Source organism: Coturnix japonica, unplaced genomic scaffold, assembly GCF_054131305.1.
Source record: "Coturnix japonica strain WE unplaced genomic scaffold, WE-NBRP24 Scf048, whole genome shotgun sequence".
NCBI lineage: Eukaryota > Metazoa > Chordata > Aves > Galliformes > Phasianidae > Coturnix > Coturnix japonica.
The window spans coordinates 1-121,727 of record NW_028188951.1 but is presented as its reverse complement, the minus strand read 5'-3'; the positions used below and the strand labels follow the sequence as shown (position 1 = coordinate 121,727).

The following is a 121,727-nucleotide window of genomic DNA, read 5'->3' as shown; positions in this document are numbered from 1 at the left end:
GACCATCCCTGTCAGTTGCTTCCTTCACACAGAATCATATTAATGCCTCTACTTCAGTGTTATCCTTTGTTTTACTCTCAGCTTCATCCCACGTTGCATCTAGATGTTGTTAACAAAAGTTAAATGTGCACATTTATATCAAACAAACTTTTCAGTTATAGAATATGAAAAACAAAAGGGATGTTTCCAAATGTCCCCAGTCACCACCCCAGAATTCCTGTCACTGTGGAGCAAAACAGTTATTGGCTCCTTTGGGAATCAGTATTAATTTCCCGAGAAACGGCTGAAGTTGGGGCAATGCAGCACGTCAGACTACTCCACGAGATGGCAAATGAAGTTATTTCTCCAGTTGCAACTGAAAATGTGAAGCACGTTCTGATGGAAAACAAAATCTGGATTGCAGCGCTTTTGAGAAACTTTTTTCAGTGGTTCTGTAATAATTGGTTATTATCATATTTCTTTTTTGCCCCTCATACTGAAGCGTTTCTCAGTGACATATGCTTCTCAAACGTTCCTCTCCAATTCAATTGATGCAAATTTTGAACAGATTCATAATATCTTGGAGATCATTTGCAGTGACCTACAGAGCCAGCCTTGTGTCACACACAGGGATTACAGGATTAAAACTGCTGTTACAAACATGCTGAGAACCCAACTCATTGCTATGTTGAAATCTCCTACTCCTCCGTTCAGTGCACTGTGTTGTTTGCTCCTGGTTGACTGAGACACAAAACTGATTAACCTTCAGTTCTACAGAGGCAGATTTTAAGGACAATTGCAGGATTCTGTTGTATCCAGACCACTTAAGCATCCAATGGTTATTTTCCTAAGTTGCAACTCCATTTCCTTTCACAGAAAGATGTACACGTGGTGCTCAGAAGCTGTGGTTCAAGGTATAAACCACACAAAGGTTTTAGCACAGATGAATTTTCTGTCATTTAAGTGGTGCATATCTATGACTGTGTTATAGAAGAATTTCAAATTCAAAAATGTAAAAGCTGAGCTCACACTGCCTTAATAGTCCTGTGTCACTGTTTGGTGCCTTTAGGTGTTGTATAAATCAGTGGCTACAAATATGCTCTTAAAGTCACTTTTCTTAGTGAGTTTTAAAGCCTTCTTTCAGAAGGTATCTTAGGTGAAAATTCAAGTCCTATGATATAAAGCCTTTACAGGAGACCAGCATCTATCACAGCACCAAGGACACCTGTTGGAGTTCTTCTAGTATTAAGAGAAGTGATGCAGGAGACTTTGTTTCCTCTGCTAAGTTTCTTTACAGCAAAGTTTTTTGTTTTAAATCAAATAACACCCTGGAAGAAATGTTCCCCAGGGCTGTGATTCTCAGAAAAGACAAACTAGGAATTCTGTTCAAAGGATTTTTCTGGAAATGCTGGTCTCAAAATCCTGGCACGGAACATGGAAAAAGCAGCTGGATCGTGCGTGGCACTGTACAGTGAGCACTGTAAGAAGGAAAGTAACTTTCAGCCACACTGAAATAAATGCAGGATCCCACAAGGAACAGCTGGGTGTGCTGAGGTCTGCCCAGCAAGCAGAGGAAAGGGGAGATGCAGGGGGATTAGGAGCTGATGGCCAAACCGGCCTACAAGCCTATGTGGAAGAACAGTCTTGATACAGCCTTTCTGAGAAGTTGTATGTCGTTTTTCACAGGTTAATATGTAGCAGCTCCTTGTCTTTCAGCTCTGGCTCAGGTTTATACAACCTGAAGAGCAACCTGAGTATGGGTGTCCCCAGAAGGGAATGGAGAGAAGCCCACAAATGCTCAACTCTACACTGAAGTTGAAAATATACCATGAAGTTCTTCTCTCCAGATTCTCACTGACTGCTGTTTCATAACAAAGGTGAAGTGTATTATTGTTGTACAATTATTTGCTTTGTTTTGATAGAGTGCAATAATTTCTAATTTGCAGAGCTGTGAAAACACAAATCTGTAATACGCTCTTGTCACAGCTGAAGAAAAAAGTACCAAGACTTTATATTGTTCATTAAACTCAGAATTGCTCTCTCTGTTTCCCTGCACGCAGACCAGAAACTGGGGAATATTAAATACAAAATGAAAAAAATCACAGAAGAAATACAGGTATTATTTTTAAATATCATTGCCCCTAATCCCACATTTTACATCTATCTCATACATAAATACACTTTACTGGAGGATGGAAAGCTGCAGGCAAAAAAGAAAAAGAGCAAAAAATTACAAGAATCACTGTAACAGCTGAGTGATAGCAAATATTTCTGCCTTCATTTACTGGCTGTGTAAGAGCACTCAGTGTAATTGCTCACATTAAAGTAGAAACTGCACTTACCTGTCTGACAACCAAACACTGTGATTTTCTGACATTCTTTATAAACGAGCAATTGGATTTGTTAATGTTTGGGATCTGTCACAAAGTGTTTATTTGTTAGAATTTAAATTAAGCCTTCCGGTAGCTTTTAGGAAGAAAACGGATGTGTGAGACTTAATTATTATATCCAATAACTTTAGTTCTATCCCAGGATGATCCAGTTAACGTAGATTAGAAGCCTCAGAGATAATCACTCTCATTTGATACGCTTGCACCAAGACAAGTAATGCTGCTGCAACGCTCCTTGTTCTTCCTTAACTCAGCTCAGGTTCTGAGGTGAGCCTGACATGGGATGAGGTCTGATAGCAGTGATGACAGAAAGAAATACCCCAGATATCAGTTACAAAATACCTTAAGGGATGGCTCTATTCATCCCTCCTGTCCAGTGCTCAGTGCTCAAATCCATTCTCTTACACCAGATGATCTTAAAATATTTTACCTTTTGCCTTCACAAAGAAGTGTATTTCAGAACCAATAATTAGGACTGACTTTGGAAATCTCTCTTACAAAGTGTCAATAGTTTGTTGTAGTTGCTTTCCCTGTGATAAATACAAGCAAAACGAGGGCTAATACTATGAAAACACACACACACAATTACAGCAATAAGGGAATATTTATTGTGAATAAAACTAATTCTTGAATTCCCACTTGCCTTCAAAATTTCTATCTCATGTCTATGAAATACTCAAAATAAAATCTGTACCAGCTAAAAATATAATCAAGATGTGAATTGTAGCAAATAAGAATAATAAGAGAAGAAATTCCTGCAAAGACACTGTGTGTTTCAGAGGAGAAATGACTGAATAAAGCAGCACTGCTCGGGCTGTTCTGGGAAGTTTCCTGGTGAAACTGTTTCCTTCACAGATAAAAGTGAAAAATTCAAATTGTGTTGCCCAGAAAGGATTACACTGGGGATGTAATGTACTCATTTACTTTGATCTGATTTCACCTTATCATGTTATGTTTCTGCTCTAACATAACCTGATGATGATGCCCCAGCAAGCCCAAACCAGACACTGCACTAGCACTGACACGGCTGAATACTCTGCACCAGATTGCAATTGGTGCTGAAAAATGCATGCATAGTATCTCTGTATGTGATCTGCCATAACAGCATCACCCCGTTTCACATAGCAATAGATAACTTCTTTAGTATTACCTGGTACTACGAAGACTACAGGGAAATATTACATAGAAAGTTCCAAGCTGTCTCTGAACTACTCCTAAAATTCAGAGTTGAATTTGTGTGAACAAAGGCGTTTGCTTAGAGAATATGAGAGCATTGCTCTCACACTTCAGTGTTCATCATATACACACTGTCCTCCCCATGGGCAGCAGCAGGAGCCGGCACTCTGCATGGGCCAGGGCTACTTTCCCAGCCCCTCACTGTCTTGCTGCCTGATGGGGCTGCTGCTCAGCCTGAGCCTGGTGAGGGCCCAGCAGGAAGGTACTGCCAATGCAGCTTCCTTGCAGCTGTAATGAGAAAAGTCACAGCAATTCATCATGTGAGTTGCTTATTTACCATTAGAGGTCACTGTCCTGCTTATGACATAACCATTAGTTACATTTCATTTTATGAAGATGTATGTCATTAGATAGGCTAATAAATGGTAAGGACAGAGGCCATTATATAAAGTAACCTTAAAATAAATAAATAAACAATAAAAATTTTTAAAAGCATGTCCTGCATAAAATTAATTAGATATTATTAATTATTAATTAATTTTAAAAAAAAGAAAATATACTTTAGGAAAATATATCATAATTGTCTGTTTTTCAGAGTTCAAAGAGGTGTTGAATAGACAGTCTTACAATTAAGAAAACTACTTAACCAAACCAAAGAAATACCATTTTCAAATTGCTTCCCTGTTTTAAGAACAGTGGATTTTTATTCTTGACTTAGAATCATTTTTCTTCATTGAATTCATATTTCACCAAATGATTTCATCCTGCATCATCCCATAGCATGATTCCCCTGAAACAGGAATGTAAACTTGTATGCACAGCTTTTTGGAGAACTAAGAACAGTGAAGAGGCCGAGCAGACTGATAGCAATGCCTTAAATAAACAAAGGGGAGGAACAAAAACAATGGTTGGTATTTTCTGTGATTCTGTGATTCTGTGGTATTTTAAGTTTTTGTCTCCACACAGTAAAAGCCAATGGGAAAATGGAAATGTGGAAGAATGTCAAACCAAACAGGAGAGCGTTAGTTACAGAGTTTGGTCATCTGCACCAGAGATGGGGGACTAGGGAATTTCACTTCTGGTAAGGCCTCAGTGCAGAAGTTCCTGTAACTCATTCGTCCACCCCAAACTGAGCTGGTTTGCTCAGTTCCACTTCACCTCACTCCAAAACATGTCATTTCCTGGGAAATGTTGAGAGCATCCATCCTTCTTCCTGACTCAGAGTCAGATGATGGAGCACTGCAAACAGCCTCTGCTTCCTTTTACATCAGTCTGGAAAACCATGCTACCGTGCTGCTCCTGAACTAAATCTAAATGACGTTCCTGTGAGGTCATAGGAAGCTGGAAACACACCAGGGGAGACATTTCACACCTCTGAACTTCTCTTACCAACAAAGAGCAAAACAGCAAAAACAGCAAAAAAGGACAGCAAAAAAACAGATGAAGATCACCAACTCCTTCTCTTATTCAATAAAACCTTGATAAAAGGATTCTGCAGTTATTGTGGTTTGTGTGCAACTTCTCGCAGGTAGAACAACATTAAGGAGACTCAATATTTGGAACCATCTAATGTTTTAAAATACTCTGGATTAAACACAGTGTTACTGAAAGGACTTTTCTGAAATTCATTGTAACTACTGTGAAATAGTGTCATGGGTTTGTAATCCAATGAGCACCATTTCTGCCATTCAGCTTTGAGTTATATGGTCCTATATGGTCCTTAATGAACTTTGCTGAAGCATAAACGCCCATCATATAGGTAAAGAGAATGAGAACATGAAGATAGCAAATATGGCATTCACTGTGATTCCCACTTTTAATTAGGCCAGCTGGGAGTATTTTAGCATAACATATTTCAGCTGTAAAAAACACCACCTTTAGAGATGCACCTCCCCTGCAGGGCACTTGCAATATTTTACCATCATGCTCAGGATTGTTTCTCAGAGGTGAATACTTCATCACTAGAAAGAAACTCAATAACACTTTTTAAAGCAAAGGTCACGGTCCCTGCACGCTGAGTCCTTATTACAGGCTGATGATCTTAGTAAAACCAGTCACCCACTTCAGTAGGGATTAAAGACTAGAGAGGAAGAGCCATTCCCTGGCCATACAGCAGCACATTCATCTGCTCATATTCTGCTGCCTTACCTGATTCACTCTCTGCAGTGCACTTTCATCACAGATGCTGGTGTGGTTCTGATAAAGGACGTTCATGTTACATAATAATATTTCTTTGCCCATAATTTTCAGAAAGCGCTGCCAATTACGGGGTCTTTCTTTGGGAAAAGAGAATCAGAAACTGCCACAATAGCCTTATGTGCTTTTGGAATACAGAAATACAAAGATGATAACGATAATGTTTTCATTATTCTTCAAGCCCTACTGCTGAATTCATCCCTGCACACTTATTAAATAATAGTCTTACATTCTATTACAATCATTATAATAAATACTTGTAACTCCCACCACTTAATCCACTACTCTTACCCTGTACTGGAGACCAAGCTATAAAAAGGTTGGCAGTCTTGCTGTAGAACTTAGTTACAGACAATAGATTATTTTTTTCCAGGACTTTTTGGGTGGACCTGGGTATTAATCACACATTTCCATTAAACATGGCCATTCTGACCATCTGTTCAGAAGACTATCATAAATGAACACTAAGGTGATTCTGCAGAGAATTTGAGAAGCCAAAGAATAAATATAACCATCATTACCATGTCCCTGAGAGCGAGGAGAGAGAATAGATTTAATTTTCTTTTTCTTTGATGTTGCTCTTTGTATTAAATTACAGAATCCTGCAGGAGGAGAAAAAGAAAAAAAAGAAAAAAAACTTTTGGAAGTTGCACCCTTTATTTATCTTTTTTGCAATGTAACAGACAAATACTTGCCAGATTCTACCCTTATTACTCATACTAGGAGGAATTCAAAATGTCATTCCAGTTTAAAACAACTTTGAAAAATGAGAGCCTTGTGAGGACAGGCCAAAGCATTTAGATAAGTCAAATATGTTAAGATCATACAGTTTTGTAAATCACTCCTGGGTTTGTGTGATGGTTTTCAGAGGTATTTAAGAATAAGTCACTTGGAAATCTGAGGCACAATTCTCCTAAGGGAATTTTGCCACTGAGGTAGTGGGCAAGAAGTCAGACCCTTCATATAACTTCCATACTCCACATGTTTTAAAAATCATGCATGTCTGTGTGCTAGGAACTGTGCCTCCCATTTGCACCAATTAAATTTTCTCTGACTTTCCGAAGGAAGGACAGCTACATAACTGAACTGCTGCATCCCTGAGGACTCCTGTCCTGTGTAACGATGAGCAGTGGGTGCTGGCACATAACTCCAACCAGCCAGCACTAAGTATCTGTAAGCTGACTCAAAGAACTTGCAGCATGAAGGAGTGCTGTCAGCACAGGCCTACAGCTAACCAGTTACTGACACACACAGATACACACACACCCCGGGGGCTGATGGAATGGTGATGTTGCTGAGGAAGTACCACAACCAACAGATTCCAACCTGCCTTCTGTGATCTAGTGCCACTTTTAATTAGATAAATGCCCCAAACATTCCATGTTCAGATGCAAGCAGTAGCCTTACACTTTGAAGCTTTAGTTATTGCTACTCATGTTCCCTTCCAACTGCTATTAAACGTATACTTTTATGTGTTTAAGTTGTACCTACAGCCAAAGAAGGGGACCAGGCAAGGTGCTGAAGGCAGTTCTAGCAGAGTGCTATAGCAAATGCAGAAGGGGAGGCAGAACACATCTGCCCTCACAGCTTTCCTTGTCTATAAGAATTGTTTGTCTTGTTTAAAAACATTCCCTTTTCAGTGTTAACAAAAAAGAAACTCTGCACGTACTTCATTATTATGAGAAGAAATGTAGAAAAAATACCTGAGTTTAATGAGATTTCGGAAAATAAATATACATTGAGTTGTCTGTGTGGTGGTGCTTTCTAATGAGTTTAACTTCTGGTGTAGAAATAAATATTCTTTTAGATGCCATCTGAATAACGTGCAAATTAAAAGAGGCACAGGGTAAGCGCTGCGGTGCAAAATTTCATTGTTCCTCAGTATAATATTTGGATAATATTTGTTGTTTGTTATCTTCTGTAGGCAGCAACTGATCATTATTTCCAGGATGCGCTCGGGGAAATCATGGAGTGTTTGTTTTAGATAATGATGTTCTGCATACACAGCTACTTGTGACTTTCAGAAACTGAAATTAAAGATTCTGAAATATCTGCCTTATCTTTTAAAAAAAAAGAAATCTTCCTTGCTAAAGCTTTTTCTAACTTCAGTTTCATGTAATTGAACAGAACGCTCTGCTGTATACTTTGTGATATGGTTTTAGTTAAGCACAGGATCACTTTGCTGAGTGGATGCAATCTTGTTTCATAACAGCTGAAGTGCACTAATGACCTACTGTCCTGACCTACTGCAGGTTGCACATCCACATAACCGAAGCTTCAAATCCCTTTAATGACAAAAAACATTTTCTCTGTTCCCTGTTAACTCTTCCAATTACTAAATTGCTAATGAACTGATCAGAGTCTGCCTTTAAGACTTTGTGGGGCAATATGATTCAAATGTGAACCATTGAAAGGTGTTCGTGGAGATTTTGGCCATGTGCAAAATTGCATTCAGCATTTCTGTAGGAACAATACCAAATAGGTAAATATTTCCAAATACTTTCCTAGAGCTTACAGAGTATTGCGTCCTAAGAATACAGCCGGTCTCACTTCCATGGCCCACTGCATGGATTTATGCTCCTTTCTTTTCTCCTTTCACCTTGCTATGATTTAGAAAAGCACGCATCTTTTGTTTGTCTTCAATAGTTTATGTAGAAATCAACTTTAAAATCATTAGGGTTTTTTTGTTTTAGTCATAAATAGTGAGTTCCTTTCATTTTATCTCTACTTTTTGATATGTTTTTTAATGGTTCACTTTTCAGTCTATTTCTCCTCTGCAGCAGCTGTTCAGCTTAGCAGAATTACTGTCACTCAGTTTAATCAGTTCAGTCAGTGAGGGTCAGGAGTCCAAAGCAGACAAACCCAGCCCAGAAATGGCAGCAGAATTTCACTGTAATGGGCTCAGGTTAGAGATCATAAGGCTGCAAAGCATGTCAAAGTTCAGTGGTATTTGAATGGCATTATCTTTGCTGTAACACTAAGTAGGATTCTTAGCCAAGGGCCAGGACCCAGGAATACAATGTGCATAACAGCACAGAGTCAGGAAGTGATCTCTGTCCAGAGTGGCCACTTTCCATACAAACAGATGAGGAGACAAGTAAATACAAGAAGACCACGGGCAGATAAAGATGCTGTTACATCATAAACTGTGGTGTATGTACACTAACGTAATTGCAGCCAAGCTATTTTGCAAGCATCAGAGCAAATTAGATACTTAAATGTGAAAGTGTATTGCGAGGGCATCCTTCTGAGAGCAGATTAATAGAAGGACTTCTCCCTGCTATATTGGAATTGCAGAATTTTAAAACAACGATTTTTCTCCTTGGGGGAGTTTTCAAAGTGCAATTCAAAAGTAGGTTCACTTTCCATAAATTCATAAACAAACATCTGGACTTAAAATATTCTTTCATCCTTCTCACATCATTTTAGTACTTTCCCCAGACACACTTCTTGTCTTGCTGCTAGGATTTATTAGCTCCTAATTAATTACATTCTGTTTTTTTCTGTGTTGTAATCATTGCTTGGGTCAACATTTTCAAGGGGATCTCAGCTTTACAAGAGAGGTAATCAACATGTTCTGATCATTATTTGCTGTGCTCTTCCTTGTCTCCTCTGCAATGAATGCCAAGACATTTCTTCTAGCTTCCTGTGTTCTGCAAGTTCATTCAGGCACGGTGTATTTCAGCTTCTTTTCATCATCTGGGGGTTGAATATTCTCTGCTTTTAATTTAAAACCAATCTCTAATCTTTATATTGACTTGAGCACACAAGAAGAGAGTCAACAAGGAAGCAGTGATGAAGAACAGGCAAGATTTTTCTACTTATGCATTCAGCTGGTAGCTATACAGTTGGTTTGTGCTAAGATATCTCCTCAGAACTCCCCCCTCTTTCACCATATGACCAATGGAAAAGGCCTGTATACCTGCAGAAGTTAACACCAGGTTCCTGCAGATTTTCCTTTGCAAAGCAGATATTTACAAGCACTGCAGAAAAGCACAGAAAGCAACTGTAAAACCCCTTAGATATCCTATGAGATCTGCGGCCATGGTTACACAGCTGCTTTAATCCAGCATGAATCTAGTCTGCCAACTAAATGGGGTTCTTCTAAATTCTCCTTTTCGATGGAACTACTCCTTGTCACTACCTCTCTAATGCTGGCTGTAGCTGTACCAGGACTGCACAGCAAGTCTGACAAGGGAACCAGTACAACTGCAAACTAATGCAGCAAATGAAAAAGAATATTCACTCTCAGTCAAATTATCTCCCTATCTAAATCACTGCATAGCTCCAGAAGCACTAATACTGAAGAACAGTGGGTATATGCTGCTGACGTTGAAGAGCAGGGGCTGAAGACACCACTCTGCTTTGCAACAGTAAGCTGGAAGTCAGCTGAAAACAAGTATGAAGCTGCTCGGTCTTCTCCTTTCTGTGTCTGAGAAAGAAGTTAGTTCTATGAACAAGCTTCCAGCCATTAGTTTGTTATTTGGGCTCCTTGTAACAACCATGTTGAACTCATACTACACTACTTTCTTGTGAATATAAGGAGGAACATTCTTCATTCAAACAGACTCAGTTCCTGGTAGACAGATCTCAAGCAATGTATAAATAAAGCAGACTGCTTAAGACTCATCTCTCCCAAGGCATTCCCAAATGCAGGAAGAAAGAAGGCACTCACAGCCCTGTGATATAGCTGAGGTGTAGAACTTTCATAGTTGTGAAGAACTTGAGTTCAGCCTCACTCCACTAGTTGGATGGAAGATCTGCACAGTGGCAAGCAGATCAGCCAGAGAGGCCTCAGCAGTGACTGGAATACAAAGCCAGTGACACAGAGGCACAGGAATGGAGCCAAGCCACATACCTTGCAATGCACAAGGTGAGGCTTCATAGGTTTGGCACAGACTCAACAGTTTAGAAAGACATTGCATTAACTTCTCATTTTTAATCTGCTGTATTCCCAACAAAATGAAGATAATGCTAAGTATGTGACCCAAGTAAGTGACAAAAGCTGATACATAAGAAAACATACTGAAAAGGTTACTCGGCTCTAATGACATTATATTGCTTTTGTTGACTTCGTGGCCTAAAAAAGGAACAGAAACCACAGGTTTTGTTTGCAAGACATATGGCTCTTTCCAAATGAGAAACTGCAAGTGGTCAACCAGCTGTAACCCATCAACAGCAAACCTGACTACTGCAAACAATGGTGGAAAACAAATCTCCTCTAATTGCCAGAAAGAACCCTTGTTTGCTCCCTCAAAAATCAATAGGATCCTGCTTTCAGAGGATCAGAGCACAAGATTCAATACCAAAGGATAACCCATAATCTCACATTGACTAAAAGTCACTTTAAAAGTAACATAAATCATTTGCTCTACAAAATTAGCAAATACTATCATTAAAATGTCTTTGACCTTGCTCCCATTACCAGCAATGAAAACACTTCCTCTAAGTCTGTCTGCCACTGTGGAGCAACATCAAGTCTGCAGTGCCAAATGCTGCAAGAAATCTTAGATCCAGTTATTAAGAGCAGCTTCATCTTCCTGCATATGCTTCGTTCTATAGAAATGCTCAAGTCCAAAAATATTAAAGGTACCTCCACAGCATGAGCTCAGAATCTCAAAGCTCAGAAATACCTTCACTGAATCAAAGTGTCAATGAAGTCCAATTGACCTTATGTGAGCCTTACACAAACATTTTAACACCTTGTTGGAGTATGACCATATTATTCACAGGATCTATTTACTCAAAGGAAATCTTACAAGTGAGAGTTTTTGCTGATGCCATTAAAAACTGACACTGAAAATAAGACATTTGAGATTTATGTGGTCCTGTGGTTTAGGCTTAGAGTTGCACCCCATGCTGGAATAGTTAATAACTCGATCCACAGAAAATATTTCCGATATTCTCAATCTTAATATCAGGAATAAATATTTTGTCAGCTTTTAAGGTATCAACTCAGTTGGGGGCGCGCAAGGTTAAGGAGTTCCAATATAAAGAATCTGCACTCAGACAGAAACCAGAAGGAAGCACTGCAATGCTTTCAGTAGCAAATATATATATATTTTAAAAATCTTTCTGACCAAGTTTTCTTATATAGGTGTATGTCATCATTTTGCTCTCTTCTTGCACCTATGTACAAGGAGTTAATGTATGTTATACAAGTGGTTACATAATTACAAAAATTAACATAAAAGAATTTTTAAAATATGAAAATGTTTTTCTTAACATATAGCCACAAATGTATGGCCACAGCGGCCAAAATACAAGAAATATTAATAATTAGAGTTAAAAATGCATATGTTTTAAAGCACTGAGATGTTACTGCTTCCCTGCTGCACCAACTCACAAAGCTGGCTAAAGAAACCTGGATAATTTTAAAGAGCAAATCTGGTGTTGCCCAGCAACAGCACACCCTGCTAGAAAGGATGCAGGATGTTGGAAGATTTAATATTAGGGAATTGTGCTTGCAAGGGGAAGAAGAAGAACAAATACAATTTATTCATACAACATCCATAAAATTGGAACAGCTTAAAAAAATAATAATCAGATGAAGTGATCATCCTAATATTAATCTTTGTATATTAGAGCTAAGTAAAAAGTTATTGCCTGGAACCAATGAGTTAGCATCACAGTTCATTAAATGGCATTGATGTTTGCACTGCCCTGACACGATATGATGAGAAAAGGCAGTGATTTTATGAGAATTTGAGGGCAGTCTTACAGTTGAAGACTTTACTTCTGGTGCTGACTTGGATGAGTACTGCTAACACGAGAGCTGTATAGGAACGTGGGCCTCCACGCTTTCCCCTGAGCTGGAAGAAACCTGCTGTCCTCTGAGGAAGTTTCTTAGGCAATACATGCTCCACCTCTGCTTTGATTGTGAAGAAGCACCTCTCCTATTCATTTATTCTCAAACTGAGAAGCAAGTTCCTTTTTGGGCTAAAATATAAGTCATGTGACTTTTTTTACCTGCTCTGGACAAGCCCTCCACCATGTTCTTTTCAGGATAATACAGGAAACATTGTGCAAAGGCGCTACTCACAAACCCTGAGAGCAGAGCTCAGGGTGTGGGGCTGACTACAAGGCCTTTCTTCCTTCACCTGCCCTGAAATGCACCCTCTTTAATCACCGCCTTCTGCATAAAAACTCTTCTTGCTCCCCCTAGACATAGGATTAAGTAGATATTTGAAATGGGCTATAAAGTCATAACTGCATGACATTTTATCAGCTCAGTTAGAAAACACAGAAGAGTGATTTTCTTACAAATAAACCACCAATCTCCAAAAAGTCCACCTGAAGAGATGGAGCTGAGCTTCTGCTTGTCAGTGTGCTGTTGAAACTGAATCATTAAGACTCATAGAACAGCTTGAGCTAGAGGGGACCTTTAAGATCATCTAATTCCAAGCCCCATACTAGAGGCAGGAACACCTCCCCCTCTACCAGGCTGCGCAAAACTCAATGCAAAAAAACTTACGACTGATTGATTCTTGGACTCCCCAACAATACAAAAATTCAGCAACTGCTTTAATATTCCCAACATCCTAAAAGTAAATGTTAGAATATTTCATTGCTTCTGCAGTGTATGACTCCATGTATTAAGCAAGAGCAATACCACATTGCCTATTAAACAATTGGTTGCATGAGAAAACAAGTCTGACAGCACTTCTTAGAGAAGCTGTTCTCTGGGTGACTTCCTTCGGTATGACCCAGCTAAACCCTCGGGTTGTCAGAAGCTATTTACATCAAGTGACATCAAACTTCAGTTGAAAATACAAAACAAAAGCCCTGCAAGAACCTGCTATCCAAAATGACAAGGGGAAAAAAACAAAAAACATGAACGTAGAGTAGAATGAAAAAGTATAAATATTTCATAAAAATAAGCATATCATTAAAAATTCATACTCATCATTTCTCTTCCATTCTGGGAAAGGGGTTTTAATTAAAATCTATAAAGCAAAAGTGTAAGGTGAAAGCCAGAAGTGCTATGTCTTGGGAGCAAAAATAAAATAAGAGCTAGAAGGAAAAAAATCCTAGGGAAAATGTAAGATCAAAGTAACACCATGGTGAGGAGCTGACCCCTCACATTTCCCCATTTTTGTTTTTACCACATTTTCACTCTCAAAAGTCACAAGATCTCAGCATGTTCCTTTAAGTGATGTTAGAATTTTGCTGAATCATTATTTTCCAGAATGTGATTGCTGCAGTCTTCAGCACTGCAGGAAGGAAGATTCCCTTACACCAGAGCAGCACCAGGCCCTTAACTGAGTGCTCAGCTATGTAGATCAAGGGGAAACTATGCTTTACTGAATGCTGATCAGTGCCAATATTTACTAAAGTAATTGTGAGGACACGGAGCTATGTCATAATTCAGAATAAACCTTTCAAGAGGAAGTAGGAGAAACTAAAATGTAACAATGTTGGGAAGTATTAGTCTGTACTGTAAGTAGGGCTCTGTTTACCATCCCTTTCATGGCCCAGACTTAGAGAAGTATATTTACTTGGTAGAAACATATTAAAAACATTTGTTCTACAAGTTCTTGCAATGGTTCTCAGCTATGCAGATCTAGAAAGAGTGCTGCATGGTGTCTTTGTGATCATGTTTTCCTGACCTGTGTCAGAGATGGTAACAATTGGGATGAAGGCACTGCAGAAGATGTGAGGTTTTTCCATGGATGTTACCACACTCATTTCCAGCTGCTCAGAGTCTAGTTCTGGCTCTTATGAAAAACAAACCATTTCTTTTTGGATGAGAAAAACTTCTCTAGAAATGTAGAATGGAGTTGCTGCAGATTATATAAACCACAAGATAAATAAATGGCCTAAGACTATCCCAAAACTATGATTTTTGCTAGAAAGCTTTTGAGCAATCATAATCTCTTTGATATGTTGCTAAACCAAAGACTTGGAAGTCTCCCCATGGCAGAGTGCTTTAACTTGTGCACATGGGTTACCATTTAGAAATTCATATAATAAGATACTCTTAATGCTTTCCAAATTTATTTTAGCTGCAAAGGTGAAATATCTCCAAAATGAAATAAGTAAAAACAGAAAGAATGGGGAATGGTGGGATGTGTTCTATAACAGACACCTCAGAAAAGCAGAAATAGGAAGCCTAACATCACTTCCTTCAACAGAAATGCACTTTTAAAAGTATTTGTTAAACTGATGAGGAAGATTTCCACAGAAAGAAACTAAAAGGCAATGTTCTAAAGTCATTATTACAGTGTATCAAACCAAAATATTTTGTTGTGCCACATTCTTTAAAAAAAATAATGCATTTCAAACATGATCTTCAGTTTCCTGTACCCAAACACAAATGTTACATGAGCGATCATTGCACAGCAGGTCACAAGATAAAGGGCAGATTTTGACTATGTCCTCCAACTGAATTAGCAGTGCTCACATTCATACTCCTCAGCCATGCAGTGGATTGGCATAACCAAAACATGCAGGTCTAGTCAGAGAACTTACAACTGGTGTCACTACAAGAAGTTATCGATGCCAGGAACCTGCTCTATGAGTCCACCATTATCACTAAACAAGTCCAGCAAAATCTTAGCAGGTACTCTGAGTGAAAAAACATCCTTAGAAGTCAGCAAGTATTTACCTAATAGGCCAGCTCGCATTCTTCCAATCATCCAGCAGAGACTAAAGGTTGTTTTAGCATCAGTTCTGAACACATTCTAAATTTTAACCTGCTTCAGAGAGATCTGCGTGCGATGAAAAAGGAGCTTGTTGCCCTTTTCAGTTTATAATGTCACCAGAAATTAGGTCTATTTAACAGATGTGGAATTCATCATTTCAGCCTTTAACTTGCATTAGAGAGTCACCTTTTTTGATAACTGATCCCACTGTGTGTTGTATTCCCTGCAAGTACCAAGGGAAGTCACATAAAAACAGTTTTTTGAAAGAAGCTCCACCTTCCCCTTATAACTAAAGAACGTTCTCTGTAATACCACATTTATAAGCAGTTTATCAAATTAAAACTCTTGCAAGCAGTAGAAAGTTAAATTAGAAAATGTTACACTTTAAAACCCAGATCATCAGCTGAACTGTTTCATCTGAGCGATCACAGCTCACTGGAGCCAACAGCAACCAGCCACCTCTCATGCCCCATTTGCCTGTTTCTCAGTATCCAGGTGCCCTTTACACTGAGATATGACATGATAGATGATTGAACAAAGGACAGTTAAAAAAAAAATCCATGGCTTCATTTTAAGCAGGTACACTACAAAATAACTCCCATCAGTTCTCTGCCTAAAGTCTCCCATCTATGACTTAGGAAAAATAGGAAGGAAACAAATGAATTATGTATGGTATTGTCAATTAGCCAAGACCTCAAGCCACACATAACTTGCTGCTTCGTGAGAAACATCTTTAATACCTTTACTCAAACCTGTTATCAGTGCCACTGAATCTGATATGATCCCAGGAAGTTTTTCTTTCACACTGACAGACTGAAATGCAGCGCAGCCCCATGAATTCTCACTGTTCAGTTTCCTGCTATTTGCCTCAGCACAATGGGAAAACTGAGGAGGATCATTTAAAAAAGTCTAGAGCAGGCAATAGTCCTTTTTTTTTTGTTGTTTGTTTCATAGGGGAACCTTAAAATATTCAGTCATTACTCACTGACACCAAGGACAATTGCTTCCCTAGATTCCTTAAAAGTAAGGCAGACGCATGCTAAACCACTTGTAGCTGAGAGTATTCCAGTAACACGTAAGATGACCATATTTAAACCAATGAGGATTTCCTCATCAAGTTCCCTTACACAGTTGAACAACACAGGAATCATTAGACAGGAGTGAAGCAAGTCTGATATATGAAATATTTACATAAATGCTTTGGCCAAAATAACATATCCTCAACTTCCAAAAGCAAATTAGTTCTTTTCACCTACTTCACTGCATTTCATTTACATATAGACCAGGCCTTCGCATAATAATCACAACAATTCCCTCAGCTTCGTGAAATAAGCAGTAATTCAAAAGAATCAACATCAACTTGTAACCTCAAACTGAACAGAAGAACAAACAAAACTTAGTGCAAGTCAATTCCCATACACTTACAGCTTTCCATATTTGTGAAGCTGTGATTCATCATGAAAATAAACTAAAATTAAACAATTTCAAGTTTCGTAACAAACCAGGAATCAGTTCCAAAATAACTCAAGACTTTTTCCAGGCAAGTGAGAATAATACTGTATAGCTGATATTTCATCAGTCACTTTGCCACTCTTTCCTAATAGGTGGACAAACAGAACAACAGGCTCAATCCTACTCTCGTTTACATTCATTTTAACACAGTGTGTCAACTACATTCAGTGCAGGGATTTTAAAAGCATCACAGTAACATAATCTAACAGCTTGAGTTAGTTTATTCATTTACTGCAGATTAGGAACAAATATAAAAGCTGGAGTTCTACAGAAAGGAGAAACCGATACTCTGTTCTGAAACTAAAGATTCCTTTGTCTTAAGGAAACTCAAAAGTCACCAATGCATGAAGCTCATCATATTTTTCTCTGGGTTATTTGATTATTTTTTTTAACAATTTGGAAATAGCTCTTAGGTCACTCTCCAACAGGCCCATTGAAATCAGTGGGCTGGACCTCTAGATAACATGAAGCTACATGGGACCACTGAAGTTAACAATGAGACACCAGCTGGAATAAATTCACGTACTGCTATTAAAAACAATGGTGTTACTCTGCTTTATGTGCACTGAATAATTGTTCCCACATTATACACCTAATAAAATTTGAAGCAAAATTGGATATATTTCTAGGAAACTGCTAGCAGTGAGCCCAAGAGCTTTATATTTTAAACACAGAGTCTAAAACTGCTGTAGCTGTTTGAAATGCAGCAACGGTTTGATTTTGACACTGACTTTTTCCCAGCCTCAAGTATCATTGACTTGATGAGGCTTTTTGCCTAGATCTGTCTCCAAAGTCAGTGTCTGCATAACATGAAGATACTAGAGGCATTCATATCACATCCATGTCCGCTCTGTGCTAAGCCAGGAGGTCAGTCTGTACAGGACATGTGTAGTTATTTAAGAGGAGAAGAAAGCAAAATTCTGAGGGTTGTTCAGACCAGGAGCGTGGTGCTGACTCACCTTTAACTCTCTGGAGGAAGATATGACTCTCTTTCCCTTTGTAAGACTGTAAAAGTGTATGAAAGCCACCCCTAAGCTTCAGGGTGCACACCTCCATACCCTTTCTAGTTGTCCAGCCTTTCTGAAAGTAGAGACTCAAGGGTGAGTAATGGAGACCTTAACTCACAAGCCTAAAGAGCACGTTAGAGAGTTCATAATTTTTCATAGTCCAGTAACTTCATATGGACAGGAAATTGTATGATGAAGCTGTACTCATAAGTAAGCACAATATGGGACCTCCTCAGACTCTCGCATTGCTTCACCCAGCTCCTCTCAGCTCAATAAAAAACAAACCATTCTTCCTATTGCCCACCTAGCACATCATTTCTGCCAAAATGGCAAAGGGAAAAAGCTGCTTTTAGCAGTGAAACTCATTCCAGCTACGCCTTCCCATACTTGCTGCCATGACTGTTGTCTGACCTTTTTGTGCCTAGTATGGAAACAAATTTACAGTCCTGTAAGATAAACCTTTCCTCAAGGGTTTTCATTTTCTGATTCACAGGAATATTTTCAGGCTCTCAGAAATTGCTACAATGATTGGGACCCCTGGCAAAAATCTACTATTTCCTTGACAATGTCTGTTATATCTTTTGCTCTTCACTTTTTTGGAAAAAAAATCAAGTATGATTGTGTTCAGGTTATCAATTAGAAAAAACAAAACTTGTCACTTTTCTTCTCAGACAGGATAAGAGTGAAAACATCTCTTCTTATAAAAATCAAACCCTACTTGAGTCTCTTCTCCAGCATAGCAGTGAGGTTTGTATATACACATCACTGTAATAATGTCAAAGTTCAATCATACGCAGAGTTTATTAGATTTTCTTTTATTCGTTCCCTTGAATTATTCATTGACTATCTATAATTTCCCAACGAATAATTTCATAAAGTGCTGCAGCAATAAAACTCTCCATATATAGCACACCAATGTGGATGGTATTTATGATGTACTCAAGGAAAGATCAGCTTGTTACATTAATCATGTAAAAGTATTGAAAAATTATATTTAATCATTTCTATTTGAAAATAAGACCCGCTCAGAGCTTTAAAGCTTGCATGAAGCCTAGAATTAAATTTCATACAACATTTCCTGCAACAATATACATAATTATTCAATACTACCAGCTTTGTCTGGTGTACAGTAATCTCTCATCTCATTTTCTCTGAATTGTGTGTTGTATTTAATCTCTTTGATTTGGTACTTTTTGCTTAGTACAGTCCAGATCTAAGAAAGAAGAACAGGGGGATGTATAAAGCCCTACTGCTCAGTCAAGACAAGCTGAACAGCAAGATGTCTCCTTCCTGAACTCTATTTCTGATTCTGGAGGCTATCAGAACCCTGTGGAACACCAACACAGTTTAAAGTATCTTTTGCTCTTATCATAGCTTCTACAATGAGAAAGCACACACACTGAACACTGATGCTGGGAAAATAGAGTGCAAACTGCATTCTTCAGGAGTTCCACAGACATCCTTCAGGGCCATCTGCAATGCTTCCTGTCCATTCTGGATGAAGGGAGCAAAGATGTGGCCTACTGCAGTTTGTCACTAGAAGTCCTTCGACAAAACACAAGCAGAAGTAGAAAGAACGGCACAGTCAGAAAATGAATGTTTCCCTACATTTGACTTTGGAGAGCAGCAAGTCACACCACGTTTCAATTTGATCTTTCCAACAACTAAACTTTCCAGGCTTCGCTATCCTCTGCCTGTACAAAGTCAAGACAATCTCAAGTCTGAAGACAAAACTCACTCTTCAATCAGCCAAATTGCAGAAGCTCTGCAGAGTACTTCTCAAGGGCTCACATACACTGTGAGCCAAATCACATTGACATCTTTCAGGTGTTTGAAGAGCTAGATACAGCGTACCAATGTACACAAAACAAGTGACCATAATTCTTGATGAATGAGAGTATACTGCCATAAGGCTTTACCTGGGCCAGGGCTGCGGGATCATTCCAGTCAGTCAGTTCTTGAAAAGTTAGAACCTGCAAATTAATAAATATGTAATTAAATTAAAATAAATCCATGAAAAGATAACAATGCCTTTATCAACTCTAACAAGTATGTGTGTTTATAGAATATATAAAACCTACAGACACATAAATGAAAGCTTTTGTCAGTTCTTTAGGGTTCCTGTGAAGGATTCAAAGAATAAATAGCTGATAATATCAACACGCTCATCTTTCAGCTCTGAAATTAACAACTTACTTCAAATATCTCAGCCTACTGTATATGATCCACCCTGTAGCGTTTCAGAGGATTTTGATTCTCTTCATGCAGAAACCTTTTAGCTAATCATTTTCATCTCTATGTGTCAATAAATCTTGCATCTCTAGGGCAATGACTTTTACTCAGCAAATGTTAAGCAGAAATAAAACTGCCCAGAACACTCTAAGCATGAGAATTTCAATAAGAATTTAGCAATATATTGATCTACTTCTCCCCCTTCTGACTTTTCATTACTATGCCACTTTCACCTCCTGAATCAATAAGATAAAAAGCTAAAATAATGTGACTTATAGGCTTTAGCTAGTCCTACTCAAATGATTTTTGAATGGCTTCTTCAACAACAACAACAACAAAAAACTTTCCTAACACTGAAGGCACCAGAAAATGAACAATGTACTCCTGAATGGGAGAGCTGGCAGTCACAGACCAACAGTGAGTGAGCTTGTATGTAGATAGAATTAAAAGGAGAAATTAGAAAATTTGGGAGGAAAAAAGTGAACAAAACATCATGAAAAGCCATGTTTCTATAGCTTACTAAGTGTAACCAATATTTCAATGCCTTGTATTTTCTCTTCTCAGAGGAAATAATTCTGTGGCATTAACTTTCTCTGAACCATCCCTGTTGCATCCTCCCATTTACTTCCTGCAGTAGAACAGGGATCACTGATGACATATCAACAGTATACAGGAGAAATTAATCTATTTCAGTCCTACCAAGTATCAGTAATGAAGACAGCATTACCACAGATGTGTTCAGAAAGCATAAGTGCAATTCTAGCAATATTATGACTGACAGCAACAAAAGTACTTGAAGACAACAAAATTATCTTACTATTTACCAAAGTCAGTAGGGAATCATCTATTCTTCTACAGAAGGACTTACTTCCATATGAGGAAAAACATCTAGGGGCCCATTCTTTACAAAGCCTATCCAAATAAACAGTTATTTGCAACTGTCTTCAATTCAGAAATGTGTGGCTACTGACTGCAGCAAGACCTTCTCCATGTAATTCAAGGAAGCCATCGATACAGATCCACATCTTTTGATAATCACTCTCAGACGTCTGATCTACACAGTTCAAACTGCCTTTGAAAATCTGCCAAGGAATTATTGTAATACTTCATTTTTTGCAGCTACTCTAATAATACCACACTGGCATATTTCTAACTCCTCTGTGAGTTCATTCTGTTCAGCTGGTGGTAAAAATCAAAGCCAGGTTATAAAATAACCCAAACACCACAGAATAGTGAAAACCATCAGTAAGGAAGGACAAAAGCATCACATCCCATGCAGTGCTGAACCACACTATCTGTTGGAGGACAACTGAACAGCTGGTACAGTTGGTTGGTGGCACTGAATATCACACATGGGACATTAAGAGACTTCCAGACTAAAATTCAGAAGACTGTGTTTATTTGGCTGATGAGGAGTTGGAAAATACATCACAGTTCCTTTAGTTGAGCATCCTCCCCGTGCTCCCTTAGTCATCTGCTCCTGCTGTATCTACCAATGGCTGTATTTTACTTTTTAACATAAGCCACTGTAACAGAGCAAGGTTGGAGAGTTACTATGTGTTCTGTTTCAACACAGACTTTTCTTCTGGGTTTTTCTCAGAGTTGGACTGTCAGCCTCTTGTCTAGCAAGTTTTAGCTTTCCATCCCATTTACGTATCCCTTTCTCTTCTTCATTGTTATCTAATACACGCTTTTCTCTTCCCAGCACTCTTCACACTAGTAACACTCCAATATTGATTTATTATGAAGGTTTTCAGCTTTTTTTCCATATATGGCAGTATTCCACACCAGAGGTGTAGACTCCAATAGAGTAAGTTTCAGTGTAGCTTGAAGAGGCTTTTTGTTTTAATTGTCCCTTAGAATGGCCTGCAAGAAACAGAGTTCACACACCGCCAAGTATGGACCTGTATTGCTGACACTGAGATGCAAAAACAAGTGTTTATCATACATACAATCTCACTTCCTGATTAAGAATTAATTCACTCCTCTTATTATCTTCCCTGCTTGCCTCTTCCTTGCCAGAAGAGATGGCTGAGGTCTCCAAACACAAAGACTGATTTCCTATCTTCCTTCAGAATCTCTTGGAAATAGTTAACTGGAAAACAACTAACTAAAGCTTTCTGTAAGCCATTAGTAGTTACATTAGACTCCTCTCGAGGCCATTGTGTTATTTAATGTTTGCTCTGATATGACCAAAATGTAAACCCCCAGTACTTATTTCTACATACTCCTCCAACATTTCTTCAAACCATAAGAGCTGCAACAGACATTCAAGTTAGAGAATGGCTACACAGGACAGGATACCAAGGATATCAGATACACTGGGGGGAGCAGTTTTCAGACAGATTTACAGATAAACAACTGAGCTCAGACAGAAGTTGATAACCTACAAATCCATTTGAGCTATAACAGGAACAGTATGACTGACCAACCTCTGTCACAAAGAAAACCAAAAGATTATGAACTTGGGAAGACTTATTTTCTTTCCATTTCAGGGCAGACCTGAGCAGGTCGTGATCCAAGATTTACACTCCTATGGTTAATATACACTTCAGTGTGACAAGACAAAACAAAAAAGACACAAAAACCACACCATAAGAATGAGCTGATTTCTTCCACTGCACAAATCATTTTCAGAATCCAACAGACATTAATCCTGTTTGTCCTAACACAGCCTAACACCTCCACAGAACACACACCAACAGGATCACTGTGTAAAGACTCACAGAGGTCCCCCAGGGCATTCTTACAGCAGCACTTCATGCAGACCTGTACACAAGATCATCAATTTTGCTAGTTATCTGCTTTGGAAAGACCAGTAATGCTATTTATTCAAGGAAGAATTAAGAAGATGAGCTTAGTGTTGTTTTGGTTGTGTTTAAATTAAAACCTGAGTATATTTTCCAGCTTCTCTGATATGAGATTTCAGCTGTGGTTTTCATTAATACTGAAAAAGTCCCATTAAATAAACAGATTTTGGTACTCTGATTTTTTTATTTCTTTTTAAATAACAGAGGTGATCCAATGCTAATAAATAGAACAAGTGATAACATTTAACGTGTCTGTCTCAAATAGAAGCCAAACTCAAGGCACCCAGAACTGAGAAGAGGAATTTTCAAGGTCACACTGTAAATTCAGAAACTTCACCATATTAAAAATGCAAGTAACTGAAAGTTTGATGCGGAGTCATTCACAGATTACACCCATAATATCTAACAAATGGAAATCATGGAAATGACCGTGACGGTGGACTTCTTAAAAGTGTAAATTTAGGTACAGTTTTAGCAAGAGATTGCATTTTATTGGCAAAAGCTACGAAGTTGAGTTGTTCCCTGTGTGCATCCCTTCTACAAATTAGGCAAAGCAGTGCTCTAATTAGAAATAACCCTGCCAAGGACAAATGTCAAAGAAAAGCAGGAGGAAAGGCTTCTCCCCCCCCCTCAGTAGCCACATGAGGCCATTAGAAATGACAGACTGTGCTCTTATCTCAAGCACAAGATAAAACATTAATCTGTTCTGCAGCTGTTTATTATATAGTTTAAAATGATGCTGCGGTATTCTCGAAGCACAATGGGGCTGCACAAAGCCTGCTGCTGGTTAAACCAGGATACCCCGTGCACAGGATACATTACACACTGTCTGAGCTGCAGTGAAGAAACAAGCTTTGGTTCATGCAACTTTGTTGCCTAATATCACGCTCTCATAGAGGAAAACTAAGTGTTCGTTTGAGATTCTACTTCCAAACACCTAGAGCCTAAGAAAGCCACAATTGTATCCTTAGTACACAGAAACTTCTGGGCTTTATGTGGTCTCCTTGCTAATTATGATTCAGTGCATCAGTTAGCTGTGATCTTTGGTGTCTTCCACACCTGAATAATATTTTCTGACATTTAAGTCAAGCTAAATATGAGCCTGTTAGTGACAGTAATGAACTCTATGCTCAGAACTACATTAAAAGCAGGATTCCCAGGTTGGGTTTCACAAGTTTCATTGCAAACATGGATCTGGCAGCAGAACTGGATGGGATATTATCCAGGTACAGACAATACCATACTACCTGGAGACAGCATTTCAAAATTAGGCTAAAAAAAAACCAAATGCATCAGGGTAGAGAAAAAAAGTAAATATATATAAAAAACAGTATGTTTCAGATAAATTGGAGTGCTTCCAACTAAGGTTATCAGCAGCATTTTACTATACATGTATTTTTTACAACAGTGGCATTAAATACATACACACTTGTCCAAACCACATTAGCTCAGGTTGTGTCAGGTGTGATACACCCATTTAGTGATAAAGCCCCCATGCCAAAGAGCCTGCAGTCAAAGAACACAGAGTGATAGGAGATAATGCAGAAAGGAAACAAAGCTGCAATTCATAATTGTACACAGTTGGTGTTAGGACACATATAAGCTATCACAGCTATGGAAATAAACAATCTCTGAAGTCCTGCTCCAGCTTCAGCCACAAGGTTCCTCATGAGTAAAACTGTTCAGGCTGAGATTCACTCATGCTGGGAATGGATACCTGATGGACAAGAACATCTTTGAAACATTTGGAGATGGCTCAGGAGTTCCAAGACAGCAATGCTAACGTGTCAGTGTGGTGCTGTGAAGGAAGAAGATTTTTATTCCTTCACTATTTGCAGACTGACTACAGCAACCCTGGAACTGCTCAAAAAGTAAAGGAGAGCCTCAGTATTACATGAAATGCAGCACCTTGAGAGGCCTTATGCCCTGAACTGCTATAAGACTTTGACTCAAGGGAGATCAATAGCAATGTAGACTGGCAGCACCAGAGTCTGCCGCTTATAAAATCCACTAAAAATCACAGCCTGAAACCATAACTGACAGAGAATAACAGAATTTGTGTTGCTCTTATTACACTATTCCAATAAACATAAACCAAACAAGTTTATTTTTAAAACAATTGGAGCTTCAACTTCATCATTTATTACTATTTTAAGTCTTTGCATCTCTCTGCTTCAGTCACTAGGGCCACATTCAGATGAGAATGTGTGGGTTTGGTTTGATTTTTAAAAGCATTCAGTGCTTAAGTGTAAAACCTGAAATCAACAGAACAAAGAGGAAAAGAAAAGATGGCAGGACACTGTATCTTAACAGTGGGGTGCCAATTACTGCTCCCTGTTAACAAAACATCGTCTGGAGGTGTCTTTGTCTTCTCACCCGCACAACAGAGCAGCCCAGCTACAGGGCTCTTTCTTTCACACAGCTCAGAAATTCAAACAGATTTCACCTAGAAAGATGAATGATCTCTATTTCATTTAATTAAAGGCATTAGTACACTTTCTTACTGCTAGCTTAATTGTTAGCAATTAGGGTTCCATCACTTGACAAATTCTGCAGCTTTCACCCCTGCATGTTTCACACCTCTGCAAAGGAGGCCTTTAAAAGAATGGAACTCCCATGTGAGGCAGCTTGAAGAGACACACGTTACATGAGGAGTGGTATCAACAGAACCTTGCTGTGGTTTATAGTGCAGTTTTAGTTCATGCCGCCTGTAGTGCACTAAATGCATTATTACACCCTCAGATTATTTTTTCCTTGCTGAAAAACTTCCCTGGTTGCTCTGTCAGAATCCCAGCAAGTTGCATGTGTTCATGCAGAAGTATCACCAGCAGATCATATTTTCCTTTTATTCTCCTCTACTGAAGTTACTTCAGATGCAGTTCCTAATCACTAAATCCCTCCTATGTTGGCCTTCAGAATTTCTTAAGACAATGACTCTACTTTCTAATTACGGTTCTTTTTTCTCTCTACACATTTATAGCTGGTATGATGCCAGAAGCTTCTATGATTGCCAAAAGATGGGAGGAAGGATGTTTAAGGTAAAGCACCCCGTGAGTAAGTCTGTCATCTGCTTTGCTAATCTGCCATGTGGAGTCTCCACAGAGAGCTCAGGTCAGGCAGAAAACTGGGAGTTGAACAGGACATGCTTATTGTGAGTAACTCTTCTGACATGCCATCTGGAAAATAGGAGATGTTTCAGTACATTAAATCAGTAGGGAAACGATTTACTTCTGTTTTATTAGATTTCTGCCAACTCAGGGCACTGAACTGGTTCAGCAATCCAATGACCAAGGGGTTTGGAGAAAGGGGTTGGTCAGAGGCAAAAGACAGCAGCACCACAGCCAGCAGCTGAATTGCCTTTGGCTGCTACAAAGCTACAGTTCAGAATTCCTGCCATGTTTTACCTTTGATTGGCTTATCAAGAGGTCAGACAGGGAACAGCTCTGTTGTAAAGAACAAGAAGTAACTGAAGTTTCCATTTGGATCAGGAAGCAGGGAGGGGCCTTCAGTGAAATGGTCCTAACTTGTAAAGTGAGGAGAAACTGCAAAGGTAACAGAGTTGCCATTGTTGCCCAAAACTTTATGTTTCTCTTTGATTCCTTCAATAAATGAGGCACTTCTGCACATCCGTTAAGCGCTTTATTTTTCCTCCCTCTCCAGAAAAAAAAAAATCCCCATTGAATGAAAGGGATTGGGAGTTCTACCTAATTGTGGCAAACAAGCTGCTGGCTGAAGGATAAAAGAAAGGAAGAGATAGAAGAGAGTGTTCTTGTTGTTTTTTTAAATACAAATCTAGCTAAAGATGTATTGACTTCCCTTTTCTCTTAGGTTCTCCAGTATCTTACCAATTAACATGCAGTGACATTCACAAAACAAGCATAAAACTCAAAAAAAAACCCAAACATAAAAATCAAAGGCAAAATAAAGGCAGGAAAACCCATTTCTCAGTGCCTCCTGCAATCTCTTTCAATAGTTTACTGCTTCTAAGGTGTGACTTAGCTACAAGATCTTCACTATTTGTGAAGAAGACTTATCCATAAGCAGCCCGTGCCACATCCCGAACAAGTGCAGCATCACCAGGACTGTAAGCAAGTATCTAAATGTTCTTATGGAAGAATAAACATCACATAACTTAAAATTCTTTGCCTAAATTTTCTTCCTGTTCTTACTGAAGCAGCACAGCAGTCTGTTGTCTGATGTGCTCAGTACCTTGCAAAAATGTAACCTCCTCTACAACACCTCCATTTTTATAGTACCGCTATTCTGTAACATTAAAAGACGTTTCTATACATTCATGCTGCTTCCAGTGAACTTGCAAATCTACACAACCTTTCACAGAATGACTCTGCTTTGGAACGTTGCCTCCCAACCCCTGCAGACCTCAGTGAAAGATCAGAAGTTGCAGCTGTGTGTGACCTGGAACAGCTCTGGATGGAGCACCAACAACTTCAGTGGGCAGAGCTGCCCCAGTGCCTCACCGCCCTCTGCGTGAAACATTTCCTCCTAAGATCTGATCAAAATCTTCCATATTTCAGCTGAAAACTTTCCATTTGTCCTATCACTATCAAACCCTGATTGAGGCCAGCACAAAAATTCCAGTATCTATATGGCCTGCTGGGAAGGTGACATCCCGAGAGCTGTGTGCTGTTTCCCAGGTATCCTCACAACATTGCTCACAGCGTGTCCTTGCTGTGTGTCAGATGCTGCTCCATGAATACAGCAGTGCCGTAGTGTCACCTAGTGGGAAGCTCTTACTGCTGCCCATTCGCACAGTACCAACAAATAATGTTTTAAACAACAAACAGCCAAATTGGTGTGTGCTTCTTAACTGTATTCTGACATTCCAGACTGCAGTCCACTGTATCCCTGCTATGGGTCTTTTATTTCCTTTACTTTGCTGAATAGCAGGTGACAGTTTAGAGCAGAACAAGAGCAGGACTAGTGATCTGTAAAGAGCAGTGTGAAATATCAGCATCTGCAGAAGTGGAAAATAAAAATGAACCCACTTTCAGAGCTAAAATTGCACTGTTAGTCATGCGTAGTGCCTGTCTTTCATTCAAGCCCAAAATAACGAACAACTTTATTTCTAATTCTTTTTAACTGCTTAAAGCTCCATTCTCTGTAAGCTACATCCTCTGTGGCTATTTCTCTACCAGTGAAGGTTGAAAAGCGGCATCAGGTCTTACTCAGGTCACACAGAAGGATACTGCTGTAAGCAGCAGCCAGGTAAGAACCTGTGAAGCTATTGGATACAGAGGCACTGTTAAGTATGGCTGGACCCCACCAGATGGACTCTGCACCCTGCAGCTAAAGCAGCTTAGTGCCCACACTTGGCTCACGTGAGTCGTGGGTAAAGAAGAGGCTGCTGAGCTCTGAATTCTCAACAAAAATACACAAAAGATTATTTGTGCTTTGAGTAACAGGAGCTGACAAACCTCCAGTACCTGAGAAGCCAAGGGGACAGAATTGATCAAACTAGTTCAAAGTGTGAGGATAAATAAGATGCAGACATGAAGATCTGTTTTGCTGTGATGATCTCCAGCTTTCCTATTCCCTCTCCCCTTTTTTAGGGGGGATGAAAAGAAAGAAGCTTGTGTAGCAGGAAATTTAATACACAATATCATACAACTGAGTAAGTGATTTCTCTGTGTGCCTCACAGCAGAATGAGCAACACGACACCATCAATATCTGGGACACCCTCTAAGGCTCAACGTTCATACTGGGGTCCTGGTCACTTCAGTTCCCCTGTGCAATGAATCTCTCCTACCAAGCACAGCCCAGACACATTAATGATCAGCCTGATTTACCCGGCTGCTTTGTGCCGGCAGTGACAGCAGCTCACACCGACCTGAGGGACCAGACGAGGCGGGACGGGGCGGAACAAGCGGCCGTGCGTGCAGTCATGTGAGGAACACAAGATGGCGGCCGGGGCGGCGGGGATGAAGGAAGACTTTGAGATCATCGACAAAACGCAGGTACCTGACACAGCCGAGCTGAGAAACGTGGAGAAGGAAAAGGAGGAAGCGAAGTGGTCTGCGCCCATCTTGTCGCTGGCAAAGAAAGCCTCCGAAAACCTGGCGCTGAGCTACGGCAGCGCTCTGAAGTCTGCGGCTTCGGTAGGACTCATATCCAAAGCAGTCAGCAATGACAGCACAGCGAAGACAAGTATGGCTATGTCTATTCAGTACACTTGCTTTTATGCGGCACAAATAAGTTTAGCTCCCGTAAGTGGCGTTAAGTGGCGTGATGCTTTAGTCTTACTTTGAATTTAGGGTGTTTGGTTTGGTTGTTTTTTAATCTAATGCTGTGCTTGTTTCTTTAAGCAAGAGCATGCAGGCAGTGCAGGTGGAGAAGTTAGAATAGAACCAGAACCCCGAGCTCTTATAGCTCTTATAGCTCTTATAGCTCTTACAGCTGTTATAGCTCTTATAGCTTTTGTAGCTCCTATAGCTCTTATAGCTCTTGTAGCTCTTATAGCTCTTACAGCTGTTATAGCTCCTATAGCTCCTATAGCTCCTGTAGATCTTATAGCTCTTGTAGCACCCTGGGATGTGCTGGTGGTTGTGGTGCAGCTGGCTTTTCTCCATTCCCTTCCTGCCCCAAGTTGCCCTGAGCAGCATTAGCCTGGTCCCTCCCTGCAGGGCATGATGCTGCTTCCTGCTCAGCTCCATGTCAGCAGGACAGACAGTCACACCGGTTACTGACTAATTTCATCTCACTAATCACTGCTTGCTTTATTGAGCATTGCATTCAGGGCTGCAGCAAGCAGGGATTTGTGGAAGAGCTCTCTTAAGACTGAATGATAAGTGGGATCCTTATGGAAGTTAAATCTCAGTAATACTTAGAATACAGAAACAAACCCATTCAAACACAGGAGGTGTAAGTTACCATCAGGCTGCAGGCTCGATGGCTCTGTGGCTGCCTTAGTTATACTGCCTGGTTCTGATCTTTTTGCTTTGAATATGATTTGGAATATTATTTATTCAAGCTGCACTTGTCTGAGGATGAGCCATCAGTGCCTGGTGCAGTAACTTACTGCTGATAGAATATCTGTGGTGTGAAAATTGCTCAGAGCTCAAGGTGAATCCTGTCCTGAACAGCCTCAGTTCTGATTCTGCCTCTACACTCACTAAACTTAGCTGGGCTGATCCGGTGTCTGTTCACACCTCACACATGTTCTGCCCTCCTGTATAAAGCACTTTCGTGTTAACTTTGGCCAAGCACCATTTGGTTTAAACAACATGTTTTTAAGAAATAATCTCTAGCCTGCAAGATTATATGTGGAAAAGTAACAACTGCTGCCATCTTTTTGTATGGATTTTATATCACCCCCCCCCCCTACTAAAGATCTTATGGCCACATGTAAACTCTGCTGCACACTATGCAGCCAGCTGGACACAGGAGGGGAAGGCACATCATAAACCCATTTTGTGCCATTGAAGAAACTGTTCTGCCTGTCTGGGCAGGCAGGGGATGCAAATTGAAAGAATGCAAATCAAGAAAGACTGTCTTAAAGACCAAAAGATGGAGAACTGACCTTTTCTTCATGCCATTCTCCTACTTCAAGGCGTGTGGAACTGTGTATGGTAACAAAGCATGGAGCGTCAAAGTGATGTTAGGATCAGTTGAACTGAGTGAGACACTCAGATAACGTGCTAGTAAAGATACAGCACAGCAGCTGGGATCTTTGGCCCTTACACAATTGAGTTTCTGGTCTTTGAGGCTGAGCTGGCCAAGCTGCTGACACCTGGCAGCTCTGCAGGCACCAACCTGTACGTAGTTTGCAAAAGGTGTGACCTGTCCAACAGGTGAAGCAATTGTTGGAGTTATTGAACTGAACACAAACCCTTCCAACAGTGCTGTTCAGTTGAAACCTCTGTTCATACGGATCATTTCATGCATAGTATTCATTTTTTAAGTCTTGTGGGTAATACGATATACATGCATCTCTTCAGAAAGGCTTGCAAGCAGAATATCCCTCATAAGTAAAAATTCAAGTTCAGGAAACAGCACAGCAATATATATTCAGCTGCTGAACACCTCAATATCTAAACAAATCTAAACAGATTTCCTGTCTCTAGTCAGGTTTTTTTCTCTGTCCTTAATGTCTGCCCTGACTTTAAAATCCAAATGCCCTTGTGATGCTCAGTCACAGGCATCGGGAGCAGCTTTGCTATTGGTGTGACAGAGCCAGGCTTGGGAGGGCAGCACCTTGTGTGCTGTGATGGTTTTGGCTGTTAGTTGCGGGTTCGCTTGTATCGTTGCTGTGTGTTGCCCCGCTCTCAGGTAGCTGCAGCCGCTCCCCCCCATTCTCTGTGTGCGCACAGCTCCGCCCGCACCGACTGTTTGGAACATGGCGCCCGACGCGCTGTATCTCGCGAGAGTTGAGGGTTGTTGGGGGCTGCTGTTGCCATGGTAACGCGGGGCAGAAGGGGCCTGGCCTGAAGCGCCCCCAGTCGGGGTTGGGCCGCGGCGCGTGGCGCAGCGCTACGGGAGAGAGTCTGTAAACACGGCTTGTGTGATTTGATAGACACGGCTGCGAGGTACCACGGCATGGAGGAGAGAGCCAACCTCATGAACATGATGAAGCTGAGCATCAAAACCCTCATCCAGTCGGCACTGAGCCTGGGCCGCACGCTGGACTCCGATTTCCCTCCCCTGCAGCAGCTGTTCGTGGTGCTGGAGCACTGCCTGAAACACGGCCTGAAAGGTGCGATATGGGATGGGACGGGATGGGCTGTGTGTGTGTGTGTGTGTTGTGTCAGCTGACGAGTCACAGAATGACCCGGGTTGGAAGGGACCTCAAGGATCATGTAGTTCCAACCCCCCTGCCTGGCAGGGCCACCAAACATACACCTTTACTAGATCAGGTTGCCCAGGGCCCCGTCCAACCTGGCCTTGAACACCTCCAAGGACGGGGCATCCACAACCTCCCCGTGCAGCCTGTTCCAGGGCCTGACCACTCTCCTAGTGAAGAACTTCCCCCTAACATCCAACCTAAATCTTCCCTCCTTCAACTTAAAACCATTTCCCCATGTCCTGCTATTATCAGCCCTTTCCAAGAGTTTACTCCCCTCCTGGGAGTAAGTTCCCTTCAGGTATTGAAAGGCTGCTGTGAGGTCACCCCGCAACCTTCTCTTCTCCAGGCTGAACAAACCCAACTCCCTCAGCCTGTCAAAGTCCCATGTCTGTTTGTCTTTGTGGCTCCTTATCTGTCCGTGTGTGAGGGTCAAGGTTTGTGGCTGTGCAATGCAGGTGGGAGGCTCTTGGTTCTCACCGCAAACTTCTCTGTGTGCTCCCTGTAGCCAAGAAGACCTTCATTGGACAGAACAAATCATTCTTTGGTCCTTTGGAGCTGGTGGAAAAGCTTTGTCCTGAAGCGTCGGATATAGCAACTAGTGTTAAGAATCTGCCAGAGCTGAAGTAAGTTCCTTGTCGGGAGTTCTGTGTTTCGCTTACAGTGCTGGGAAATACAATCCTTGAGTGGTTTCTTCATTAATGAGATCTCGTTCCAAAGGGAAAAACAGAGTGTGTAGGAGGCACTGAGTGCAACCAGAGATAAGGGGCTGTCTCAAAATGTTCTGCTCTTGTTCCAAGCAATGCAGTCACGTTCAAAAACAGCATTACAAAACATCTGTAAGCTTGCTGGAAATGACTGCAGGATCCTCCCAGGTGTGTTCTTTCCACTTGTTCCCATCACTTTTATGGCTCTGTCCAACTTTGTGTGTCTGTGCATTTGATTTGAGGTCTCAGGGTAGTTTCACTCTCAGAACATATCAGCAATTGGGTTCTGGCATTAGCTGGATATACGTTGGGCTTTCTGACTTAGGAAGATTTTACAGTTTACTTTTCTGACACTGGAACAACAGAATGTAATCAAATGCTTCTCTTGCTCTGGTCACAAAACTATTTCCTTTGGGGTTTTAATTAATTCAGTAAATAAGTGTCTTCATCTCCATTTGTAGAGAGAGAATTTTCAATTGCACAGGTCTATGTAAACATTTTGCCTTTACCAAAACCTTTGTTTCATTATAGGACTGCTGTAGGAAGAGGAAGGGCTTGGCTTTACCTGGCGCTCATGCAAAAGAAACTGGCAGATTATCTGAAAGTGCTTTTGGACCATAAACATCTATTAAGGTAACACCAATACCTTGCATTCACTGAATGCTTGCATTGCTGTAGTAAAAGGTCATTAATTGACCCACTTAACTTTGAGCTTGTTCTTGCAGTCTGTAAGGGAATAAGCTGTTTGTTGTTCTTGCAGTGAACTATTATAATTATGATGTTCGTAATTCATCTTATTTCTTCCAGTGAATTTTATGAACCTGATGCGTTGATGATGGAGGAGGAGGGAGCAGTCATTGTGGGTCTCTTAGTTGGGCTGAATGTTATTGATGCCAACCTTTGCTTGAAAGGAGAAGACTTGGATTCCCAGGTGAAGATTTAGTTTAAATGTGGTCAATCCTTAAAATAATTGAGTTGAATTAAGCACTCTGATAAATACTTTACAGAGATGAGCCTCAAATTCCTAAATCTGTTATGTGGATTGGCATTGCTTTTGTAAGTGGACATTTGAATTCCTTGTATAAAAAACCAAACATTAGATGGACTGAGCTAAATACATGAGACATGTCACAATCACTCTAAGGACCTATGGGGTCTTTGGTTTTGAGGGTGAGTGGTGGTTTTCCTTAGATTGGGGGAAGGAGGAGTGTCAGGTATGTCCCATATAGAAGCTTGTCATGTTTCCACACTGACAAGTATGAAAGTATCCATCTCCTTCAGCAGCAGTTTATGGAAATGCTGTCAAAAATAACCTCAGCTAAGCTGGGTGCACCAAATATGGTGGTTTTGTTATTCACAAATACTGGCCTAGAAGCCGGCTTTGCTTGTGAAGGATATAGGCATTATCTGCCCTTCCAAATCTGAACTTTCAGATTTTTGCTTTTCTTCCAAATATAAAGAAATGCCTTCAGCTACTCGGAAGTGCATTGTGAAAGCATGTTAATTTCTTAAATATGTTTTTCAGGTTGGAGTGATCGATTTTTCCCTGTACCTTAAGGAAACACAAGACAGTGATGGCAAACAGTACGTATGGCGGATTAGTGATCCAACATTGTCTGGGTTTTGTTGGGTTTTGTTGTTAGTTTTTAAGAACAAGTCCATCAGATGATCTGTAGGAGCACATCAGTGCTACAGATATCTGCTTCTTATTAATGAAAAAAGAGAATCCTAAGTAGTTTTACTAGCTAAACAAAAGTGCAGCAATAGTTGATCCCTTGGCAACAACATGGTGTGAAGAATCTGTCTTGAGCCAGCACCAACTTAATAACACCCAAAATGTGGATGTTTTCAGGAGACATATTGTGCCAGGGCGCCTCTGTTAAGTCACTGCTTGATTTCTAAGCTCTATTTCAGTAATGTGCTCCATTAAGGAGCTGTTTCTGTGGGAGATATCAGTTATGGAGAACAGAAGTATTTTTACTGGAAGTGTTGAGCGATGCTGTTACTGCTTCCTGACCTTGCTCAAACACAAGTATTTCTATAACAAAGATTTGCAAGTCCATGCTGAAAACCTTCCTACAAATTAACAGTTTCAAATGAAGAGCGGTTTCTTCTCAGTCAATAAATTCTTGCTTTACAATTAGAGATGGAGGCATTACTGCTGTCCTTGACCAGAAGCATTATGTAGAAGAATTGAACCGGCATCTGAGGTAGGACTGCTCTAGTGCACAGTCACTTTTCCTTACAGCTTTAAATGTCTTTGCTGTCATTCTTGCACACTTCTCACTGATGATGAACTCTCTTCTGATTCTTTGCCAATAACTTTTCATTTTGTAATCATACTCTTCTCATGGCAGAAAGTAAGTTTTGTATTATAGTTGGCTGTTCTGAAACTTGCTAATGGTCAACAGAGGATTTTGGAGATGGATTTGTGGCAGTTTTCTCTTGAAGAAACATCTCAAAGTCCATCCTTTAGATGGAGATGTGTTCTTATATAGCTGCTCAGTGCTGATAGTTGGCTTCACTTAACCACTGCAGTATTGAAGATGTGTTTAGACTAAAAGCTGAGCCAGAACAGCTGTCATAATGAAATAGTTCATTGTTAGCAAATACCAGATGATAAAAGTATGGTTGTAAACAGGAATAAATGCTGAACGTTGGCACTTGTATTGTTTTCATGCATTATTTTTTTCTCGATGCAGTTGCACAGTCACAGATCTTCAGAACAAAATAGACTGCTTAGAAAAGACCAACTCAAAGCTGCAGGAAGAGGTTTGTGTCTGGCTGTTAATTGTATCTTTGCTTTTTTCTGTCACAGACAAAACACCCAAAGAATTAACCACAAACTTGGACTGAGTTGATAATAGTGAAATATGGAGGATTTCCTTAATCGAGGTCTTTTCCTTGCAGTGATGTCTCCACTCAAAATTAATCATATCACTAATGAACACGATTTGTCTCTCTGCTCACACACTTTTATACACATTTCTCGTGTGAGTTAGAATGGAAACTGGATAAAAATAAAAGAATAATAGTTCAGTTTGGAAATCTTTCCTAGTTGGGAACCACAATAAAAGCCAACATTACACGTGATAAAGGCAGAAGGGATTTTTTTTTGCTTGGTTGATATTTGTTTTCAGGTGATGGTTGTTTTATTGTTCATATTACGTGGACTACATGCCTACAGTCTGAACTAATACAATACACCATCCAATGCCTTTTGGGGTATAAAAATACCGTAACATTCCAGCAGTTCCATGCTTGCCGTGTGCCTTGTACTGCATACCAGGAAAAACAGTGCACATAACAAAGCTGGGCTTGTGTTTGGCCTTTTACACTGTGACACTCAAAAATAAGTGATGAGGCCATGAAGCAGGGGGCACGTTAATAAATGCTGGTGGCCTTATTAGTTGAGGCTGTACAGTGAGTGTGGCTGCAAAATGGCCTGGCAGCTTCTGGGAAGAATGGAAGGGCCAAGAGAGAAATGAGCTGCAGACTTCAGAATTTCTTCTGGTGTTTCGTGTTTGTGCAGTGATAAAATACAGATCTGTTTTTTTCGTAGCTTGCAGCAGCAACTGACCGGATTGGATCACTTCAGGAAGAGCAGCAGCAGTTAAAACAACAAAATGAATTAATTCGTGAACGAAGCGAAAAAAGTGTTGAGGTAAGACCGTGATTTGAAGATGAGGGTCCTTAAAATAAGCAGTTTCTCTTGTACTTAAGAGCTCTTGGAACATCTTTGAACTGGAATGCTACAGAGCACCATTTAACACACTATTGTAAATGACTGTTTATGTCAGCTACTTTTTTAATTGTAGAACAATTGGCTTTTGCTTGAAATAGCACAGAAATCCTTCCCTGAAACAGTATTTCTCAGTTACGGCTGAATTGTAGCTTCGCGGTCTAATGTGGCCTTTGCAATTGTTTCCTCTAGGTAACAAAAGAGGATACAAAAGTAGAACTGGATACTTACCGGCAGTCCCGGCAGGGCCTGGATGAAATGTACAGTGATGTCTGGAAGCAGTTGAAAGAAGAAAAAAAAGTTAGGCTGGTAAGGAAACTAACCTTTCATTTTACTACAACCTGTAGGTTCAGCACTGCCTGCTCTGAGCTGGAATTATGAGCATATGATGTATGCTGTGCACTTCTCTAAACTATTCAGAATTCATGATGGATTTAGAAAGAAGATGTTGCTCACAGGTCATTTACGGTGTCAGTAAAGTACTGGGAATCTGGGCCTTTCCCTGTTTAACAGTGTACCAGGATTATTAGAGCAAAGACTTAAGAACACAAAGAAAGGCAGCTGTCTTTATGGAGTGCCAGCAGTCACTTTCACAGTTACCTGCAAAGCAGTGACTGGTGAAATGAATGCCAAGGCCTGCGAGTTTGTGTTGTTAAGTCAAGCCAGCTCCAGCTTGCAGGAGATGGGATAGCTGAGATGCAGCGCACCAAGCTCTACATCTTAGGGCAAGAGCTCAGATCTGCTGCCATGATTTGGAGAGCTGAAATAGTCTTTATCTCCTTCTAACGTACTGTATTGAGACCTAACCTTTCTGTAACACTGTAGGTCTGTACCTAAGAGAGGAATGCAGAATTTCTGTCTGGTTTTACATGGGTTTGGGGAATACTTCTCCCTGGTGTGATTACCTCGCAGTAATTAGGAAATCTCTTTGTCAGGAGCTGGAGAAAGAGCTGGAGCTACAGATTGGAATGAAAACAGAAATGGAAATAGCCATGAAACTTCTGGAAAAAGATACTCATGAAAAACAAGATACGTTGGTTGCACTTCGCCAACAGTTAGAAGAAGTGAAAGCAATTAACCTGCAGATGTTTCACAAGTCCCAGGTATGTGCATAGCAGAGAGCAGAGCAGCTGCAGCGATGGCCTTGACGTGATGGTAATGCACGTGGTGTGCATCTGCAGTTATAGCTGCATCCATTTTCTTGGGAGTATCTATTTTAGAAGTTGCTTGGTTTCCTTTTTGTCCAAGTTTTGGTACTAATATTGAGATTGGGTGTTTTTGGAATTAAGGACTTTCCTTGAGCTGAGCCATGTGCTGCAGATCGTCCAGGAAATGTTATGGAGAAACACAGAGCTCTGGCAGGGCAGGAAGCTGCTTTTGAGGGTCTTTGTTCTGGCCACCAGAAGAGCAGGCTCTCAAAAACACAGTTGCTTCCTGCAGCCCAGAACTGCCCCGCGGCTGCTTCCCTTTGTGTCAGCCTGCCTCTCAGCTGCACCACATTTAACATTGCTTACCAAAAAAACAGCAAGTTTCACTAAACCGACAGAAAGCCAAGGTTTTTTGTTGGTGGTTTGTGGCAGTTTTTTTTTTCTTCCCTGCTATACAATGCCCTTTAAGTCCAGCTTTTGCACAATAGTAACGTAAATGGTAACATTGAAATATACCATGATACTTCCTTTGGACTCCTTAAGAGAAGATTTCTGGCTTGTAGCTGATCTCTTAAGTAATCAAGTTCCTTGTTCTGAACTCTTTAACAGAGCAGTTGAGGAGTGTCTGCTCTGCCATTACCAGCATTTTGTTTGTACACTGCAGTTAGGCCTGGGCACGGTGTCACAAACTGAACAGGCTTTATCTAGCGACTGCCTGACCTCAGGAAACTACCAAGTATTGTCTGCAATATCCCACTGCTTTATTCCTGCAGAATGCAGAGTCTTCTTTACAACAGAAAACAGAAGCAATATCTTCTTTTGAAGGAAAAACGAGCGAGATGATGTCTGCTATGAAACAAATGGAAGAGAGGTAATAATTAGAAGCTCAATACCATTGGTCAGCAGAAGGGTTCTGGCTGAGATCATTATAGAATGGCTTTGTATTTCTCAGTATAACACTCTCAAACGTCTCCTACAGACACCTGGGCATACGTGCCAGCACAATGCTCTGCTTCCTTTTCTCCCTATTACTGCTCTTCCTGCCTTTCTGTTCCCTGTGCCCAAGCAGACACGCACATCACTGACTCAGCTGAAAATCACAGCTCTTATGTAGGCAGAATGTTTAAAAACTGTGTTCACATTGCTTTAAGCACAGGTGTGGCTTCTGTGTTTTACAGAAACAGCTTTCTAGGAGTTCTCTTTTCTCTGCTGGTACCTTCAGTTCTACTCTCTGTGAAGATCTACATTAAAAATGGGACAGAACAAAATGCCAGTGAATAGATGAGGAGAATGTGAGTTGTCAGCAAATCTGTGTGTTCCTTACTTTGCAGATTGCAGCATGCAGAAAAGGCAAGGCAGGCTGCAGAGGAAAGATGCAACAAGATGAAGCAGGAGCTCGCCAGCAGACTTGGCACCTGTCAGCAACAGATGTCCCAGCTGGATGGCAAATGGTATTGCACTGGTATTTCATCTCATCGCTCTCCCTTTTTTTATTACTATTTTCCTTCATTTCTGCTATTTGATTAAGAAGTGCTCTCAGTGCTCAGCTGTGCAGGCTTAGTGTATCATCCTCAGGAATTGGGATTTGGCGTTCTTATCCTCTTAGGCTTGTAATACCTAAAATGTTTTGTTTGCTGTTTGCGCTTAGTGTCATTTCAGACGTGGCCATTGAAACACAAATAGTTAATCAGACATTTGTGGAGATGGTGGTGTTGCTTCTTTTTGCCCTTCTGGCTATTCACCAGTTTTACTGCATGTTTCCTGCAATCTCTAAACACTACTATGAGCTGGTTTTGTCTGCAGCTGTTACACCTCTGTTCTTTCCTTTGGCAGAATACTGATGTAGGTTTTGTCCTCTTTAGGCCAAGTTTTCTTCTCTTACTGTTGATATCATTAAATGCCATGGGATGATTTTCTGCTCTAGAGTTCCTCTGAATCCATTATTTTTTAAATAGCTCAACTCTGGAAAAGGAATTAAAAGCTGAAAAGGAACAGAGACAGACTTTGCAAAGAGAACTGCACCGAGAGAAGGACGCTGCCGCTCTGCTTAAAGCAGAACTGGAACAAATGGAAGGACTGAAAAAGGTACACATGGTGCAGACATGTCCAATGCTCAGAATTAAAGCTGACTTGAAACGATGTTCAAGCACTGAGAATAAATGAGTTAGATGGGCTTTTCACTGCATTTGTGGGCATAGAACTGCTGCATTCTGGCTGTGCTCAAGGGTGGTTAAAGCCTGAGAATCTTCCTTTTTTTTCTGGTAAATATCGTGAAATGATTTCATTGTTTTCACTCTGCGGGAATCCATGGGTGGTTCCCCCATCTAAAGCTAAAATTGAACCCTTAGAAATAAGCAGCTTTGTGAAGTTTATGCTTGTGAATTGTTTTGGTGTTTTGCATCGTGTGCTGCAGGTCACACTTAGCACCCAAACTTGATTTCTGTGTTTGATTTTACAGGAGCTGAGAAAACTGCAAGAGGAGAAACAGCAGCTGGAGAAAGTCTGCGAGGAGCAGGAACAAGCTCTGCAAGAAATGGGGCTTCATCTCAGCCAGTGAGTTCTGGGAGCTCAGCTGGGGGTGGCGTGACTGGGAGCACGGGGATTCAAATTAATTACAAAGAAGTTTAAAATGCATCACTTGTAAAAATAAATAGACATGAGGATTTCTTCTTTTTCCCCCCCCCAGGTCTAAGTTGAAGATGGAAGACATTAAAGAAGTAAACAAAGCACTAAAGGTACTCTATTATTTTGTGGATATTTGGGCTTAAACATGCAATTCACTTAACACCTTCAGTGCTCCCCACAGATAACTCTTATTTTATCCTACATTAAAAAGATGGCTTTTGGAAAAAGAATTACAAACAATGTGGATAAATTGCTTCCAAGCCTTATGACTGTACTTACCTCTAACATGAGCCCTTTGCTCCCATTTCTCAGGGTCACACCTGGCTGAAAGATGACGAAGCAACACACTGCAAGCAGTGCGAAAAGGAGTTCTCTATCTCAAGAAGAAAGGTAACGTTGTTCACTGCATTTCTTCTTTTTCTCTCGGGAAAGAGAAGTTGTGCTGTTGTATTGTTTGCTGACTCTGCCTCAGTCTAAGAACTTGGGAGCGTGGTAACTGAACAGGTAACTAACCATCCTAAGAACAGCATGTCTTCTTATCTGCTTGGGGGCTCTCCTTGGCTGGAGGCTGCTGTGGGTTATGTTCTCCTGCAGTGTGATTTGTCCTCATTCCCTGCTGAGTTCAGTGTGAGGAGGACTGGCAGCTGACAGGCCGAGCTGTGCCTTGCAGTTGCAGAGGATGGGGACAGTTGTGTGTGCCTGCAGGAACAGGGCAGGGCCCACCTGCCAGAGGTGCCAGAGCAGCTGATGGGCAGCAGGGCAGCTCCGGTGGCTGGGCCAGCTCGGGCTGAGCAGCTCGTGGCAGCTGGGAAGTTGAGCTGCATATGGACCATGCTGCTTTGAGTTGATTTCTCTGCAGAGGAGGGAATGGCGCTGTAAGGGGTGGGCTTATGGAACGTGAGGATGAGATTAGTGGACCCTTAAGGCTTTGGCCATACCTCCTCGGTACCATTCATTTGTAGGCAGTTGTTCTTAATTAAGCTCTCTGCTCGTAGCATCACTGCAGAAATTGCGGGGACATCTTCTGCAACTCCTGTTCCAGCAATGAGCTCGCACTGCCCTCCTATCCCAAACCTGTCCGTGTCTGTGATACCTGTCACACCTTATTACTGCAGCGGTGCTCATCCAATTCCTCCTAAGCCTTTGGTAACCTCAGAGGGACCAACTCAGCACTGGAAAAGTAGCCATCACTATTCTGAACTCCAGGCGCCTTTGCAGCAGGGTCTGCTCTATTCTCCATCGTTAGGACGGGTCGGTATCAAAGAACGGTGGGGGCAATGCAAGTGGAATAACTCTAATTGTATTACCTGAGCTCCATTCAAGTTCTATTTGAAACTAAAACGCAAATCCATTTGCTGATTTTTTTTATACACAAGATATTTGTATTAATATTTGTATATGGGATTTCTAGTCACTCCATCCCTCTAGAAGTTACTTCTCTGTACATTAACTTCAGTCCCTCTGTATCCTCACTGTAGGCATTCCTGTTACGATGGCTAACGTACAGTTCTGTATTTGAGCTAAGAAAAGGAATGTTCACTTACTGTCTATGGAAAGAGCTTTATGCGTGTCCATGAATGTGCCTTCCGTATAATTCAGAATAAAAATCACACCCGAACACTGGTTCTGGAGGTAGCTGTGAGCACAGTGTGGTAGCTGCACAATAAAAGCCTTTTGCAGAAAGAATCCCTCCGCTCTGGTTTTTCTAACACCACATCAGTGCTGTAAGGTCTAAATGCACAGAACCAGCTGCCCTGCCACGTCACTAGGCTCCAACTGTTCATAAAACCACATCTTTAAGCATGGCATTTGTTTGACAAATGATTTATTGAAGCACGGCTGCACTAAGCTGCAAAGTCCATTGATCCGGCACTTTGGCTCCAAAGCATCGATGCCTGTAACTACACACAGCGTTATCCCCCAGCCCTCATTTGCAACTTCACAACCACGTTATGCAGCCAACATCAGGCTGTCACACTGCAGCCCCACAACAGGAAGCACCTTCCTTCACTAACTCTGCTTTTGGCCGAGAAACAATTGTCACTTAACACCCACACGGCCACACAGTTCCACTCCTCCAGCCTGAAAGTCACAGAGCAGCACAAGGACCGACTACAAAGCAGCACTGGCACATCTCGAGGCAGAAGTTCAAGAAGAAATGAGTTCCAGTTTTTAAAAGGAAGATTTATTTAACAAGTTTCACTTAGCGCAATACACCTAAAAAGGAAATCACGATACAATGAAAGATTAAATCAAGGCCTCAGAATTGTATACGAACACCAAGACCCAAATCCTAACGTAGCCGTATTGCGTCTCAACACGTTTCCCCCATTAACTTAAAAAAAAAGCTTTAACGTGCCTTACAGGGTATTAAAAGAAATAAACTAGAACTAACATGCCAAATGTTCACTTGGAATCTCAGACACAGCTCCTATATCGTTTCTTTACAAAAAAAGCATGTTTTCTCCAACATGTATTCAAAACAGTGTCAGATGTAATATGGTATAAGAGCAACATTTAACATAATTCAAACAGCTTTAACCTAAATACGCTTACTGCTTAAATACACTCCTACAACAAAACTAACTTGAGAAACGCTCCGAGTTGTTTAACAGTTATAGTCTCTGCTCAACGGGGTTATTACGTCCTAGAGGAAAGTTCATTCTGTATGTTCAAAAATACCCAACCTGAAAGGTTTAAAATAACAATCCTGATTTCACTTACAGTAAAGCATAAATCACAAGCTCGTATTGCAAAACTGTTAAACTTAGTTTTTTGTTTTTTTGTTTTTTAAAAAAGATTTGACCAAAAGTCAGCCATTGGTTACATTCCCCAGCCACCGCTCATGTTGGACATGTTGGACATCCCTCCCATGCCGTTCACTCCCATGGACGCGCGGTTCCCGCTGCTGTAGTAACTGCTGTTCATGGCGCCCTGACTCCCTGGGTCTGGGGTGGAAACCAAACAGCACGTTACAAAGGCTGCAGCCATCAGCTCTCACAGCACCTGGCTGTGAACATCTCTGCTCAGTACTGAGAACTGCAGCTTAAAGCACCTCCAAAATCCCATTGGTTTGCTCCATGAGCCAGCACTTGCCCTCCCAATTTCCAAGGGCCCCAGCATTTTCTGTGACCCTTCTGTGCAGAGAACCCATTCCCCCCATGTACTCCCTCCCCTCCAATTCAATCTGGTGCATTTACACCAGACAAATCTCCAGTACCCACAGCAGAGTTAAGCATTCCCCATGCACTTTGGAACTGATTTAGCAAGCTTCTCCCCAGCACTCAGTTTATCCCTGCTTTCAATTTATCCCCCCCTTGTTCTCAATTCATTGAGGAATGTGCAGCCCCCTCCCCACAGCTGCCCTCCAACACCAATGAGCGGGGCCTCATGCTGGTGCTGGCTGTGGTCCCACAGCCCATTAACAGATGGACTTACCGTATCCACTCATGCTGCTCTGCCCACCATATCCGCCTCCGTAACCCCCGCTCAGCTGCTGGTTAGCTGGGCCACCATAGCTGGATTGGCTTCCTTTCAAGGAGAGGATACAAACATTACAAACTGGGCAGTCTACAAGTCTGCCTGTTACCAACAGTCCTACCCTACCCTACTACAGACACAGCACTACACCCATACAGATACCCAGCTCCCTTCAAAGAAACCCCAAAACACCACCCGCCTTGTTAAGGTCTAAGAAACCAGAAAAGCAAGGTATAAAGAAGGGTGTATGTGCATTACAGCAACAGAGCATCATGCAAGACTTACCTGCCAACGTGCTAGTGTTCCAATCCTGAACCACCCCTTCGGATTCCTTGACTGCATTAAGATATAATGCTGCATTTCAGATTTATGCCAGTCACTGAAGCAGAAGCTGAGCAAAATTAGCCAACTCCATTCAACATTAAGCTCTTATATACATACCCATCGCCCCCATCATCTGACTGCCATAGGCACCACCAGTTCCTCCTGCTGTTGAGTTCAAGAAGAGTTCGACGTATCTGTGTTCTGAAAGAAAAGTGAGAGCACTTCACACCAAATCCAGCCTCGCTGCAACAGAATGCTGGGCATCCAACTTGCAGCAGATGCAGCACAGAGCAGGGCTGTGCTTTCCCCTTCACAACAGTTACACTTACGCATGTTTGCTTTGTCTTTGGACATGGCAGCCACCGCATCCTCGTGAGTAGCAAATTCAACATCTGCCTCTCCAGTCACTCTGCCATCTGGTCCGATCTCGATGTGTACTCTTACAGGGTTCAGAGGTGAGAAGAACTATATACAAAACACACAGATTAAAATGCACCAATATAGCAGCTTGGTTTTACAAGCACAGTCGTTCTCTGTGCAGGAACGCTTGCTGAAGAGCAGCACGGTTACCACTCGCTGCACCAACTGCAGCACCCTCAGTATGTAACAACAGCAGATCTGGAACTCACGTTGTAGATGTCGTTCTCTGTCGCTCTGTAGGGCAGACCTCTCATGTGGACACAGTGGCCAGTCGTGCTCTGGAAGGTGGACGTCCCGTCGCCGTATCTGTGGTCCGACATTCCTGCAGAGAAGAGAGTCCATTCTAGGTCTTTCAGATGTATTTAAGTTTCTGTTCTATATGTATTGAAGGTTAGTTACAATTCCTATTAGAGATAGCTTACCTCTCCCAAATCTATCAGAACCAAAACCATAGCCATCGCTATACCCATTGTAGTCATCATAACCTCCATAACCTGTAAGTAGACAGGACAACATGATCATCTCAACTGCAGGAATGTCCAACGTACACAAACACGCTGCACGCAATGCTCTAGAAGTTCTATTTCTTCCAGAAGAAATAAAACCAGACCCATATACAAACCAGACCGTCAGCTCCAGGCGCCGCTGCTTCCTGGCCGAGCAGCTCGCTCTGGCCCTCACACACTCACCTCCCCCGTAAGCACCGCGCCTCATCCTCTCCAAGCCACTTCCTCTACCAAGGCTGTTATATCCGCGGGTAAGCCCAGGTCTGTCGTAAGGACCTGGTCTCTGCATTGCCATCAGCTTGCGTGGAGGGTCGTAGTGAGTGCGCACCTCTGCTCGGCTACTCTTGAAGATCTCAATGTACCTAGAAATGGTTTCCACAGGAAGAAGTCAGGCTCTAATTCCTTCCACAGAAGACCTTACAATTTCACAATAAAGCAAGACATTCAGTCAGAGCCTTGAAACTGGCAGCGTACTTTAAGCCAGGTTTCTTTACATTATACAGGCAATGACATACTACTAAAAATAAAAAAAGCCCTACGTTACTCTTAAACCAGTATATTTTCAAGAAATTACAATTACTGAAGGGTTCGCATGCTCCTCATACCTCACAGTATCCCACCCTTAAGGGTAGGGGAGCAAGACTGAATCCCCACCCCCTCCCCCAGATTTAAAGTGTTAGTCAAGAAAATACAGGAGGGACGGATGTCCACTCAACTCAGCAGTTTTGCTCATGTGGCAATACAAGTAGAGGGTTAAAAACCTGATCTCCACCAGGATTTTAACCCATCAGGATGCTACAAGAAGCTCTGCATGTGCTAATGAACCCAGCCTATGCTTCAGTGATTCAGCGTAGGCAAGAAGTGCATGCTTCAATGGAAAATAGTCACAAGTAAAATAGAATAAAAACCCTTTGTGACAATTTCTTGAAAGCTATGCTTATATCACATGGAAGATTAATACAGTAAGAACATTCGTTACATTTCAATTTATAAAACAAGTTTAGAAATTATCACATTTTCTTATGGTAATAAGAGTACTGTGCATGACTTTAGAGCTAAAGGCATAATCGGTGCTATTTGAGAAGTTAAAGCCATAGTCTCTCAACTTTGCCACTTTCAAGCTACTGGTTTTGCACTCCTCCGCAATGAGCACGTTTTCAAAGCACACAAGCCGAGCCCAATTTTATGTTTTCAGTCAATGCAGACAGCCTGCGCCATGCTGCACATATGGTAGTTAAAAGCGATGACCAAGTTAGAGACCAAAATACTGCACTTGTTTGGACGTGAATATTTTCAGAAGAGAGAATATGGATTTAATTGGTTACCATAAGAAAAGCGACATATCCAACCAACCATCCATCCCCACCTGTGCCCTATTCTTTCCTTGTGTTTCTTTAGAGCCTTTTCAGCTATTTCCTGTGAAGCAAACTGCACGAAGGCCTCCCCCGTACTCCTCCCCTGGAAGTCCACCGGCAATGTTATCCCATTTGGCACGATTTCCAACCCTTCAACCCAAGGACAAATAACCCCAGTAGGGGGCAATATTAACATCACAAGCCCAGTCATGAGTTTTCTTATAGCTTTAAATACACCAGAAGTTTAGTATTTGCAAACGAATGGTATGTTGCTTCTAGAACACTAGAGGAAAAAGCATGTAAACAAGAAATTTCTCATCACATACCATTCGGTCTGTGTTCTTAATGCACCCTGCAGAGCACAGGCATGTTCTGAGCGTCAAAAATAACTCCTCAGAAAAGGCATCCAACGCAGGGTGCATCAAGAACGTCACATTTAAAAATCTTTTCAACTCTGTGAAAGTATTTGATTTTAAGACGAACTTTTCAATGTAACAGATTCAAACACATCAAGGTAAACAACTTCACATAACAAGTATTTCTACTAGAAGTCAGTCAAGTAAAAAAATCACGCAAATGATTTCAGTATTCTTATATCTATAGAAGTGCTTAATTAAGAAAAATCATGAATTTCAAAAGCATCAGCTAACGAAGAGAAGAGGCACACTTCATATACCAAGCACATTTAACAGTATTTTAAGATTATGTAATTTAACCTTAGCAAAGTCAAGTTAAAACGTACACACTTTGGAACTGCTCGTTTGCAAAATGCATTCCTTATTGAGAATACAGTAAAGCCTTCTGAACTCATAGGATTAGAAGTATTTTGAATACGAGAACAACAATAGGGTGAGTCATCTGAAGGCTGCTAAGAACAGTCTTGCCACGTTCAACATTTACAGTTAGATGGTAGATAATTACTACTCCAAAAATTCTGACACGCTCGATCATAAATAGGTGAACAGATTTCACTCCTGGCATTTACAACGGCATCCCCATTGCTAAGAAAAATAATAGATACACAACAGCTGCAAGAAAGTGAGAATTAAAGTCAACAAGACATTCTCTCTCCATCAAAAACAACTAAGCTATTCAACGGGATGGGAACGGGAAAACCTGTATTTCAGCACAGCGCAGCAGGATGGCTCTGGTGTTCGTTGTTGTTTTTACCTGGGGTGTTATTCGGCAGTAAATCCATACTTTAAAATCACTGGCACAATGCACTGCTTTTCCTATATCCTTCTCAGAAGTCAGAACTAACTAAGGCTGAGAGGAAACATCCTTCCACTTCAACTGTTCATTTGTGATTGAGCAAAACGTTTCCTGCTACCCTTCCTTGGAACAGTGTGTACCGCCCCTATGAATGAGGACAGCTTTTGGAAGATTCCTGAGATATTCAGTAAAATAAGCACGTAAGAAATTATCTCATGAGTCCAGATAGTTAATTGACAACTGCTCATTTGTTTTTAATACAGATCAGCATACGGCTGGAAGGATTACTGGGTGGCCAGGAGTGCATTCCTGTTTTGGGGGTTGTTTCTTTTTTGGTTGCTGGTTTTGTTAGTTGTTTTGTTGTTGTTTTTCCTCCTTTTAGCATTAACCATTACTGCTACAGCTAGTACTTTTACCCCACATACCTGAAAAAAACTGTACAATTTCTTCTTTACTACAGCCAAATGGGAGTCCTCTAAGACGTACAAAACCATCATTAGCCGTATCAGGGCTGTTGGGACCAGTATGCTTCAGAACCCAATCCATTTCAACGTTGTTTGACTTGAAAACTGAAAAAGGCACTTAGAATTAATGCATTGAGGAACGCTCAGCTCTTTTTAAAGCCATTTGCCTTGAAACTAGTCAACTTATGATACAACAGAAGTCCATTTGTCCTTTCACATGCACTTTAGAGACAGAACAAATAACCAAAACCCACCAAATACAAATACATCTAGTCAGTTACTAGACCAAATCAAACCTTCAACGTATCTGTGTCCCATTGTTTCTCTGTCCTTTTTCAGTGCCAGTTTCACATCCTCTTCTGATTCAAGTTCAGCAAATGCTTCTCCACTTGGTCTGCCCTCCCTCGTGTAGATAAAACGGATCCCCAACGGCCCATTCAGAATTTTGCAGTCTGAAAAACAGAAAAAAGAAGCTCCATTAATGTAGTCATTAGAGCAATGTGGCAGCTTTAAAAGCTTCATATATTCTAAAAGGAAAAAACAAAAACAAAAAAAAAAAACAAACCTGAAATTATGTAAGACAGAAACAGTAGCATTCTTGTTGCAACAGGTTGTTTTTCTTTGTCCTTTTTTTTTTTTAAAAAGAAAAATATTTTGCTGCCTCAAGTCAAATATGCCTTTGATCACAGCTGACAGACTTTCCTGTCAGCATAAATTGAGATAAGTACCAATAATCAAGCAGAGCATAATGTACCAAGTCAGAACCAGATCTAATGCATCAAATTCCTGAGATAGTTAGCCAGTTACAACAGAATCAAGAACTACTTTAATTAAGTTTGGAATAAGGAATTTTCATTCAAACAGAAGATTCTCTGCCCTGGAGGCTCAAAAAGACTTGTAGGTATTCCAGCAAATCTCTTAGCTACATTAGTCCAGTTCCTGCTTGAGAAGCGTTGCTGTCTACATTGTATCCCAGCAGGGGCACTTCCTTCACAAACTTTGCTGGCTAGTGAAGTACTCTCAACTTCCTTCAAGCACCACGTGCAGGGTTCCTGGAGAATCCCAGCCCCCGAACCCAGATTCCCTCAGTTCTGCTTACCAGAGAAAAACCTCTGCACCTCCTCGGTGGAGCAGGACCATGGCAGCCCCCTCACTTTCACCACGTATCCCTCGCTGCTCTCGGTGTTCAGCATCACATTGGAGGTCAGATTTGGCTCCGTCTCGGTCTCGGTGGTGGCTGCACAAGATCAAAGCGGGTCCCTTTGAGCGGCCACAAAGCGCGGCCACCTCCCGCACCCCTCAGAGCGCCCGGCGGTTCCCCGGCCCGTCCCTCCCGCCCGATCCTCCTCTACCTCGGACCACTGCCCGCCTCACACACACAGAGCCGCTCCCGCCCGCCCTGCCCGCGCCCAGCCCCATCCCCGCACGCACACATGGTGGGGCTCCGCGGTGGTTCTAGGGCTCCGAGCCTGATCCGCCGTCCGGAGAGCGCCTAGTCCCGGTCAGGCGGCAGCAAGCGGGCGAGCCTGTGGCGAGAGCGCGCTAGGAAATGGCGGCGGGTACTGCCGCTTCCGCCGGGCCGGGCCTTCCGCCGCACAAAGAACCCCGACCCCACGCGCCGCCCGGGCGGGCCCGCCGCCGTTCACCGCACTCTATTCCTGCTCGGGGACCCGGAGCTGGGCGGGAGCGCGGCGTGCGGCCACCGGAGCGGGACGGACCGCTCACCGACACCTCGGCGTGGCTGAGGCCGGCGCACGCGCAGCACGCGGCACACCGGGGAGCCGCTGTCCCTCCCCCCCCTTAGGCCCAGCCCGCGCATGCTCCGTAGCGCCACGCTCGGCCGCCCCGGGACACAGCCCCCTACGCCGCCGTTCCCGCCGCTCCCGCCAGTTGCGCATGCGTCCTCGCTAAGCTACGCTCCCCCGCCCTCCGCCCTTCGCCCCCTCCCCCACGGTTTGTGCGCATGCGCCGCCTGCCTCCCGCGCCGCACGAAGCCCAGCGCCGCCCTGCGCACTGCGCATGCCCCGACACGGCGCGGAGAGCTCCGAGCGGAGCCGGGCGGGAACCGCCACTTACCGGCTTCAAAGGCTGAGGCTACACCGCGGGACACGATCTGCTCGCTGCGGTCACTGAAACCTGGTGTGTTTGTAGGAGATGGGGAAAGAAGAGACACGGGTCACAATTATCAGAACGGCAAGGAAAAATGTTCATCCCTCCCATCTCCTCCAAACACACTGGCCCTAGCTACGTGTCACCCTGTAGCTCACTGTTGGAGACAACAGAGTTACGGGCGTTAAGTGCGGCCCGAGCCCCGCGACCATCACACGGAACGCACGGTCCCGTTCCGACCGAGCGCCCGCAGCCAACCCGGGAGAACCGGGCCGAGAAACACCGGGTGTGTTGGTGCGTGTCGGTACCGGAACGAGGCGTGGGGAGGAGGGGACGAACACCGGGTGTGTGACCGGCACGGCGGGAACTCAGCAAGGGAGATGCCAATGAGAGCGGGAAAAGGGGGGGGCGGGGGGGCTGAGGGGAGCGGCCGCGGCTGCGCGGGGAGCGGAGCGGAGCACAGGGCCCGCCCAGCGCCCGGCGGGAGACTTAAAGGCAGCGGCAGCCTTAGAGCCGGCAGCGGCATTAAGGGCAGCAGCAGCCGCAACAACGCGCTCCCGCCATGTCCACCCCCGCCAAGAGGCGATGCCGCGGCCCCGCAGAGCTGGAGTCCAGCTTCCAGAAGCGCCTCCGGAAGATCTCCATCGAGGGCAACATCGGTGAGCGGGGCGGGCGGGGAATGAGCAGGGGATGGTGGGGTGGAAGCGCCTTTTGCCCATCCCGACGGTGCGGAACGGCGGGGAAAGGGGGGTAAAGAGCCGGGCCGTGCTGTAGGAGCCGTGCTGTGCAGCACTGCACCCGGCGGGTCCCGCTCCCTGCCCGCACTATTCGGAAGCGGCGGCAGCACTGGAGGTGGAATCATAGCATCCCACCACCACCCGCACAGGACAGCTGCATCCCATCGCTGTTATGTATTTCAGTTTTCCGCCTTGGCGGCTGCTGGGCACTACAGCAGCTCCTAGAGCGGCCATCTCTAATGTTAGCGGCCCGTTGTCCCGCTCAGGGTTTCCCGCCCTGCTCCCGTTTCCCGCCCGCACGCCAGCTGTCCCACCGCACGGCGCATGCGCGTTCCCTGCTCTCCCACCTCCTGCGGCCCCGGCGCCGCGCAGGCGCAGTATCCCCGCCAGCCCGCCAACAATGCGGCACGGCCTGCTCCTAAAATGGCGGCCCCGGCACGGCCCCGCGCCGCCTTATCGCCCGGACACAGCCACGGGGACACAGATCAGCGCTGGGTGCTCGGAACCGACCCGAGCGGCGCTCAGCCTGTGCCCTGCTCCGAGCAGCTCCCCACACGCAGCTGTGCACGTCCAGGCACCGCACAAACACAGCCTGCTCTCACACTGCCGCTATGGTTATCTGCCACAACACTCTGCATTTCACAATCTCCTGCAGCCGCTGGGAAGTCGACCCTTGTCAAGCTGCTGGAGAAGCACAGCGATGAGTGGGAGGTGATCCCGGAGCCCATCGCCAAGTGGTGCAACATCCAGACCAGTGAGGATGAGAGTGAGGTGGGTGTGCTGTGCCTGTGCTGTGCATGGGGGCTTCGGGCACAGGAGGAAAACTGAGTCATCGGGCAAGAAAATCAAACCAAAATTCACCTATAGTCACATCTCCAGAGATGCTGTTTCCCCCAAAGACCACTCAGTCATCCCTGCTGTGCTATTCTTAAGAGACGTACTAGAACTCCAGATAAAGGAAGGAATAGAACCCTATGAAAATCTTCTCTCTTCTCCCCTAGGAACTTTCAACATCCCAGAAGAGTGGAGGAAACCTACTTCAAATGCTGTATGATAAACCTACAAGATGGGCTTATACTTTTCAGACTTACGCCTGTTTGAGCCGAGTAAGGGCACAACTGAAACCCATCTCAGCCAAACTGCACGAAGCTGAACATCCAGTGCAGTTCTTTGAGAGATCTGTGTACAGTGACAGGTAATGATCCGGTGAACAAGAGATGAGCAACAGCTCCACTGCTTTAATATCTGTAAGCGGCAGTTTGAACCAACAGGCACAAGTTCAACAACATAGGGAGCATTGCAGATGTAGCACTGTGCCACTGATGCTCTCAGTACTAATTCCAATAGGAAATACTTAAGAAGTTCACTTACGTTATTCCTACAATGCTACTCGTGTCTTTCATTGCAGGTACGTGTTTGCTTCTAACCTGTTTGAATCTGGAAACATCAATGAAACAGAGTGGGCTATCTATCAGGACTGGCACACGTGGCTTTTAAATCAGTTTGAATCTGAAATAGAACTGGACGGCATCATCTACCTAAGGACCACCCCTCAGGTACACTGAGCTATTCACAACTTACTGCAGTGACTTCACACACACACACTGAACTGGCATTTTCTTCTCCAAAAGTAATGAGAAGCCTGTAGTAAACTCAGATTTAATTTACTGACCAAATTCAACAAATCCTTTCTGAGCAACTATTCTGGTGCCTGCACATGCTGGTTTAGCTGTGATCTAGCCACTAAGCATTCAGAGCTGATTTTGAAGTTGTACTTCAACAGCAGAGTATGAGAAGGAAAGAATCCCTCACTAAGAACTGTTGACTTTTGGGTCTCCCAGTCATTCAAATTAATGCTCACTGGTGTCTAATGCTTCTGAAACCTTCATAATTCTTCATGTTAATGGTTCTAATTACTACTGTTTAGCTGATACAGCCCTTAATACATTGCTAACATCAAGGCTTGCAATTATTCAGAAATGCATGGAAAGATTACAGAAGCGGGGAAGAAAAGAGGAGGAAGGAATTGACCTCGAGTACTTGGAAAACCTCCACTATAAACATGAGAGCTGGCTTTATGAAAGAACTATGAGGTATGAGCCTGCTTCCCCTGGACCACTGTGTTGGGCACAGTTGCTCACATAACAGTTTGCCACAAGGAACAAGCTTACTCTTATTTCAACTTATAGGCAAGGCTTTTCTATCTTCCGATAAAGTTGGTTAGGGATAAAATTAAGATCTAACTCTAGTTTCACTCAGGCACAGTTGGAATGAGTTACTTAAGCATTAGCTTCATCTGAAAGGCTGTGCACTTGTGTTGTTTCTCCAGCAATTCCTTTAAGTTTGGAACTGGAAGTACCTAAGAATACGGCAGTTGAAATTGAACTTGGTGGCTAATTCCTTACTAAGCAACTTCTAATGTAAGGGAAGGTAAAGTCCTGATTACCCTTAAACTAGGATGACTGTCTCAGCAAGGTTTAAATATTAATCCTAGCTTCAAAATAAGCAATTATCAGAGAGGCTTCTGGCAGTTTCTTATAGGAAGGAAACGTGCTAGTGACTAAGCTTCCCTGCACGTCTTACTGAGTCATATTTATTAGCCTCCCTCGCATAGGAATTGCTGGATGGGAATGCTAACTTCAGGTTTTCCATACAAGAACCTGAAATACCCTAATGAATGCAAATCTAGAGGTTAAATGTTTATTACCGACTGCAGCGGTAACAAATGGCATCAGCATATTAAGTCATTGCAACAACAAAGATCATGGAAGCGTTCAGGATATTCTTGGTAGGCGAGCGTGACTTTTCAGCTGAAATAAACAAAACTACACCCAGATGGTGTACGGACAGATTGCAAACAATTCCAGGAAAAGCATGTTAGGCTGAACAGACACATCTGCTTTTACTAAGTCTATAATTCATGTAGGATGACCCAAGAGTTCAGGAGACAAGAATGTAATGCAGTGTTGTGGAATTATAACATTTACATTGTGTACTCATTCCAAACCCATGAGCAAACATTTCCTGTATTTTTAATACAATTTAGAATGCTGCTCAGCACCCTGTACTGCATTTGGAGAACTGTTTTCAAGTATAGACAGTTCACTTAAGTAACTAACTTTCAGTTCTCTTAAGTCACTAATTTTCTAAGTGCCATTGAGTTGCAGAGCCACTGCTCCCAGCCTGTAGCTGAAACTGTCTTGCTTGTCTCTTAGCCATTTTAAACACTAGTCTTATGACCTGTTACAGAGATCATTCCCACCAAAGGGAGCTTTAAAACTTCATCTTGGTAACTGGATTAGCAGCTAACTACAAACGTGGTGGACACATGGGGCAGGAGGTACTTGAGAAGAAAACATTCATTCCCTCTTACTGGGATTCCTGATAGTTGGCTCTGCAGCAACAAGAATGAGGTAGAGAAGCATAAAGGACGTTTTTCTCTCCCTACCAACAACTGAGATGCTGAAGGGCCAGACCTGTGAAATGCACATTACAGTGGTGCAGTGCTGATGAGTGATTAAGGACTGACTTGAACCAGGGCTTTATACAAAAGACATTGACATTCCAAGTGTACATGATAATCTGAGGTGTCTAGATAAGCGATTATCTAAGTTTTAATTGCATAACGTTCTAAAGTAATTTGCAAATCAATGTTCATCTTTTAACAGAGTTGATTTTGAGAACCTTAAAGAGATCCCCATTCTAGTTTTGGATGTTAATGAAGATTTCAAAAATGATAAAATTAAACAGGAGTACCTGATTGATGAGGTAAGTACTACACGTTTTTTCCTGCAGTTATAATAGTAAGTTATTAATTTATAGTTTTAATATATTACCTTAAAAATTCAGAATACAGGAATTGTAATAGTAATCTGGGGCTTCTATAATTGCCCCCCTTCATCATATGGATGCAGAAGAGGCATTTAATTCCTTACTTGAAGCAGTTCAAGGGAAAAAAAACCTACTATTTTTAAAGAGAAGCAGTTGTGGAGAACAAACAGTGCACAGCAGCTGGAGCAGCCAGACTGCACCATTCATCACATAGCTCACACAGTGCTACTGCCCAATTCATGATGCCTGCAGAAAACTCCTTGTGAGATTAGGGCTACTTGTGCTCCTTCAAGTTTTACTATCACAGCTCGTCATGGACAGCACAACACAGCTGACAAATATAAAGACTGTATGCAGCTCTAAGTGCCCGATGTGACACTTTAAGTAAGAAAAGAGAAATACAACAGCCATTGGAAGAAGCACGAGTTTACAAGACAAAATGGTCTTTGCTACTTTGTGGAAAGACAGGATCAGGGAATAACTGCTCCAAAGCAGCCTGCTGTAGCTGACCCCTGTGTACCCAGTGCAAAGGCAATCCTACAAACTGTTTTTCCTCTGTCTTGTTCTGGTCATCAATAAGAAAAATCAGTGTTTAAATGTAAGTCTTTGCTTGGGTGCATAGTGTTCAATCAGCATAACATGGTGGTGCTGTGAATTTGCATCTTCCACTATGGAAAACACAGCAGAGCTCAGACCATCCCCTTCTTCCCAAGGGAGAGCTGCTTAGTGACGGCATGTCCTTTTTCTTTAATGAAACACTATGCTGGAAAGCTACCTTCCCCGTCTTCCTAATTAATTATTTAAGTCACTCAACTCTACCTAGTACCAATTATAGTAAAAGGCATTTCAGATCATGAATTATATGTAGATGAATTATAGGTAGAGGCAAAACAGCACTGGAGACCGTACAGTCTCTTTGCTTCTTTAGAAAAGGGGAAACTTCTGGTGCTCTGCCCTTCCTTCTTAAAACACGTTACATAAATGCTTTGTTTTCACAGATCAAATCTTTCCTGACTTCTTAAGAAGAATTAAGATTGACATGAAATGCTTGGAACTTGAAGAGTTAAACCCATCATGTGCTCTACGACATTCTAGCTACACTAGATGTATTGTCAGTATAACTTATAAACCTCAAAGTTTTCTGTTTGTCTAAACTGTGGTTTTTTTAGATAGACTTTACCTTGTATTTTAAAGAAAATGATACGGAGTGCCTTGGTAATGTATTGCATTTTGTGTATATTCTCTACTCTGTAATAAAGAATTGAAAATAACACGGGCTGGGAACTGGCTCCAACCATGTAAGAGTTAAGTGGTTATCAGCAACCAACAACCGGTAAATATAGATAGCAGGCGCTGGGGCAGGGTTGTTTTGCAATAATTGGCACAGTTCACCATTTTAAGATGAGACTTATGGCGTCCAGAGCCTTTCAACTTCTGCTCGTTAAATGGCTGTTTTCAAGGGATTTACGCTACTTAAGGTCGGGCATTACTGCAGTCAGAAGGATTACACCTGGAACAAACTTATTTACGGTGCCTTGTTTATGAACTCCCCCCACCAACACAATTCCCCTTTCTTCCCCCCATCCCCCTCCTCCCAGCACGGAGCGGGGGGAGCCGTCGGCAGGACAACAAACGCGCATCATCCCGCCCGCCCGCGGCACTGTTCTCTCACCGCCCCCACCCCGATCCAAAGCTCCCGGCCGGGCAGCTCAACCTACAACACCCCCACCCGGAGCTCAACGGCCGCCACGACGCACGCGGCGCTGGGGGGAAGGGGGGGGGGAAAAAGAGGAAACAGGAAGGGGGAAGCGGCACGCGGCCGTGCGGGGCCCTCAGTGCCGGGCCCACAGCGCTGGACGTGCCGGGCCTATAGCGCCGGGCCCACAGCGCCCTACGTGCCGGGCCCTCAGTGCCGGGCCTATATCGCCGTACGTGCCGGGCCCTCAGTGCCGGGCCTATATCGCCGTACGTGCCGGGCCCTCAGTGCCGGGCCTATATCGCCGTACGTGCCGGGCCGGCCGCAGGCGCGGACACGAGGTGGGGCCGCAGGGCGCCAAGGCCCCGTCTCGCCCCTCCCCCATCCCCGCCCCTCCCCCACCGGTTCCTCTCACCCCCCCGCTCCCGGCCTGCACCCGCCGCTCGGCCTTACCCAGTCCGGGGATCTCGCCCTCGGTCTCCTCGGTGTGACAGGGGTCCATCTTGGCCGCGCCTTTCCAGACAGGGCCCGGGAGAAGACAAAAGCCGGACGGAGGCGCTCGAGCGCTGCACAGACGGAGACAAAAGCTCAGCGGACGCCGAGAACAGGCTCCGGCGATGGCGGATCGCGACTTCCCGGCCCGTTTGTGGCTCTTCCCGCAGGGATGAGGCGCGATGGAACCAGCGGCCTGACCGGGCCCAACCCGCCGCTCGCTGCTGCGCAGCGCCGCTCCGCTCCTATAAATAGCCGCCGGCCGCGCTGCGCTGCGCGATGACGTCACGCGCCGCCCAACCCCACCCCGTCACCGCCCGCCAGCCAATGGCAGCGCGGCAAAGCAAAACCGACCAATCAGCGCGCGGCGCTCGAAGCTGAGGGAGAAGATGGCGGGGGGGGAGAAGGAGGGAGAGGAGGGGGCCGGTCTGCCCGTGTCTCCCCGGGCGCTGTGTGTGTCTGTGTGTATGTGTGTGTGTATGTGTGTGTGTATGTGCCGCCCCGGGAGCTGTGTGCCGCCCCGCTGGTCCTTACGGAGCTGTGCAGCCGAATGGAGCTCAGTCTCGCTCAGCCGTCCCGCCGCCGCCGTCCACCCGCAGCCCTAAGATGGCGGCCGCTTTGTCCCCGCCGCCCGCCTCGCGCCATCAGGCCCCGCCCCGCTCCTCCCTCCCGTCGTGTCGCTGTTTGCGGGGCTGGGCGCAGTGCGGGCACGGAGCCGCCCCTCACACACGGAGCCCGGCGGCGCTGGGGGGGTGCGAGTGTTGTGAGGCGGGGGCTGCCCTGAGGGGAAGGCGGAGCGGGCCGGGAAGGGCCCAGAGGTGACAGAGCCCCGACACGGGCCGTTGTTCGCTGCGCCCCGCGGTCCCTCGCCCGGCCCGACCGGTTCGTTCTGCAAAGCGCTGCTACAAAGAGCTCGTAGCCAAAGTATTGTTACAAAGAATGGCCGCTATGACGGCTGTGAACAGTGCGGAGGAGCCGCAGGGTTTGGGACGGGTAAGGGCCGACCGAAGCACTGCGGGGGGCGGCATCTCCTCACAGCGTTACTGACTGAGCGGCCAACGGACAGCGAGACCTGAGCTAATCCCTGCCGAAACAGCCTCATTTCTGACAGCCATCTTTGTCCTCCTCGTATTAATATTAATAAACGTACACTCAGGTTCGTTTGCCAAGTGTTACTTTATTGCTCTGGCCTTTTTAGTCTCCGTTACAGCATCTGAATGATGGGGTTGGCTCTGCTGTACGCTGTGATCCACAGCAGTGCATAGCTCTGCAGTGGGCCGCACTGTCTGGTTTCTTACACTCTTGTTTTCAGTGATAGATAAAGTCTGATCTGTCGAATGCAGCCTCCATCAGATGCACATTGAAGGCCACTTCTCTCTTAGGTCACTTAGGAAACAGAAATCTTCCTGTGTTTACACAGGGAAGCGGGTCTGCTACACGCTTACTCTCCCAGTGTTACAATAAAGGTCGTATGACTTCTTTGTAAATATGTAACTGCTATTAAGCACAGGAAAAACGCCTGGTCTGATACAGTAGGGGAACTCTACAGCTCTGCTTCAAAACAAAACTTGCTCCTGGTCCAACTGCTGTACAATCTGTCCATTTCCATCTTTCCTAGATAGAAGTTTCCCATTTATTCCGCTATAAGATGAATCCTTCCTGTCTCAGCTGTAGCTCAGCCATCTAGACGCGCTGCATGTTCCTTGTGTTTGCATATAAGCATGTATAATTCAGGATCTAACAGTTAGCCTGCAAACCTGATTATCTTTCATCAGATGCTGCTAGCAGCTGGCTTACTGCATCACCTGAGGTCTGAAAATGGGCAATATATGGAAGTCCTGTGCTATTAACAGTTAGTATCTCCACATGCAACTCAGAAGCCCCAGAGTTCAGTTAGAACTGAACTTTCTGTCCCTACCCATTGCACAAGAAGCAGCCTCTAGTTGTGATAAACACAAGCTAAACAATGCTATTAAATATGCATGCTGTGTGTTCTACCATATTAGATAACATGGCTACGTTCATTATCTGCTATTCTTTTTTTCATTTTACTGCTTTGCTAATCCAGCCTCCAGCTCCCTTCTGCTTTCAGTAAATCCAGAAGCTTTTTGGTTACACTTCACCTTTCCTTTCTTCCTTTTCACCCCTTCTGTCCTTATTCATTACACTGAATACAGTGCTCTGCAGCAGAGGCTGGGCAGGAGCTCATGTTTCTATTTTCCTTTTTGCTAAGAGTTTGCTTAGTTTGCTAAGAGTCAAGGCTGTTTGGAAACCAGTGTGAGAAGCTGCTACACTTTGCTGAAGATAGAGGCAGATACTGAGTCCTTCCTTGTCTCTGAAGCTGCTGTCCTGTTTGAATCTATCACCCTTTCCTTTATACCACTGAGTTATTCACAGCTTATGCTCAGAGCATCCTTCATCTCTGGCAGCGTGGAAGAACTGGCTGTGTGGTCGCATCCTCAGGGAATGCAGCTACAGCAAGGAGTCCTTACACTGCTCACCTTATCTATCTGCATGCTTTGCCTGACTGAGTGTGGTGGACATGGGTCAGCTCTGAACCAGAAGCCATCTGGCTGTGCTGGGTGAGCTAAGAAGGCTGCTTCTGGGTGAGCTATAAAGGCTGGGTCTGGACATTTGCAGCTCTTTGGCACTTCGGGCATTGCACCTGCCAGGAGGGAGGTGGGCAAGCGTCCATGTGCATCCACTGCAATTAGCCTGGTCTGCATTTCTTTATTCCCTCCCAGAAGCAGAACGAGCTGTAAATCTGCAAATACTTTACGGTGGGAATGCCTGTGTCTGGTGGTGGGGGAGTGTGCTGCGTTATCTGTGTAGCAGAACAGATAACAGTGCAGTTCTAGCACACGGCCCTTGCCAAGCTCGTTATTCCTGGGAGCATCATGACAGACAAGGAGCAGCTTCCAGGGACACGGGCATGGAGGGCTGCCAGGCACTGAGGCAGGGCAGCATGAGGAGCCCACTGCAGCCAATGAGCCATAGATCTGACCGTGATGTGGAGTGATGAGATGAAGCCTGTCTTAGCCCAGAAGCAGTGACCAGCAGAGTTCACTGTTTTCCTGTTTGCCGACCTGGTGATCCCCGCCTCCTGTCTCATGCAGTAACACTGCTCTGGCTGTGTGGGGTTGCTCTGTTTTCTCCTGTTGAGTGATGCAGTGCCCAAGTGATACAGCTGATGGACAGACCAGCAGCGCTCTGTGCATCTTCCTGAGTGCTGGAGCTGCTTTTGCTTTTCTGACCCACCTCTTGTTGGTTGTAGACCTGGCAGAAGCAAGCCATGATCTTCCCTAATCCACTGCAGCATGCGTCCACACTCTCCTTCAGAGGCTGTATTAGGTCCCACCTACCTCGTGTGTACTATGGCTCTGTCCTAACCAGGAAAAACTAATCCTTTGTGCTGCCTGAGAAGAGTTATTTTCTGGGGTGTATAAAACTGGTGAAGATTAGGCAACTTTTAACCTTTACATGTGGATTTTCCCAGCTTCCCTATCTTGACTGATAATACTCAAAATGGCAAACAGCTTTGGTTTTGCTTGGGTTTTAGCACGGTATGTAACCTAGGGATGTTCTTTCTCTGCAGGCAGTATTTACCTGCCCACAGGAACATCCACACCTCCCTGCAGCCCATCTCTGCATCCCTGCTCCAACACTGTGTCCTCCCCTCTCTTCACGTTGCTACGGCCCCTGCAGCCCCTGCTCATCAAGTGGGTCCCGACGGTGATTATTCCCATGGCACAGCTCCGGTGTGACTTCCTTCCCTTTTTCTTGCCTTCAAAAGTCAACAAGTAAAACCGAGATGCGCCGATAACAGCATCGTGGTGAGGGAAGGAGGGAAAGGGGAGCTCCTCCGTGACGCTGCCGAGCTTCCTCCATTGGCCGGCCTGCAGGGAGCCGGAGCTGTGCGAATAAAGACCCATTGAGGAGCTCGGCTCCTAATTAGCATCTGAATTCCGTCGCAGCTCGTTGTCAGATGGGCAGGAGTTGGGTGCTGGCCTTGGTCTCTCTGTACTGATACACAAAGGTGGCTTTAAGAATGAGCTATTCAAACTATGAAAGCTTTGTTTCCCTTTTTTCATTCTTCAGCTGTCTCCTTCCCCTCTCCTTTTCTCCTCTGCTTCATCCTCTTTCCCTCCTCAGCCCGAGCCCTGTCCCCATACTGTCACCCTCTCTGACCTACTTCCTTCCCTCCCCTTGGCCCATGCTGTGGATGGGAACCTGAGTGCCATGCCAGCCACAACACCAGGCCACCTGCTGCTCCCTTTCCCCTTCCCAGCTCAGCAAGGCTGAGTGTGCAGCAGCCCAAGGAGATACTACTCCCTTTGGTAACAAGTTGTTCTTCCTGCTGCCAGCTGCATGGCCTCCCCTGGCCCCAGGCACAGCATTTGGGTGCTGTTGGCCACATGCAGTCCTGTCGTGTCCTGCACCTCTCTGTGCATGCATCCTGCACAGCTGTCACACACTGAATAGGAAACAATGAGTGTGCACCCATGTTGTATTCAGGATAATGTGCTATGAACTTCTCCAATGGAGCATGAAAGCCCTACAGGGGCCTCAGCTCCTGCGTCTGCACATGAATCCAAGCACACATGCACAAGGCCATCATCCCTGCAGGGGTGGCAGTGGCTTTGCTGGTGGGCAGAGCTCTGTGCCTCCACCTCCCCACTGTGCACAGGGCAGCGAGACCTGCAGGAGGGAGGCCTGGTTTGGAGCCTTTCTCAGCATGGAAGGATTCTCACTGCTTCTCCATGTTTCCTTTGTTCTTCACTGAGTTCCCATTCATCCAGCTGCAAATTTCCTTCCAGGTACCCCGGGCTGAGCTGCTCTCCTGCTGGCAGCAGGACAGGGAGCAAGAAGGTCCAGGAACCTGTGAGGTACTTGCAGGGGATCTCAGGTCATTGCTAAGACACGTCAGGAAGATTTTTGTGTGGCTACAGGACTCCCTCCCACCAATAGCCCTAATACCAGGGCTGGATGAAATGGGCCCCAAAAAGCTTTGTGCAGAAGACACAGAATCCCACAACCATCTTGCATGGACCTTCAAGATCGATTCCCAGCACTAAGCCACCTCATTTAATGCACCATCACGTACCGCATTGTACTTACAGTGTCATCCATAACCTGCCTACCCTCCATGCTGCCCGGCCTCGTGTGCTGGGGGCAGCAGCGGTTCTCTCTGCCCACTCCGGGAGCGGCCCCCCCCGATCCCCCCCATTCCCTCGGTCCCCCCACTCTCATTCCCCCCCTCCCGCTCCCCCCGGCCCCGCAGCCTCGTGGTACCGGCGCCCCCTGGTGCCCCCAGTGCGGCCAACGGAGGCTCCGTCTCTGCGGGCGGGTGAGCAGGGAATGGCCGCCCCCATTAGTGCCGCAGCTTTTGAACCTGACCAATCCCAGACACGGAGCGTGGAGCCATGGACGCAACCCAAGTGTTTTTGTTTTGTTTTGATGTCCTGGTGCAGGAGGAGCGGAGCGATGGCAGCATCCCTGGGAGACGGGAGCGGCTCCCTTCCTGCTGCAAGCACTGCCAGGGCTTCAGGGGAGGGGGGGGGGTTCCTGTAAGGATGGAGCTGTGCTGGATACTTTGCACAAATGAGTGCTGTTAGTTTTGTTTGGAATCGAGCCTTTCCCTGAAGTGTTTGCACCGATCCGAGAGCCTGAAAGGGGGTAACAGACCGGGGATCTGCTGGACAAAGCGATTGAACTGCAGGGAAGGAAGTTAAGCAATTTGCAAAGTTCATAACTTCCCCAAAAAGTGCTTTGTGTCTGTCACTGAGGAAGCACGGCAGGGTTTACAGCCCTGTTCATCCAGCAGCACGCTGATGCAGCTGAATTTGGTGAGAGGTTCCTGGCGCTGAGGGCTCAGATCTGCTCTGCTGTTCCCCGAGCTGTGCACTTCCAGCCCATAGTGTCCTCACTTCCAGCCCTGTTGTCACAGGGGCTGAGCCCACCTGAAGAGCTCTACACTGCTGGAAACCAGCTTTGCACTACTACTGTCCCCATCCCTGCAGGGAAACCAAACAGCCCTGCAACCCAAAACACACGTTTTGCCCTATGCCACATGCAGACCCACGAAGACAAGCACAGCTCAGCAAGCTCAGCATCCTTTTATTGCAGCATCTCCTGTGCATGTTGTGTGCAGCAGCGCTGGTGCAGCACAGCCAGCAGTGTGCTGGGGCCTGCTCCAGGCTGCCCCTTCCTTCTGCCCTGCCCCGGCCCATGGTGCTTCCTCAGGAATTCCCTCCCATGGTGGGCTGTGCTGACCCCACAGTGCCTGGGCTGGATGAAGGGGCTGAGAAGAACTTACACATCCTGTTTTCCAAGAATTCTCCTTGCTTTGGAGAAGGTTTGGCTATCAGTCATACAGAGCAGGTAGGCACAGAGTGCTGGGCAGCCTTCAGGATGGCCCTGTGGCCCTGCCAGCTCCACAGGTGTTGGAAGCACAGTGAGGTGGTCTTGTAGCTGGGGGCAGACACAAAGTGGTGATGGCAGTGGTGGCCAGGAACATCATGCTGCAAGCAGCCGGAGGACATTCAGCCCCACATAGTGACAGAGGAAGAAATGCACGAGGCCCAGGGTTGCTGCTGCAACGAGCACCCAGAGGACACCAGTGCTGAAGTAGATGGGGGCGAGCCTGGAGAGGAGAGACCAAGCATCACCGTGCTGCTGTGGGAATGCCTCTATCCCACCAAGGGTCTGAGAGGCAGCCCTGCCTCCAGAACCACCCCAAGGCCCGTGCTCATGCTTGGTTCACACGACAGCCCCGAAACATCTTGGGGAGCTGAGTAAACTGTGACCAGCAGTGGGCACTGGCTGGAGGTGTTACCTGTCTGAGGATGATGCTCTGTATCCCATAAAGTAGCAGTAGCGGGAGTAGAGATAGAGCAGGCCCAGGGCTGCAGCCAGACCTGTGGTTGAGAGAGATCACAGTGACTGCTCCAGAGGAGTTACAGAGCTCCCAGAACGAGAGCAGGAGAGGAATAGAGGCAGTGCCCACTGGCTCTGAACTCCTATCAGATGGTATTGCTGCCTAATTCATTGCTCAGAGAGTGAGCAGGACCCAAGGACAGAGGCAGCACTGCAGAACTGGCACCAAAGCTGGTATGGGGCTGCCCTCACCTTGGTGGAAGAAGAGTCCAGCCTGCCATAGGAGTGCCACAAAAATGGGAAAATACTCTGAGGAGTTCACCCTAGAGAGAAGGAGAAAAGTTATAAACAAGGGAAAGGAGGAAGATCATGTGGGACACAGGACTGACAGCAGAGATGCTGAATTTGGGCAGTCCCTCTCTTTTCCCCACTCAAAGCTCTCTGAGCCCACAGAGTCCCAGTGCCGACACTTACATCCATTAACTGGACCCCAGGGGAGGCGGGCACCTGCCAAAGTGCTGCAAGGCAACCCAGAAACTGAACAGCAAAGCAAAGGAAGGGCAGTGCCACCTGACAGGAGTGCTGCAGAGGAGAGCTGAGAGGAGTTTCTTACTGTGCTCGAAAGATCCGCTCAAATTCAGGTGGGCCTGAGATGTTGGGAGGAGAAACGCCAAACGTGCGCCTGGCGTGGATCACCTGCAGGAAGAAGTAGGCTGCAGCAAAGGAGAGAAAGGTGGCATGGGTCAGTCATTGGGATGGGCCTGTGGCCAGGGGGCTGTTAAGGGGCAAGGGGGGAATGTCCTGCAGCTTCCTCCTGACCTCGCAGCCCCACATCACAGCGAGAGCCGGGCACATGCAGACAAGGCAAAGGAATGTAGCAGTGCAATGGCGAAGCAAGCAGTATGCAGACACATACAGCCACTGGATTTCTGGTTTCTTTCTTCCATGGTCAACAAACCACCTATAACCTGTACAAACAGTAAGAGTTCTGACACACTTTGTTGATCTTTGGTTTTTTTTCCCCTTCTGAATTCCGGTAGCCAAGCAGAGACGGAGCTGATGTCACAGATAAGCCACCCAGATGCTGAGGTCACGCAGCGCGGAGCCCTAGTTAAGGAAGATTCCATGCAACCCATCTCATCCCATACACTTTATGCTATGATCTACACCAACTTCAAGAGCTTCTGCAAATCCATGTTTCAAATAAGGAAGAGAAGACTGACCAAAAGATATCTCACCAAGGGAGGTGTGTTAGTTCCGGGGAAGGGCGTTTAGCAGGCTGGCGTGCCAGGCACTCTTATTTTTTTTAATGTTGGAAAACCACTCAAGAAATCACTCACCAAAAGCAGCAAAGTGGCAGCATGGCAGCAGAAACACAGCGTGGAAGTGAAAGGAAGTAATGGAGGTATGGTAGAACAACACAGGTGGTATCTGGGCATGAGTATACGATGGTCCCTACCTTGCTCCAGCACCCCAAGAACTGTGACAGCAGCCAGCAGATGGATCTGCTCCAACATAGTGACACTGTAAAGCCTGACTTCCCAAGCAGGAGCTCCTCTGGCCAGGTCCAGTCCTTGCTGACACGTTGGTCGGTGGTGGTGCAGGCAGCACAGCCTTGCCCTAAGTGAAAAGCTCTGTATGCAGCACTACAAGCTAGGACTGCAGCTTGCCCACTACCTTGTGCACAGTGGCAGACAAAGGTCTGATAGAGAATTCCACTCCCACCCTCCCTTTTCCAGGAATACAATATGAGGAAGTGGGAAAGCCAGCAGAAACCTCACAGGAGAGATAAGAGGAGAACGGGGGGATGGATCTCAGCAGTCTAGCTAGCTCTTCACTGGGGTAATGGGTCCAGCAAAGGCCAATGCACGTCCCTCTTTTGATGCAGCACAAGAAACTGCAGTCCTGCATGGCTGCTCTGCATTGTTCACAGCACAAATCACCACACTGGGGCATGCAGACCTTGTGCTCAAGTGTGGGCACAGAACACAATTGCTGCATGGGTATGGCACCAAATAAAGCCCAGCATGAAAACCTGCTGCAGATGTAGGACAGGGTGGGAACAAGTACAAAAGGTACGGATCTGCTTTGCATAGATGTGGGGTGAGTCCTGTACAACAGCCAGACACCAAGGGAGGGCTCTGAATCTTTTCCCTGTGCTGGGAAGGCTGAGAGCTGGGCACTTCTGCTCATTAAGTGCCAGTGAGCTCATTAAGCTTCACTATCACAGAAAACAAAATCAGACGGATGCAAGAGGAATTGCACTGTGTATCCTGTGTCCTTGATGGACTTCCTAAGGAACAATGGGCAGGCACTGGCTTTGTACCTCATTAGGGGATAAAGGCTCTCAAAGTGGCAGCACTCATTTCCCAGCTTGTTTCTCAAAACACCAAACACCATGTTTCAAGGTTCAGCTGTAAGGCTGTTTTATAGCAGAGCTGATCCACTTTCATTTCACCAACTGTTTATAAATATGAGAGAGGTTTGTTTTCTCAGCTCAGATGTCAAAGAAATGAATCTGCCACTATAACTTTCAGTGCCAGCTCAGAAAGGGCAGAGGTCTCAGTGCTCAGTGCAGTTTCTTCTTCCCTCAGCTCCTGGCTGATCGCAGCCTGCTAGCAAAGGAAAATACAAAGCACAATGACTGAACAAGATCTGCACTCACACCTCAGCGGTGCAGCATGACCTGAGCTCAGTGCACGTAGGAAGACTTGGCCAGGAGATGTTTCAGAGGACCACATAGAGCGCTCCCATTCCCCGGATCATCACTAGTTGCAAAACAGCTCTGATATCATCTGGTGTACTCTAAATACAACAAAGGTTAGTAAAAAGATAAATGAAAAAACAAGCGCAGGCATCTCTCCCCTCCTCCCTCCCACATAACCACCATTTCTCAAGCTGCCTTTACCTCCTGCTGGCCACCACATTTATCTCTTTGCTGTCTGTGACCACAGCTCTTCATGTTTTCCATCCTCACTCAGTGTTAGGAGTGGGCTCTGGCACTCCCTGCAGGCACTAAATGCTACCTGAGGGGACTGGCCCCAGTGCCCAAAATTCCACCGATCACAGCAGCCACCAGCAGCCCCATGTGTGGATCCAGGCTGGGGGTTCCCCTTGCCTCCACCTCCATCCCACTAAGAGCTCACACCCAACCCAGCAGCTCTGCAGCCCCATGGCAGCTCACCCCATGCTCTTGGTTGGGCACGAGGCTCACCAGGCTGCGAGCAAAGGGCTCAGTGCCTGAGGGTGGCTGAGCAGGCCACCACATCCCCAGGAATGAGAGAGACAGGAGAAGGGGTGGGATGTCACCGCTGTCACCAGCCACATGCAATGACATTGGAAGAAGTATATTGCAAAACCTCACCCTCCGAGGCTGGCGCGGCCGAATTTCCTCACAATTGATGACAACGCTACAGCTGCAGGTCCAGGCTGGGCATGGATTTACAGGGCTGGGAGCTAAAGGAACGCTGCCTGCTCCTCACTGCCGTCCCACTTGAATGTGGCACAGTGCAGAATTACTGCGCCTCCCACTGACTCATCGCAGGACTAATAGCTCTGTGCCCACGCTGCCAGGGCATCTGCCACCTCCTCCTGCGGCCATTAATCACTCCTGCCTCCTTGTTACCACTTCAGAGCAGTGCTGCAGGACGGTTTGTGATGCTGAGCTGGATTAAAAGTGATCTTGGAGGAAAAACAAGCAGCACAGAAAGCCTGGGGCAGCTTATGGCAGCGGAGTGCTTTGCTATACCAGTTTCTCCTTGGCAGCAGTGGGATGAGGAGAGGCCAGCAGAGCCCGGCGACGTCACACCCGGTAAGATTGCCCTGGAAATGCATTCCATCAAACTCTGCAGGCCAAGAGCTCTGTTAGCGGAAAAGGAAACAATTTACATCTCAGCAACTCACCCTTCAGCTGTGAAGCACAGCAGCTCCTCGGCCTTCCAAAAATCACTGAAGTGTTTTCTAATATAGTTGGCACTTGTGCTTCCTTTTGCTTCTACTTCTGCAGCTGCTGAGTGCATCCAAATGCACTGAGATGGTTGAACTGCATGTGGGAACAGTCAGTGCCTCTTTAGCAGCCACATGGAAAGCAATTTTAGTTCAAAAGGATTAAAAGCCACATGTTTTAAAAAAATAAATGCTTTCAGTTCAAAACTATTCAAAGCCCCAGAGGAAAACAAAGAAACACAAACCCTGCCCATAAAGAAAATAAGAGGCTTTGGGGTTCAAAAGATGAGCCCCCAGGCCTTGGTGTGGCCAGCTGAGCCCCCCTCAGGCTGGGAGGGAGGCAAACAACTGGCAGTTTCTCTCTGCCATCAGCATCTCTTGAGATGTCCTCGGAATTCTCAGGTTTTGCAGCTGCAAAAGGAATTGCAGGAAGAAAATACGTGGCATGAAGACAGGAATTCATAATTCTGTCCCTTGGTAGCACAGCGCTGGCCAAGCTCGGCCACTCCTAAGGAGCAGGGATGGCCGCAGTTTCTGCTCTGTAGATGTCACCAAGGCTCCCTGGGGGCTCAGATATCACTCGGGTGGCTGCCCAGCCTGGGCATTTTGCAATGACTTTTGAGGGCAAAATCAGTCTTCTATGGGATTCTTTAACTGTATCCCAGCAGCCCTAAGGACAGTGATCTTCATGTCAGGAGGGACAAAGTGCTTCATCAGCAATAGGAGGAGCTTCACTGCAAAGCCTTTGGGAAACGATGGGAATGAGTCTGTGATACTCATTTAGTCAGGGATAATTTGGAGAATATTTTTTTTAGTAATTCTTTATTCTGAAGACATTTGGTGACCTTTATGTGTATGAATATTACATCTGGCCAGAGCCCATATCCATACATAAGCAGCGCTATATTGCTGCCCTTACTCACCTCATCCAGCATCAAAAGGAAAATGGCCAAAATCTCTTAAAGATATGTGAGCAGGGAAGTTCAGCCCCTCCCTTGTCCAGCCCTGCCTCAGCGCTGTCACACGGAGCAGCTCCTCTGCCAGTTCTCCTGCTCCTTTTTCAGCAGAACGGCAGAAAAAACATTGGAGTGAAAAAGAACAACAGCAAAAGGGCGGCTGCGCTTCTGGCAGAGCAAACAAGAGTCAATTATGGGAGGAATACTGCAGAAAGCAGGGATGGGAAGGATCTCCTCCAGTGGTGGGACACGCACTTATTACTATCCTATAGTGATGTGGGGAAAAACAACGGCAAGGCTCCCTTCAGGCCACGTGGAAATGATTCCAAGGTTGTAAGCAGGGTGGCTTGTCTGTCCTGAATTACAGGGTAAGGGAGCACTGTGCTCACTGCCAGGTGGGGATCAGGGGGGCTGAGGGGATGGAGGGGCCCGATGGCAGTGCAGGTGGCTGTGGGGGACCTGGGACATGGAACGTGGCACGAGCAGGATGGACAGCTGCTTCCTGCAGGGAAAGGCACTGAAGGTGACAGTAGAAGGCTAGCAGGGGCCTGGGAAGCAGGCTGCAGTCGGACATCACAAGGGCGAGGTGTGAGCTGAGAAGGAATTAGTTCCTGGTTAGCAGCTGGGACTCTTTTGTTCAGATGCCTTTGCTCAGTCAAGCCTGAGCTGACCCGAGTGCAGCGGGCAGCAGAGCACACCACGTGCCCAGGGCAGGTCCTGAGCTCCAGGCTGTCCCCATGGCAGCCCACAGCGCACCATAATAGTGGCAGTGCAGGGTTCTGAGCCTTTCTGTCCCACTCCAGTCTTGCAAAGCAGAGCTGCAAGGACCTGCTCCAGCATCGCTCTTCCTTCCAGCACCTGCTGGTTCCCCACACCACATCATGCCCCCCAGCTCAGGGTGTTGCCTCACAGTGGCTGCATTTTGGGACAGAGGGGTGAAAGCCTGGACTGTGAGTTAGGAACCCGTGCTCTTCCCAGAGGCATTTCAGAAGCAGCCAAGGAGCCTTCAGGCACCAGGAGCTTTTGCAAAAGCTGGGGAGCTGCCCCTCAATGACCGCTCACACTGAGACAGGAACCGCTTGAAAAACAGCTGGGTTTGTTTTTAGGGTGTGTATTAGAATAGAACAGCCAGAAACCTTGCAAAATACCAGACCTTCCTGCACATCCTCACCCCCAGCCACATGCAGGCTGCGTGGCAGTGTACTGCAGGGCAGCCAGCTCTGCTCCCTGCCATAGGCTGCTGCCCACACTGGGTTTGGTGGGCAGATCTGATAGAACCACCACTGTCACTTCTCCTCTGCTAATGAACATCATTGTGCCACTCAAGGAAAAAGAGTTTAATTTAAACTTGCTCTCTTTGCTACACAAATTGCTCCTGAGCCATCCTGCTTTCGACACATTGTTTAGGAAACATACAGATGTCACACCTGTGATTTGTGCAGGCAGTGTCAACAAGCAGGATGGGCAGTACCAGCCTGTGGATGCCACTGCATCACACCTAAGGAATCCCACTGCTCTGCAGCCACCTGCCTGCTGCTCACTGCTCAGAACTGGGATGCTGCCCAGGAGCTTCGTGCTCAGTCCTGGAGGTGGCCACAACCATGAACAAAATTCCCCACAACAAAGTTATACCCCGTGTGTCCTCGCTATGCCTGCAAGATGGTGTTCATCTCCTCTGTGATGGGAGCAGCTTTCAGCTGAGTCCAGCATGGCAAAGCAGGACCAGGCACAGCACGTGGGAGCTCAGCTCTCTGTATGGGGATCTCTGGTGCTGCTCACCGCAGTTTCCCATCACAATCCGGCCCTTTTCCTCAATGCCAGCAGACATCCCAGACGTTGCTATGTTCCACACAGTTTCAGAGATTACTTGTGACAGCTTGTTTGCTTTGTCTTGGTCTTCTCATCCAAATACACCTCTTAAATTGTTGGCTGTTGCTATAGTTCTGCAAACAACAAAGAAAAATTTGCCCTGCCTCCTGCAGGCAGCAGATCTGCAGTATCTGTGTGACAGCTGAGCTCGTGGCAGCAGAAAGAACAGCACGGGAAAATAAGAAGGAGGTTATACAAAATAAAGGGATCTTAGGGACCTCAATCCCACATTCCTCCATTTGCCCAAGAGGAGCAGTGGAGGTTCTCATAGTCAATATTCACTAAGCCACTGAGAAAGAACTAACATCAGTCCATGTGCCTGCTCATTGTTCGCTGATACCATCCAATCCCATAAGAATGCTGCCCGGGCAGAGGCAGCCAAACAGGACTGCAGTGCTCTGGCATCCCCAGACCAGTCATTGTTTGCTGGGGTGGCTGCCAGGCTTCCTGGCACAGGGCTGCACTGAGAGCTGGAGGGCTCCTGGATGGTCACAGCCCCAGAGTGGGGATTCTGCAAGATGAATAACACTACGGGAGTCAACCAGACATCCTTACAGAGTTACTTTTAATTCAGTGCCGTCTGGAAGTCTTATTAAGAAACTGCTAGTCCGTAATTGTTAACTTCTGCCAAAGAAGGAAGCGGCTGCTCTGTTGTGCAGGACTTCTCAGTGCCTGTGTGTAGCTATTGCTAAAACAAACAGGCAGATCGCTCTCATTTCTAACAGGTTCAGTGTTTACAGAAGGTTGATGCTGTCAGATGTTATCTGCAGAACGCTCCTTTTCCTCCAGTGAAAATGAATTCCATCTCCTCCCTGAGTGTTCCAGTGATCACCATTTCATCCACCAGTGACCTCCTTAACCCTAAATACAGGGATTCTTAACCACGTGTATGCAGGAATATTAGATTTTTATTACGTATTGATTTCCACTGTATGTATATGGATTAATCAGATATATGTTTAAAACTCTGTGAAGAGCTGTAAAGCAGGCATTGGTTCAGCAACCAGTGATAAATTCAGTAAGCCACCAGGAAGATGCTCCATTTATCACAGGGATTTTGCTGAGCTTCCATCACATCTGCATCTTTTCATTCTTAAAGGAGGATCTGTTTGGATGTTCTATGTGGGTGCCCCATGAAAGCCAAAGGAGCTATGGATGGCAGTGACTGGTTCAAGCTCTGTGTGCAGATACTTGCTGTCCCCTGAAGCAGAGACTTTGTTTCTAATACAGCCTGAATCAGACGTCACGTTTCATTCCTCCTCAGGCTTTAGTTTCCACCGAGCTGAGCAGCAGCACGCCCTCACAATGGGATCTATTCCTTTCAGTTATAAAGCTCAGCCCATGATTAATTCAGCTCTCAGGTGATAAGATCTAACTCCAAACTATCTAACCTGAGAGACAGCAGAGGTAGTCACGTTTCACTCGTGTAACCTTACCCGTTCCCTCCCTCCTGCTCCACACAGAACCTCCTGACCCCGGCCCATCATTTCCCTATCGCCAACACACCCACTGAGGCCTCTCCTTCCCCGAGCTCTGTTTGCTCTGAGAACAGCCAGCTCTCTGAGGTTTCCTCCTCCACACCTGCATGGGTTTCTACATGACAAAGCTTCTGTGTCCTCCAAACCACCAGAGAACACCGCACTGTTAGTTTCAGTGCACACTCTGCAGTGCTGCTCTTCAGCCTGTGGCTCACCCACTGCCTGAGATGCTGTTACACAGCTGTGCTCCACGAAGGATTTCTGAGTTTCCCACTGCTGAAGGCACACTCAGCTCTCCTCCCTCAAACCAGAGGAACGTGGGCCATCTCTGTGCTCTCACATCCTTGCTCATGTGCTTTGCTTTAAAAAACCCTCTCACTTTGGAAACACCAGAGAGCATCAGTTCCTTACACTGCCCATTCATCTCAGCAGCGGCTACAGCAAGATCCAACCTCTGCATTAAACCCGGTGGGAGCAGTAATGCTGCTGGGAGGGCTCTGCCGTTCCCTTGCCCGGAGCGGAGCCTTTTATAAGGAAAGCTCCGTGAATGGCAGCGATGCTCCCCGCAGATGGCGGCCCCAGCGCTGCCCTAAGGCCGGGAGCCGCTCGGGTGGCAGCGGAGCGCTGTGTGCATTCCTGCCGCCAGGCAGCGCTGTGCAGCTGCGGATGTGGGCAGCACGGAGCCTGGCTCCGCCCCGGGGCAGCACGGCGGGATGCAGCAGCAAAGAGCAACGCTGTCATTTTCGATGGGTAAAAATAAACGAGGTGTCCGATCTCTTTTCTGAGCAATAACGGCACGGCAGAGGAGCGACACCGGCAGGGCGCAGGCTGAGAAGTCCCAGGGCATCTCTCCAGGCTCGTGATGACGAGCTGCTCCTCGGGACGGCTGCCCCTTGTTTCTCAGCATGGAGTCCCTCCTGCTGCCGACTGACACAGCTCCATTTGGTGGCTCAAAGGGTCCCAAGCTCAGCTGTCCACCTGGGCCGGGTTTGGTTTTGGCCGGTGCAGGTGTGTGCTCCATCCCCAAAGCAGGAGGAAGGAGTGTGTGGTAGTGCAGAGAGAAACGGGCTCAGCATGAAACCACCAGTGAGATTTAAGTGAAAACAAGGAAACTGAGTGTATAAACATGAAGCTCAGATTCCAGTGGGAGCCACACCTGCATTTCTGTCTGCTCTAAAAGGTGGTGATGTTTTGTTGGTCAGACATGCACAGAGGCACACAGAAACCACAGGGATGTACTGCAGCTCCAGCAGCGCTGTGAGCAGCAGAGCCGCGGCCTTGTGGAGCTTGTGGAGCACTGAGTTAAGTGCTGCTCAGTCCCTGTTTGCTGATCTCAGCAGTAGGATGGGGCAGGCAGCAGGGTGAGGTGGCCTTGGATGTGGCTGGTGGAGCACTGGTTCTGCCTGGGTTTGTGGGGCTGCATCATGGGGCAGCGCTGGCCCTCGGTGCCCAGTTCTTTGTGCTGGAGGCTGAGGGCTGTGCTGGGTGCAGCCCTGGCCATGGGGCCTGGCTGAGTGGGAGAAGTGTGGCTTCCTACCCCTCACTTCCCCAGCTAATAAATGCCATTTAACTGTTTTCTCATTCCCTGTGATGGAATCTTGGTTTCCTTTATTCAATCACTGTCAAAACTGAAGGTGTTTGGAAACTTGAGGTTAAGAATGGTAAATATTTGTGTTCTCCAATAAACAAACAGCTCTGTTGGCAAAACAACCACTCCTAAATAAAACAAACATCAGCCCTGAGCTGACAGCCCACCCTGTGGCCAAACCCCACGAGGTCCAACTCTGCTGCCCGTGCCCAGCCAAGCTCACAGAGAAAGGCCTCGAGTGAGAGCACAGACATGTGAAGGGGACATCTGGAGGGAACCTTGGTGCAAATCACATCTGCTCTCCAAGAGAAAGGATGGAAAAGGGCACAGCCAGCACCAAACGGTGCTCAGCAGCCTGGTGCAGCGCCTATGGGAGCTACCAAACTTGTGCACAACCCAAGGGAGCCATCATGTCCATCAGAACCATGGTTACTAACTATGTTCAAACTAAACTTACACCTCTTGTCTTGTCTTGCATAACTCTGACCTCCTGGGTTACAGGAGTTTCCTATAAAGTTCCCCTCTCACGGGCACTTCCTCACCCCTACACTTACACCACCAGATGGATTGTTTGTCTTCTTCCACTTCATTCCGCACCTCCCCATCTCCTCCCACCCATCTGCTACAGCTCTGCTTCCAGCTCTCTGGTGCATCTTCCCTCCACTACTTCTCCTCCCCTTGTTACAATTAATCCATAACATTTCTTACATCCACATTTATTACCTTTGAAAACAGCAGGCCTTTATTTTTAGCTTCAGTTGGGCCCCTCTGTTTTGATGAAGTCAGTGTATCTTTCCCTGCCCCTTTCCCAGGCGTGCTCTCCAGAGATGTCATTGTAAAGGAACAGTTTCCATCAAAGCATACCAGGGCACGTGGACATTGCCCCGTAGAGATGTGAGCTTGTCTTCCCTCCTGCAGTGCAAAGTTTGAAAGAGCAAAAGTCAGTGCTCTCCTGCTGATCATCTGCCTTTACTGCCTGTTATCTGCCAGCACGGCCCCACTGATGTCCCGCAGCCCCGACCTGCCTGATTTTCCATTCATTTCTTACCAGCTTTCCAGGGGAGAAAGAGATCTGAGCAGATCTCCAGCTAATTCTTGAAATGCAAGGAGGGAATTAAGGAAGCAGGAATTCCTCAGAGATCAGGCTCAGAGGGAACCAAGAACAGAAAGTAAAAGCTGGAAGTGCAGCAGGTTTCTCTCATAGCAGGGCAGAAAAGCCACCCAAAGCCGTGGTTTGCCCAGAAGCAGAAGGTTCACCTCTTTCCTCTGAGTTCTGTCTGTTCTGGATGGGGGAGCTCAGCCTTTTCCAGCCTTGCCACACTGCCCACTTCTTCTGCCTTTCAGAATTTACCTCTAAAATCAGAGAACAGCACAGTGTGCTTCACAGGCAATCCCTGGTGGAAACTGACAGATCTGCTTCAGTGTCTGAACAAACATAAATGAAAACCATTGAAAACCAATGAATATCTCAACAACATCATCTCTGCAGTGTGGTATCTGCCATCCCTCTTTCTTCCACTGCCCTGGCACAGCTGAGCCTGGCCTAAAAATACCACCTGCTTGGCTGCCAGAGCACTGAGACCTCTGTGCGTGGTCATTCTGTTCCCTTCAGTCCTCCTTTTTTCTTCTATCCCCCTTTTTTTTTCTGGACCAGCTTTCTGCCCTGTGTGGATTTTGTATTATTTTAACCTCAGTTTAAACACCTCAATAATCCCAGAGCATGATACGCTTTTAGCAGCTTGTATTTGTTTTTAACTGGCTCTTTCTGTCCCCAGATGACAAAGCAGAGAGGGCAGCAAACGGGCTTCAGGGCTGCCTGTGCCATGATTCAGCAGTCCTAAAAGGAAGGAATGCCTGCTTTTTTTGGGAGAGGGTGGGGGAGGGCAGGAAGGCATGTGTGACTGCTGGGTGTGTGTGTGTGTGTGACTGCTGTGACTGTGTTTGTGCATTGCCTTCGCAGACCTCGTGTGATTGGAGCACAGCGTTCTGCTGCCCTGCAAGCTATGCTGGAGGTAATAGCCTGTTTCAAAAGAGGGACTTGGAAGGTATCTGGCACAAAACTGCATTTTGCCCAGGGAGGAGATGGAACATGCTAAATTAAACACCTTTGTTACCTTTTAGAGCATTGGTTTCTTATTTAAGACGCTTGGTATCTCACCTGCTGCCTGTCGTTTGGGGCTGCTTCCCTGCCTGTCTCTCCGCATTCAGGCTGGGCGCAGCTCAGCTGACAGCGAGGCACAGGAGCCAGCTCGGTGGCTTTGGGGTAAACTACGACCATCGGATCCCAAACTTCAGCACAAGCGGGATTTGCTGATTGACCTCATTTATGCTGAGCCTCATTTCCGAGCCGGGTCAGTGCCGGCATTGTCCTCACGGGGTGGAATTTTCTCTGCGGGGAGACGTAACGCTGCTGACTCACCGCGTCGGCTCAGAGCAGAACGACGTTTGTAAAGGAAAACCCCCCTTCCCTGCTCCCCGGAGGCCACAGCCGGCACCGGGACGTTCGGCTTCAGCTCCCACGGGCGGCACAGCGGAGGCAGGGCCTGCTCCGCTCCCCTCAGCCCTTCCTTCCGCCACCAGAACCGTTACTTCTGCATCCCCGCCCTCCTCCGCTCGTCTGGCCTCACAAACACCCTGACACAACCGCATCGCTTCCTTCGGGAACCCGGCGTTACACAAGGCCTGCAAGGCCTCTTGCCCGGCCCCAGGCCCACACCCTCAGCTCAGCCTGTGACTAAGGGGTACCAGACACACAGATATTTTCCTAACAGGCTGAAAACGCTTTCCGAGGGGTTAAAGAAACACCAGGGAGCGATGAAGGTGAATGAGCCCCAGCAGTGCGAGCGGCTCCCGGCACAGCAGCGAGCGAGGCCGAACCCTGCTACAAGGCCGAGCCCCGCTATGGGGCCTAACCCGGTACGAGGCCGAACCCCGCTGTGAGGCCTAACCCCGCTACGGAGCCTTAACCCCACTATGAGGCCTAACCCCGCTACGGGGCCTTAACCCCGCTATGAGGCCTAACCCCGCTGTGAGGCCTAACCCCGCTACGGGGCCTTAACCCCGCTCTGAGGCGATGCGCCCAGGCCGCAGCCCCGGCCATGCCCCCGCCACAGAGAGCGGCCGTGTCCCCGCCCACATCTCAACGGCCTCCCCTGGGCCAGCCAATCACCGCGCACTTCCTGCAACCTCGCCAGCCAATAGGAGCGCTCCACGAAGGGCAGCGCCGTTGGGGCGTGTTTTGAGGCGGGCGGGCCGTTGAGCGGCGGCGCTTTTAGCCAATCAGAACGCAGCACGGGCGGAGGGGCGGGAGGGTGGGCGCGCCGCTCGCCAATGGGAGAAGAGAAGAGAGGTGGGCCGGGGGGCGGAGCTGGCGCGCAATAGATAGGCGGGCGACGGCGGCGCTGGGCGCCTGGACACGTGACGGAGGTGAGGGCCGGGGGCGGCGGGAGGGTCCGCGGTGCTGCGGGGTGCGGTGAGTGACTCCACAGACACACAGACATATATACACATGGCGGGGGGTTTGATGGGGCTGCGGGGCTCCGCACGGTGCGGGGCGGGCGGGGGGTGCGGTGTTGGGGTGCCGGGCCTCGAGCCTTCAGCCTCCAGCGTGGGCCTTGTGGGCAGCGGGGGGGTCCCGAGCCGCTGAGGGAGGGATGTGTGCGGCCGAGAGCTGCGGGCCGCCATGCTGAGCCCTGCGGGAACGGCGCCTTCTGGTACGTTCTGAGGGCGGGCGGCGCTGCGGCCTGTGCGGGGATGGGCGGGATGGGGAGCGGGGCCGTGACGGTACGAGGGGGGGAGAGCACGGAGTGAGGGGACGGGGAGGATGAGCAATGGGAAACAACGGGGTGTGCAATGGGAAACAACAGGTGGGGGTGCGGGCTGGGAGCCGCCGTGCTGTGAGCCTCACGGGCTGGGCTGGTTGCAGCGCAGGGCTCTCAGCTCGCAGTGCTGGTCTGAGGGTCTCAGCCGTGTGCTTTTGAATTACAAATCTTAGTAAAGCACTCGTAGTCGTGACAGCCCTGTCTGCTCTGCTCCTAAAGAGTGAACTTTCACGTGCCGTCTGCGCTTCAGAACTTTCTAGGCGGTGGAAAGAGAAATGCTGCGGGTGAGCTCATTGGGAAGGGGAGCTGCCATGTGGTGCTGGCTGGAGTTACCTACAGCTCCGGGCTTCAGCGGTTGTGATGTTAATGAACGCTGCAGAGCATTGTGTAAAACACACCGAGTTCGTTTGGGGTTTGTCTGGTGCCTGAGGTCTGGGCTCCGGGAACGTGATGTTTGTTGAAATTCAGTCTGTTATTTAATGCTTGTCAAGTAGTGATAACCCATGTGTATTATAAGGAGATAATAGAACTGTAATAAGGTGTGATATAACAGTGTTAAGAATATGGGTTAAGTGGAAGTTAATATATTACTACAAAAGCACTTGAGGTGCATGAGAGTGGCTATTACATTATGTAGGTTTATTCAGAATGCTTGGCCCTTTTCTAGTTAAACTTCAGTATTTAAGTCTCAATATTTCCACTTACTTCGCTTTGCTTAAATATATGTATAATGAAGAGACTATTTCTACATACTAATTGACAAGCTGGCTATAGGACGTTAACTGTTTCCTGGTGTTGGCTGCCCCTTTTGGAAGAGAAGCCTAATGCAGAACAGCGAGGAAGCTCACAGCTTCCTCTAGTTTGCCCTTTCATTCAATGTGTTGCAGCATTTCCCGCTAAGTAAATGAATAAATCCCTCACTGAGAGCACCCTGTAACTTGTACTTAGCCCTTCCTTGTATTTCCTTTCCTGGCCTTTCATTTTTCTGCCTCTTGCAGTGAACAAAATGGCAGCCTGTTCTTGCTGGAATCAATTCTGTAGCAAAGCAATCCTGAATTGATTTCTAGGCATGATCTCAAAGATCTTGAGGCGCCTCCACATTTCTCCCCACCTACCTTAATTTCCCTTGCAGTCCATCTGTTTTATGGCCAAGAAGCCTTGCAGTTCTGCCTTTGTCCTCCAAGGACTTCCAGTTCTGCGGGGATCTCTGTGCTGACAAACAGTACATGGTGTTTTCTCCCTTGCTGTTTCTGCAGTGTTGTACATTATTTTTAGAAACTGGCGTATTTGAAGTGCTTATTAAAGGCGAGCTTTGCTGTCACCTTTCACACCTAATCCCTTGGTTTGTTCTTCTTGCAGTCCAACCAGGGTGGCTTTTTCTGTTGCTCGTGGGGGCTCCAGGTTTGGCTGATCCCTTCTCAGAGTAGCAGTGTGTCCTGCCCCCACCCCTCCTTTGTGAGGGGAGAAAAAAAGCCAAACCAACGATATCACCCACACACAGAACTCCAGCCTGTTGAAAGCAAGGCAGGGCACTACTGGAGTCTGTCTGACTGCAGAACTGAGCACTTAAGGGGAAAATTTGGTCTGTGTCGTATGAGCTGCTGTAGATATGAACATAATTTTATTATATCCCTCTCAGGAGCGGTGGGAATCTGGATGCTGAGATCACAGTGTTTGGCAATGAGGTTAGTGGTCTAGCTTTGCTGTGGAGTGTAGATCTCCCAAGTCTGCCTAATGAGAGGCCCGTCTGACAGGCGTGGATGCCTGCAGTGTACCTGATACCTTGGCATAAAGCTGCTGCTGCTGCTAGCAGCTTAACATCCTTTATTCTTGGCTACTTGTCCTGCTACAGCACCTTCTGCCTTTGTGTACTGGACTGGAGAATTGATGACAGGTTAAAGCAGAAGGGTTTTTAGCCATCTTAAAGGGCCTGCCCTGCTCACCAGCAGGCAGTTGCTGTGACACAGCAGAGGAGGCAGGATGTGGAAAGTGAAGGGATCTCAAGATGTCAGAGATTCCTTTGCTCTTCAGTGCTTTGAGCTTTAAGGAACTATTGGCCTGCCTTGTGGAATAGCCAAGTCCTGCTCAGAAATAATGAGAATGTCGTTTGAAGGGGGTGAGGATGGGGTGGGTATTGCTCTTCCTTTTGGTCTCCTGGCAGTTTTGTTTGAATGTACTGACTTGTGTCTGTCTGTACAATTTTCCTCCCTGGCCCTTGTCTTGCATGAAGATGCACTGTGCTTAGTTTTGCAGTTGTGCTTCCTCTGTAAATACAGTAACAAAGTGTAGCACTGAACACAGGGCTTTGCTAGTAAATCTTGTTACTTACATGCGCTCAAGTCAGTTTCAGCTGTTCAGATGTTGCTGAAATAAGAACTGATAGTGCTCTCCCAGTTAAGCTTCTGAAGGGTAGTTATGGTAACTTGTGTGATGCAGCCACTTCCCTTCAATGCTTTGCTCTGCAATACCTGATGTCAAAAGAGCTGTTTTATCTGACAGGGTCTTTTAATAGAAAACTTTGTTAAACTATATATCCAGCAGCGATTGAGCTGTAGTTATACTTTGTGCAATGTGCAGTGTTAAGAACTGGCTCGATGAGCCACTCAGATGTGTAACCAAGGAGATGATTAAACTGGTTTTGCAGGCTCTGCTTAAACTGTGGGGAAATAACTTTATAAAGAGTATGTTCTGGAAGTATGATAGCAAGGACCTTAGACATCCTCTGTGGGGGCCCTCTCCTCTGTGTCCTTCCTGCTGCATGTGCTGGTGATAACTGATGTACTGAGCAAGTCTTTGCAGTGTTGTGCCACTAATTAAGAAGAAAATTAGACTTTATGCCCAATAAAATAGGAAAACCAAGTCTGTGAAGCTGCATGATTTCTTGAAGGCTTTGGAATCTGAGTGCAGCAATCACTTGGTCCTGCACTGTAAGAGTGCTGCTGTGGCAGGAAGCTGATGCTGTCTCTTCATGTCCAGTTTGGTTTAGTTTTTACTGATGTAACTTCAGTGCAGTTCCATGTGTCTGTTCCCAATGCTGCCATAAATTGCAGGGGAAAATGCTTCAGCCCATTGCCAGGAGCTGGTGGGCAGTGCTAGGGAGGCAATGAGCCTCCTGGCATGGAACCTGCCTGAGCATGAGTGATGTGATGGCACTGGCAGTCCTGAGCTCTTCCTGGCTATTGTCTGGTGATGGCAAATGGCAGCACTTCTCCCTTCTACGCAAGTAGCATGCTGATGTCTAGGAGTGTCCCAAGACCTTATTTAAGAAAGAAAGCTCTTGCCTCTGACTTGGCAGTGGTGTATTTAAATGAGAGTGATTCTCTGGTGGGAGCCCTGCTGAGCTCACCTGTTACAAAGGGTTCTGTGTTATTAAGTGCTTGGGCAGCTGCATGATCAGTGAGCCAACATTAGTAGTGCTGTATGGTGGAACCTGAGGAACAGAAGTGCAGGGAGAGCATCAGAACTGGGAGCTGCGGAGGAGGAATCTGATCCCAGTACAGGCAGTGGCTGTGCTGCTGAAGGTTGGACTGTGCACCTACACCTGCCAGCAGCTCAAAGCTCATCTGGAAAATTGTTTTAAGAGTATCTTTTGTGACAACTGATTCCTTTCCTATTGCCTTCAGTTTAGGAGTAACCTCATTGACTACAGTATCATCTTTGTTGTGTCTCCAAGGATTATGTACAGTTGCTACTTTTTCCTGTAGCAATGTTTGTTACAGATGTAGCTTTTTAAATCTCGAAAACCTGTGCTTCACTTGGGAAGTGGTCAGGACAGTTTTGTACAGTTTGTTGTATACTGTTGCAGTTTGTGTATTGTTGCAGGTGAGCAGAGTGAGGAGCTCTGGTTGACATGCTGCAGTGCTGGAGGTGCTCCCAGTCTGTACTGGGTACGTGTGAGTGGCATCCTGAGCAGAACTTGGGAATGATTTCATACATAGAAGAAAGATATACAGAAAAATACACAGAAGAGCTGTTCATGATGCCCTTTATAGGGGTATAAGCTTATGAAAACTGCTTTCCAGTTGTTATAAACTTCTCTTAGAGGTCTTAGTTTTTTAATTAAAAGAAATAAGCTCTGAGAAATTTGAGTAGGTTATACTTGCAGCCTGAAGTGAGTTTTCCCCAAGCCTCCAACTTGACTGGGGCTGGCTGGGAAGTGGGAAGCTGCAGGGTGGGTCCCAGTGGTTGCATCAGGAGCACCCATGTGCAGAGAAGAAGAGCTGCTGCCTGTGCTTTGTGGGGCATTGGTGGACCTGACTGGTTCTACCTGAATGCTGTGATAGAATTTCTGGAGCAACCTAGCATGCAATACCAGACTGTGTGGCCCCGTCAATTAGCCAAGCAAGAAGCGCTTTTACCAAAGTCCATTGGCTGCAGACAAGTATTTCTCAAGGGCTCCGGTTGGGGTGGGATTATAAAGTGGGTAATAATTCCACGTGGAGTCTGTACTGTTGCAAATGTTTAGGGGCTCATCTGTATCTTTAGCCAGAACTTCCATTACTGGTGGTGAGGTCATCAAGGGGATTGCTTACGTGCTGTATTGCTGGCATCCTTTGCACAGGCTTGGGAGGAGAGGAGGCACGCAGGATAGGAAAGCACTGTCTTACCTTTAACCTTGCTATATTTTTAAGAAGCATTTTCTCATCATTCTTCTTAACAGTGCAGTGGTTGTTCCATCTGCATGGTACAATTTGAAAGGAGTTACAAAACTTGGAGTAAAATTCTACCAAATCTAGCCCTGTTAAGGATGTGTTTGGTAAGCCAAGACAAAGCCCAGCCTTACCTTGGAAGGGCATCCCTGTGCCACCTCACCTGGAGCTGCTTGAGTCACGCAGGGCACAATCCAGAGCTTTAACCAGTGCTTCTTCAACAGATGTTCCTGGCTCTTGTTTTTTTTTCTTCCTGTTCTGTCCCTGTGACATGGCCCTACTCAGAGCTTGCTGTCTATGCGGGAGAATTTCAGCTTCTGTTGATTCTGATGTTTCCTTGACAGCTTTTGTTCTTTGGCTTTGTATTGTGGCTCCCACATTCGCAGTAAAGATCCGTGTGCCTCTGTGCAGCCTGGAACTCTTCTCCATTCTGACTGTACTCTGTTCATTTAAAAAACAAAACAAAAACAACCCAAACAAAGCAGGCATTGCTTATATGTAGGAGCACTAAAAGTTTGTGTCAGCTGTTCATGCTGTGTGCTGATTCCTTTCGGCTTGGTGCTGTTTTGGTGCAGTTGCCTGAGCTGTGAAGGGGAGGGCTGTGGGCATGGATTGAGACCATAATCCTCGAGGCCATCGCTATTGTTATGGAACAGGCTGTGACTGCATGTTGCTGTAGTGACAAACTGGACGTGACCTCAACACAAGTCTCTAAAATGCAGTTTAGTTGGAGTAATAAAACATCCCCTCTGTCATTAGAAGCAAGTTAAAGAATAATCTTAGAATGGTACATCTGGCATGCAGTGGAGTTGTGGTATATGGATAGTGCTGATAAGCTGCTGAGACTGTAAATGCTTTTAGTTGCCTGAACATGCTTTAGAAAGTAGATTTGTTTTCTAGCTCAAACTTACGCCCCTCCAGGCCTTATTCACTCTCCTTGAGTTATGTTTGTAAATCTGTGGGACTGCAGCCTGGGGCAGGAATGTGTAGGAAGGGGAGAATGTTTAGTTTGATAATCTGGTTCTAGAAGGAATCAGCCTCAGCTACAACTCTGGAAAGAAAATATTTGGAATGTAATTGAAAGGAGCAAATCTCCTTGCTGTGAGCATCGCATGTCTGTCTGTAGCGCTGATAAAATGATGAGCAGCCTGGTAGGAGTTTTGCTTTCTACATCCACCTAAAGGTTCAGTGATTGAGTCATTCTTTTTATGTCATTTTACTTACAGAGATCTTTTGAACTTGAGTTTCTCAAGGTCTGCTATGTTTTAGTTAGGATGACATGCTGGGCATCCCGTAAATTAATTGGTGTGATGTTTTAGTTCTATAAGATTTCTGTATAAGATTTTTTTCTTTGATCATCCTGTTAAATTAGAGATGAAATTAACTGCCTGTTGAACAGTGGGATTTCTTCTGGGTCTGCTTCAGTATCCAGCTGCTCATAGATGCCTGCTGAACAGCATCAGTGACTGCTGGCAATCTGTCTAGAAGGAGGTGTGGGGAAGGGGACTGATGGATGAAGGTACTGATGCCCTGTGTATGAGAACAAGAAAATGACTGAACTGAGGTAGAAGATGGGTTGCTTTGTAGATGCTTGAAGGAGGTAGCTGGTATTTATGAACTAAATAGGAATACCAGTGTCAGCCTGTTGCCTTCAAAGTTTCTCACAAACAAGAAGTGGATTTTCCCATTCGGTTTTTCTAGATACGTAAGTTGTGTTGAAGACATGTCCGCTCTTTTCATGGGCTATGGCAGTGGAGGGACAATACTGGCACTCCAGCACAAACTGCAGAGCTTGCCTGTGTGCTGCTTCAGTGCATTAACATCTGTTTTGTATTAAATACACCTTTCAGTTGTATACCTTTCCCATTTTCTCAGCTGTCTTAACCAGCCAGAAGCAATAAATAGCAGAGCTGAGAAAGCTACGTTTGTACCTCTTTCAGTGATGTGACTTGACACCTCACCCACTGCCAGAGAAGCTCATTCTCTCAACTGAGAAGTAGTGTATTGCTAGTGTGTGTGCTTAACTTCTTTCTTTTTCTTATTTATTCAGATAATGGAGATGAAATGGCTGCTGTTTGTGACCCTTCTAGCTCTTGGGACTCTTGCTGCCCAGGAGCATGATGTGGGTGACGATGATGGTGATGATGTCATTGATATTGAGGATGACTTGGATGATGGTGTTGAGGAAGTAGAAGACTCAAATCCTGAAAGCAGCACTCCTCCTCCAGCTCCAAAGGTTTGGCATAGTTGTTCTTTAACATTTAATTACTTCTTGTGTTTTGGCTACTGTCAGTCTGATTAGAGTTGACTTTACTTTGCTGAAACTTAATGTATAGTGATGCTGTTAGAGATCACTAGCAGGGAGTAGGGTTTGGAATTTAGCTTAGCTGCTTCCTTGCTATTCTCATCTGACCTGCATCTTCTTTCGTGAAGACTTCAGTGAATATTTGAAAACTGAGGTGTAATTATCAGGCATTAATGTTAAAGTTTCTAGCTAGACAAAATCTTCAGTTCTTGTTGCAGAGGAGAGCACAGTGGCTCAGCATAAGCAGCAGTGTAAACATTTCTGTATTTATGCTGCCAGAATGCTCTAGGTGCTTTATGGTATGGATGTGGGATGTGAGCTGTATGTGCCTCTACTTCTTTAGAGGATGTGCCTTGAAAGGTTCATAAATGCCTCTCTTCTCCCCTAGGTTACTTACAAAGCACCAGTCCCAACTGGCGAGGTCTATTTTGTAGAGTCCTTTGATAAAGGAACTCTGGATGGGTGAGTATAACATTAGAGGGCGACTGAACAGATGAAATCAGAGTATTATGTGAAAGGGAATTCCTAGCGCCTGTTACTGAAAATCAACAGGCAACACGTGACAAGATCAACCAGTTTTTGCTTAGGTACTAGTAATAATGGGAAGAGAAGCCCATATTTTATGTATGCTTTAATCTTTCTCATCTGACTTTGTGTACTTGCTTCAGATTCTGAGGCAGTGAGTGATCCTACATAAAGCTGAGAACTTGGCAGGTTTGGGATAGAGCTCAGGATCGAGACACTTGGGGTTTAGTCACAGGACAACAAAGGCTATTTTAAGAGCAGGGGGTTTTGTGTGCATAGTGAAAAAGTATGAGTTTCTTACTGTTGGATGCTTGTTTTCTAGATGGATCCTTTCCAAAGCCAAGAAAGATGATACAGATGATGAAATTGCTAAGTATGATGGTGAGTCCTGCCCATATTTTGACTGGTAGTTGTTTCTGATGTCATTTTGTCTTATATAAAGAAGAGGTACAAGTCTGTTCTTCTTGCTCCCTGAAATTGTGTTCACTGAAGAAAATGGGAGAATGTGTACATGGTTAACAATATAAAGTGTGATCCTGATTCAGATAAGATTCAAATAAAATTTCCACTTAAAGGTTTTAAAATAATTTTTAGTGAAGATGTTAAGCCCAGTAACTTGAAGGCACCCTGTATGAAGATAGTTATGACTTTCTTGTTTAGGATTGGGCTAAGACAAGATTGTATCAAATGGGTTTTGATAATACTTTGTTAATTTTCCTCTAGGTAAATGGGAAGTCCAAGACATGAAGGACAGTAAGCTTCCAGGAGACAAAGGGCTTGTGTTGGTAACACGAGCCAAACATCATGCGATTTCATCCAAGCTTTCAAAGCCTTTTGTATTTGATACCAAGCCCCTTATTATACAGTAAGTAAAAGATAACTTAGTGTTCTGTGAGGGGTGTGATGTGGTAGTAGGCTTGGGTTTATTTTGTTACTGAGCTTTTGTTGGCTGGGGGGTCTAGATGACACAAGATAGACTGTAACCTCTCATTATACAATTTGAGTAGGAGTAAAATAGCAATCTTGATTCCTCAAGTGGGAAGTTAGGAACACAGTGGCCCCCACTGCAGCCTGACAAAAAAAGTAGTCTATGAAAGATAGAGTTGGTAGTTAGTCTCTGGACTTGAATTTCTCATTCACTAGCACAGAAATCTGTTGCCTGTTCTGTTAATTGTAAAAGTCCATGTCCACTTGACCAAGAGCTGTCTGCATGTTTCTCACTGTGTTTATTCAGTGAAGTGTCCAGTTTCAAAGGTGGAGTGAGCAGAGTGTTAAGGGTGCACTTGTTTCCGCCTTCCTTTGTTCTGGTGCATCTGTTGTGGAAGATGAACAACTTGCCTAATTCTGTTGGGCCATGAGTGATGTAGAGGAATCTGCTTGCATGCATGTTAGACTAGTAAGCAGGAAAAGAATCTTTCAGTGACAACAGTTGAATTGTAGGATATTACCTATGTTACCAGTTATAAACAGCCAGTGATCCAGTTCATATTTGTACAAGATAATGAAATGGTCACTTTACTTTGCGTTACTGTTTAGTTTTGGCTCAAAATGCGTGGCTAAAAATAAGTTGAAGTGGTCATTCACTTCAGCTGCTGGCATTGAGAGAGGTTTGAGCATGCTTAGCCTATTCCTGACCGACATGCTTTGCCTTTTTCAGACTCCTTGGCATCTCTAAATATACTATTGTATGCTTGCAACCCTAAGGGGAGATCTTCTAGGATCCAACTGCTCACTTCAGTCATCTTGCAAATTGAGTTGTCTGTCTGCTGTAATGGTTGTGTGGAAAATAATTTGTTCCCCTTAATCTCCATTGCAGTCTCTTACATACTTGAAAAACCTTTTCTTCCCTCTACTTCTGGATCATAATCTTCTAGACTAATGCTCAATTCTTTTAATCTTTTCTGTCAGGTTAAGTCTTTTAAATCCTTGCTTCTTTTCTCAGGCCCCCTTGAACATCTGCTTAGTCTCTAGAGCGCAGCATGTGTTTTTAATGTTCACTTTTGATTTGAAACAAACAAAACCAAAATAGTATTGCTCTGCAATTTTCAAGTATAAATTCATTCATGTATTATGAAGGTAAATGTTGCTTGTGTATAATGTGTTCTTCATTTCTCTGTCCAAATAAGGTATGAAGTAAATTTCCAAAATGGAATAGAGTGTGGTGGGGCCTATGTGAAACTGCTTTCAAAAACACCTGAATTGAACCTGGTGAGTGCTGCTAATACTAATACTGAGTGTTATCCATGGAACAAAGCAACGCAGCTTTTTTCTTTCTAGAGAAACCACTTTGGTAAAGACAGTGGGGCATATTTAGGGCCTGATCTTCAAACTACTTTGGGCTCATCAGTTTCCTGGTATTTTCAGTTGGCGATAAGAAATACTGAAATTTCTTGGCCACGTGACTATGTATAATGTAATTTTTAAAAGGCACCCAGAAGTCTTCTTGGCTATCTAGCCAGTTTCATGTGTGCATTGAATCTCAAGGTAGCATCAGCCGGGGCAAATAGACTTACAGTGATTATATTCAGTTAAGATTGAAATTGAGGCAGGATATATCAGCTTATGTGTGTAAATGAAATACATCTCAGCTCCACTTCTAATGATGCTTATTCTTTATGTGAAAGAAAGTCACTGGATTTGGCTTATAGTATCTGATATTTTTATTAGTGGCTTTTTAGTCATTTTTGTAGTGTAGGGATTTGCTTAAAAAATACATAATTGTCACTGTGTAATGATTTACTTACCTTGGTAACAACACTTGTACAGCAGTTTTTTTCCCACCTCAAAAGTAGAGACCAAAGGTGCGAAATGAGGATGCTAGGCTAATTCTGGTCTCCTCTCAAGGAGTTTGTAATTGTGATGTAAGTTTTAGTCTGGGAACCTCACTACCTTTGATACAAAGTTGCAGACAAGTTCCAATGCACTGAGGGATTTTAGGGTGGGCATTAGCTGAAGTTGTATTTCAAATTAATGGCATTAAGTTTTGCATTGTTTTTAAAGGATCAATTCCATGACAAAACTCCATACACTATCATGTTTGGCCCAGACAAATGTGGAGAGGATTATAAGTTGCACTTTATCTTCCGGCACAAAAACCCAAAGACTGGTAAATATGAGGAGAAGCATGCAAAGCGTCCAGATGCGGACTTGAAGACCTACTTCACTGATAAGAAGACACACCTTTATACGCTGGGTACGTTGGCTGCTAGCTGCTATTCATGTGAATAACTACTTCTGTGTTTTCTGAATCAAAAACTCAGTGAACAGATGAACAAACAGATCTTTGTATGAATATACCATGCAGCTAAAAACCACTTGAAAGCTATGAAGGCTAAAACTAGTCTTAGTACATAAAGGCTTGCTTTTTCCTTGCAAGAAGTTTTGATTCACTTAAAAAGTCATGAGATCTTAAACTAAACAGATAAAGGAGAGCTGTATTTCAGAGTAGTTCTGAGTAACTTGGTATGAGAAGTATTTCTGTCACTGCTTATATTTAGACTTCATGGGAAAGGTTCTTAATTCATAAAAAATAGTTGCTAGGTAGGCAGTAGCTTGGATTAGTGAAGTTTGAATTGTACAGCAGGAATGAGAGAGACTTCAGAGCACACTTTGTATTGTCTGTGCAATGGCTGTATTTACTTTTTCTTTCCAGTTTTGAATCCTGATAATAGTTTTGAAATTCTGGTTGATCAAATGGTCGTCAACAGTGGGAATTTGCTAAATGACATGACTCCTCCTGTGAATCCACCCCGAGAGATTGAGGACCCAAATGACCAGAAGCCTGAAGATTGGGATGAGAGACCCAAAATCCCAGATCCAGATGCTGTTAAACCAGATGACTGGTAAGGTGTTGGAAGAGTGGGAGGTCTTGGCCTGATACCTTCAGCCTATAAAAAGTTCTCAAATGATGTACAGAATCTTGAGTTTCACACTTCTAATTTTTTAATTACAAGTTGGTTTAGGCACACAAACAGCAGTGCATTAAATAAAGGCAGGAAGGATTGATTTCCTGTAGGAATAACTGTTCTTGTGCTGCCCATAAATAAAGACTGCTGAAAATATCTATTAGCCAATGCAGTCACCTTTGATTTGCTTAGAAGATAGGATGAAGGTATCATTTATTTGTACTGTACAGTTAAAAATGACTGAAATACCTGACAGCCTAGGGCAGAAGCTGGTACTGTTTTTTGTTCTTGAGCCTGTGCTCTATGAGTCATAGACTTGATTGCAAGCTCAAATACATGTTTCCAGTGACCATCAGGATATGGGATTTGCTGCAATGTGCCCTTTCTAGATTGGTATTAAAAAATAATATGTTAGCTGGAGCTATTGGTTGTGCTATGAGGTATCTGCAGGTAAAAGACTGCAAGTTAAAACGTGGTGTTGTGTGTCAGTAGTAAAGCTGGCTGATAAATCAGTGGGCTTGCTGAAAGCCTCAGAATCTTGCTTTAGGGTTGTTTTTATTTTATTTTTTTGCATATTGTATTAATATATTAAATTCCATCTTCAAGGGATGAGGATGCTCCTGCAAAGATAGCAGATGAAAATGCTGTGAAACCAGAGGGCTGGCTGGATGATGAACCAGAATACGTAGCAGACCCTGATGCTGAGAAGCCTGAAGATTGGTATGTTTACTACCTGTTATGAGTGCAACAGCTATTTCTGTGTTGATTCTAACAAAGGAAGGAGTAACTGGTTTATTGTTTTTTGCTAAGAAAGTTGTCAACTCAGGCATCTTGCTTCAAAAGTGGAAGATGGAATTAGTCCAAGGAATTTTGTTATTCTCTTCTTTATCTGCGCACTGGTCAACTGTTTTGTTCAGATTGCAAGTTGAACCAGTCAGGGTTGTTCATCTTCTAGTTGTACCAAGCTGGAAAGCATTTGTGCTCAGAGACCAGCTTTCAGTGAGCTTCTGTGCTTTCAAGCTACTTCTTGAAATACTTATGCAGTGTCATTATCTTTGGACCTATGCTACATTTAGCTTCAATATCTCCATTTTAAAGTAGGAATTCTAATTTTCACAGAAATTACGTATGCTCTATGTTTTAATCTATATAAAGACAAGGAGCAGACTTGAAGATTGGGTTTCCCTTTCAGGGATGAGGATATGGATGGTGAATGGGAGGCACCTCAGATTGCAAATCCGAAATGTGAATCAGCTCCTGGCTGTGGTACCTGGCAGCGACCAATGATTGACAATCCAAACTACAAGGGCAAATGGAAACCTCCTATGATTGACAATGTGAACTATCAGGTTGGTTTTATCACTGTGTAAACTCCTGCCCAGCGCAGCATTTCTTTTCCAAAAGTCAGAATGATTTAAATTCAGCAGATGTCATTAATAATAAAAAATACAGTCATGGTCTCACTGTGTTTTCAAGTAGACTGTTTCGAAGTGTTTGCTTTCTTGGCTTCACTTTTTCGTAACACTCATGAAACTTGATTTCCCGAATCTGTAGAGTCACACCTATAAATATTATAATTTAGTGTAATGAGTTGTTCTTCCTAGCAGAAATGAGCTGAAAACTAAAAATGCAAACTGTATGCTAGTAGGAAAGGCTTGAATATCTTTTGTCTTTCCTAGGGGATATGGAAACCCAGGAAGATCCCAAACCCAGATTTCTTTGAAGACTTGGAGCCTTTCAAGATGACTCCCTTCAGTGCGGTGGGACTTGAGCTATGGTCAATGACTTCTGATATCTTTTTTGACAACTTCATCATCTGTACTGAAAGAGCTGTGGCTGATGATTGGGCTAATGATGGATGGGGACTGAAAAAGGCAGCTGATGGTGCTGCAGAGGTGAGAAACAAAGGCTTGTGTAGTTCTGACTGAAACAGCACTGCTGCCAGTTTGGTCACTTTATCAGTGTTGATCAATATATATCTTTAGGTGCACAGGCTTGGGATTGTTAAACCTAATTAGAACATTTAATTTGAAATTATGATATGGTAATAGTTACTATTAATGGCAATGAGGGTTCACTATTCACTATATAAAGTTTTTTCTCTGACAATTCTGTTAACTGTATGCTAGTTCTTAACTTATAAACTGTGGAAAAAGTACTTGGGTTAGCTTTAACTTTTTGAGGTATGAAATGCCATGTTTGGGGATGCAGGAAGCCTGTTTGAAAAAAAAATCTGTGATCCAGACTTTACTGCTGTGACTTGCTGGGTTTTAATGGTCCACTGTATCTTACAGCCTGGTGTTGTGGGCCAAATGATGGCAGCTGCTGAAGAGCGCCCTTGGCTTTGGGTAGTGTACATCCTCATTGTGGCTTTCCCAGTGTTCCTTGTTGTCCTTTTCTGCTGCTCTGGGAAGGTATGCATTTCCTCTGGTCATAAGTTTAGTATTTAAGAAGCAATTCAGTGTAATGTGCTTTACCTTCACGACTAATGTTTTTTTTTTTCTTTTTTAGAAGCAACCGAGTGCTGCGGAGTACAAAAAGACTGATGCTCCTCAGCCTGATGTGATGAGTGATGAGAGAGAGGAAGAAAAAGAGAAAGGAGACAAGGAAGAAGAGGAGGAAGCAAATGAGGAGAAGCTAGGTAGGCAAAATAGATAATAATGAGACAGATGGAATTCTCTATCTGAAAGAGGGCAGAAATAGTATCAAGCCAAGGGTGAAGGTGCAAATCATGACAAGAAAATGAATGAGATTTCTTTCCCCCCCTTTCTTAGAGGAGAAGCAGAAAAATGATGCTGATATAGGAAGTGCTAGTCAAGAGGAAGAGGAGGAAGAAGAGGAGGATAGGAAACATGCATCAGAGGTAAGAGAACACTTGATTTTTGAGGAAAGTCTTTTTCTATGCCAAGAAAAAATCCACAAGCTTAGCTACCTTGGTTTTGTATGGTGCTCCTTTCCAATGTCAGAACTCCAGAGAATTTACTCACCCACAAAACAGGGATTGCTGTGGCCAACCTCAGCAGAGCAGGGAACCTTGCGAAAGGCACTTGCCATAGACCCTGCATTGTGGGAAGAGTAGGATTGTGTGGAATGCATCTTCTTGAGGCAAAAGGCTCATTCAGCTTTGTGTGCAGTCAGGATGTGACCTTTTAAGTGCTCTGCACTGACATAATGGATAACTTAGAAATGGCTGGAGTGTTGCTTGAACTTAAAGGGATTTGTGCAGCTGCAGCAGTACTTTGAGCAGATAACGTAAATTCACAGTGAAAATGAGGATTTGTCTACCCTGCAAGGAAAGGAAGGTATAGTAGCAGCAAGAGATCCTTCTAAAATCAAATTGTACTGTAGAGCTGCAGAAGTAAATTGTTTATAGGTTTGTTTTAAATGGCTTTTAGGAATAAATTCAGATTTCTTTCATGTTTTCACACCTCGTTTTCTTGCAGGAGGAGGAAACTGTGAATAGATCACCCAGAAACAGAAAGCCAAGGAAAGATTGAGGGGGGTGGGGAAAAAAAACAAGAAAAAAAATCCTAAGAACTCAATCTGTGTGAATTTTTTTTCCAAAACATGGTTCTGGGAGAGGACCTTGGACACCTTACATTGAAACTTGGACAAACCTCAAGATTTCACCATCCACAGGTTCCAGTCACACTATCCAATGTAACGGAGTGTCTAGCAGTAAAATACTTGCAATCCATCTGTTATAAAGAGCATCATTCCTGTAGAAAGAATGCATTTAATATAATGGTCTGTGGATTTTGGAATGTAACATGACTAACCTTTTCACTTTTGGTTTTAAATATTCTTTTTTTGTGTTTTTCTGTAGATTGGTAGAATTTTACCAGTCTCATATCTTGGCTTAATTTAATATGTTAATTAGTGAGGAATAACAATGAAACTGTAAATGCTAGATGATGGAAAAACAATGCAGTTTTATAACTAGTTCATTTCTGTTTTGTTTTCTTTTTTTTTTTTTTTTTTACAAATGTGCAAATTCCTTTGTGGTGTCTTTCTATCCCTAATAATTGGTGATTATCTGAAGAAAAGTTGTCAATATATTTGACAATGCCTCTTCCCTCAAAGGGAAAAAAAAAGGGGAATGAGGGGATCATGTGTGGGGGGAACCAGTAGTTAAACTTTGTTCCTGGGGGGAGCTGGGAGAGAAGAGGTGGGCGTTAGTTGGTGGGTCTATGAAACATGCACTCTGTGCACAGCTAAAGCCCAATTAAGTGTTGACAGATGATGTAGGATTTGGAGTGGGTTGTCTTAATGTGGCATTTAATCCTGCAGACCTTACAGTTAATGGGTTTTGTTAGTTCTTCAACTCTTTGTAAAATTAACAGGTTGTTGGGGGGCGGAGGGGTAGTGTTAGACTACTTTCCCTTTTCCCCTCTCTTCAGCCACTGATACTTTCCTTTCTCTGACTACACAGCTTTTTCTGAGTGCAGCTTTGCCTCAATTGCTGGAAGTGCTTCATGTTCAGCTCATTGTCAAACTCTATTTTTATGGCTAGGCCTACTCCAGGGTCCAAGCACTGGATAGGACAGTGTCCCATATCCCTGCTGTTATCACTGTATGTATTCCTATAGGAATGGGAGAAGTGGTCGGGTAGACAAGTTGAACTGAGTGTTTAATAAGGAAAAATATCCCGAGATATCAGTATTTGTAGGTGGGGAAAGAAGCATGTGGAATATCTTAAGTGGTATGTGAAACTGTTAAGTCTTTCATCTGCTTTTCATGTAACAAATGCATCCTAAATTATATTGTGAATGTTAGGGAGTTTCAATTCCAGCTGAATAAATTTTTTTAAAGCGTCGAGTCTACCATATGATACTGTTTCAAACACTTGTGGAATGCTGGTGGTGACTACAAGAGCATACCTCCAAGGGTGAGATCTATGTAACTTCATTACACTGTACCAAATACGTTGGGGTTCAGATGTCTATACAGATAAGCTTTTGTTTGTTTAGAGTGAAATTAAATGTCCTGAAATTACTTCTCTTGCACTGAATTTAAACACTCCAGTGTTGTTTGGTCATAGGTGTAATATGGGGAATAATTCCCGGGGGCTGTGAGGGAGGGGGTGGGTGCTCCAAACCTTGCAAGCAGTTCAACTAATTACTAAAGGCTTGGGGTTTTTTTTGTTGGTTGGATTTCTTTTCTTTTGTACAAATACCTTTTGCTGCCTGTCCTTACGTTGTATCCCTTGTTTGTTGTGTTGGAAATATTAGTGACCACAAACTCATAGCAGGATTTCTTGATATTTTTTTTCCAGCAGTGTGCAAATAAACTATTGTAAGCAAGATACTGGAAGTAATTTCAGACTTGTGTTGGGAGCTACTGCATGTTTAGAATGCCTCTGCCTGTTGAACACCTGGTAAATACTGCTCCTGAAGGCCAAATTAGCTTATACTCTGACATGGGAGGTGTCATAGCTTAAGCGTTGCTATGAGCTTGTTCTCAGGACTGCACTTCTATCAAGGAGCAGCTGCTGTTTATGACTCAGTCTGTTGAGATGAGGTCTATGTAGATGGTTTTGACTCAGCTAACGTTTGGAGCACAACATAATTCTACTAATCCGACAGTTTTTTATCTTAATATGCAAATTGCCTTAAACTCCTGAACAGTTCATGTGCGTATGTGTTCTCTCCTCGCATCACAATGGAACTCGAGATCTGCTGTCAGCTTTTACAATAATACTAAGGCGAAACTGAAGTCTCCATTTGCTTTGCTAAACCTCCCGAAGGTCTGTCTGCATGCTATGGCTTTATTTTTATTTTTAATACCATAGTGTATGCTTCAATAATCACTATAATAAATCAAGGCTTTCTGAAACAGCTCGAAACTGCAGACGTTACTTCTTGCCCTGCCTGTGTGCGCTGTGCTGAGCAGTGCATCTTAATTGCTGCTGGGATACATTAAGTGTAGGCGGATCGTCTGCTTTAAGATGGGTTTCCGTGTGCCTCAATATGATGCTCATCTCTTATCTGCTGTGAGCCCATGTGTGCGGGGTTCCTGTGGGGCTTGAGGTGAGTCCGAGCTACCTTGGTATTGCAGCAGAGCCCGGGGTTGTTGGTCGTGCTGAGAGGCGGCTGTGTTGATGTGTTGATGTGGTGCTGTGCTGCAGTACGGCGCCGTCCCTATTAACTCCTATTACCCGACCCCGCTTCCATCCCTGCAATAAACTGGGGCCGCCCGTCCCGAACCCCCCTAAGGACCAGCGTTGCCCCGCCCCCTGTCAATCACCACATGCTTCATCTCTCGCTGTTCCCATTGGCTGCGCCGCCTTAGCCCCGCCCCTTTTCTCCCCGTGCCTTTTAAACGCTCCCAGCCCCGCCCCCTGCCCGGCCCAATCCCCGCCCACGCCTCGGCCGCTTCCCTTCGCTCCTCCGCGCCTTCCTATTGGCTGACAGCGCTGTCCGTCACGGCTCGTGACGCGCGACGCGCCGTGACGTCACCCGCCACCCAGGAAGCTCCGCCTATTTATTCTCAACTCGGCTCTGGAGGGGAAAAACAATTTCAAGATGGCGGCGGAGCGGATAACAATGGGGACTCGGGGCTGCGGGCCGGCCCGGGCCTGAGAGCGGCGGCCGCCTGGCAGCACCGCGCCGGGAGGGAACGGAGCGGGCTCCGGCCGGGCCCCGGGGACGGTGGGCAGCGGCAGCCGGACAGAGCTGAGCGGGGGAGAGGATCGGCACCACCGGGCTCGGGAGAGAAGGAGGAAGTGGGGAGGGGGGGAGCGAGGCGAGCGCCGGGCCGGGGGCAGGAGGAGGAACCGGGCCGGGGGGCCCAGGTAAGGCCGGCAGGAGGGGGGAGGAGCGGCGGGGCCTCGAGCACGGCCATGGCGAGGCACGGCGTGAGGAGCCGGTGAGCGGCGCTTCCCCCTCAGCCCGTCCCTCCGGTCCATGGTGCTGCCCCCCTGCCCCATGGCGGAGTTCGTGGTGCCGCGGCACAGCGCGGTGATGGAGCGGCTCCGCCGGCGCATCGAGCTCTGCCGGCGGCACCACAGCGCCTGCGAGTCCCGCTACCAAGCCGTGTCCCCGGAGCGCCTGGAGCTGGAGCGCCAGCAAACCTTCGCCCTGCACCAGCGCTGCCTGCAGGCTAAGGCCAAGCGGGCCGGCAAGCACCGACAGCCGCCCCCGGCCCCGCCGCCCCCCGCGCCCCCTCCGCCCGCAGCAGCCGTGGCGGGGAGCGCAGAGAGGAGCGGAGCCAACGGCCTGGACGGAGAGACGGCGAGCGGAGAGCAGCACGGCCGCAGCAGCGCGTTGATCGCGGTAAGGGGCTGCCGGGGTGTCAGCGGGGCGCTCGGTGCTCGTGCGGGTATCGCTGAGGGGGAACGCTACCAGCGTGGGCTTTGCTGCGTCTCGGAAAGAGTTTTAGCCGAAGCAGAGAGGTAACGCTTGTTTGCCACTGGCTGCAGTGGGTGTGAGCACTGTGGGAGTCCCACTCCACCCATTACAGACTGGCTGAGCACAGAACACGAGTGTTTCCCTGGCTTCATTAGCTCTGCTGGTTCTCAGGGCATGTGCGTGCAGCCACGGCTGTGTGTGTACCTGGAGAGGCCGCTGCATAACCTGTCCCAGACCCTTTAAATGTAGTGACCCTTTAAACACACAGCTGTGTGCTGGCGCATCAGCAATGTAGGTTAGTAGGGTGACCTCGCACAGGCTGCCCCTCCTAATGCTTGTCCTTCTCCAGAGCACCCATTGCTAAACGTTGACCTTTGTGAAAATGATACAGTGCTGCTTTGAATTTCTTTACAAGTGATCAGTGGGTTAACCCAATGCATTTTCAAGTTAACACATAGGTAAATCCTATTTTTAAGGTGGTCTGCTTGCTTGATCTCAGTAGAAGTGGAGAACGTGGTTCTCTGCTGCCTTGGGCTTTGCTTAGTTACAGTTTTTCAAACAGAATCGTGACGGAGCTTACTGTGTGTTTGGGTCTGATGGTGCACGATGTGATATTGTGAGACACGGCACGCAGATGGCAGCTCTCATGTAGCACTGGGCAGCCTGTACCTGGCTGTAGACTTTGCATGGTGAACTGAACATGCTGCTCAGCTAATTGGCTGATACGCCGTGTGTGTATCCAGGGTACTGACTGTTCTGAAGACCAAAATGCTTGTGATAGTTGGAGTGCTTCAGATGGTTGGTGAAGAAGAACCTTTGAGGGTGAGAGGAAACTTTCCACCTTCCTCGCAGTGATTCTGTAGCACTTCCCAGGTGCTGCTCTTTAATGGGCTGATCTGAGCGTGACTTAGTGTCAGAACACAAATGTCTCAAACTCCTGTTTTATTTTCCAAAGATTTGATGGGATTTCTGTTTGTTTCTTGTCTGGGCTGTGAAGCATTCTGTGTCTGGGGCTCTATCCCTTAATGATGCATATTTGTGCAGAGCTCTTTAGCATATCAAATTCAGTTGCTTAAAGTGCCACCACGCTCCTTCATATTGATCCTTGAAAGGAAAGACGTCCTTGATTCGTTGGTGTTGTTTCTTTTAAATGGCTTTGGATGTGGATTTGATCTAATTAGCATCCATTATAATGAGGGCTCTCAGCAGCAGTGTGGTTTTGAAATACAGTGCACATCTGGGGAAGCCCTTCTTGTTCAGGAAGCTGCTGCCAGTGGCCAATTTACACAACAGAAGAGGGTTTTAGTGTATGAATGACTCCTCCTCGTGCTGGCCTGCTGTTTCCTTCCTAGGATACATGACTGTAAGCTTAATTGCAGCTGCTGATTCATCATCTCGTTACTAGGGTGTAAAGTTAGTTAACGCTTTGAAAAAACAACAAAACACCCCCCAAAAAGTAGAAACCAAGAAGAAACCAATGCTGCTGGTTTCATGCCTTTGGCATGGCAGGTTTTACCTCTGGCTGTACCTATGGCTGGGGTGCAGCTCTTATTGAGACCAAAGGTGTGCTCTGCCTGGGAAGCGCACAGTTATGGTTTAAAATAATCAGTAGACTTTGGATTAACACCGAAATTATGTTTTAGAATATCCTGTGCACGTTCCTTTCAAAAGAAGGCCATTAGGGCAGTGAAACACACATTACATTGGTTGGACTGCTGCTACAGTGTGGGGTTGTTCTTGAAGCTGCATATGAATCTTGTCTTGGAGACCAGGAGCTGCATTCAGAGTTAACGAGGCATTTGTTTGGATCCTTGAGAGAAAAGCAACTTGTGTAAGTGTAAAGGGCACGGGATCTCACATCTGTCTGGGCCACACGTGTGCCCAGAGCACAGTGTGTGTGTGCCCAGGTGCTGCCCTCGGAGGATGCAGGGTAGTCCTGGGTACAGAGAGCACCACCCTGTCACATCCTGTATGACTTGTTCACGTGGCCAAAGCCCGAAATTACATTTCCCTCCCATTAGTTTCTTTCTGGTGTATGTGCTGAGGCTGAGCAGAAGCCGGGGCAGCGCCATCCTTTGTTTTCTTGCTAAGCAGTGCTGTTGTGTGAGTGCACAGAAACCAAGATACAGCATGGATACAGAAATCCTTATGGATGATCTGTGTGCTTGTAGGCTTGTCCGTCATTTGAGGAATGAGATGAAAATCCTGGCTTCCTATTAAAAGAGCGCTAATCTAAAGGAAAATTCAAATGTTTCATTTTGTTTCTGTTGTTTAGGGTGGCGTTAAGATTCAGAGTAGAAGATGCTCAGTACTTGAGTAAACGTCTCTTGTGTCCATCTTCTATTTTTGAGAAACAGAGAAGTTGGGAAGGAGCAGGAGCTGCCATCCAGCGTGTTCTTTCCTCTTTGCCACTTTCTGTTTTGAGAGAGTTCATTGTAATGTGTTTAAATTCTGCTGTGTTTAAATCTGCCTGCTGGAGAGGTTGTCCTGTATTCCTGATGGACTGATGTCGTGTATCCCTGAGCCCTACACCGAGCACTTGACACAGACAAGGAGTGCGGTGGGTTCTGTGTGTTCATCTCCACCCTGTGCTTTGTGCTGGGGCCTTTTGGAAGGAGGCTGCACAGTGCTTCTCTTCCCACCTGAGAGCAGGGGCTGCATGGATGCTTTGCTTTGTGTGGGATTGCTGTGAATGGCGTTTCTGGAATGGGCAGAGATGTGCTCAGCTTTGGGAGCGCTCTGTGTGAAGCCGAGGAGCTGAGCAGCGTTTGCTGGGAGCGATGGAGCTTTTTACAGTGCAAACAGCAAAGTGCTGGTTGGAGCCAGGCACCCAAGTGAAAAGTTGAACAAAAAAGAAGTATTAAGGAGAATAAAGAAATGTTTTGTGATTGAAAGGAGCTCAAGTAGTAAATTAAAGGGAATAGATTGCCTGGACTGCAGTGACAAACATGGTTGCATTCTCTTAAGGGAGCCCGGGCTGCTATGCTGACAACTCAGGAGACCTCATTTAGGGGTAAGCTGTGGTGTATGTGTTAAATTGTGAAATGATGTTTTACCACAAAAACAGCAAATTATTTCCACATTATTTATACACAGCTTCAGTGCAGTGTACTCTTGCCACCATTGTTTGGTTTTGCTGACAAGTCTGATAGCTTGTTGCACAACAACTCGGACAGGTTTTTCTTTGTCTCCTTTTAATGCTGTGTGAGGTATTGTTGTGTGTTTGAAACACTTCCCCTCTCAGATCGGTTAGATATGCAGCTCTGCTTTCTGAGCTGTAGGGATCTGGGAGGGACCGATGTGCTGCTGAAGTTCAGGCGAGGTGGGCGATCCGGCCCAGGGCTCTGCAGGGCTTTTTGATTCAACAGAACAATTCCTGCAGCAGAAGCTGCCCCTTGTGACTAATGCAGGCTGGGCTATTTATAGCCATGCATATCCACAGCCCTTCTCCTCTCCAGCAGGCAGTCACCCAAATACAAAAGACTTCTGGAATTAAAGTAACAGGCAAAATTAAAGTTAGCGCAGCAGTTTGGTTGTGACAGCGCGCTGGAATGCAGGAACACATTTGGTAATAAAATGCTTTCCTTGCATGCAGAGTGCAACTTTGGGAGCTGTGTAGATGCTCAGTAAGCAGAGAGTGTGTTGCAGGGCCAAAATGGCATTTTTTCTGTTCAAAATGTGTATACATTGCAACTCTTGATGTTTGCATTGGTGTTCCAGCTTGAGAGGTGGTCATCCTGATTGCTTTAGTCCTCAGCCAGGCAGGGAAGGAGAATCCATCAGCTCATAGGGCTGTGCTGCTCCGTGGAGCTGCTGTGTGCAGTGCTGCCACCGCTGCTGGAGGCAAACTGGTGTGTTCCCCTGTAGGTGAGGGTGCTGGCATCTGGCTGGAAGGCATCTTGGAGCTGGAGCTTTATTGCGTGTAGAGTAATGCAGGATTTCTTCTTTGAAAACAGGCAGCTTTTTCTCATGCTGTTATTTTGTGACAGATCGTTGTAGATATGACTTAAGAGTGAAAGTGTGAGCTTACTTGAGATGAGATGTAAAGCTCTATTGAATCCTGTAAGAAGAATTTAATATCCAGAACATGTCATTAAGGAGCCCCAAAGGCACAGTGTACAAGCTCAGTCTTTAAAGTTTTATTTCTGCCATTTTTACAAGGCATTCTTGGGGGAAAAAAAAAAACCAACAAAACAAAAAAAACCCCACAAATTTGCTTGCAGTTTCTATAACTATAAGCTTATAAATATTTACCAACTACGAACATAATTATTTGCTGTCTTGGAAGCCCCTTTCTTCCCTGTGTGACAGAAGAATCCTGAACCCATGAACTCTGCCAGTGAGTCTGCTGGCAGAAAGCTGGAGACCAGGTGTTAGTCCATTCCCAATTTCATCTTGTTGGGCTTCCTCGTTAGTGTGCGGCCGGCCTTTATGAAGTCTGCCAACATGCCTTTGCAGTGAGGCTGCAGTACGGCTGGGCGTCATCGTGGTGCATAGCGCTCAGGTTTTGTGATGAGAGCGTTTGGAATGGACACCCCTTTGTGGGGACGGGTGGCACCTGGGTCGGGTGGTGAAACCATGGTCGTGGCCTGACTGCATTGCACACTCGTGCCAAGCAAATGTATTGGTTGAAATGATTTGTAAAAATGCTTTTGGGGTAAGAGTCTCAGGCAAAGTTAAGGAGCACGATTGCAGAGAGCTTACAGGTTCCTCTGCTGCTGGGCAGGCTAAGAAAATGGGAATACATTTCTGTTTCTGATCTTGTGACAATGGAAAGAATTGACTCGTGTTCTAAATAAAAGTGATTGATTCTCTGAAGGAAACCATGAGCAGCATACCAGAGAGCAGCCGTGCTTTGCAGAATCATAGTAGACAAAAAAGAAATGTGAAGGGGATCTTCTTAGTGAGCTGCAAGTTGTGCTTTATTCTTGTCAGTGTGGATCTTTTTTTCCTTTGGAGTTTTGGCAGAAGAGAACAGGTTTTTCTTGCCTTGAGAACTCTGTTGGGGCAGCTCGATATGCAGATAACTTGCTGTCTAACTCGTATCTCTTGTGTGCTGTGTGTTGGTTTTTTTTTTTCCCCAAAAAAAGTCTTTAATTATATAGAGACAGACAAATGTGAAGAACCAAATTCAGCATTTCTCCTGTTAGGAAACTAAGAGCTGAGATAGTGTGTAAGAAATGGTATTTCACAAGAGAGGGTTACGTTCTTTGCAGAGCTGTTGTGTGAGTGCGGTTATTGTGAGAATTTCAGGTTTTATGGCTTAGGAATTTAAACATGAGTAAGTAGAAGCTATGGGGATGTGTTAGTGATGGAGCAGTGACTGCTGGCACCTGCGACTTTTGGTACCACTGTCCTTTCTTGAGTGAAGAAAGGAGGTGGGACATGGAGGCTGCCTTTCTTCTGCATAGCTGGTGGTGTAGCTGCGGTAGCGTAACCTCAGTGTAGACTCAGTGCCACAATATCCAGGTACGTTTTGGGCTTCTTTTCCTCCTAAAAGTGAGCTAGGATTGGAGTGCAGTTGGTAAATAGCTTCTACATTTCAGGCATTAAATAGCCCTGTTGTGAACTGGGCTGTCTTTTCTGGTACAGATGAGAGATAAGCAGATTTTCTTCTTTCCTGTGCGTCTGCTGGTTGTTGTGTGCAGGCAGGGTATCTTTCAATGAATAGTACATTTGGATGAGGGGAAGCAGACACCCCCAAATTTTACCTCAAAAATGAATTCCTTTGAAGTTCTTTATCTTTATTTTTACAGCGTTGTTTTGTGTTTTTCTTATACAAAAGAATACAGTATGAGCTAAAAGAAGGGCTGTGTAAGAGCAACTAATGCCTAGGAGTTACAATTGGGAATCCAGGCATTTTGATGACTGTTAAAAGCCAAGCAGATGTGGTAGACCCTGGATTTTTGTGGGGGAGGAAGCCTGTGATGGGCACTAATGATCTATGCCTACATCTAGACTCTAGAAAGTTCAGTTTAGAAGCACAAATGATTTAATCTTGCATATGTTGCAAGTGGTGTAGTACAACAGCAAAGACCTCAGCACAAACCGACTTCTGGTATGTTTCTCCATCAGTCTAAGTTCGTTTTGCAGCCCACAGGGAGCTGTTGTCCTACTAAAGCCCGAGGCTGCCTTGAATTGTCTGAGTTACAGTTACAGCAGCGGTTCCAATGGGCCTTGGTTCTGTTTTAATACAGAAATTCATTTCAACCATGAGAAGAATACATTTAGCATATGAAGCTGAATTACTTCTTGTATGTTATTTTTTGGGGGAGTGTTTTTTCCTTAATGGTTTGGAATTAAGGAGGATCCATCCCAATCCTTGATTGACTCATCATATCACCTCGGGCAAGTTACTCATCCACCTTGAGCTTCAGTTTTCCCACTTGGAGTATTAAGTAAACAGGAAACTTGCTGAAAGCCAAATGTTGGGGTTGAGTTGAAGCTTCCTCACTTTCTGTTGCTTTCTGTTTTTGCGAAAAATCAGATTTCCTTTATTCTGTTAAGTCAGTAATTGAAGCAATTGCTCTGGGTCTGCTTCTGGAGCTGTAGATGGGATGTTGAGATTCAGTGAAGTTCCAACCTCTGCTCCAAGTGTGTCCCTCCTCTTATGAGCTCTGCTGCTCATCTCACTACTTTGCTGCTGTTTCCATGAGACAGTGAAAAGATCCTGGTCTCCTGGAAACTGCAGTCCATCCCTCCTGTAAAAGGAGCTGTTGGTGTTACCTCAGCAAGCGTGAAGCAGTGTTTGCTTCCAAAGATCAGTGAGCTGTGGACAATTAACAAGAAAGCAACCGCTGTGATCCAGTCCTTCTATCCTTAAATCAAAGAACGCTGTTGCCCAGGCAGGTGCTGTAACATTCTTGATAATTTATGCTGGCTCTACTCACAACTTTTTGCTTCAATGCTGAGATCTTGAAGTTCCCCGTTTGTTCTTGGATGAAATGGTTTTTTCCCCAAGGGTTCATGGACTGCATTATGGAGACTGCGTATTAAAATAAGTGTGCTTGTTCTGAGGGCTGTTTAATGAGCTTCTTTTCTGCCATCTGAGAGAACTGTTGTTCAGTGAACCACACTTGAGACGAGTGGCTTTTTGTGGGGATCCTCCTCATGTGTCCTGCTGGGACACACAAAGGCATCTTTTCCAGGTCACGGGAGCTTTCCCTCTTCAGACGTGCAGCTCTGAACTGTGTTGCTGCCCTGCAGGTTGGCCTGTCTTGGTGTAGTGATCCCAGTACAGCATAGCTCAGCTGTTTGGCAAATGTAGTTCAGGGGAGGTAGAATTCATTGTCGCCTTTGATGTGTGCGTGTCTTCTGCTTTCTGATATTTTTGAGGTAGCTGAAAAGAAGTTAATATTTGAAAGAACACTGCCAGGGAGAAGTTGAACTGGGGGTCCCGCACTCTGCTTTGTAGAACTGAGCTGCTGTTGCTGTACCCTCTGGTTGCTTCTAGGTGGCACTGCAAGAAAAAGAAAGTGCACATTCACTGGCTGTAGACTGGCCAACTGTTGAGCTGGTTTTTGTGCTCTGGGGTCCATGGAGCAGAGAGTAGCAGGGAGCAAATGCTTTGGGAGAAAAAGGGAAAGGAATAAACGTACCCTGTGTGGCAGAACTGACTGAGCTCCTAATTGTGTCTACGTATGAATGGAACTGTGGTCACTTGGTGACAAACTTGTTTTGCTTAATGCAAAAAATGTGATTGTGTACAAAAACTACTCACCTATTTATCCTCCAGTAATTAGAATCACAGAAGAAATGATTTTTTATTTCTATTTTTTTTCCCCTAAATCTTTTGATGTGAGACTGCTTTACAAAGCAGCCTTGCTGGAGAATTATACAGTGTGTACGTAGACCAAATAAATACAGGTAGTCTCAATTTGGATCTTATCGTTCTTCCATGTTTTTGCATTTTGAGCAGGAAGGATTATAATATGTTCCAATTCGAAGTCATTTCTCAACTTATTGTTGTCAAACGTGTGGCAGTTTTCATCTTTCATTTAGCATCTGGGTTGGAAGGTTTACCCAGTCAGATTTTAGCAAGGAAGTCATCCCATGTGATGATCTGTACAAGCCAAAGGCCTAGCCCTTCCTTTCCCCTAAAATGTTTTATTTCTTTTTTTTTTTCCCCCTTTTTTTTAGTATGTATTCAGAGCTAGACAATGTTTTTGTAAGAAGTAATCTGAGATGTGCAACTAAATAACTAAAATATTTTTTTTTTCTTTTAGCAGCTCCATGAGACTGTGAAAAGAAAGCTGGATAGTGCTGCTTCCCCTCAGAATGGAGACCAGCAGAATGGCTTTGGTGATGTGTTTTCTGTTTCCAAGAAGCTGCGTCGTGATGACGGTCTTGGTGGAGTGAGCGGTTCTTCCAATGGAATGCCCCCTGTGTCTCCACTCCATCATCTTGACAAGAAATCTGGCAGTGGAGATACCTTGCAGCTTAATGGAAAACATCCGATGGGACTCGATGGCATCAGCAAGAAGTGTCTTCCAGATTCCAGCCTGCAACTGAATGGAGGTGGTGATGCTGATGATTCATTTCCTCTGAGTTTGAACAAAGAGCTGAAGCAGGAGCCTGTAGATGATCTTCCATGTATGATTACTGGAGCAGGGGGTTCTATATCTCAGAACAACTTGATGCCCGATCTTAATCTTAACGAGCAAGAATGGAAGGAGCTTATTGAGGAGCTTAATAGGTCAGTGCCTGATGAAGACATGAAGGATCTCTTTAATGAAGACTTTGAAGAGAAAAAAGATGCAGATTCTTCAAATTCAGCTGCACAGACTCCATTGCCGCAAGATATTAACATAAAGACTGAATTTTCCCCTGCACCCTTTGAACAGGAACAGATGGGATCTCCGCAGGTTAGATCTACTTCTTCAGGTTCAGCATTTATTGGTGCTGCCTCTGTTCCTGTAAGTGCCGCTTCCCCGGTGGTCGGTAGTTCTCAGGCGATGTTTCAGCCTTCTAGTCAGTCGATAACTGAAAATGCTAATCAGCCCATGATGCAGGCATCAAACCACTCTCAGAACGTCCAGAGACCTCTCCCCAATGTGCTTTTACCTGGGAAAGGGGCAGGAAGTGCCAAAGAAATGTCCTCTGCTCATCAACTCCAGCAGATTGCTGCCAAGCAGAAGAGAGACCAGATGCTGCAGAACCAACAGCAGGCTTCACAAGTCCACCAAACCAATCAGATGTCTACCTGGCAATCTGGGCCTTCTCATAGCCCACTGGCTGTTCCATATACCATGGAAAATCCCACCAGCCCTTCAGTTTACCAGCCGGACTTCAACAATCAGAAGCTCATGATGCCTAATATGGGAAATAAAAGCTCTCCAAGAGCTGGAGGCAATTACCATGTGAACATATTGGGTCATCAGCAAAACAGCATGAACCAGAACCCTGTGAATAGTCAAGGCTCAATGCTGGACTATGGGAACACCAAACCTCTTTCACATTACAAAGCAGAATGTGAGCAGGGTGTTGCAGTGCCAGGTCAGAACAAGACTCCCATGTTGGCTTACATACAGCAGCGCCAGCAGCAGCCACTGTCCCACGTGAGTGATGACCAAAATGGAATGATCCTGTTGAAACCCAAGTCTGGAAACATTACCTACCGACTGCCACACAGTCAGGTACATGTTCTGATCTTTGTTACTTTTGTTTAGTGACTGACTTGAGGTTTTGCAAGAGGATGTTGGATAGGCAAGATTGAAGTATGGGTTACTCAATGGTGTTTCAGATCAGCTGCTGTGTTGTTTTAAAGAAGATGGTAATACACAGGGTGCTGAGGCAAGAGTCAAGCACTGTATTTTCCACCGAGGAAAGTTTTTAATATGCAATTTTAGGTCACGTTGGTAACGTGTGGTTTCCAGCTTAATATACTTTATGGGCAACAAATTATGTCACACTTCACAGAAGGTTCTTCTTACAAAGATAAATAGATGCTTTGTAAACTTTTGCCTGAAATAGCTCATAGAAATGCAGTGTTAAACAGCGTTCTAGCAGAAGCTTTGCTTTCTTTACCTTCTCCCTCATCCCTGACTTCTGTAGGAGTTGGCTCACTATAAACAGATACGCCTTCAGTTGCTGCTTTTTGGAGAGAGATGGGAGTGAGGGCTGCATTCTTGGTTACTTGGGTGTTACTTGGTGTTTTTCAAATCTAAGAGTTCATTACTGGTTAAGTTTGTGGGAATGGGAATGTTTCTTTAATAGGTAATGTTTGTCTGCTTGAAGGCTTTCCTATAAAGGAAAACTCCATGTTGTGCTTCTTTGTCTTACAAGATACAATAAATTTGCTATATAAAGATAAAAACATATAGCTGATATTACAGATGTGCTGCAGGTAGAAACATATATAGCACGTGAAGGAGAAGACTTGTAGGCACGTGCAGCCAAATCCCCACAGTGCACATACTGGAAGACTTAATGTCAAAAAAGGTCTTTGTTATCAGGACTAAAACTCCTGCAAAAGCTGATGGAGCTCCAGCTCTTGTAGTGTGTTCCTTCAGTAAAGCAAAACATAAAATACATGGCATAAAGGCCTGATTAGTCTGTGGTAAAGACCGCAGTGATGTAAAAATAAAAATGAGATCAATAATACATGCTTCATAAGACACAAGGAAAATTAATCTCTTTAAAAGCTAGCGGAAGTAACGATCTAATGATATTTTTGGTGAAGGAAGGAGGGGAAGGGTGAAGATGATTGTGTGTGTCACATCTATCTTTTGCTGAGAAACTTGAAGGTGACCTTGTCTATGCTGCCATGTTTGCGTTGAAATAACAGAAATCCTTATGAATAGTTTTGGAGAATTTCTAACACGCTTGCTTACAGAACAACTTAGCACAGCATTACCTATATTTGGCTCATGCTTTCTTAAAAACTGCAGCAAGTGAGAACCAGCAGCGCAGACCATTAGCTGAATTCTGAATGTGAAAACAAATGTGTTTGCATAATTTGAAATGAGGCTGAACTGTGCTTGAAAATGATAACAAAATGTCAAATTCCAAATAGATTCTTATGTACAAAGAGATCAGTGCCAGGTCTTGATGGATAATCATTCCATAGTACTTTGACTTAATGGCTTTTCCTGAATTCCTATCTCCAACACAGAAAGAAAAAAAAGCAGATTTATGAGAAAATGAATACAACCAGTTATCTATAGTTGTGTTTGTTCTGTGTAGTATCATGAAGGCTGGAGTGGTAATGAAACGTTAGGACTCTTCATTTTGGTTAGCAATGTTTTTTCACCTATGAATAGTAAATTTTGATAGAAAAAAAAAAGTCAACATTAGGAAGAGAGGTGTAAACTTTCAGAATTAAGTGTTGACAGGAGAGGCAGGATATAACTGTACGATGAAATTTGAAAGCTGGTTGGAAAGCTGCAAACAAAGGTGACTGAAGTTGGTGCATTTGAAAGTGCTGTTTGTAATGGCACCATTCCTCTGGCTGAGCAGAAGCGCACAAAGCTGCGTTCCCCTTTCTGAGCTGGAATTTGGGAAGTACTTTAAGTGAGGCTTGAGTTAAAGCCTCTGTTCCTGAATCCGCTGGAGCTTCTGATGTTAACTCCAACTCCTCATTTCTGTGCCTTTATTTGTAAAAATCCTGTGTCCTTTACAGGAGATGATAGAACTTGTGGTCATCTTTCCTTGTCTGTGTGACTGTACAAAGTCCTTGAGTTCTAGAGGGCTCGCCTCCTTCTGTAACTCACATAATTGTTTTTATGTTCTGCAGGATCAAACTGCATCTCCTAATGTTCCTCGTGTTCCTGTTTCTGTCCCGGGTGCTGGTGTTGGTGCCCAGGCTCCTAATGTCACCATGGCAGGGAACCACAGCAACCAGTCGTATCTTAGCAATCAGCAGCAAGCAGCAGTGATGAAGCAGCACCAAATGCTGATGGACCAGCAGAAACAGAGAGAGCAGCAACAAAAGCACTTGCTCATGGAGCAACAGAAGCAGCAGTTCCTAATGGAGCAGAGACAACAACATCTGTTAGTTGAGCAGGTGAGGGGGATGAGCTATCTCTTTTCTTCCTTTCCATTGACATGCTTTGGTTGACCTGAAGCCATGTTTGAAGTGTTACAGAACTACTACCGCCTTATGAAATATGGGATGTAATGTACAAGGTGTTTTGGTATAAATCACTGTTCTGTTTCATATAAAATCAACAACAAAACTTAACATCTGGTTGCTGAGACGTCCTTTCTGTTACAAGGCACAATTGTGAATTAAAAGGATAAAACAGCTAGAATTTAATAGTGTGGAAGTGCAAGCTGATACTTACAGGAAGAGAAGATACACCGGTGATGATATAATTCTTTGCCTGCCTTCTTTCACAAAGGAAATAAGAGCAATAAAAGGTTGGGATACCCACGATGTTTTGGAGAGCTTTGAGCAAGGGACTGTGTAAGCTGGTTGAGTTTTGCCTTTCCTCTCTGTGAGTGCCATGACAGTTCATGTTTCAAATTCTAAACCATCTTCCATTTGTTTATTTGAGGAGAATAATTAGACATCTGCATCCAACTTGCATCTTACCCTGCCAACAGAGTTTAACTCTGCTATCCATCAGACTGTGCAGAAAGCTGCTTTAATCTCTCTCAGGGAAACAGGCTCCTTGCATGAACCTTTCTAAGCTTTAAACCTTTTGCAAGTGTTTCAGCTGGGAGTCGGTCTGAAGGGCCTCACTGCTGTCATCTGTGCTTTTCTGCATTTTTGAGTAGTCCGTGCAGGCGTGTTCCACACGTTGTCGCTGTACAAACAGAGCAAATCTCTGCACTGGGTATGGAGGAAGAGAAGGTGAATTTTCAGAGGTTTTAGGTCCAGGGAGAACTTAAAATTCATATTTTCATTTTTTCTTTCAGGATGATGGATTGTGGGTGGGGTGGGGGGAATGTTATTTTGGGGGATAAAAGAGAGGTGGTAATTTATAGAAAAAACTGAGAGCTGCATATATCCCTTAATTAAAAGACAAAACAAAAAGTCATTGAACTGCATCATTGGAGGATAGCTTCAGGTAACCTCCCTTCTCTGATACTGTGAGCTTTTTTTGCTTTTGATATTCTGCATCATTTTTATTTTTATTTTTTGCTGAGCCAGCATTCTGCAGCTCTTGGTTCATCGTACTGCTATGACATACTTCCCTGGCTTCTGTGGTCAGCCCCTTTCAGGTCTGACTGGTCCTGCAAGCAGCAGGTCCCTTCTGTGAAACAGCCTGCCCTCTTCATTCCTCTGCATGTCTCAACAGCTTCTCAGTTGCAGACACTTCAAAACGATGGTAGTAATGTGTACCTGCCTGCTTTCCACATTGCACCCATCTCTTCTTGAGGGACTTACTGCTTGTGTCTTTGTCCCAGGACTCTTGAAAGGGAATTTCTGTCCATGTCTGTGCTCTGTGCATGTTTTTCATAAGTGAGTAGTTGTCTGTGGTATCATGTCTTAATGCTCTCAGAATTTCAACCTGGTTGAAAATAGCTGTGGACGGAGGACCAGAAATGCTGTCTGAGGTGCGTTCTGTGGTGTAAAAGCAGCCTTTTGGCTGTTGATATTGTTAGAATCACACTTAGTGCATGTATTTACACACCTTTTCCTATTCCCTCCATAGCTTTACGTTCCCTTTAAATTTACTAGTCTTCTAATGGATCTGTACATACAGATTGTATGCTCTTTTTAAAGAGGCAAGCTGATTTCAAACCTCTGGTAGGGCTTGTAATAAACAAATGAATTACTGAAAAAATGCTTTGGAACAGTGAGTGTAAAACTTACATAGCTCCTGTTGTAACTTTAGTTTTGTAGTTTTCCATGACCTTCTCAGATGCCCATATACAAGCCAATTTTGGGCTTGTATATGTTTTTGTTTTTGAAAACTGGCCCTGGAAAACATTTACATGTTTTTACTTTTCTATGCACCACTGGTATTTATGATTTGTACCTTAGTCTCTTTAAAGAAATTGATCTGGGGGCAAAGAGTAAAAGGTACTTGTGGATTTTCAGGTGCTCTTGTTTTTTCTCTTTTTATACTTGTTAGAGTATTGTACCTTTAGGATATTGCTGAGAACATATGAATGTTTCACTGATTAAAAGGCTAATAATACCTGTGACTTGCAGTTATTTAAAGGCTTCAGATGAGAACAAAGGTCTGAAATTTAAGGTGACAGAAGCTCCTATGATTACCAGCTCCATGTAAAAGCATGCGGGTAGCTTGATTTTTATCCAGGATAGTCACTCTTGGAGAAACCTTGACTTGCTTCCTTATTATTGTGCATTGGACCTTTCCTAGGAGAAGCAGCGGCAGCAGCAGGAGCAGCAGCTGCAGCGACACCTGACCCGGCCACCTCCCCAGTACCAGGACCAGCAGCAGAACCCGTACCAGCAGCAGGTTGGGCAGTTCACAGGTGAGCATTGGGAAGGAATGGCAGAGGTACTGAGAATAAAACACCTGGAGTTCCTGGACTGGAGAGCTTATGATTAATTTATTGCAACATCTTCCTGTGTTACTGTACTTTTAAACTTCTAGAGCTAGGCTCTGGTACATTTAAAAAAATAACAGCTTCCTCTGACCTAAAAATCTTAAGACAGTGCAAGCTTCTGATTCTGTAATATAGCTGTGGAAATGGATAAAACTTGGCCTTTAGAACAATGAAGGTATTACATTTTTATACTCCCATTTTCCTTTACGCATGTTAAATTTTCTTTTAACTTCTGTGTGTGTGGTACTGCTCGTATTCTCCCCTATAGAAGGGAATGGCATCCTATGTGGTTCTTTTGGGATTTGGTTTTGATTTGTAGGAGCTTGGTATGTCTTGGTTGTACTGACACTGATAAATTAAAGGTTTTGTGGTTTTTTTTGCCATGAAGTTGGAATGGCACCATGAATGTGGAAGTAGAGAACATTAAAATATTGTCTCCTTACCTGCCAAACCCTTACTTACCATGGCATTAAGGAGATACTTGCTTTTCTTTATGAAGCTATGGTATGCAAAATGTGCATATTCTCTTCTTTCTGTCTCTTTACTCTATTCCCACAGAAGTAAATGCCAAATGGAAAAGATGCAAGTAGAATATAGCTCCCAGGGCTGACCAGGGCCCTTTCTCTGGTGATCAATCAGTAGTGTTCAGGCCATGACTCAACAGTTACCACCAGTTTAACTAAATATTTATTAAAGTAGCCTAAAAGGCAACAAGAATGGAAATCCTGCAGGTCTTGCACTAAGAGACTCACTGTGTATGCACAGAATAACTGACAGTGCATATATGCAGAAAATGGTATTTTTTAACGGAATAACAAATTATATGTGTGTGCATGCTTCTGATCACAGAGGAACATCACAGTCCTGCCTAACAAAGCCTGATTTTTTTTTTTTAATGTTGGTGATTCTGAACTCTTAGAATTGTAGCCCTGCAGAGAAGGACCTGGGGGTTCTGGTGGATGAAAAACTTAACATGAGCCAGCAATGTGCTCTTGCAGCACGGAAAGCAAATGGTATCCTGGGCTCCATCAGAAGAGGGGTGGCTAGCAGGGACAAGGAGGTGATTGTCCCTCTCTACTCTGCTCGTGTGAGGCCCCATCTGGAGTGATGTATCCAGGTCTGGAGCCCCCAATACAAGAATGACTGAGAGCTGTTGGAGAGGGTCCAGAGGAGGGCCGCAAAGATGATCAAGGGTGGAAGCACCTCCCCTACAAAGACAGGCTGTGGGAGCTGAGCTTGTTCAGCCTGGAGAAAAGAAGGCTGCAGGGTGACCTCATTGAGACCTTTTGGGTACCTCGAGGGAGCCTGTAAACAAGAGGGGAGTCAGCTCTCTGAAAGGGTAGATAACAGCAGGACAAGGGGAAATAGTTTTAAGTTGAGGGAGGGAAGATTTAGGTTGGATGTTGGGGGGAAGTTCTTTACTGTGAGTTGTGAGGTGTTGGAACAGCTGCCCAGAGGCTGTGGATGCCCCATCCATCCCTGGAGGTGTTCAAGGCCAGGTTGGATGGGGCCTTTGCCAGCCTGGTCTAGTATTAAATGTGGAGGTTGGTGGCCCTGCCTGTGGCAGGGGGATTGGAGATTCATGATCCTTGGGGTCCCTTCCAATCAAGGCTATTCTGTGATTCTGTGAAGTGGCATTCAGGCACTCTAGGAAATGGGCATATCTGTGTTTGAGATCAGACTGGATACAGTACTGCTGTCTGTGTGCTGGTTGCTTAAAGTGTTCTATACAAATGTAGCTGCACCACATTTCTGGCTTGTAGGGTCAACAGGACTAGGTTGGATTTTGTTGAAGTGGTGTACATTAACTGAGTGGTTAATGTACAAAATATTTCTTTGTATTTCAGGATCATCTTCAACCATGCCTGGGGTCAGTACTTTAGGACAGTCCAGCTCCAGCAGTCCACGGATGTTTCCTCAGACCCAAAACATGATTCAGATGGGACCTGGACACAGTTCTGTCGCACCGCTGCAGTCTGGCTCCAACCAGCAGGACCGGGGGGTGACTCAGTACGCCAACATGCAGAACATTCAGCGAGGGGGGCTGTACAGCATACCGTCAGGTATGGTTCCCCAGCATGCAGCTCAGAGTGCCACTGGACAGCCACCGATGCAGAGACAAGGCAGCTTGGGCCAGGGTGCTGCTGTTCCTGCTGGGTATGGGCAGAATACCTTAGCAAACTCAAGTATTTCTCAGCAGCACAATAAAGGCGCACTGAATCCAACCTTATCTAAGCCACAGATGGCAAGAGTACCAGCTGCTATGGGGGCTCAAAACCCATCTTGGCAACACCAAGGTATCCCTAATATTAATAACCAGACACAAGGAAACAGTGGCTTAGGACCATTTTCTGCCAGCTCCTCTTTCCACATGCAGCAGACTCATCTAAAGATGGCCAACCAACAGTTTGCTCAAGGAATGCCTCAGGTAAGCCTCAGCACCAGCAGGCCCATGACCTCCATGAATGCTGCCGTGTCTGGGCAGATGCTGTCGTCGTCTTTAGGCACGCAGCAGCGGACAAACCCTCCTACACAACAGCAGGTACCCTCACAGCAAGTCTTGCCTGGCATCAACCAGACTGTTCCGGATCTGAACGCTTTCAACCAGAATCCAAATCAACAAATACCCAACAGAGGTAATATGCACTGTAGTCAAGGGTACCCTGTGAGGACAACCAGTCAAGAGCTGCCTTTTGCCTACAGCAGCCAGTCAGGCAATAATGGACTTCAGAACTTAACTGGTGACACAGATCTGATAGACTCTTTGCTGAAAAACAGGACTTCGGAGGAGTGGATGAATGATTTGGATGAGTTGTTGGGAACTCATTAAAACAGGGCTGGGGGTGGGGGGGCTCTACTTCTATTTTTTTTTTTAATTATTTCATGAAATATAAACAACACTTGGACCAAAAAACCTGTGGCATTGAGGAGACTTGCAGGCATTAGAGGTAAATGGTTGGGAAAGGGACTGGAGCTGCTGCTCAGTGAGTGCTGGTGCGTGGTAATGGCGCACCAAGCAGGTCTGCAGGAGTAGTGCGCTTTGTCCTGGTGTCTCTGGGGAGTTGCACGTTTCAAGAGGTCAAAGAAAGCTGTGCATGTCCCATCCGGCCTGTCAGAAATCTCACTTGCAGTGTTCTAAATTGACAGTTTTTAATTATTTAAAGATAGAACTGTTTCACAGGAGTAGTGCAGAAAGAAAGCAAATAGCTGCAGAAATTTAGGGCTTAGTTTTCTGCAGCTATTACTTGCAATCATTATTGTCTGTAGCTCGACGTGCTATTATAGCACTGTCATCAGATGTCTGACTTTTTGTTTGAGAAGAGGCTATATGCACCCGAGTACGCTTGCGAGATGTTGTGAACTTTTTCCACTGCTGAAGCATGTGCCTGTACTCTCAATAAGCAAGTGATATTTCACAGTAAGTGTTTCTAGATGCTGGTGATAGATGAAAGAAAGTATTAAAACCTGGCCAGTTAGTCAAGGTAGTCTTCTTAATAGATTGTAGTCTTTTAAGCTGCAGTTTGCACTCTGTTGTAGAGAGGCACAGTTCTTGGCTTATACCTTACTGTGTTTAAAGGGGGAATTTCTTACGGGAGAACTTTTAAACTATAGTAGGTTTAACATGAATTGTAAAGCCATTTCCTTTGCACCTGTTTCTTCATAACTTATTTCCAAAGGTAGTTGTATTTAAATGAAGGCTTTGCTTCATGACAGCTCATTTAGTTTTCTTTGTTGTAAAAAGTAAAACTAACGTTTGAGATCAGTTCATCCCCCAAAGCTCGCGGTGACACAATGAGCACAAGACTTTGTCACTTCAGGGTAAAATGAGGAAAAAAGAACTTGGCTGAGAGGTGAAAAGTCCTTATCAATAACAATAGCACAAGCAGCCTGGGATAATGCTTGCATCAGGGTTGCTCCAATATTGAAGTCTCCCCCTTTAAATACTTTTGTTTTTAATACTGGGTTATGAGTTCGGTAATCTCTCTGTAGACAGGTGGGTTTATACCTTTAATATCCCTTGAAGCAGATGCTGGTTCTTTATCTCAGCCCAAGGAGACCTCACATCCGTGTTGGGATTGCTCTCAGAAAGGACAAAAACCACGATGGCAACAGTGTTCCAAAGTCCTTACTTTCACCAAAAAAATCCCTTATCCACCAACAAGCCACCTTGCCTTAACCTTTACTTTAAAATGAAAATCAAGTTGAAAGCTTTTGTTTTAGATGCACAAATACCTCTTCCCTTTCTAAATCCACTTCTTTTGGAAAACTCCTTTAAACTTTTTAACCAAACCCAGCATTGTGATTTAGAAGCAGTTTCCCTCAGCAGACTGGTGTTCTTTGGGAGTTTTCCATGCTGCAGATTGTGTGAGAGGGATTTATTCCAGAGTGGGTGAGGGGAAGTGAAGGATAACATGGAATTCGAAGAAGGAAAATGTGTTCCTGTATCTGCAGCTCCTTTGTCAGACAATTTGCACTTTTAAAAACTGCTCTTTTTTTTTTTTTAACACTAATACTTTAACCCTTCCCAAATATGCATCGAGCAGCTTGTCCGACACGCTCACCCAGTGTGGATGAGTTGCGCTCTGTTGAACAGATTTGATGCTGTGTCACATTGAACCGGTGGCAAAAGATGCGCGTTGATCGGTGGGTCCCACCATTGAGTAGTGGATAGAACGTCACTGAAGCAGGCTTAATCCCTTGTAGAGCTTTCGAAGAGGTAACTGAGATTGTCTTTGGATGGGAAGACGAAGGTGTTAGTTGCTTTGGTTGTTGACACTTATGATCTTTTCTAGAATAAGTAGTTGAGATGCAAATAACTGATGCTGACTTTTCTTGTACTGGCAATCTAAGGAAAGAGCTAGCGAGTGGTTTAGTATTAAACCAGAAACTGGCCCAAGGTAAGTGTCGTTAGCGTATAGATAAACTAGCAATGGCAGGGGAAGAAGCGTTTGCTGTATTTTTGTTTTTAAAGGTTAACTTTGCACCAGTGTGCCTTCCCTTCCTGCTGGGGGTGTTTGGGACCTCATAATTTCAAGTGACACCCCTCAGTGTCGCTATTTCCACTCCCCCATCCCTCTCCCTTGCCCCTTACAAACACTTGAGAGATATAACAGGGTAGTAGGACTCAGCTTTTCTTTCTTCCCTGTTTAGTGTGCTGAAATCTGCGATGTTCTGCGGTAGGTTTTGCACGCAGTCTTTGTTCTGAATAAGTAAAAAAAAATACAATAAATCCATCCGGTTTTAATTTCTTAATCAGTGGAAAAGAGCATCTGCTGTTTGCATTATTGCTACCAGAAAGGCAATCCAGTGTAATGCCCAGTGAAATGCAGATGTGCTCTTTCCTCCACCGTTTCTGGAAGCTAAGGTGGATATTGCCCTGTTTGACCAGAGGGTTTGTTCAGGAAGGTGTCGAGTTTTGGTGACGGGGCCTTTTCATGGTACTGTTGAACTAAAATGAGGTGTGATTCCAGGCAACCTGGCTTATAGCACCTGTTGGTCTTTGTATGTGAATGGGATCCAAACACCGCTTGAACCTGGTAGGAAGAAACAGCCCTTGCTTCTGTTTTTGGGCCCTGTCCACATCAGACTGTTACGGTATCACTGTAGCAATGCTGAAAGAGTTCAATGGAAACGAAAATACGGTTTGAGATGTCTGTAGGTGCGTGGGTAGGGCTGGGCTTTGCCTTTCTGCCCTTTAACATGTAGCTGTCTGTATATGCACTTGGGCTTTCCATTTGCTGCAGCTTCAGAGCAATAAAATGTAGCTCCCCTGAACTGCACCCGACCGGCCGCCCATGGCTTTATTTATGAACTGCGGTTTGGTTGGGTGGGAAAGGTGAGAGTGTCACTGTGCAACATCCACTGCCTTCCAAAAACCACGACTCGATTGAAAAGGGTGCTCAAAATTTTGTTATACACATTTCCTTTGTGTAAATAAATGTTTACAATTTTATATTAAAGATTTGAATAAGAGTTAGATCTTCTGACTGTATATTTTTTACTTTTTATAGATTTTAAAACTATAATTCTTTATATATGTGTTTGGGGGGTATTATGGTAAGTTTTATGCTTGTAAATGGAGAACAGTTGAATTTGATGCTAACCTTTATGAATTTTTGTCATTGAAATGTATAAAGAGTCCATTAATCCCCTTATTCTTTTACTACAATTACTGGTGCACACCAAAAAGAAATCCTTCACTTCTGTTTTATCATTATAAAATAAATATTTTGCTAGTGTATGAAACATGCACGGTGTGACGTTATACGTTTGTGGGAGCTGAGCAGCAGAGGGTTCAGCGCTGTTTGTAGCCCGATGCTTCCCCTCATCCCAGCACGCAGCTCTGTCCAACCTGCTGTGTCTTAACTAGTTCTTATGCTACAGAAAGGCAGCGTCAGCCAGTGCTGCATTAAGAGACTGCAGAAAATACTCTGCAAAGGAGCTGCAGCCGCTGCCTCTGGGTGCTGGGAGTGCAGAGGGGTTGGTCATTAAGCATCGCTTTGCTTCTTTCATTTCCAAATGTGAAAGTGAAAAAGATGTGCAACGTCAGAGTTCTGAAATGCTGGCAGCAGCTACGTGAGGAGTTTGGGTTAAAGCTGCCATGTCTCTAGGTTTGTGGTCACTTCATCGTGGGGTGGGGAGGTGGTGGCAAACAGTGACAGGATGGATCCGGTGCTGCTGATCGGGCTCTTGATTTGAATGCTACGTGGAATGGTCAGGAATGGAACACAAATCTGTGGCTCCATCAGCATCCAGGAGAGTCAGCATTGTTAGGGGTGTAAGTTTGGGTTTCAGCACAGTCTTGCTAACTAGTTATTCTTGATGCTCAACTGTTCTGAAGCAGTTTTCTCAGCAGTGAATCGAGCTGCTTGCAGTAAAGCTACAAATTCAGTTATTTATGTATTGTTTCCTGTTTAAGCACAGCTTTTAACTGATGGTATCTAATCTGGAGTTCCAAACTAATACCTCTCATCTCTCTCCAACCACAGATGAAGCAGATACCTTCAATCACAGATAAAGAAGAATCTACCAAGTGTGACAACTGTGTTTCTCGCTAAGGCTGCGTTCCTCTCACACGTTACAGCAATTCCCAGCATCCCCTGACGTAGGCAGAGTTTTAATCAGCTTTGCACATTGAAGGACAGTTCTCCACACACCAAACGTTGCGGTTTGTTCTTTGGCTGGTGTTGAAATGTTGGATGGCTGCTGGAATGGTGTAAGCAAAAGCAGTCTGATATTCCTGTCTGAATTTAGGGGCAGGTGCCCCATGTGAAGCTGTGGGTCAGCAACAGGTTCTGTTCCATGGCAGTAGAGCAGTGAACCTTCAGTCTGGGCTTGTGAGCAGCCTGCAGGACCCCAAATCCAGTTGTGTATTGAGAGGATAGGGAGCACTTGTGCTGCGCTATGTGTGCTTTGCCAGCAGTGCACAGCTATGGAGTTGAGCAAAGTGGTGTTGAAGTCAGCTCAAGAAACTGCTGCAGTGGGGTTCTGAGAAGTCAAAGGTGGGAAACAGAAATGAGAACTGGCAGCATCCTGCTCAGGGTGAGCCACAGGTCTGTCCGTTCCTTGTTGGTGCTGTGCATAAAGCTGTGTGTGCATCTGCACAGGGAGAGATACAATGGCTCAGCCTTTCCCTGCAGCTTCTCTCCATCAACATTAGGTGAAAACTTCTTTTCTCTCTCCCTCCTGTTTGGTTTTAAAACCTTGAAGTCAGAGCACTCTTTTATTTTAATCCTGTTGTTCCAGGCCGGTTTGTCACTTCTTGACCCACTGTCTATTTGGTGTTTGTGATTAAGGAAAAGAAGCCATCCAGGACTATGAGATACTGCTGCTCTTTACATGTCATGCTTGTAATTCTGATCTTACTGTGGTATTTCTGAGCCGTCTCTTTCCTTCCCCCTCTCCCCCCATGCTGCCACCTTTTCTGCAGGGAGGGCTTTTGGCTTGTATTTTAACCAGGAAATGGTGATACTGCAGAACTGTGACGGCACCAGAAAACCACAAGGAGCGACAGAGAGAGCTCAAAAGGGCTGCACTGTGTGAGCTTACACTGGTCATGGGCTGAGCATCCCAATGCTCTGCTGAAGGTGCCACTAAAGTCTTGGAAGTCCTTCCCGTGACCAGTTCTGTATGTTGGAACAGGAGCAGCAGATCACGACGTTACTTTGAGAGTACTCAGGAATATTTGCACAACCTCGTGCAGAACACAGGTCCTTTAGAAGTGATTGGAGTGAGCAGTGAAGACCTCATCATCTTTCAATACAAATCAACCTGAGTGCCAAACCTGTACAGGTGCAAGGATCGCCTTGAGCACACACAGCCCACAGTGCTGCTCCGCTGACAGTGGGCAGCTGGAAGGCTGAGCAGTGTGGGGGGAGCGAACACCCAGAGGAAACACGTGTTGTGTGTGGGAATAGGGCTCTGCTGTGGGGTGTGCAGGGGTAGGAGGAGCACCTGGAGAGCTGCTCTTACTGTGCTTCGTTGGGGCGTTGGATCATGGAGGGTAACATGAGGGATGAGGTGGACTTGCTGGCTGCTGTCACTGTTCTGGGAGTCCTGGAGCAAGGTAAATAAATCGCCTTTGTGTCAGCTGCTAATTAACCTGACTGTATCAAATGATGGGGAGCTGGCTCCCTGGTTCTTTTTGCTGTGCATGTGGGATGGGAGCTGCTGCCCTGTGTGAGGGTGAGTGGTTGCACAGTGGTGGCTGCTCCAGGTTGGAGGCATTATGTCTATGGATGTCACTGGGGCAGTAAAAGGTGTGTGAGCCTGAAAGCCTCTGTCCTAGAGGGAAACGGGGCTGAAGTTTCACTTCTAAGCTTAGGACGCCATCAGTGACTGAATGGTTGAAAGCAGAGTGGTTTGCGATAGAATTTCAGTAGGTTGCATGTGGCTTGGCATGGTTGGAAGGGGCTGAAACAAAGGTGGAGAAGTCAAACGCACATCAGATGTATGCAGGGAGCTCTGTTTTGTCCGTGCCTTGTGCTCAGCCTTCCAACCCATTCTTTAGGATGGGTGGTTTTGCTGCTCTTGTCCTTATTGCTGCTCCATCCCCGTGGAGCTGTCGGCCCTTTGCTCACAGATGCTGGATGTGGCTCTGCGTTGTTTTCAGCCATCAGGTGATGCATCTCAGTGCAGGTCTCACCTCAAACCCTGGTGTGCTGCTTGGAGAAGGGGGTTCACAACTCAGAGTCATCAGTCATTTCCCATTGACAATTCACTGAGAAACAACTGGAAGATTGTTTTGTCTCATGCATTTTTGGTTACTAATAGAAGTGGGGATGGAAGGAGCACTCAGCACGCAGGGAAGGAAAGATGAGTGCTTGAAATGAGTTAATGATCTGGAGGGTCCTGCAGAGCAGGCCAAGCTCTTCATCCCTCTGAGGAGGTTTGTGCAGTGCAGCTTCTCAGCCCCTGGACATCCCAACCTCTGCTCTGCTCCCTGGCCCAGTCACACCGCAGGGCACTGCCCCAAACCTGTGTGTGGGATCGGACTCATTCAGCTGTCCCCATAAGGGTAACGCTCTTCATCCCCTCTCCCTCCCCCAGCACTCATGTGGGGCTGTGCTCAGGGCATTAGCACACGTGCACGTCATCTTCAGTGCATTTCGGTGGATATCTTAAGTGGATAACGTTGTGTAATAGGTCACATAGAGCCAGATTATTTATATTTCTAATTCCCTTTCCCTCTACGTCTGTTCTATTGCATTTCTGCTGGCATGTGTGGCTCTCATTCATCTTTAATCTTGCAACATCTGTCTCCTCTCTGTGTCCTGCTGCTCTGCTCTTATCCTCTGTCTCAGAGTAGGGTGGTCACAGTGCAGTCCTCGTGGGCTCCTCATCTGCCTCTCAGTGCCCTATAGCACCTCACTGACCCCAACCACAGCTCTGCCACAGAAACCACAGCCTGTCTCATAGTTCTGTGTTCCCCTGGATGAACACCCTTATTTTCAACAAAATAAGCTCTTCAAACATCACCAGCAGCCCGCTGTGGGAGCAGTGATCGTTCATCAGAGGATGGAATGGTCCCAATCCTCATCACTGTGGTGTGACCTTTCCTGGCCTGAGCCCCTCGCTCCCTCTTCGAGCTACTCCAGCCACAGGGCTGCCCTATGGGAGCGAGGTGTCAGAGCTCATTACCCCCATCACAGTGCTGTCTCTGTGGGTATCTCTAATTGGTCTAACAACATCCCAGCGTTTGGCTGCTGCTGTGCGGTGTGATGCCATCCTTGGCCCGCTAGGTGCAGTGGGGAGCATTAAGTGCCATTTTCCTCCAGCCTGGGCTTGGCTCTGAGCTGCTCAAAGCCTGGTTGAACGCAGCCCTGCTGGGCACTCACCCTCTGCTGTTCTGTTCCAGCCTACTTTGCACTGCAGGTGATCTACGCCCGGCGCAAGTACAGGATCTCTCCCCCGGAGACAATGGGTCACCCCGAGTTCGAGCGGATCTTCAGGGCTCAGTAAGGTTTGGCTGTTTGTGGTGGCTGCACCCAGATATTGCTTGGGTTAAATGTCCATGTCAGGAAAGCCCTGAAGTCGTGGTGCTGTCAGAGCTCCTGTGGGCATGTGTTGAGGGCTTTTCCTTCTTCCTCTGCTCCAATGGAGCAAGAAGTGCTGGCTGACCCCTCTGGCCTCCAGCACGCACCAGGGTCCGTGTTTTATCTTGGCTGTGCTGTTCCATCAGCAGCTGAAGGGAATTGGCTGAGCAGGAGCACACAGAGTGCAGAGCTGATGTGTGTCCCTGCCGGCAGGAGGGAGATGGTGGTGGAGCTGCAACAAGACCTGCTCAGCTCCTTCAGTGGCACCACGAAGGGCCAACCCGCACAGTGTGTGCTTTGCTGTGCTGTGCTGTGCTGTGCTGAGTGCCCCCATCCTGCAATGGCTCCCTGCAGGGCTGCCCAGGGGCTTTCTTCCTTGTGCTTTCTTCCTCCCTTCTTTCTTTTCCCTGTGGAAAAGGATGCAAATAGGTCATTTGTTTTTATGTCTTAAGGGAGAGGGGGGAGGTATTGATGTATCACTATGGAGAGCTGGCAGCCTCCCTCACTCAGGCTGGAGCTTTGCTTCCTCAGAGTTTCCAGCTCCCGCTCTGGCTGCTTTCCCTGAGCTTCTGAGACTCCTTGGCCAAACTTCAGACCGAATTGCCCAGGGCTCCATACAGTCACTGTGTCTCTGGGTGCAGCTCTGGGATGTCCTGAGCACCCACTGGCTGTGGGTTTTGCTCTTCTCTGCTTCTCACAGGGCGAACTGCTCCGAGTACTTCCCCATCTTCCTCTCTCTCCTCTGGGTTTCTGGGATCTTCTTCCATCAAGGTAAGGAGCAGCAAGTTGTAATGCAGCCCGGGGCAGCTGTGCCCATCTGCATCCCCTGAGCACACACAGAGCTGCTCCCTGCTGGCCCTGCAGGTGT

General features: G+C 45.1%; 7 protein-coding genes and 2 long non-coding RNA genes across 79 annotated transcripts; 5 read left to right on the top strand and 4 right to left on the bottom strand.

The window, feature by feature from the left end:
* Positions 1 to 28,845: 28,845 nt before the first annotated feature.
* Positions 28,846 to 41,652, top strand: RUFY1 (RUN and FYVE domain containing 1). Of its 3 annotated transcripts, none has more exons than XM_015875702.3 (18): positions 28,846 to 28,922; positions 31,478 to 31,657; positions 32,253 to 32,370; positions 32,983 to 33,084; positions 33,259 to 33,382; positions 33,977 to 34,035; positions 34,596 to 34,661; positions 35,154 to 35,223; positions 36,014 to 36,115; positions 36,386 to 36,502; positions 37,129 to 37,296; positions 38,115 to 38,212; positions 38,673 to 38,792; positions 39,297 to 39,426; positions 39,800 to 39,894; positions 40,028 to 40,076; positions 40,279 to 40,356; positions 40,962 to 41,652. In XM_015875702.3, the coding sequence occupies exons 2-18, from the start codon at positions 31,501 to 31,503 to the stop codon at positions 41,103 to 41,105; spliced, it is 1,797 nt and encodes a 598-aa protein (XP_015731188.2). In that variant the 5' UTR covers positions 28,846 to 28,922; positions 31,478 to 31,500; the 3' UTR covers positions 41,106 to 41,652. The 3 variants fall into 3 exon arrangements, with proteins under 3 accessions (XP_015731188.2, XP_015731186.2, XP_015731185.2); XM_015875700.2 differs by having other exon boundaries at positions 28,846 to 29,063; XM_015875699.3 differs by having other exon boundaries at positions 28,846 to 29,112.
* A 477-nt stretch (positions 41,653 to 42,129) lies between these two features.
* HNRNPH1 (heterogeneous nuclear ribonucleoprotein H1) lies at positions 42,130 to 57,200 on the bottom strand. 50 transcript variants are annotated; one of them, XM_085532172.1, is made up of 16 exons: positions 57,127 to 57,200; positions 56,554 to 56,666; positions 49,804 to 49,863; positions 49,159 to 49,269; positions 48,827 to 48,964; positions 48,024 to 48,179; positions 47,689 to 47,832; positions 46,063 to 46,201; positions 44,880 to 45,058; positions 44,613 to 44,684; positions 44,400 to 44,539; positions 44,100 to 44,235; positions 43,888 to 43,971; positions 43,732 to 43,782; positions 43,405 to 43,497; positions 42,130 to 42,914 (listed from the first exon to the last, which is right to left on the bottom strand). In XM_085532172.1, exons 4-16 carry the CDS (start codon positions 49,160 to 49,162, stop codon positions 42,790 to 42,792), a joined length of 1,461 nt encoding a protein of 486 aa, XP_085388298.1. In that variant the 5' UTR covers positions 49,163 to 49,269; positions 49,804 to 49,863; positions 56,554 to 56,666; positions 57,127 to 57,200; the 3' UTR covers positions 42,130 to 42,789. The 50 variants fall into 50 exon arrangements, with proteins under 50 accessions (XP_085388298.1, XP_085388304.1, XP_085388292.1 ...); XM_085532178.1 differs by having other exon boundaries at positions 44,400 to 44,512; XM_085532166.1 differs by having other exon boundaries at positions 43,732 to 43,800; positions 49,159 to 49,253.
* On the top strand, positions 50,355 to 55,675 carry LOC107320138 (deoxycytidine kinase 2). The gene is made up of 7 exons (XM_015875721.3): positions 50,355 to 50,495; positions 51,229 to 51,344; positions 51,575 to 51,768; positions 51,982 to 52,129; positions 52,551 to 52,666; positions 54,242 to 54,341; positions 55,403 to 55,675. Exons 1-7 carry the CDS (start codon positions 50,399 to 50,401, stop codon positions 55,424 to 55,426), a joined length of 795 nt encoding a protein of 264 aa, XP_015731207.1. The 5' UTR covers positions 50,355 to 50,398; the 3' UTR covers positions 55,427 to 55,675.
* Positions 57,201 to 57,749: 549 nt separating the features above from the next.
* On the bottom strand, positions 57,750 to 61,826 carry LOC116654061 (uncharacterized). The gene is made up of 2 exons (XR_004308929.2): positions 61,711 to 61,826; positions 57,750 to 60,615 (listed from the first exon to the last, which is right to left on the bottom strand). It is a non-coding gene; the product is annotated as an uncharacterized LOC116654061 (long non-coding RNA).
* An 863-nt stretch (positions 61,827 to 62,689) lies between these two features.
* Positions 62,690 to 67,766, bottom strand: LOC107320232 (leukotriene C4 synthase-like). Of its 9 annotated transcripts, none has more exons than XM_085532192.1 (8): positions 67,372 to 67,535; positions 66,833 to 67,290; positions 66,134 to 66,273; positions 64,928 to 65,088; positions 64,082 to 64,181; positions 63,721 to 63,791; positions 63,428 to 63,509; positions 62,690 to 63,235 (listed from the first exon to the last, which is right to left on the bottom strand). In XM_085532192.1, exons 4-8 carry the CDS (start codon positions 64,983 to 64,985, stop codon positions 63,109 to 63,111), a joined length of 438 nt encoding a protein of 145 aa, XP_085388318.1. In that variant the 5' UTR covers positions 64,986 to 65,088; positions 66,134 to 66,273; positions 66,833 to 67,290; positions 67,372 to 67,535; the 3' UTR covers positions 62,690 to 63,108. The 9 variants fall into 9 exon arrangements, with proteins under 9 accessions (XP_085388318.1, XP_085388313.1, XP_085388312.1 ...); XM_085532187.1 differs by lacking the exon at positions 66,833 to 67,290 and adding an exon at positions 64,288 to 64,436 and having other exon boundaries at positions 64,082 to 64,164; positions 66,136 to 66,273; positions 67,372 to 67,485; XM_085532186.1 differs by lacking the exon at positions 67,372 to 67,535 and adding an exon at positions 64,288 to 64,436 and having other exon boundaries at positions 64,082 to 64,164; positions 66,136 to 66,273; positions 66,833 to 67,214.
* A 6,238-nt stretch (positions 67,767 to 74,004) lies between these two features.
* On the bottom strand, positions 74,005 to 76,427 carry LOC146752268 (uncharacterized). 4 transcript variants are annotated; one of them, XR_014940722.1, is made up of 4 exons: positions 76,364 to 76,427; positions 75,463 to 75,693; positions 74,562 to 74,657; positions 74,005 to 74,216 (listed from the first exon to the last, which is right to left on the bottom strand). It is a non-coding gene; the product is annotated as an uncharacterized LOC146752268 (long non-coding RNA). The 4 variants fall into 4 exon arrangements; XR_014940724.1 differs by having other exon boundaries at positions 74,562 to 74,729; positions 76,345 to 76,408; XR_014940721.1 differs by lacking the exon at positions 76,364 to 76,427 and having other exon boundaries at positions 74,353 to 74,657; positions 75,463 to 76,185.
* Positions 76,428 to 76,660: 233 nt separating this feature from the next.
* CANX (calnexin) lies at positions 76,661 to 94,346 on the top strand. Of its 6 annotated transcripts, none has more exons than XM_085532141.1 (16): positions 76,661 to 76,730; positions 78,765 to 78,810; positions 83,825 to 84,010; positions 84,468 to 84,541; positions 84,927 to 84,985; positions 85,328 to 85,469; positions 86,731 to 86,812; positions 87,605 to 87,797; positions 88,257 to 88,446; positions 89,116 to 89,229; positions 89,702 to 89,858; positions 90,189 to 90,404; positions 90,804 to 90,923; positions 91,021 to 91,150; positions 91,284 to 91,372; positions 91,953 to 94,346. In XM_085532141.1, the coding sequence occupies exons 3-16, from the start codon at positions 83,828 to 83,830 to the stop codon at positions 92,004 to 92,006; spliced, it is 1,803 nt and encodes a 600-aa protein (XP_085388267.1). In that variant the 5' UTR covers positions 76,661 to 76,730; positions 78,765 to 78,810; positions 83,825 to 83,827; the 3' UTR covers positions 92,007 to 94,346. The 6 variants fall into 6 exon arrangements, with proteins under 6 accessions (XP_085388267.1, XP_015731320.2, XP_085388266.1 ...); XM_085532140.1 differs by having other exon boundaries at positions 76,716 to 76,776; XM_085532139.1 differs by lacking the exon at positions 78,765 to 78,810 and adding an exon at positions 77,345 to 77,409 and having other exon boundaries at positions 76,716 to 76,822.
* Positions 94,347 to 95,414: 1,068 nt separating this feature from the next.
* MAML1 (mastermind like transcriptional coactivator 1) lies at positions 95,415 to 116,570 on the top strand. 4 transcript variants are annotated; one of them, XM_015875664.2, is made up of 5 exons: positions 95,415 to 95,783; positions 104,087 to 105,493; positions 107,593 to 107,862; positions 110,135 to 110,249; positions 112,172 to 116,570. In XM_015875664.2, exons 1-5 carry the CDS (start codon positions 95,415 to 95,417, stop codon positions 113,152 to 113,154), a joined length of 3,144 nt encoding a protein of 1,047 aa, XP_015731150.2. In that variant the 3' UTR covers positions 113,155 to 116,570. The 4 variants fall into 4 exon arrangements, with proteins under 4 accessions (XP_015731150.2, XP_015731149.2, XP_085388263.1 ...); XM_015875663.2 differs by having other exon boundaries at positions 104,084 to 105,493; XM_085532137.1 differs by lacking the exon at positions 112,172 to 116,570 and adding an exon at positions 111,244 to 111,381 and having other exon boundaries at positions 104,084 to 105,493.
* A 2,101-nt stretch (positions 116,571 to 118,671) lies between these two features.
* LOC146752267 (leukotriene C4 synthase-like) lies at positions 118,672 to 121,721 on the top strand. Its single transcript, XM_085532143.1, has 3 exons — positions 118,672 to 118,890; positions 120,682 to 120,781; positions 121,560 to 121,721. Exons 1-3 carry the CDS (start codon positions 118,821 to 118,823, stop codon positions 121,687 to 121,689), a joined length of 300 nt encoding a protein of 99 aa, XP_085388269.1. The 5' UTR covers positions 118,672 to 118,820; the 3' UTR covers positions 121,690 to 121,721.
* The last annotated feature ends 6 nt before the right edge of the window (positions 121,722 to 121,727 follow it).

Excerpts from the sequence above, each read along its gene's own strand:
- CANX (XM_085532139.1), top strand. Across the intron at positions 84,542-84,926 it reads GATAAAGGAACTCTGGATGG|ATGGATCCTTTCCAAAGCCA; the intron begins GTGAGTATAACA and ends CTTGTTTTCTAG. Across the intron at positions 89,230-89,701 it reads GCTGAGAAGCCTGAAGATTG|GGATGAGGATATGGATGGTG; the intron begins GTATGTTTACTA and ends TTTCCCTTTCAG.
- LOC107320232 (XM_085532187.1), bottom strand. The coding sequence starts at position 66,209 with ATGTGGTCCTCTGAAACATCTCCTGGCCAAGTCTTCCTACGTGCACTG. Across the intron at positions 65,089-66,135 it reads GGTCATGCTGCACCGCTGAG|GGCAAGGCTGTGCTGCCTGC; the intron begins GTGTGAGTGCAG and ends CTTTTCACTTAG. Across the intron at positions 63,236-63,427 it reads AGAGCATCATCCTCAGACAG|GCTCGCCCCCATCTACTTCA; the intron begins GTAACACCTCCA and ends TCTCCTCTCCAG.
- MAML1 (XM_015875663.2), top strand. The coding sequence starts at position 95,415 with ATGGTGCTGCCCCCCTGCCCCATGGCGGAGTTCGTGGTGCCGCGGCAC. Across the intron at positions 107,863-110,134 it reads AACATCTGTTAGTTGAGCAG|GAGAAGCAGCGGCAGCAGCA; the intron begins GTGAGGGGGATG and ends GACCTTTCCTAG. Across the intron at positions 110,250-112,171 it reads GCAGGTTGGGCAGTTCACAG|GATCATCTTCAACCATGCCT; the intron begins GTGAGCATTGGG and ends TTTGTATTTCAG.
- HNRNPH1 (XM_015875704.3), bottom strand. The coding sequence starts at position 56,602 with ATGGACCCCTGTCACACCGAGGAGACCGAGGGCGAGATCCCCGGACTG. Across the intron at positions 48,180-48,826 it reads GGTGCAGAGGTTTTTCTCTG|ACTGCAAAATTCTGAATGGG; the intron begins GTAAGCAGAACT and ends TCTGTTTTTCAG. Across the intron at positions 43,972-44,099 it reads CAAAGACAAAGCAAACATGC|AACACAGATACGTCGAACTC; the intron begins GTAAGTGTAACT and ends CTTTTCTTTCAG.
- LOC107320138 (XM_015875721.3), top strand. The coding sequence starts at position 50,399 with ATGTCCACCCCCGCCAAGAGGCGATGCCGCGGCCCCGCAGAGCTGGAG. Across the intron at positions 51,769-51,981 it reads AGATCTGTGTACAGTGACAG|GTACGTGTTTGCTTCTAACC; the intron begins GTAATGATCCGG and ends CTTTCATTGCAG. Across the intron at positions 52,130-52,550 it reads ACCTAAGGACCACCCCTCAG|AAATGCATGGAAAGATTACA; the intron begins GTACACTGAGCT and ends GCAATTATTCAG.
- RUFY1 (XM_015875699.3), top strand. The coding sequence starts at position 28,866 with ATGGCGGCCGGGGCGGCGGGGATGAAGGAAGACTTTGAGATCATCGAC. Across the intron at positions 32,371-32,982 it reads AAGAATCTGCCAGAGCTGAA|GACTGCTGTAGGAAGAGGAA; the intron begins GTAAGTTCCTTG and ends GTTTCATTATAG. Across the intron at positions 36,116-36,385 it reads GAAGCGAAAAAAGTGTTGAG|GTAACAAAAGAGGATACAAA; the intron begins GTAAGACCGTGA and ends TGTTTCCTCTAG.
- LOC146752267 (XM_085532143.1), top strand. The coding sequence starts at position 118,821 with ATGGAGGGTAACATGAGGGATGAGGTGGACTTGCTGGCTGCTGTCACT. Across the intron at positions 118,891-120,681 it reads TCTGGGAGTCCTGGAGCAAG|CCTACTTTGCACTGCAGGTG; the intron begins GTAAATAAATCG and ends GTTCTGTTCCAG. Across the intron at positions 120,782-121,559 it reads GAGCGGATCTTCAGGGCTCA|GGCGAACTGCTCCGAGTACT; the intron begins GTAAGGTTTGGC and ends TGCTTCTCACAG.